Genomic DNA, 144,179 nt, shown 5'->3' on the forward strand with positions numbered 1-144,179 from the left:
AACCATGGCACATGCTGACTCCCAAGGCCACACACAGACAGACAATCAACTTGTCTTTAGAGACCTCCCACTTCTGTTTGTATACCTCCTTCTTCCTAGGTGTTCAACAACATCTGATGCCACTAAGCCATTCAGCGATGCCTCTTCCTTTCTCCAGAAGGATGAATGAGAGCAAGGGACTGTGCAAGGGAGTGAGGCAAATGGGATGGGAGAAATGGAGCTCAGATTTGTTGAGCAGCTACTATACACCAATACACTTAGTAGGTATACATAGTAGGTACACTTAGTAGGTACACAATACACTTTAATTACTCCCTCACGATAGCCTCAGTAGAACACAATTTCCATTTTTAGGCTCATGGTTACTCAGTGCTTTTACCTCAGCTGTCATGAAAGGGAAAGTTCTTCCATTTGTATCAATTTCTGCAATATTCCATCACATACAGCTCACCCCATTAGTACTTGCCTCCCATGTATCCTCCCCGTGAATCTCCCTGATTTGTTTACTCCAGTGGCCACCTGTCACGTTTCCAACATGTCAAGGAAGTTTTGTTTGTTTCCTTTTGTTTCCTCCTCCTCTCTAAGCTTTCTGAGTCCTGTCGTTGCCTCTGACTCACTGCCAGTCTTTGTCCAGCTAACTCCTCCTCAGTACGGGATCTTCACCTCCATGTCAATTCGACAGACCCCTTTCCCAACATCCCAGACTAAATAAGGCTTCCTTATTACCCCTATTTACAGCAGTCTCTTTTCTTTAGTTGGAGTCAGCAGGTGCCCTGTAACTATGTACGCAGTCATGGGTTTATGCACTGACTTGCTGTCTCGGATCTGCACTGCAAGCCCTGTGAAGAAACAGACTATGCCTATTTTTCCACAATGCCTGGCACATAGTATGGCTCAAAGAGTATTTACTGAATAGAGTTTTTAAATAATAAGTGGATATAAGAATAAAGGATTTTTTTTTCCTTTATGAAATATTCTTTTACTTTTTTGAAGGTATGTGCGTTAAAGTTATTTTGCACATGCGTTATTTTCTTAGACTTTGAGCTCTAAAGAGGAAAAATTCTGTAATTTTCCTACGTATCCTGTTACACACACACACACACGCACACACACACCAAGAAAATCCAATGTGATAGATGCCAAATAATGATATTTTAAATAAATGAGGGGAAATAATGTATGTAGAGAAAAGCTGGCTACAGTTTCACATGTTTTTGGTTTTTCCCCTGGAATATTTGAAATTTAAAAGACCATCCCTGAAGAGCTACGCTGGAAACTCCAAAAAATGACTTGGAGTAATGGTATTTGAATTATTAATGATGAACTAATGGGGTTTTGCAGAGATCAGAGACCATCTTCCCCTTTTTTCAAATCCCGTTCCATAAGTAGGCCGCTTGTATTGGCCTAAATGTGAAATTGGCTCTGTTTGCAAAAACTGTACATGACCTTGAATGGGTTTTCAGAGCATCCCGCTTCCCTATTCTTTACCTTAGGATGTTATGCTGTCCTTACATCCTACCGTTTGCACCCAGAGGGTAAGTGTCTTGCTCAACGTCTCTGAGCTACCATTAGCAGCTTACTTGCTCAGTCATGACCCCGTTCTCCCTCTTCTGTCTTGATGATGAAGGACATCCTTGTCTGATGTTCCTCCAGGGAGATTCAGAAGTATTTCTTGTATCAAGTAAACATCTATCTGACCATTTTAAGTTAATTACCAAGAAAAAATGCACAATTTAGTTGAAAATGGGAGAGCAGAGTATCTTGTATTCCTCTATACTCAGAGAATCAGCTCGTTCACTCTGAGTAGCACACTGGGAGATGGGCTGGATGTTAAGTAACATCATCCTGTCACCAAAAGATTAATAGGTCCAATTATCAGTGATGCCTTGCCCTCAGTTGAGTGTAAACTGAAGGGTAATGGAGGAGAGCTCCTTAGTTCCACGGCTGCTGGTTTTGTGACCTAAACTCAAAAGGGAATTCTGCTCAGCACAGTGCGAAATGCCTTGCTCTTTCCTAGTACTCAAGATGATAACCAATTCAGGAGCATTCATTAAGCACGTCACTGGTGCCTTCCAGCTGTGCTAGAAGAGCTCAGATGTGGTGCTTCCCCCTCTCTGACTCATCTTCCAATCCCATGCGGGGATGGTGAGGGTCTCCACACTTGCTTTGCCAGTACACTTGGATATGTATGTTGAGAGGGGAAGGATGGTGCAAAGGGGAAGAATTGATAAAGAAGCATGGGAACTAAGTGGGCATAAAAAAGGACAGCTGGCATTCCTGAGATGGGGTGTTGCCATGTTTACCCGGAAGCAGGAAGTGGCTTTGAAAAGAGAAAAGAGGCTCTTCACTACCTGAAGTATATTCATCCCACCCAAAATCACCCCACATGCTACCACTGGCATCTGTGCTTTGGGCAGTAAACCTCTCCCCATGCCCACGTGGTTAGCCCAGAGGCCCTGAAGAGGCTGCACATCAAAGTGAAAATGCAAAACAGGGTATGATTCAATTCACCTTACAAAATAAAAGAAACTTGCCCTTTCGTGGTATTATCCTATATACTTATAAATACGAATACAAATATATAACACGAAATAAAGACTTCCAAAATGTGGATGTTTGTATGGAATGTTATAATAAACACTATTGTTTTATTGGATGTTTAGTATGCAATCTTTTTTTTCTATTTGAGGAGAATCTCAAAGTAGATGTGGGGTTCCATCTCTTACAAGCTGAAAAAAAAAAAAAAAAGGTATTGTCTTTCCCAGTTCTCTGGCAGCCAGAGCATGGCTGCCAGGCATAGTATCAGCCAACACATATCCCAGTTGAGAATTTGAGCCTTTCAACCTTGACAGATAAACACAAAAAAACTCACAGCAAATTAAGACCTCAATAAAATACTAGCAAACAGAATCCACAACATATATAAAGAATTGCACACCATGACCAAGTAGTTTAACATCTGAAAAGTCAATCAGTGTAATTGATTACAGCATAATAAGAATAACCTTATAAAGAATATAGTCTTCACCTTATTTTTATATGTGAGAAAACTAAAGTTAAAAGAAGTGACATGATTGCCTAGGACAGAGCAGACTACAGGATGGAAATCCAGATCTGCTGAGTACAGATCCTAGGCAACTTCCACTATACCAAGCTGGTTCCTTGATTTTCTGTTCCCAAAACACAGAAAGTATGTGAGCTTGCCTGTGTAAGGAGCAGGACATTGAGATCAAGTAGACACCACAAGAAACAGTATAAAAGCTCAACGATTACCCATGAATTACTTATATCAAGTCAATGCAACAGGAAGCAGTCATTCACGGTTCTGTTTTCTAAAAGTATTTAATGACATGACAAAATAACATAATATTAGCTGAAAACGTGAAGATAAACATTGTCAGAAATGAACCCAATCATGTTATGTGCATACATGGATTGCGTGTTCTTCTATGTGTGTATCAGAAAGGCATTGTGTAAAGTGCTAGTCGTTAATAACGGAAAGATAAGGAAGAAAAAGAGCATAAACTTCGAGGAGAAAGAGGAGTGGTAGGAGACAGGCCATTATAAAGAAAATAAGTAGCTCTAGTCTTGGCCATGAAAGAAAAGACTGGGCCCATGGGAATCTTACCATATTATACTCACCAAAAGCCTATTGCATTAAGTCCCGGTGAGAATACCACACATTTCCTTTCTGTGTCAGAGATTCCTATCACTGTTTTTGTTTTGTTTTGTTTTGTTTTTGTTTGTTTTTTTTGTGGGGAGGGGTATGTCATAGAATAAGTGTTTATTATCAGAGCACCGGAGGTCTGAGAAGGCAGCAGGTTTACACCTCCAAACATTGCCTTAACATTTTAATTGCTTGTGGCTCTCACCGCTTTCTCAAATACCCAAATAGTAGTATTGCCATATCTTCCTGAATGCTGACCTCTCCTGGTCATTTCTGGTATTACAATTCTTCCAACCATAGCACACTGAGTATTGAGGCAGCTGTCAACAGGTTCTCTTCACTGTCACAGATGAGCTGAAATGACCAGAGGTGCCTGAGAGGTAGCACTGCTTGGGACCCACTGACAGCAATCCCAAATCCCCTTAACGTCAGTCTGGCCATTATACACATCCAAATTCACAATGGCTGGGCACTCTGAAGGGCTCTCTCACCACCCAACCCTGGGCACTGGCGATTTCTCTATTGTGGTCACTTTCAGATTCAGGCAGTTATTGCAGACTGGGTTTCCGTTACAAATGTGAATTTCCTCATCTGTGTTCCCTGATTTCACACCCTTCTCCTTACACCTGTGTCCTCCCCCTCTGCCTAATGGAATAGTAAGACTCACTTTGATAATTATGAGTCTTCACACTAGACGATAAAACTACTGAATTTGGCAGCAATATAAATTATGAGAGAGGGAAGGCTGGGTCCTTGGACGTCTGAAATTCCATCAGTCGCTCTGGAGAACTTTCAATGGAAGAGGCTCTTATATCTGAAAGGAGGCTCCAGAGAGGTCTCCAGTGATGGTTGAAAACACAGCCTTCATTTTGGTCAGTTCCTATGGACAATCTACTACTAAGCAATTTTATGGGTCATCCAATTGTAGCCACTAAGGACCAGCTAGACTTCCTGCCACCAATGCAACCAGTACAATCACTTCACAAGGGCATTTGTCAGTCATTGAAGACATATTTTCTCTTCATGCTCAGAGTTAATTGCTGGCTAGGATAGACTTAGAAAGCAAAGCTTTAATGAAGATTATTCAACTGGTAAAATGTATTTGATGCAATTTATATTATGGTTTTAGCTTGATAAACAATATTAGTTGGATTATTTTAGTTGACACAGGTTTTCAATCATAGCCTTGAGAGTTTCTAAAGGCAGTTCCCTTAGAAAGCATACACATGACTTTGAGTGTTTCTGAGCATATTTATGATGTCTTTCTGAATTTAAATTATGATATAGTGCCTCAAATTACACACATTTGATACACTAACCTTAGGAATGAGAAAGAGAAGAAAGAAGTAGAGAAGAACCGAGAAGTTACCACGATGAAGCAAGTGGGGAGCCATTGAAGCAAGAGGCCGAGAGCCTTTGCATTCCCAGGGGCAGAGCCACAGTTGGAAGCATTGTCTTAGATCATAGTTTTCATTTTCACTGAATCTTTGTATCTTGTCTATAGCAGGTCTGCTCTCGATTTAAATCTAGTTAATGTGAGGCCTTGGGCCTGTGGACTCCTGCTAATGACATGGTCAAGTTTTTTGAAAAATCTGTTTTTCTAGGGTGCAATTTCTTCCCTTTGCAAGGAGTCTAAGAACATGAGTACCCATTTCACAAATAAATGCAATGAAAATAAATATAATTATCATCAGGCAAGGAGAATTTAAGAACCTAAACTAGGCCTTGACTGTGAAGGATACAATACAAGTATGTGTTAGTTAGAATTCATTGGGTGCAAGGAGCAGAATATGCAGCTAAAACTGGTGTTACTGGTAAGAACAGTTATTTTCCCCATAACAAAAGTTCTGGAGGCAAGGCCGTTCCAGAGTCAATAATAGAATCAGAGACTCATGTTAGTTCAGCTTTCCTTTCTGCCACTCTTAGACAACTCGCTCTCATTTTTGGTTTTCTCTTTGTGGTGTCAAGATAGCCATCATAGGTCCTAGAAACCATAGCAAGGCAGAAAACGGGATTTTATGTTCATACATTTCCTTTTAAATTAACAAGTCAAATACTTCTCAGAATCCATAGAGCCTGATTTCATGCAAGTCTCATTGGCCCAAGTCCTAGCTGGCAGAGATTTGGCAGAGATAGCATTTAGCCATTTTTGGCCAAAAAGCACGAAGGAGCTCGTAGGGTGCAGATAGCTGGCGCAGGAGCAATCAGCAACCTGACACCGGTATCAGGTGCATGGCACAAAGAGCTTGCAACTGACAGTTACCAACATCATTTTCCATGGCGAATGACAGTTCACAAAGCACTTCCTAATAAATTACTTCACTGAATCTTCACATTACCCTGCAACATAGATTAAATCACTCTTTCTATATTTTTAATGAGGAAAAGGAATCTCAGTATAGAAAAAGACTAGTAATATGGTACAAATCAAGCCTCCTTTAACTTTATCAGCCTAGTGGTATACAAACTTAGAAACCACGGACATCGATCAGAATTGGAACGGAGACGTTAAGACCACAGGCTGAGTCAGGGAAAGCAGGTTCTATATAGCCAGATCACTACCCAGAATTAACTCGTGATCTAGGAAAAGAGGACATTAGCAAACAAGAAAATTTATCAGCCAATAAATGGATAAATTCTGAGACAGGACCATGAATGCAAAATCAGCTGAGAAGTTTCATTATTGGGCACCTGCTTACTCTCTGTTTAGACTGTGGAGAAAATCAATCTGAATTAGACTTAAGCCTCTACTTTCTAAGACCAGAGTCATATAATACCAGTTAGTAACTGCTCTAATAGAACATGAAGCTTGATATTCCATGAATACCTGGGGGAGAAAGATGGAAGAATATAACAGATTTGAGAGAGGAGGTAGCACCTTCACTTAACATTGAAGAAAAGGATGCAGATCAAGAGAAAGTGCGGCACAGGTGGAGGCGACACTATTAGCAAAGAGATACAATAACAGGGACTGGAGTGTAGAGAAGAACAGAAAGGGGAATCTAACAGGACAGGCAGAATGTTTGCAGAGGTAGGAATTGATAGATGGGAGAGGACGGAGAGTGGCATCTTAGGTGTGTCATCACAAACATCAGTTAATAATTCTCTGGAAATTAAGTGACCTTTGGCTGGGGAGCAACTCCATGAAAGAAAACATACAAAAGAGGCAGCCAAACAGAAATGGGGCAGTTAAATATATGTGACTCTGTACGCCCCCACCCTACCCCCAAGGACTACAGCCTTTCTTTTGTGAATGCAGCACTTTCTGAGCTTCTCCTCTCAATACCAGAACAATGCCATTCTCATCATTTCAAATGAAATGTGTGAGATTTACTCTAATTGGACCTTTTACAGCACTTACTCATACATAACCAATCAATCTGACTATGGAGGGCTATCGTGATTTATTTAAACCAATCAGAATCCACCTTTTTTTAAAAAAAATTTTTTATTAGTTTCGGGTGTACAAAACAACGTAATAGACATTTAAGCCCCTCATAAAGTGATAACCCACCCCCCAGGCTACTACCCCTCTGACATACAGCTGTTACAATGCCATCGACTGTCTTCCCTATGTTGTACTCCACATCCCGTGACTATATATACCTATGTATTTAGTTATAGTTGACATTCAATATTATTCTTCTTCAGCTCAGGTGTACACTGCAGTGGTCAGGCATCTACACAGTCTATGAATTGATGCCCCTGGTAAGTCCAGTGCCCATCTGGCACCTTACATGATCTTTACAACATTGTTGATTACATTCCCCATACTGTATTAACTACCAATTTGTATTTAATACCCTGCCCCCAAACCCATTCTTATCTATCACCCTGATAGATCTAGAACCTATCTGACGCCATACCTCGTTATAACAATATTATTGACTATATTCCTTATACTCTACCCTACAACCTCATGACCACTGTGTAACGTCTTAATCCCTTCCCCTTTCATCCATCCTTAAACCCCCTCCCAGAATCAACGTTTGAAACTACAAGTTTGAGGACCAGGGTTGGAAGTGGAGGTTTTTCTTTAAACAAAATCCAGGATATTAATACCAAGAAGTACGAGGAAAATAAATGTTGGACAACAGTGTTTCCACTACAGAATGCCACCTATCTGTAGGCATAATTGCACATGTCAAACGCCTTAGTACACTCAGCCCAGCTACCATTCTTCTTGCAATATTAATTAAAATGTGGAAGTGAGCCTTGTTCCTTTGTAGTTATTCCTGATACCTATATCTATATGATTCCCTCTGAGATCAGTGAAATTCCAACCTCCCTGGTATCAACACTATTCTCGGCTATCTCCATTCAATGTTTAGGTAAAGGTGGTATCTAGTAGTGATGACAGAGCTTTTTTGTAGCCAACACCTCAAAATTTGTTACAGGCAGGTGTATCTGGCCTAGAGAGAAAGGAGGTTCAGTAACTCACTCATACTGGTATATGTGTTCCTGTGACACCGCTGCCTCACCAATCACACTGCTGCTGCCAGGGACGCAGGACACTGACCCAGAGCACTTACATAGTGGCTCATGGTCAGACCCCCCACTCTCCACCTGGCACCATAAAATCCCTCACCCGAAGGAACAAACGGGCATGAGTAAATCATAGGGTTATTTTCCTCTGAATATTTCAATTACTTATCAAGATTCTACATCAAGTCTAAGGAATTTCATCTATTTATGAAACTGCACAAATACCTAACATGATGCTTGCTCACCTCAGTGTGTTAACAGAGCTCTCACGTAAGACTAAGTCCGTATGAGCTGCACTCCGACAGTAACAACAAGTGTCTCCAGGTCACATTTGCATCTGGATCCAATATCAAAGAAGCCACACATTTCCTACTCAGTGTATCAAAGAGCATATCACACAACACCTGTAACTGTATTCAGATCAATCTCAATTCCAGCCAGCACTGGAGATCTGGCCCGATGACAAGGGACGCAAACGATATGGTAGAAAGAAAGCAGGTTTTCACACCAGACAGACATGAGTCTTCTGAATACTAAGTCTGCATTTTATACACTGGGGTGGGAATTTGTCACCATCTCTCAATAGCAGTTTCCTCCACCACAGGAGGGTGATTATTAAAACCTACCTCTTAAAGTGACTGTGAACATTGAAGGAGGTAATAAGTACAATGGACCTGGTGAGATGCTCAGTGAGTGTTGGTTCCCTTGCAGTCCCTCCAGTGGGTCCCTGCTGTCCTCTACCGACATCAACAGTGCCGTCATGGTAACAGTTACACTCCTGATATGATGTGATCAAAGCATACTTTACTTCTGTAGTGAACCTCCCCAAGACAGAGAACCACGGCCATCATGAGAAGAACATCAGACAGATCCCAACCCAGAGACATTCTTCAAAATATCTGAAGTGTAGACATCAAAAGTGTCATGCATCTCCAAAGCAAGGAAGTCTGTGAAAGTGTCCCAGTCAAGAGGAACCTAAGCAGACCTGATAAAGAGCGCAATGTGATATCCTACATGGGACTCCAGAAAAGAATAAAGACACTCAAAAAACAAATGAAATATGAGTAAAGTAGGGATATTAGTTAATAATTGTTTCCATATTTATATGGAACATATTCCATATGTTCATTCATTGTAACACATATATGTGTAAGGTCAGGTATTACTAATAGAAGAAATATGGGAACTCTTTGTATGATCATCTCAATTTTTCTTTACATAAACTGTTCTAAAGTAAAACAATTTATTTAAAAGATACATTTCCCCTGGGTAACCCCAGAGAAAAGGGCAGGAGGACACTCACAGGCTGACTCCAAAGCTGCCACCTATTGCAGGAACTGCTGGGCCAGGCACCCTGCTCCTCGGGGTCCCCTTCTGCTGGGAGGGAGCCCCTGCCACATTGTCTGTTCCCCTCAGCTGTGTGGCCTCCAGGGGAGAAGGGGCTGCTGCCTGCCAACAGGCTCAGGATCCTGGCCCTCAAGAAAAGCAGATCTGGGAGTGCCTGAGCATCCTGGGCAGATCCACACCTCTGCCTGTCCCTGGTCCCCGCGCATCCTCTGTGTGCCCCTGGCCCCCAGGCTCTCTGTGCGCGTGTGCTCCTGGTGGCATCGGGCACATGTGCCCACTGTTCCCTAACACGTTGCAAGTGCATCCAGACAGCAGGCCCAACAGTGGGCACTTGGCCTTCGGCCGTGTTGGCCCCTAAAGGAGCTAACTTGATAGCTAGCTCTCTATCCAAGGACAGACCTTACCCAAGCGCCCCATGTGTGGTTATCTGGGCAGGATCTTCCTCCCACCCCCACCCCAGGCACCAAAGGCCACGAGCGCTGTGCTCCCCAAGCATGCCACCTTCCCTTGTCCTGCCAGCCTCACCCCGCTGTCCATGCCCCTCTGTCCTCTCGCCTGCAAAACTGCAAGTATAGTGACTTTGCCCCTGTGCTTTGTCACAGCGTCTCGGAGTCTATGTTCCAGGATCACACATGTGCTGTTTTCTGGGGTTCCTCACCCCAATCTGCAGCATGTGCATCATAGGAAAGCAGTGCTGGCTGCTCTGCACTCAAACATGGCCTGCAGCTCAGTGTGTCTAGTGGGCAAAGACACTTATGTGTGGCCCAGGAGCAGGTAGTCACCCACATGCCCCTCACAACACTCAGGTGTACCCAAGACACCTACACAGAGCAGGTCCTGTTAAGGGCCAAAGGGAGGGCTAAGCAGGAGGAAGAGTCCGCAATCAGAGAGAAGCGAGCCAATCAGGGAAGGAACCCCGATGGCGCTGGTGGTGCACAGTCTGCATTTAGGCACCTGAGGGTCCGGGGAGGCCTCTCTTCCTTTGTGCCCAGGCCTGGGCCTCTGCAGAGAATCCTCCATGTGGACAGCTCAGGAGACACGTGCAACAAGAAATGCCAGGCCTCCATGCTGAGCTCCTGCCCCGGAAGACACGCAGTCACAAGCTCATGCAGCTCCACAGAGGTTTCCCGCCAGCGCTGAGGACGAGGCATCGAGCTACATCCCATGTTCGTTGATTCTAGAAGTCCTCAAAAAAGTGAGCCAGGAGGGTTCTTCTCCCTCCTCAGCATCGGTGCTTTCCCAGAAGAAGCGCCAGCATGAAAAGGAGGCAGATGCAACATAGTTGCAGAAGCAAACAAAGTGCTCACCCACATGTGACAGTATCAGATGCAGAAAACGCAAGGCTTCTCTGCTGCCGCCCAAGTGAGGGGACACTCTGAAGCTGCCAACACCACCTGAGTTGTGTTCCCGAGTCACTACAGAAAACCTAGACGCGGAGAAGGAAGATGCATTCCAGAGCATCAACAGTGCCCTTCACAGAGAGACAGAGGCCATCACGGACTGCAGTGCATTGTCTGCTGCAGGGACCACTCCTGCACCAGCTGTTCCTCCAGCCCCGAACATGAAACCACAGCAGGAGGAAGCAGGCCTCCTCAGGCCCAGGGGCTCTCCTGGACTCTGCTGAGGGGCTGCCTCTGTGCATCCTTTGTCACCAAGAAAGCACAGTTTACCAGGCCCCTCCTTTCCCAGTCAGAGGCCCTCGCTGATCTGTGCTTCCTCCCAGGTGGCAGGCAGGACTGACCTGTCTGCAGGGCCCACAAACCCATTAGCTTCTCCATCAGGCAGAGATTGTGCAATTCAAAGCCCAGCTCCTCACTGGCCTGCTCCCATAGCTTCTGCACGATCAACTCCCCCCTTCATTTCAAAGCCCATTTGGGGCCCTCTCTGAATGTTGGGGAAGGAGGCCCTTTGCAAACCAAAGCCTGGGTTTCATCTGCCACTGATGCCACTCTCCACCTTCCCCGCTGCTCCCAGCACCTCCAGAACACAGTCTCACACCCAGAAGTCTGGAGATTCTCCTGTCTCCTCACGGAGACCCCTACATTCACTGATCCTACTGCCTCCCCTCCACCGGCCTGCCAATCATTTCTACAGTCAGTGCCAGCCCCTCAACCAGCTCCTCTGCAGGCTGGGCTCCCCAGCCTGCCTCGGACACGGAGGTCACCACCATGGACGGCACTCCACTTTCCCAGCTCATCATTGGGGCTTCTGCTGGGCAGCAGCAAGAGCCACCACCTTGCACAGCTCTGCCCAGGCCTTGAAACTGGCAGCTCCAGCTACGGCTCAGGCTCAGGCCCAACCCTCTGCTCCAGGCCAGCAGCCTTGGCAAGTGCCACACAGGTGGCTTCAGGGGACTTGTTACCCACAAATTCCACCGTAGGTACCCACACCAGCACCCAGCCGGCCATGGCTACCACCCCAGTGTACGCCCCTCTGGCACAGCCACTGCCTCTGGCTTTGCAGCTGCCAGCCACGTGCCCCGTGCTGTGACTAATGCCGGACCCAACAGTTCACAGGACCCTTCACAGGGGGAAGCACAAGCTCCGCCCCCATCACATTGGGATATAAACAGCACCTGGGGAGACTAAGACCAGCTCAGCAATTGAAGACTTGAGCTGTATCTTTGCAGAACTCAGCACTACAGAGAAAACTAGTGGGGCCCTGAGCACCAAACACCGCTCTAGAGGAAGGTCGCGCCTCAACACCTGCAGCCCCCCTCGCCACAGCTCCGCCATGGTGACCCCGGGACCCGGGACCCGGGGCTAAGCACAGCAGGTGGTTGCAGGCACTGCAGCTCCCACTTCAGGTCACATCTGGGGAGGTGCACCCAGGCAGAGCCCCCTTCCTTCCAGCCCAGGGCCCAGCACCACGGCCAGCAAGCCTGCCTTGAGCGGCGCGTCGTCTGTCCCGGCCTCCACCGCCAGCCGCCGCCTCTGCCATGGGCACAGGCAGGAGGAGCTGTGCCCCGAGGGCGCCCTCAGCGCCTGTCCAGGGCTTGGCTGCACACAAAACTGTTGGGCCATCTGACCAAGTCGCTTTCCTCCAGGTCAGGATCCACTCTCTTGGGGCGGAAAAGGAAAAGGCAGGACTGAAAGAACAGCTTCTTACTGAAAAAGCTGGTGTCCCCCTTCCTCCCAGCTGGACTTAATGGGGCCCCTGTTTAGACACTCAACTCATGTCTAACCCTGACCTCTGTGATGCGGGAGCAACCTGAGTGCCCAGAGATAAAGTGTCTCATTCCCAGCCCTGCCCATCACTTTCCCTCAAATCTGGGTGGTTTGAGGCAGTTGGGGTCCTCAGGACAATAGACAGATGCCCTTGTCACATTTCCCTCCAATCCTGCAGGCAGCCACCCCCCCATACACATTTGACATTTCCCCCTTTCCCCAGTTACCTCTCAAAACACTGTGTCTTCTCCATAACTTGTAATAAAGCCTTGCTCTTGTTCCTCTAAAGAACTAATAAAAATAAAATAGGTAAAAGATACATTAAATGAGATGAACATTTTTAAAACAGAGATGTTAAGCTATTTCTCTGAATTAACTCACTTCTCTCTACCTTTCTCTTTCTTCCGTCTTTCATTCTTTCTTTCCCTCTCTTGCCCCAAATGTGATTTCTGGGACTATTGCACCTTAGAAGCCCTAGGGCTCGAATGAGAGTTTCCTGAGGCCCATTGAGAAGGATCCTTGAAGGAAGGCCATGCCAAGTTCATGTGCAAGAAGAAACATGATATCCATCAGGGAAAATCAATTTCCAGCAAAGCTCGAAATACCTGCCATTCCTACCACGTGCTGGTACTGTGCTAGCTACCTGACATATGTTACCTTTTCATGTTTCTTCTCACAGTAACCATGTTGATGGAGACACGCATCTCAATTTGTAGATGAGGCTTAGCTGCTCACGATCCCACAACTCACAGGAACCAGGGTTAAGTCCCACACTCCAAATCCCCTGGTCTTAACCATGGCACATGCTGACTCCCAAGGCCACACACAGACAGACAATCAACTTGTCTTTAGAGACCTCCCACTTCTGTTTGTATACCTCCTTCTTCCTAGGTGTTCAACAACATCTGATGCCACTAAGCCATTCAGCGATGCCTCTTCCTTTCTCCAGAAGGATGAATGAGAGCAAGGGACTGTGCAAGGGAGTGAGGCAAATGGGATGGGAGAAATGGAGCTCAGATTTGTTGAGAAGCTACTATACACCAATACACTTAGTAGGTATACATGGTAGGTACACAATACACTTTAATTACTCCCTCACGATAGCCTCAGTAGAACACAATTTCCATTTTTAGGCTCATGGTTACTCAGTGCTTTTACCTCAGCTGTCATGAAAGGGAAAATTCTTCCATTTGTATCAATTTCTGCAATATTCCATCACATACAGCTCACCCCATTAGTATTTGCCTCCCATGTATCCTCCCCGTGAATCTCCCTGATCTGTTTACTCCAGTGGCCACCTGTCACATGTCCAACATGTCAAGGAAGTTTTGTTTCCTTTTGTTTCCTCCTCCTCTCTAAGCTTTCTGAGTCCTGTCGTTGCCTCTGCCCCTCTCCCAGTCTTTGTCCAGCTAACTCCTCCTCAGTACGGGATCTTCACCTCCATGTCAATTCGACAGACCCCTTTCCCAACATCCCAGACTAAATAAGGCTTCCTTATTATCCCTATTTACAGCAGTCTCTTTTCTTTAGTTGGAGTCAGCAGGTGCCCTGTAACTATGTACGCAGTCATGGGTTTATGCACTGACTTGCTTTCTCGGATCTGCACTGCAAGCCCTGTGAAGAAACAGACTATGCCTATTTTTCCACAATGCCTGGCACATAGTATGGCTCAAAGAGTATTTACTGAATAGAGCTTTTAAATAATAAATGGATATAAGAATAAAGGAATTTTTTTCCTGTATGAAATATTCCTTTACTGTTTTGAAGGTATGTCACTGTGTGCCTTGTATTACAGTTATTTTGCACATGTGTTATTTTCTTAACTAGAATTTAAACTCTAAAGTGGAAAAAAGCTGTAATTTTCCTATGTATCCTCTATTACACACACACACACACACACACACACACACACACACACACACACACACAATTTATATTGTGCTTTAGCCTGACAAACAGTTTTAGTTGGATTATTTTAGATGACACAGGTTTTCAATCACAGCCTGGGATTTTCTAAAGGCGGTTCCCTGAGAAAGCACACACATGACTTTGAGTGTTTCTGAGCATATTTGTGGTCAGTCTTTTTTAATTTAAATTATGATATAGCCCCTTAAATTACATAAGTTTGATACACTGACCTCTGGAATGAGAAAGAGGAGAAGAAAGAAGTAGAGAAGAAACCGAGCAGTTACCACGATGAAGCAAGTGTGGAGCCATTGAAGCAAGAGACTTAGAGGCTTCGCATCCCCAGGGGCAGAGCCACAGTTGGAAGCATTGTCTTAGATCATAGTTTACTTTTTCATTGATCTTTGTAGCTTGTCTACAGCAGATCTGCTCTCGATTTAAATCTAGTTTATGTGAGGCTTTAGGCCTGTGGACTTCTGCTAATGACATGTTCATGAAAATCTGTCTTCGTTTTCCTAGGGTACAATTTCTTCCCTTTGCAAGGAGTCTAAAAGCATGAGTATCCATTTCACAAATACATGCAATGAAAATAAATATAATTATCATCAGGCAAGGAGAATTTAAGAACCTGAACTAGGCCGTGAGTATGAAGGATATAATACAAGTATGTGCTAGTTAGAATTCACTGGGTGCAAGGAACAGAATATGCAGCTAAAACTCATTTCACTGGTAAGAACAGTTATTTTCCCCATAACAAAAGTTCTAGAAGCAAGACAGTTCCCGAGTCAATAATAGATTCAGAGACTCATGTTAGTTCAGCTTTCCTTTCTGCCACTCTTAGACAACTCGCTCTCATTTTTGGTTTTCTCTTTGTGGTGTCAAGATAGCCATCGTAGGTCCCAGAAACCACAGCAAGGCAGAAAACGGGATTTTATGTTCCTACATTTCCTTTTTAATTAGCAAGTCAAATACTTTCCAGAATCCATAGAGCCTGATTTCATGCGAGTCTCATTGGCCCAAGTCCTAGCTGGCAGAGATTTGGCAGAGATAGCATTTAGCCATTTTTGGCCAAAAAGCACGAAGGAGCTCGTAGGATGCAGACAGCTGGCGCAGGAGCAATCAGCAACCTGACACCGGTATCAGGTGCATGGCACAAAGAGCTTGCAACTGACTGTTACCAACATCATTTTCCATGGCGACTGACAGTTCACAAAGCACTTCCTAATAAATTACTTCACTGAATCTTCACATTACCCTGCAACATAGATTAAATCACTCTTTCTATATTTTTAATGAGGAAAAGGAATCTCAGTATAGAAAAAGACTAGTAATATGGTACAAATCAAGCCTCCATCAACTTCGTAAGCCTAGTGGTATACAAACTTAGAAACCACGGACATCGATCAAAATTGGAATGGAGATGTTAAGACCACAGGCTGAGTCAGGTAAACGAGGCCCTACATAGCCAGATCACTACCCAGAATTAACTCGTGATTTAGAAAAAGAGGACATTAGCAAACAAGAAAATTTATCAGCCAATAAATGGATAAATTCTGAGACAGGACCATGAATGCAAAATCAGCTGAGAAGTTTCATTATTGGGCACCTGCTTACTCTCTGTTTAGACTGTGGAGAAAATCAATCTGAATTAGACTTAAGCCTCTACTTTCTAAGACCAGAGTCATATAATACCAGTTAGTAACTGCTCTAACAGAACATGAAGTTCGATATTCCATGAATACCTGGGGGAGAAAGATGGAAGAATATAACAGATTTGAGAGAGGAGGTAGCACCTTCACTTAACATTGAAGAAAAGGATGCAGATCAAGAGAAAGTGCGGCACAGGTGGAGGCGACACTATTAGCAAAGAGATACAATAACAGGGACTGGAGAGTAGAGAAGAACAGAAAGGGGAATCTAACAGGGCAGGCAGAATGTTTGCAGAGGTAGGAATTGATAGATGGGAGAGGACGGAGAGTGGCATCTTAGGTGTGTCATCACAAACATCAGTTAATAATTCTCTGGAAATCAAGTGACCTTTAGCTGGGGAGCAACTCCATGAAAGGAAACATACAAAAGAGGCAGCCAAACAGAAATGGGGCAGTTAAATACACGACTCTGCGGCCCCTCAGAACTGACGCCCAGTTGGACTCTCTGGGCTGCAGTCACTTCTGCAGGAACGTCAGTCTATTGCAACAGTGAGCCTCTCCCCCAGCATTTACTCTCTGAATGATGCCTCTGATTTTACAGCTCTGATCTGAGGAAATACAAACTCCAGAACAAGCTGAAAATATCATTGAGTAAATCATCTTGGTATATTGGGAAATTCTTGACCCAAAATCAAGAACACTAGACTCCCTTCTTTTTGTCAGTTGTTGCTCTGCTGATAACTCTCCATAAGGCTCCAGAAGACAAATAGCCGTTCAGTGTGTGTGTGTGTGTGTCTAAAACAATCCCTTTGTGTTTCCAACTCAAGGTAACATTAAGGAATAATCATAATTTACTTGCACTGGTTTTTCAGGCCTCCATAAGTGAGGTTTTTCTTGTACTTCAAAGTTCTAGGCAGTAGCGACTGTACCTGTCTTAGGAGAGGTGGACACAGAGAAAACCATCGGAGGAAACATTCTAAGCACAGGACCTGGTTACTGGTCACCCAGTGCAAGGCCACCTCACTCTATCTTTTATGACCATGATGAATGACCACGGTGGCTTACCATTATAGTTTTTCCCTTCACATTTAGAGCACTGAGAGGTCCTTCCTCTATTCTTTACTAGAACAATGAGTGTTAATGCTAAAAAGCGTTGAGCCAACCATTCCAATCCTGGGAGTCAACTTGAACTAAATATTAAGATAGGTGCACACATTGGAGCAATCCAAATGTTTATCAGTAGAAGGGTTGTTCCATAACAATAGTTCTGAAATGTCATGGAGAATTTAAAACAATGGGTAGATCCACACACACTGACATAAGACGTATTTTTACAAAAGGCAATTCAAAGAACCATACATATACAATTGTCCTACTTATGTAATAACACACACAAACTATGCTCATGTCTTAATGTGAATATATCTGGAGACTGGAATGCAGAAGGATTTTCACATTTTCTCTACTTGCTTCCATATTGTTTGCATTTTATATAGTGTGTCACCTGTGTGACCTGAGAGAAGGATTCTATATCTGTACATAAGCAGTGACATGGCAGGACTGACCCAGAAGGGCCATGTGCAAGAGTCTGGCTTGTCTGAACAGTTAGGAGAGCCTGAACTGAAAGGTTAGGGAGAGAATGGAAGATAAATAATGGAGAATTTCCTAAGGTAAATAAAAGACACTGAGGTGACCTCTGGCCCCAGTGGAGTGCAGCAGCTGTCAACATTTTGTCCTGCTTCACATTGCCAGCTTAATATGGGCAGCTCAGGGCTTAACCATTACTTCCTTACACTTTGGCTATGAAACTTTCAGGAATTTACTTCACCCTTCTGTTGGTTTTCTTATGTTAGAAAAAGAGAGGGGAGGGGAGCAATTATGAGAAAATGTCACATACCTTGGTCAAGTTGAATTTGAGAGATCTGTGCTTGTACGTTTCAGCTCCTTGGCTCCATCTGCCCTTGTAGTACCCAATCCACAGCTCCCTGAACAAACAACTAGATTTTTCTGTATCCTGAGGATATTCTGAGTATCCTGGGCCTGCTTCACTATGTTTCAGTCAGGTCCTTGTATCTTCTGGACTATTCCCCTGTTGGAGTAGGTGACCACCAGTTGACCCTGAAACCGGACCCAGACAACTGGAAAATCCCCACTTCTCCCCCACTACTTGGAATGTACGTTCTGCCCACTGTTCCCACAGCCAAAGCCGTTTCAAGGGCGCAGCCTTAAAAGAGTAAGATGCTGACATCATTGGATGGTGTATGTGACTGAACCCATTTAAGGCCTCTATGTAAACTTTTAAAATTCTGGTGGTCAGGTGGAAGATCTACTGTCTGGCAGCTGCCCAAGGCAAGCCTCACATGGATGTTCCCTCGCTTATTAAAACTGCTACATACCAGTCTGGAGTGGTCTGCCTCTTCCGTCTCTCTTTACCCTCCATATATGGGTACCAATGCCACATTTCACCTGCAAAGCTCTCAAGGTTTCGAACCAACACTGTCTGACCTTCAAGTAAAGCAAATCCAAATTTGTGGTCACATGAATTATGCCATGCACATGGCATTTCAAAAAATATTCCAAGGCACAGTCCTCCAAGTGTCATTTAGTATCTTACGCAACAATGATAGCTTATTGCATATAAAGGTGAAAATTGTTGCTGCAATGTGTGCAGTTGATGCAGAATAGAAGCAGCCTCTTCAGGAGCTAATAAAAGGCCATCTGGAGACACCCTTCAACACTGATGTTACATTTCATTTTTTAATGCACTAGAGGGTGCATGGAAAATTAGGTTTTGTGAAAGCTAGAAAAGTGGCATGTCTGTTGCCTTTCCTTGGGACTTTGTCATTTATATTTATGATATTGTTTCTAAACTGACAAGGTGACTCAAATCAAATCCATTTGTAGAGCTTACTTTGGATGTGCTGCTGTAGATTTCTATATATGACAAATCCACACCTTGAAAACAGACTAAATAAATATCATACCTTATGTACCAGTGTCCTCTGATATCTTTGATAGTCAAGGTAAAATTCATGAATCTGATTTTTTTTTCCTTCCAGTCTTAGCTGAATGAAAAAATTTTGTTCATTGTCTTATTGGAGAACCCACACTTTTTTCTATCTCCCTCAGGGAAGTAAAACTAACATTCTTCAGTGTTTACTCTGACACACACATTCACATAAAAAACATTCAAGGAGGGTATTAAAGTATTAATAAAATTGAGGCTCAGCAGGACAAATAGATAACTTGCTCAGAATCCAACATCTGGTAAGAGGCTGAAATAGAACTAGAACTGGGTCATTCTCATATCCCCAGTTCTTGCTTTTTACACAGCTCAATATGGTCACTGAGATTGAGATGAGATGCAACGTCCTGGGTGCACAAGCATAAAAGCTTAGATTGGAAGCTTGATCAACTGGACAGACAGCAAGAAAGGGAAATGTGTTTTCAAATTGGACTCAGAATCGTAGAACAGAAAACCTTATACCCATCAATACCCACAATTAGGTTACTTCTGCATCAGCTGCACTTCTTCACCACCATTTACTGGACCCTCAGCAAAGATATAAAGTTTTCTTTTTAGCCCTGCGTGCACACACACACCACAGGTGCATAAACACACAAACACACACATACACACCTGTTAAAAATATTCAAATCATGTAATGAAAGCAAAGGAATTTGACAGCAGAAATGTGTCTATACAGAAGTGTACATGCAGCATCCCTTAGCACGCTACTTTCCTTCCACTCTTGGTTCCCTATGGAGAACCAGGGTTCCTGCTGACATTCTTTTCAGGAAGTGTTCTGTGATACATAGGTTGGGCTCTTCTTGGGGTTGAACAAAATTTGGGCTCAGTAAAGCCATATTTTCATTGGGAATAAAGGGTTGAGTAGTAGGGCAAATAAGCTCTACAAATGGATTTGATTTGAGTCACCTTGTCAGTTTAGAAACAATATCATAAATATAAATGACAAAGTCCCAAGGAAAGTATAAGCTGTACACAGGTGAGTAAAAAAAACTTTGCTGCCAATTTCATTGTTCAGAAAAACCCATTGCAAGAATGTGCCTCTATCTTCCCTTATTACCTTTCCCCAATTATATTACTCACACAAATCCTTTTCACACCCTTACCTCCTTTATAACTCTCCCAGAATTACTTACAGTGTACTCTCAGTTCTAACTGGAACAAAAGATGTGTCTGTCTATTTAGCACCACTAAGTATGCAGGAAATTTTATTTTGGGGCAGCATCTTTGAAATCAAACAAGTTGAGTATTTCTCTTCTTGGTCTACAAATTTATTGTCTAACTGAATCGAGACTTTGATGAGTCAGAAGATTTGAGTGAGTAAAATGCTATTTTCTATCAAGTAAATCATGGTAATCCCAACTAGCCAAACATCCTCAGAAAAACAATGGAGGAATATTTCATAGAACCATTTTTACTCCACTGAAGAATGATTCATATTCACCGATTGGCTAACAATTAGATGTTTAAAGAACGTTTAGCTATGGTCTTAGCAAAGGGAAGTCTAGAATTATCTCAAATGTTTTCTATAAGGTTTGGCACTTTGGGGGACAGAAACCTCACTTTGTATCTTAAGACAAGAAAAAAATCCCTTTCTGCTCTTCAATCTTTGCTTGATAATTAAAATAAATGCTCTAATCCTCTAGCCCAAAAGACTAATTTTGGGAGGGAAATCTCTTTGTTTGGATAAGCCAAAACTGGAAGTGACTGAATTCTCCCACCTGAAAAGGCAGTGAACACAGCTTGTTTTAATTTTGTGGCCTACAGCAGACACCATGTTTGAATCATCTTATATAAATGATGCTGCCAATTCAAGTACAGCAGGTCCTCGAATAACATTTCATTCAATGTTATTTCATTATAATGAAGAGAAAAAACAATCAATTCCTGGCGAGGGCCACCATCCCTGGGGAGTTTGCAGACTCTCCCCATGTCTTTCCTCTGGGGATTCATTTCCTCCCATGTCCCAAAGATGTGCATGTTAGGTGAATCAGCATGTTCAAATTGCCCAGTCTGAGTGAGCATGGGGTGTGTGTAAGTGGCCCTGTGATGGAAAGGTGTCCTGTCCAGGGTGGGTGCCCACCTGGAGCCCTGAGCTGAGAGGATGGGCTCCCCACCACCTGTGGCCCTGAACTGGAATAAGGAGGTTGGAAAATAATTATCTTGTTTTTATTAATCTTTCTTAAATGTATGTACAGCTCACATTTATTTCAATGTTTAATGTTACAAGTGTTTTGAATCTTTATAAGTTTGGGGATGTTTCTTGTTACCAGAAATAGGCCATAGGAACTTAACTCTTGTTTATATCAATTAGCCTATGGTGAAACTGGTTTCATTATACATCATTTCGCCTAAGTTGCAATTTCCCAGAACTTTTTGACATTAAGTGAAGTCTTACTAAATACATAAGGCACATATTTGAAGTTTGTTTGTCCCTAAAACAATGGAATGATTTTCCAGTGATCCAGTTAACAGATTCCTTTGTGACCAATAACATATTTAGTACAATGACCCTGGGTTTGAGAGTGGGGTTTACCAGATGGATTGAAAGTATGGGGTCTGTTCTGAGGTAAACCTCATTTTTAGTAAGCAGTCATAAAGGATTCCAAAGCAAGTGGGCCATCAGCCACAATTTGATAAACATCTAATATGTGTTGGCCAACTCTAGGCAAAAAGGAAATGCAAAATGTTTCCCTGTCCTTTATTTCATTGCTATTTAAGAAAGCTATTATCTATCACCAAGGCCTTAGTTATAGAAAGAATGTGATGGGGGAAAAATGTCTTACAACTCAAATTTTAGAAAAAGAATATAAAATTATTTGGTTACTCCAATAATATACAAATATCTTCTACTTGAAATCAAAGAAGTACCTGGAGGAAATCAATTTTTTAAAAAAGAATTCACAATAAGATGTTAATAAATGATAAAATCCATATCCTATATTTCAACCTTATCATGAATTTCATGCTTCAACCACATCAACTGCTCCCGTTTCCCTGACACTGTTCCTCATAGTTGTTATATATACTCATACCTCTGCCCACTTAAACTCTCTCATTGTTTTAGCTCCAGATGTTGTCTCCTCCTTGTAGATTTCATTTCTCCCACAGGAGAAAATTAGCAACTCCTTTTGTGTCCTCACAGCACTATGTGGAGATCTCCTTTACAACATGTAGTCAAAGTCTTCTTAAGAGTTCATTTTCCACGAATTGGCTACCAGCTCCTTGAGAAGAAGAAGCATGTCATGTGCATAAATTATTTTTATTTCCAAGGGCCAGTAGTGCGGCTAGCATAAAGTATAATAGCTAGTCTAGAAAACATTCATTGGTCTTCTACTGTATGTTGCACAACTCAAAGCAGGTTACTTGCATTATTTCACTGAACCCTTAAAACAAACATTTTACACGAGCTCAATCATTGTTCCTCTTTTAAGATGGAAAACAGCATAATGAAATATGCAGAGCTATGACAGTGTGTGACTGCAAAGTAAATGGCTCTCCCTGGAGTTGGGCAGTGCACAACCTGTGCACAATTAGCAATGGCCCTCTCAGTCAATGGTTTCAGAATAAATTTAAATGTTCAATTTATTATTAATCTTTTAGCAGACATATTTGCAATTTTAAAGAATATGTTCACAGGTCTTGATGCCTTACACCAAAGAACATGTTAGAGGCAAAAAGGGCCATCTGCTTAGTGTCCTTCAAAACTTAATGTCTAGATAAACATTTATTCTGCCAGAAAATTGTCATTAAAATTGCTCTGATTGACCACATGATCTAATGGAATGACAAAAGTAAAGAAGACAATAGTACAGACTGGAGTGAAGCAAACAGTCTAGAAAGCCAGAGAACATCATCACTGATACTCTACTTTTCTACGCTCCTAAACAAGCTCTGGGCTAAGCTTTCCATTCACAGAAAGAACTGAACAGCAAAATGTCTTTTTGCTAGAGACATATGTTATGCTTATTTGCCATGAGAAGCTCTGCTAAAACACCATAAAATCTTGTATGTTTTATTTTCTAAAAATAATAGCTACTAGAATTTAACAAGTGATCGTCAACCAATAAAAATATATATTACATGAATTCATGGCATTTATCTAAATTAATATTTTGTCCATGATCTCAGAAACGAAGGGGTATTAGAATAATTCTGAAAGAAGTTACTACATTCTGCATTTCTCTTTTATAGAGGACTTCAGGGGTATGCGTGTACTGTGTTTTGTGTAAATGACTCTTATGCCCTGATTTCATGGTAAATGGTAAGAGGAGGTCAGTATGACAATAAGAGGTTTGAATGCAGAGGGAAGAAATAGGCCATAAAGAATTAGTAACTTAAAATGAGCTGATGTGAATTAGGGATGGATGTACTAAACAAAATTCAATAATAACCTCATATCCAAGGTCATATTCTAGCATCACTGCTAATGAACTAATCATTTTAATACAAATGCAGCACAGTTTATGAACAATTATCAACATTTGGTTTTACTGACCACAGATGACAATCACATGGATGACATGAGGTGCATCCAAGCTGATTAGTAAAGAGATCTGCCTTTTCTGAGAGTATTTATAGCACCCATGGGTCTTTAGGATCGGTATCATTTCAAATATTATTTCAAGAATATGAAATAATCCTGGACTTAGGGAGACACCTATAGGTACAATAAAAAAATAAAATGAGAATCTGAGAAACAATAGCATTATGTTTAATCAGAAAAATCAACATGATTTTTCTTGGAAAATATTTTTGAATGCTCAGAGCATTTTACAGAATAAGCACAAATCAGACAATAAAAAACAAATACAGATATATAGATTTTTAAAATTTTATCTCTCACCTTTAGGCTACTTATAAAATCAAGCTTTGTCTAATGGCCTAAAAGATGGTCCACAATTCTTTGGAAATAAGTCAGGATTTACCTATTAGTAGAAATGACATTAGTAGTTACCATCATCATCATCATTTTTATTCAAATGTCTACCAAATAGCAGTAAGTATAGTTCATTATTCATTACTTTGATAAGTGTTTTTTCTTAATTTAAAATAAAGTATCCCTGGTAAAATTAACATATTCTACATTTAGCATACCTTTATGTCTTAACATAAATGTTTCGTGTTTTTTTTTTAATTTTATTTAAGTGTATTTTTCCAGGACCCATCAGCTCCAAGTCAAATAGTTGTTTCAATCTAGCTGTGGAGGGTGCAGCTCACAGTGGCCCAAGTGGGGATAGAACCAGCAACCTTGTTGTTAAGAGCACCGCTGAACCAACTGAACTAACCAACTGAACTAACTGGCTGCCCCATAAATGCTTTTATTAGACCCTTTTTCTTATTTTAAAACGTTTTTGTTTTTAGTATGAAGTGCATAGGAATTTAAAGATACTAGTGGAGGGTGATGGTGGCACATGGCATCGTTTGGCCTGTGGGTAGATCTAGAGTTCTTTAACAACCCTCCTCCTTCCCCCCACCCCCAATCTCTCCTCTCCACTGCATGAATTGCCCCTCCCTGAAATGGAAGTCAGAGGAAGGAAAATTCATTTTGTTTTCTTTTGCTTGGCTACTTTATCTCTCCTACTTATGTGCAGGTTTTGCTCAGAAAGGATGTCTCATCAAACCTCTCCTCCATTTCCTATACTATTATAATATTTCTATAACACTTAAATTCCCATTAAGTTGCAAAGAAAGGATTTTGATGCCTTTAGAGTACCCTAAAGACATCATTCTAGTGTACTTCCAAAGCCAGAAAAGCTTTCATAGTTCTCATGTCAATAATAAGGTCACTGGAAAAACAAATCCCATGATTTTACCTTTTCCTGCTTTTAACATTATTCTAGTGCATCCAGCTATGAAGTCACTTGCACATCGAAAAAAGATCCACAAAAGAACCACCAAAATAAGTGAGGGGACATAGATTCCACATAGCAAATACCTAAATATCAAAAGCCTTCTTTTTAAAGACAACAGCCAGATTCTGTCGATTCAATCTTCCACAATAATATCATATCCTCTCCATCTCTGCCATCTCTGAGTAGCACCTAAGCAGGTAAGTGTTGATTCTGTTGATTTTCAAGAGTACAGTTCTGTGGATTTAAGTACGGTCAAACTGTACAACCATAACCACCATCCATCTCTGGAACTTGTTCATCTTCCCCAAAATGAAACCCTACACCAATTTCTCATTCCCTCCTCTCCCCAGGCCTTGGCAACCACCATTCTACCTTCTGTCTCTATAAATTTGACTATTCTAGGTACCCCATATAAATTAAATCATGTATTTCTCCTTTTGTGACTGGCCTATTTCACTTGAATGCCTTTAAGGTTTATCTACAGTGTTGTTATATGTGACAGAATTTCCTTCCTTTTTAAGGCTGAATAGTATTCTACTTTAAGTAATACATTTTGTTTATCTACTCATCTGTCAATGGACCCTGGACCCTGGAATATCTTTTGGCTATTGTGAATAATGCTGCTGAATATGGGTGTACAAATATCTGTTCGAGTCCCTGCTTTCGATTATTCTGGATATATACCCAGAAGCAGAATTTCTGGGCCATTTCATAATTGTTTTTCAAAAACTATCATTTCCCACAGCAGCAGCATTATTGTACATTCCCACTAGCAACACACAAGGACTCTCCTATCATCTTCTTCAGCCGTTGGACTGGGATTTATACATGGCTCCCCTGGTTTTAAGGCCTTCAGACTTGGACTGAAGTATATCACTTGGACTGAAGTATAGATAGATAGATAGATAGATAGATAGATAGATAGATAGATAGATAGATAGATAGATAGATAGAGAGACAGATGTATATCATTGCCCTTCTATACTCATCACTCTGGAGGAAGCCATATTAATAACCAAAGCACTTTCATTTTAGGATATTCATAAACATCCACTCTCCTGGATCTTGAGCCAAGCCTAGCAATTACAAGGTCACATGTTCATACGTAGGAAGAAAGCAGAGTTAGACCAGGAGAAGTACTCTGCCATTTCCCTGTTGTTCCAACCAAATACATTGGAAATACCAACTTCATACAGAAATGCATAATCCTGTTGAAATAATTTATTTAATTAATAGAAATGACAACTGTTGGGTCTGATTTAATACTCATAGCAAGGTAATTCTAATATTGGCTGAGGACCACAACCACAATATATTTCCGTACATAAAAATTCTCCCACTATTTTTTCCCAAGATAGATGTTATTATTTTATTCATATGTGGATTTTATTTTCTGGTGCTCAAATCAATGTAATGTTAAACTGAAAATGGGACTAGGCAGATTTTTTTAAAGTACAATTTGGTTATTAAAATAGAAACTAAATAGATTTATAAATAATATTTCAAATAAATATTATGACATTTTTAAAAGAATACCTTTGTCTAGAGTTTCTGGTAAAGTACTGAGCATGCATTGTAGAGAGTGTTTAAGGATAATTTACTTTAAGTGAAACTGTATATAACACACTTACAGCATAACAACATTCTTATTTTAACGTAGAGCTTTTAGGAAAGCATCTATCAGGTGTTGAATTACATTGAAAAGATCTTCTTTGATCACCATTGAAAAAATACTTTAGAAAAAAACTACAACAAAAAACAGGACGTTACATAGATTGTTGTTTCTTTTCCAAACACTTCTCAATGTCATCAAGCACTTGAACAGCAGCCTTTGGAATTCGAGTCCCAGGACCAAATACGTTGGAAACACCAACTTCAAACAGAAATTCGTAATCCTGTTGAAAGAATTTGTTTAATTAATAGAAGTAATAATATTTATAATTTCAAGGAAATAAAACAAAAGGACAATACACACTTTTCTTTCTTCTTTGTCCCCAATGCCCCAAACTTTCTCAATAGGTACTCTACTGGCATTTGGGGGTGAAGATTCTTCCTTGATTAGGACTGCGACTAATAGCCATTGGCACCACCCTTACACTACAAGTCATTCAAAGAACAAAACACACTCTGACCATTTTCCAGCTCCCTCAGTGTTGTTAGTGGTGAGAGCTATATGAGCCACTGCTTAAGAACTTCTGAGCCCTAAACCATAATTTTCTCCCACCTAAATTGTCACTACTCGTGCTAAATTTAGTATCACATTACAACTTTGAGTTTACAACGCTATTTATTTTCTTGAAGATATTTTGTCTGCAGCTAGTGAATGGTGGTACTTGAATATGACTTCATGGTGAAATTAGATTTTTTTAATAAATGATGATCAGCTCATTTTTATTTTTATTTTTAATTCTCTGTTGTTGATGCAGTTTATTTTAAACACAATTTTTGAAACACAAAGAAAATATTCCCAGGGTACAACTATTGCACTAAACTTGAAGCTGTTTTAACATCAGAATATCTGTAGCTGTAATATCAAGTTTAGGAGATGCTTTAAAGCCCTGATCCTCAACCACTAGGATGTCTATATATTTCAGGACACTCTGGTTTGTGCTTATGCAGCACCCTTTTTTTTCCCTTATGAGACTTTTTTTTAATTTTTATTGAGATATAACTGACATATAACATTATATTAGTTTCAGGTATATAACATAATCATTTGATATTTGTATATACTGCAAAATGATCACAGTATGTACATACAGAGTTACAAAATTGTATGTGTGTGTTGAGAACTTTTAAGATCTATTCTCTTAGTAATCTTCAAATATTCAATAAATATTATTAGCTACAGTCACCATGCCATACATTACATCTCTATGACTTATTTATTCTGGAAGTTTATACCTTCGATTCCCTTCACCCATTTTCGCCCACCCTCTACCTCTGGAAACCACCAATCTGCTCTTCCCATGTAAGTGTGATCATATGGTATTTGTCTTTCTCTGTCTGACTTACTTCACTTAGCATAACACCCTCAAGGTCCATCATCCATGTTGTTGCAAATAGCAAGATTTCATTCTTTTTATATATAATAATATTCCATTGTGTACACACACACACACACACACACACACACACACACACATTCTTTACCTATTCATCCATCTATGGACACTTAGGTTGTTTCCATGTCTTGGTTATTGTAAATAAGGCTGCAATGAACATGGAGGTGCATGTTTTTGTTCCTTTCAGATAAGTGCCCAGAAGTGGAATTACTGGGTCATATGGCGGTTCTATTTTTAAGTTTTTGAGGAAACTTCATATTGTTTTCCATAGTGTCTGTACCGATTTACATTCTCACCAGCAGTGTACAAAGGTTCCCTTCTTTCTACATCCTTGTTAACACTTCTTTCTTGTCTTTTTTGATAATAGCTCTTCTAACAGGTGTGAGGTAATACCTCACTTGTGCTTTTGATGTGCATTTTTCCTATAACTAGTGATGTGGGCACCTTTTGATGTGCCTTTTGCCATCTATATGTATTCTTTGGGAAAATGTCCATTCTGATCTTCTACCCATTTTTTCAATCAGACTGTTTGGTTTTTGCAGCACCGTTTTTAATAGCATCCATTTTCATTCTCAAAAGTGATCACATTTGGATGATAAATTACATGGTCATGCTAATTCTCTCCCAACTATTTGTTTTCTGTCTTTATTATTTCCTTGTGATATTCTTGTAATACTATAATGCTGCAGTGGCACTTAACACTTCTTATTGAACTTTTCTCCTTCTAGTCTATGCAGTTCTAAGGACAGGGACTATGTCTAATTATCTTTATATTCTCAGCACTTGACACATAAAGGCACTCAAAACACGTCATTGTTCTTGGGCAGGTGCTAGAGGTTTAAAAGTTCATAAGGACAGCTTGATAGGTTATCTTTTTTCATCTTTCCTAATGATGTTGTGTACCATTTGTTCTGACACCCGAGTTATGGATTTGGAATGAAAGACTCAACTGAGAGAGGGCTGCAGAATGTTACAACTGGGCAAAGCGTTCTTGACTCCCCTAAGCCTTACACAGCCTTGTAAAATGTATTTTAATGAGGGGATAAAATGTTAGAAACAAGTGAATCGGAGCAAACTGTATACAGGTGTTCTTTGTACTACTTTAATTTTGTACCTTATCTATAAGTTTGAAATCATATCTAAATAAAAAATTATTATTGTAAAATGTCGTCCACTGAGCTGGGCCAGGCATATTACATTGCCCGCTTCATGATGCTTCCTACAGAAGTAGGCATTATGAGGCTGCTAACCTTTCCCAAAATGCTTGGAAGCCATTGCTGTTACTAAGATGCTCATGGTGAGGACAAACCATATTTATTGAATTGGGCTGCAGAAACTGTGAGCTCCACAACGGCAGTGGCTAAATCTGTTTGATTAACTACCATCTGTTGGTGCTTTCTAATTTAAAATCTAAGTGTCTTTCAAATGAATAACAACATTTTACATATTTACTGCAAACAAATAAGGAGAAGAATGCATGGGTGTTAACTGCTTAATTATAAAGGATTCCCATATTAACTCTCAAGTGTATCATTACAGAAAATGATCCTTAGTCTTTAAACTCATGGGGAAAATGTATGCCAAACACCTACAGATGTTCTAAGTAACTCAAACAGTCAAAGGGTTACTACAGCTTATGCGAAATGCATTTCTTACAAATGTCAGCTTACTTATGCAATAGGCATGTGTTTTTTTTTCTCAACTCATATTTCAATTCCACTATTTTGTGCTGCCTAATTATTTTGGTTCTTAAATTTTAATATCAAGCCCAAGAACTTAGATATTACAGACTCTAAAATGGCAATACAGTTAGAAGTAGTCCACAGATAGACAGCAATAAAAAAATTAAAGCCTTTGTATTCCCAAATAGTAAACTATGTTTATGAAAAAATAGTCAACTATGTTAACAAAAGCAGTTTTGTGTTGACTATGTCACCTTTAAGTACTGTGTCAGAAAGTATACAGTAGTTTGTTTGCTAGCCCCACATTATCACCAATCTCACAACTGCATACATATGTTCTCATTTCCTAAGTAGTATGTAGTCACTATTTATATTCTGAGTTGTAATGGAGGAAATAATAATTGAAGACCTGGACATAAGATCACATTTCACTGATAGATTCCTGCTATAAATGATTTATAGCAGCTAAAAATCATTTACTTAGAGCAATCTCATATACAGTTAACTCATCTAACTCAATATTTCCTTCATTCAAAAAAAAAAAACTTGGTTTAATTAAAAATGGGATTGGAAATGGACAGGCAATTTATGTCTTAACTAATTATTTTAACTTATAGGTAAGGTAATATGTGGACGGTGCCTCCACCCCATTAGTAAATTGATTGACATCCCTGATTGTTACATAGCATCCATTTCTCCTTTCTTAAGAGGGCGTACATTTTTGTTCAAGAATCCACCTCTTCTCCATTCAACCAACAGTTTTCAGGACAGGCTAATTCCATTTATATCCAATTTAGGGTATTTTTGGCTCTAAGAAGACAATACCCCAATCAAATTAGCTTTAATAAAAAAGGGGTTTTAATAGGACCATGTAATGATACAGTGCTGAGTTAGGGCCACATTTAGGGATGGGAACATGGAGGAAATGGACAAGACAGCTACTGTAAAACAACAGAAGCAAGTGCTGCAGGCCAGCTAACAAAGGACTCACCCGACTACCAGGACAGGAGTGCTCTAGCTAGGGGCTGTATCTCTAGCTAGGGGTTGACATATGCACAGTGTGTTTACCATTCTTCCCTATTATAGCTGTGAGATTTTATATTACTTTTATTCTGTTCCTTTGCCACCATTGTTTATTGAATATGAAGACAGTAGATCTCTATCTAGCTTGCAAGGAGGTAATTCTCTCATAGAAATTTTGGAAGTTCTTATATTAAACTACATACAATGAATTATAATATAACTTGAATAGAAAACAGAGTTGCCCACGTTTCAATTTTGTAGAATTTACTTGGTAAAATCACCAGGAAATAATTTGGCTGAAAATCTACAAAATAAATTTGTCTTAAGTAAAAGTGTACAGTCATTTAAGGAACTACATATAAGCTAGTTACTCGGGATTCCCATCATAGTATTAGAAAAATACAGGAGAGGAAAAATACCTGTGGTGGTATCACCCCTCCACACATGACAAGAATATCCGGCCGCCCGAGGGACTGAAGCTGTTTGATAAGCTCCGGAACCAGAGTTTTATGACCAGCAGCGAGCGTGCTCACACCCACCGCGTGCACGTCTGCGTCCACAGCCTGCTGGGCCACTTCAAGGGGAGTCTCAACAATGAGAAAGCAGAGAAAAGTCATCATTGATTCCAAAAACTGTTCGAAAAGTGCTATCTACTTAATCGACATTCCAAATTTTCCTCATTAGAAAATCTTGAAATAAATTATAACTTCACATTTCGTCATTTTCAAATCATATATACCAACTCATCCAATTGATGCAATAAACACCAGGGCTGTAATTTGCTTCCAGCACTACAATTGATCAATTGGTTTAAGTTACACCAAAATATGATTCCACAAAAGAATCTTCACAGAGAACATAGGCAAAGTACACTGTCTCATTATAATTTTTTAAAAATACATATGCTGTCTTCATTATTAACATTTATTCAGTTTTTGTGCTATACAAGGCGTGTTATGGTATCTATGAAGAACTCAAAGATTGAACACAACGTGCAATGTGAAAAAGTGAATCTTAGGTAAAGAGTGGAGAAAGGACAGGAAACAGTGATGTTAGCAAGATGGTGGAGTAGGAAGCTCCAGGACTCAATTCTCCGAGGAGACACTGACTTAATAGCAACATGTGGACCAAAATAATGTGGTAAGAACCCTAGAAATTAGTTAAAGGGCTACAGCAACCAGGTGAGTGCTTAAACAAGGGACAGTGTCAAGGAGGGTGTGTTTCTCACTAATTAACTGGATTTAACCAGTTTAGGATACTATCAGTTGAGTTACCCAGGAAAATCATTTCCACTCTCTGCACTGAGTCTATGACATTGCTTTAATAAGTTACATGTATTTAAATGAATTCATACAAAAGATGTCTAAGTTTCTCATTGTGAATAAAATGCAAATTGAGAAATTTGGGAAGGATAAGGCTTCTTCAGAAAACACTGCACTCTTATAAGTACAGAAAAATTATCAAAATCTGTGAATTTTCTGAGTTTGGCAAGATTTTAAGTATTACTTTGTCTTGTGCACCTGAAACTAATAAAAAAAAAAAAAAAAAGAGGCTCTTCATTTCAGTGTGGAAACAAAACTCTCAGTAATGGGGCCACAGTCAAGATCTCTCTAAGTCACACAACATATAGATGAACCCTAAATCTGTGAAAAATATGAACACACAAAATTAAAATATTTAAAGAAAACGTGCATAGTCTCGCCATTGATTTCTTAAAGATAAACTTAAATTGAGCTAAACATGATTTGTCATTCATATTATCCACGTTACCAAAATACATTAGATTAAAATTCCATTAAAATAATTTAGCTCCGTGCTTCATGCTAATATAAATTAAACTGTATTTTACATTGAAAAATCTAAATCTTCAAATCTAATTTTGATTAAATCAGTCATCAGAGAATGGCAGGATTGCACCTTCAGCCACAGATAAGTTTTTTCTTTTAATGACACAGTATTATGTTAACAAAACTGGTGGTACTAAAAGGTAAATTATATTTTTATAAATGGGATATAATGGGGAAATTAACTTTCAGTTCTTTGAAAAATTCTTTTAGGTGCCAATGGCTAACGACAATTTTTTTTTAATTATTTTTATTTTATGAAAAAATATTTCCCAAAAGCTAACTACTAAATATTGGAAATGCATTTTATTTGATTACTATTTAAAACAAACAAAAAAATAGAAAAACTAAAGTAAAATGGTAGCAAAACATAAATAAAGGAAATAGAAAAGTATTCAACTTAAAGAATGAAGAAATCTAAATACGTATATTTATTTAATCTAAAATACATTTGAGATTCTTAATAAAACCTACCTTAAAAACATAGAACTCTAAACACTTTTATAAATTTACCCACCAACACAGTTCAAGGACATACCTCCAGAAATTTGAGCTCTTTATAGCAACAATTTCCTCTAGACTCTCTAGGTTAATATTTAAAAACTCCAAAAGGGAAAACTCTTATGGGAGATTCTACAAAGGCTGGGTCTCTTTAGGAAAGTTTACTTCCTTACTGGTAAAAATGCAATGACTCCTGTTTTAGTTTTCATCTTAGCTGACTTTTCTGCAGCATGTAATAATAATACTTCCCTCTCCTTCAAACTGTTCTCCCTTAGTTTTTATCCCACTGCTCATCCCATTTCCTTTCACTCCTTTGCGGCTTCCTTCTCTATTCCCTTTTAATGTTCAAGTTCTTTTCTCATCTTGCTGTAGATACTCTGCATGGAAAATTACATCCATTTCCATGGTTTCAAGTCACATGCATATAATGATGAGTCTCAAAATCTTGTCTATAATTGAGACCTCTCTGCTATGCTCCGGACGTATACAGCCAACTTACATTGCCATCTTCATTCGAATGTTCCACAAGCTGCGTATCTCCTGCCTGCATATCTGTAAACAGCCCCTTCATTAAATTTTCTTCAAAATCCCAGCTGACTTTTTGTTTCTGCTAAGACCCTGATACTACCTTGTTAAGGTCTTTGTTGTTTCACACTCAGATTACTGAATATCTTAACTGGCCTCCTTGCATCTAGTCACAGCTCCCCTCAATCCACTTCAGAAAGTGATTGTACTAGAAAGTGAGCTTCCTAAAGTACAAATTTGATTGTGTCACTATACCCAAACTCGTCTGGGATAAAGTTCAAACTCCTTAGAATGGCATCCATGCTCTTCATCATAACCTACACATCGTCCCAAGCACTGTACTCTAATTTTACCTGAAGGCATCATGCCTTCCATGGCTCTGTACCTCTGCACCTCTGCTTAAGCCAACCCTTCTTCTTCACATGCCCTTCCCTGCTTTGTTCTCCAGGCTTCCGAAAGGCACAGCTCAAACATAAGTTCCTAGGATACTTGGACGAGTTCCTTGTCCCAACTTTAATTACAGTAATAATCACTGTGTTGTGATTACTGATAAGTAAATCTTTGTCAGGAGCCTGTAACCTCCTTGAACACAAAAATCATACCTTTCTCAACTCAGAATCTAGCATCTGGTAGATGATCAATAAGTATATTATCCATTACATATTTATATAAAAATTATTACTATGTACACCTCAGTCAAAGATTTTTTTGTAGTGAATGCTTAATGTCTCATCACTCTACAGAGAATTTCAGTTTCATTTACTTCCAATAAATTATAGTCCTGCTAGGTCTAATATTCTGTGATTAAATAAAATACTACTAGAGAGTAAAATAAGAGAAAATATAATTATGAATCAAGCTCACTCTGATGCTTCATTTCTCTTTCAAAACTCTTTCCAACAATCCAATGTGGGCTATCTTTCCCACAAAAGATTAGTTAAATCTTAATAAGTAGTACAGTAAGCTCTTCGAAAGTAATCTTCACAGTTTCAGAAGCCTCATAAAAGTTTTAGTTTGGAACTGACAATGATTTTTACAAACTGATAATGATGTTTACAAAAACAAGTAAATTAACATGAGTTTTAGTTTATTCTTATTTCTGTCTTAATTAATTAGATGATAAGCATTCAAAAATAAATTAGGGAATTTGTTGAATTCCAATTCTTCATTTCAACTTTAAAACACCATCATGATCTATTATCTTTTTATGATTTTTTTCTAAATGTAAGTGATTTTATGACATACTTTTTGAAATTCCCCCAACATTTCTCAGTACCTGAAAAAGAGGTCCTATGTCCACATCAAAACCAAGATCAGCAAATCCTGTAGCAATAACTTTTGCTCCTCTGTCATGTCCATCTTGCCCCATTTTTGCCACAAGAAGACGAGGTCTGCGACCTTCACGTTCCATAAATTTATGAACCCTAAAAAACATTTTAAATATAACAACAGTTATATATTAATTTTCCAAAGGTAAGATATAAAAACTATGATTTAGTCACAGCAAATCTTTCAAGTTTATTTAAAAAGACATAATCTGTTTACTCAAATTTTGTTAACATCTCTGTTGTACATTGAGCACTCCATTAAAGCCTGAATATGTTTACCATTCCCTCTTAGAGGAAAGTTTGAAAGATGACATGGTCTGTAAGCCCATAACACTGAGAGCATCACAGTGAAGAAAGACGAGAAAATGACAAGTTTTCACCTTCTCAGGCCAGTCTCCAGAGTATAATATGCAGAAATATTTAAATATAAATGGAAAAGGACCTTTCAGAGTTATTTATACATACATATATGTGACTCACTAGCTATTTTAAACTATCCCTATCTCTCACCCACCCTTCATAAGTGTGAACTCCCCCAAGCAGACTGCAGGGGTGTTTTATAATGAAGTATGATCAAAATACTTGCTTATTTAAATACATAAATTTATAGTGCACATGAAATTAGTGGGAAATTTCTTACAAAGTTTCAGAAAACCAATAGGAAGCTGTTTCTTATACTTGAGAAGTATTACCAATTTACATTAATTTATATTTCCAAATAATGTTTGACAGTGTTATTACTGTCAGGTCAGTGAAGACTGATTTCAATTTGTGCATATAGATGGCAACCACATATTTACTTTCATATAGGAAAATTAAGATTTTATAATTGTTTGGGAAATTAAACAACATAAATAAACTTAAGAAAATATGAAAGTGTATTCTAGTAAGGAGAATGAAATTTAAGTACCTGGAGGAGACGAAGCAATATCAATGTTAGGTAAAGAAACATTTGTTTGAAATGAGAAACTCCTAAAGGGAACTATGGTAAAGTTCAAAATATTATTTCAGTAAAACTATAGGCTAACAGGAAAGTCAATTCAAACATTTTCCAAGAGGTATATGAAAAATTAAGGGTGCAGTAGATTCATGGGGATTGTGTTAAAAGAAGAGATGACATTCTGGTTCAAGAAATCTCACATATTACCTCTTGATAGCAAATGATATCTCGTTACTTTCTCCAAATTCCTGGCGATAGGCACCACTCACCATTCGATCATTAGCTTTATGTTCACCAAATACCTTTTTCATGGCATCTGTGATTTCTCCAACTGTACATCTAAAATATTACATGGAAGTTCTATTAACATCATTATTTGAGACAAAACTACTTATTTACCTTAACATTCAACTCGAGTTTTCTTAATATTCAATACAATTCGATATTTTATTACCTAAGTAAAAATTAGGCCGTAAAAAATCTAAATAAGAATATTTTTTACTGCATTCATGAAAACATCTTTCCTCAGAATACTTATAAAAAGTGATTCTGGATGCCTTTATACATAGTAATCTCTTTTCAACATTTGTCAACGAAAAAATGACTGTGCTAAGAACTATAAATAGATAAGCATATCTAGAGGTTACTGAATAATTCACCACAACAATATAAATAGGTAAAGAGCAAGATTCCTACTGATACTTTTTGACAAAAAGCAAATCTTTTAGCATATTCCATCCATTTGTTTATTAATTCATTTACCATGTACTGAGTACCAAATATGGGCCAAGTACTGGTAAATGATACAGATACATCAATACATAAGATAGAAAAGAAAAAAAAAGTACCTGCTCTTACAGAACTTATCATAAGAACTTATCAATAGAACTTATCCCTAGTCAGGGAATACAAACAATACACAAGCAAACAAATAAATTAGTAAGATAATTTCATATGGTAATAAGTACTACGAAGACACTAAAACAGGCAAACGAGAATGGGGTGGCTGTGAAAGCTGTTTTAAAGACACAAAAAATATGACTTTTGAATTAAGACTTAAGTGATGAGAAGGAGAACATAAAGGGGAAGAGTATTTGGAAATGGAAACACTAAATGCAAAGGCTCAAAAGGTAGCAAGACATGTTTTGTATTCTAAAGCTAGAAAGGACACTGGGGACACAGCATAGTGAAGGAAGTAGGCCAGAGGCAGGCCAGAGTCACAGGCAGCACAGTCGTGCGGGCCATTGTAAGACTAGGCTTTAATTTAAAAGGAATGGGAGGACTCCTTTTAATTGGAGGATTTGAAGCAGGTCCTTCTCTTTAAAAATTAAAACTGAAACAAGTAACCAACCCACATACTATTCACTCTACCTCTTAAACACTTGAAACATGTTTAAAAAGTTCATTATCTTAAGCAATAAGTAATAAAAGCGAAAATAATTTATTTAGTAACATTATTACACGCTGGGAGAAAAGTTTCTGTGGGTCACTCGCTTTTCTGCATGCCCTGCATGGCAAAGCAGTGCCTGCCCTTTATTCTGGACTGTCTTTTCAAAGATGTCTGTATAGTGAATAGCCTTGACATATAAGTCTAGTTCTGGACAAAGGACAAGTTTGCTTTCCAACATACTGATGTCTCCCTATATTTGAAAGTACACCAAACTTCAACTTGCAAATCAGCAACGTGGATTTGTTACAATAATGTCAAATGTCCTGAGCCACAGGGAAGTACACAAGTATCAGTATACTCCATTCAAGATATATGAATGTTTTAAACCCATAGATGTTTAAGAAAAAGAAGAATTAACTTTATTTTGGTTTCTAATATTTTCTTTTAGGCTCCCATGATTTAAAGGATCAACCTTTTATATTAGTCCACTCTGAAAAGCTAAACTGGTCAATTACTACTGTTTGGAAATCTCTAAACTTATATACCCTCACCTTGCACGAGCTGCATCCACTGCAAGAGCCAGAATGTTCCCATCTCCACTGGCCGCACATTCAGTCAGCGCAGCGAGACACCGTTCAGCCAAAGCTTGATCCCTGCTACATTTGACCTTATACAAAAGGTCAAGAAAAGGGACAATTTAAGGGAATAGAGAATAAAACAGAGATTAGGAAATTAGACCCTGATATACATCATATGGTAATTGTTCCATAATCCTAACCTCAAAAACAAAAGAAGGAAAAAAAAGAAGAGCATAACATATATCCTAGGTCTGATATTCCTTTATTCATTTACTCATTCCATAAACATTTAAGGACTTGCAAAAATAATACTAAATTCTGTATAACCCTGATAAATCAGAAACAATCAGAGCAATAACAAAAAATAGTGCTCACCAAGAAGCACATGCTACTTAGGTTTTTCTAATGTAGCAACACACTGAAAATAAGTGGCTCTTTTATATGAGGAATTTCAAAGGCACACTAAAGATTAATAGTGACAAGGAAGAAAAAAATAATTACAACTTAGAGAATATTTTAGTTACATTTTAAGATTCACTTAGTTAATTAACAATATATTGCTAATATGTATGTACATTGTTATTCTTTGTAGTTAAAAATAATCCAGAGAGAGAGAGAGAGAGAGAGAGAGAGAGAGAATGAGAAATACTGCAATAGAGAAAGACAGGGAAAAGCATGGTCAAAAACATTTTCTCTCAGGTCCTAGCTCTATTCTGCTCTGTCTATCCAAACAAAGTTACCTAAAATCCAATTTTTTGTAAGTTTTTACCACCTGTAAAAGAGTCTAAAATATTATACTGTTCAAAATGTCACTAAAATGATATAGTATCTATAAGGAGAGGTGGGCCAGAAAATTTATATTAAGGGCAAGGAAAAACCCAATTCTATTATTGGACTGTGGGGGTGGACCCTGGCCAGGCCTACTACGTCCACCCCCAACAATCTACTCTACATGAGAACTGCAGGTCCACAAAATAATTCCTGCTCATTTGGAATGTAAAAAAAAAAAAATCAAGACTAAACAAAGCAAAACCATTCTCTAATGGAAATAAATTACAGTGCAAAGCCCTGGGTTCAAATACTGACTTTGAACTTTATTTTGTTTTTAACTTTGAGTGAGTTACATAACCATCTAAGCCTTAGTTCTAATCTGTAAATTATGGGAGGTATTATTATGGTGCAGTTTTTAATAACATATAAGTTTCCCAGATACAGAAATTGTAATTTAAAACATGAGTTTTTGGTGTCAACAGACTTAGATTTGAGTCTTGGCTGCTCAGTTATTTATTTAAGTTTCTCAACTTCCCTTATCTTTATTTTCCTCATCTTTAAACTGCTGGGAAATAGTACCCACCTCATGAGGTTGTTGAAAGGATGAAGCAGGATAATGCAAGGGCTTAGCCAGCGCCCAGAATATAGAAAGCACCCAGAACATGATAGCCACTATTACCTTCTCAAGTTTTTCAATCTGCTTCTTACGCACTAAAGTATTATCAATCGTCATAACATCCACAGGTTCTTCTTGTTCCAACTGGTACTTATTTACTCCAACAATTACTTCAGAACCTGTTAATTTCCCAGAGGAAAATAGTATATAGATTCAACTCAGAAATAATTGCCAATAGTAATAATCTGATCATCATGTATTTTCCTTACAAGTTTAATATTTTGAAGTAGTATTCTTAACTCTTAATGAAACTTCAATATAGACCAGCAAATCCCAATCTGGGATGGGGGTAGGAGGGAAAAGAACAGGTATATATCAGAATCTCTATAAGGGCAGATTTTTATTATTCTCCTGAATGATATACTTTCCCAGAGTTTCTGATAAACCCTCTTCTAACAGTTTTACAAAATCAAAACACTAATAGCAGTTACCATCTAAGATTTATACGGTAGAGGATTAATACCCAACACCCAACAGGTTTTCTAGTATTTTCTTGAATTCTCTTATAGCCAATCGCTTTTAAGCAAAATATATTTTTCAATCTGTAAATGACAAACCAGAATTATAGACATTTCTTTAACATGATAAAGAACATATTTTGCCTCAAACTACCAGATTGTTATTCTATCTAAAAACATCCTACCACTCCTACCCCAGATTGTATCCCTTCTCATTTCCTTCATAAACCTTATCACAATCTATAATTTTTATTTACTTGTTTAGTTGTTCAATTTCTCTCTCTTTCTTACTAAAAATGTAAGCTCTATGTGTGCAGAAACTAGGTCTATTCCTGTTTACAATTGTATGCCCACACATAGCAGTGTCTCAAATACTTAAGACTAAAAAGTATTGACTGATTGAATGAATTAATGAATGCATGAATGAATGAATGAATACTCCAATTCAGAGCACAATGACCAATTGACGATGTCATCTTCAAAATGTTGAAGCTACCCACCCACACATGTATACTATATACATAATAGGCATACCTCCACACATACTTTCTATACTTTGTACACATGCTTGCCCACGTGCATCCATGCATGCAAGAATTCAAACACAGAGATAGATAACAGATAGACAGACAGATAGATTTAGATGAGAAACATTTTTCCCAAGTTTCATTTTTCCATCATTTTTGCTTTATGAACTATGTACGTTATCTTAAAACAGAAATTTGTATTTCTTTTTAAAAACTGAATTTCACACATAAACTTTTCTACTTTATCTTACCAGAATCTATTCTAGCTTGTCTTCGGGCAGCACATTCTTCAATTCGAAGTTTAGGTATTCCCTCTGCTACAGCTTTGGCCATTCCACCCATTTCTTCTATTTCATTAATGAGCTAATAAGAAAAAAACAGATTAATAAAACGAGAAGAGAAAATAAAAATATTTTTATAAACTATTCAACTTTGTTATGTTACATAACTACTAACATTAAACCATTTTACCGGTAAATTTAGTGATTCACAAAAAAAGAATTAAGTTAACATCAAAAGCATTAATTAGAAATTCTGCAGTTAATAATATTATATTATGTATTTGAAAGTTGCTAAGAGACTAGATCTTAAAAGTTCTCCTCACACATAAAAAAGATCTGTAACCATATGTGATGATGGATGCAAACTCCCAACTGAAATTTGCTTACAAACTCCCAAATGAAAACTTATTCCTATAATCATTTCACAATGTATACATATATCCAATCATATGTTGTACACCTAAAACTAATAAAATGTTATATGTCAATTATACCTTAATTTTCAAAGAAAGAAAGAAATTTGGTGTTTAAAGTTACTTGAAAAGACAACAGAGAAAATAACAAATATATTCTGGAAAAGCAAACTTTTCACTCAAGTCTTGGGAGAAAACTAAAGATAACATCAATTCTCTGATCTTTATTTTTAGTTACATAAAATAAAGTTTTCATAGTTACAGAAACACTCTGTAAAGATGTATTTCAAAATGCAATTTTACTTTTGACTTGAGCAACAGAGTAATGCTATAACTCCTTCTCTATTGACACCAGGGATCACCTAAACTTTCAATCACAGCCTCATGATAAATGAAATGGTGGAAAATAGATGGTGCAATAGTACATGACTTAGCAGAAAGGAGCAAGGTCAAACGTGCTTCCCCCCATAGAATTCAAGAAAGAGGAATCTATACTGTATTCAACACAAGCCAAGGGTAAGATAAGAAGCTAAAAAGACAGGGACTACTTGAGAATTTGCAACTACCCGTCTCCCATTCTGTCAAGAGAAGCACAGTTTATTGTCTACAGAAAATGAACTAGGAAATGAGGCAAGGGGTAAGATGTCTTACTGAAACAAAAACCCATATTCTGAATGGTAAGACTAAAGACAAAAGGCACACAGAGGAAACTGACAATATAGGATGTAAAAGAAAACTTCAAAAAAATTAATATCCTCAGAAAAATAAGAAGAGATTGTGTATTAATGAAACAAAGTAGCATGACATACAACAGGAAAATTAGAAAACAAAAATGGACTCTTGGAAATTAAAAATATGATATATGAATTTTGAAGTACTTAAATAGACAGGTAAGGTTGACAACTCTCCAAGAAAACAGAACACTCAAAGATGGATTATAGAACAGATAAGAACATCAGAGTATCATTTAAGGAGGTCCGTCCTTATTTGATAACTAGGAGTTTTAGAAAAATAAACCACAGAAAAATGGCAGGGAGAAAATTATCAAAGAAATAATACAAGACAATTTTTCAGAGCTACGAGGACATGAAAAAGGCCCACAAAGCTCCAGTTCAATGGAGGAACTACCCACAAACCAAGGTACATCAACACAAAAACACAGAAGAGATTCCTGAAACTTTCAGAAAGATACTGAATGAGAATGGCATCAGATTTCTGAACAGAAACACTGGAAGCTAGAATAAAAAGCTACAATAAAAAATAGATCAGTGTTATAAATTTGCTTACAAACTCCCAAATGAAAATAATTACAAACCTAGACAGACCATCAATCAAACACGAGAGTAGAATAAAGACATTTTCAAACATCCAAACTTTCAAATAATTCATCTCCCACGCACGTTTTTCAGGAGATGCCTATGAGATGTGATTTAATAACAAGGGATAAATAAACACAGGATTCAGGATACGGATTTAACACAGCAGATGAAAGGAAATTCCAGGATAGTGACAAAAAGAAGTAAAAAGGACACCAGTGGTCTGGAGAGAAACCAGTCTGAATCAAATGAGAACATTAGAGGACTTTAGGGAAAATTGATATTGAGATATAGTTATATTAGTAACATGGGACGAGGGGGGAAAGGGTTATGAATCAGTCAAAACATTAAATTACCAGGCTAGCAAATGTTCAAAATGGATAGTATTAGAACAAATAGTATACACAGGTACAGTTGACCCTTGAACAACATGGAGATTAGGGACACCAACCCCCATTCAGTCGAAAATCCATGTATAACTTTTGACTCCCCCCAAAACTTAACTACAGTCGTCCCTGAGTATCCACAGTGGGGGCAGTGGGGGTATTCATTCTGGGGTCCCCGACAGATACCAAAACCCACGGATGTTCAAGTCCCTCATATAAAATGGCACAGAAGAATGCACACAGTTGGTCCTCTGCATCCGACTGTGTATTTGTTGAAAAAACTCCACATGTAAGTGGACCTGTGCAGCTCTAGCCCCTGTTGTTCAAGGGTCAACTGCAAATCTAAACATGGAGGTAAAAACAAAAGATATAGGTAACACGGGAAAGCAGGACAAAAGCAAGTGGAGGACAAAGGACTGCCGGTTTTTTGTTGTAAGCCTTTTAATACTAGTTGTCTTTTTAACTCTGAATAAATTACTTTAATACAAACACACATGAATTTTTAAATTAAGTTTCAGTTTCAAATACTAGAAAAGTCAAATCTAAAATCTCCCTTTTCTCTCAGACATTGTATTAATCTTGACATAAATCTATAAGTTGATTTACAAATCAAAACATCTATAAATCTTTATAAGCCTGTAAATTTTGAAGGCAAAAGTTTCAAAGACAAGAAACTGACCTTCAAGGCAGCATCATAAACATCATTTGTAAGAGATTCCATCATATATGAACCTCCCCAAGGGTCAGCCACTTTGGGAATCCCAGATTCTTCTTGAACGATGATTTGTGTGTTCCTGGCAATTCGAGCACTTTTCACAGTTGGCAAACCCAAGGCTTCATCAAAAGAATTTGTGTGCAAAGACTGAGTCCCTCCAAACACAGCAGCCATCGCTTCTATTGTGGTACGAATAATGTTATTGTAAGGATCCTAAAACATTTGGTGAAAAAAAAACAAAACAGGCAACAGTTTATACATATAAACAGCTAAAAAAGATGATATGATTAAGCAGTGGCTGCTGCATACTTTGCCAATGTCTACACTAAGCTTCAGAATATGAAGTAAATTTAGACAAATTAATGAATGAGCCAGACTCAGAATTAAGAGTCAAAGTGTCTAGTCTGCGTTTAAAATATTGCTTCCTATGATCCCTGAAATATTAAATATTTGTTAATTTTACTTTTGAATTGTCTACTCTTCTGTAAGTATATCATGAATGTATATTTTGTCTACTTTAATTATGACATCCTTCATCTCACAATTTACTATATCCTAATTATTTTATATACCTTGAAGTATCTACCACAAGGATGTACACAAAACAAGCACTCAGTAAATGATTTATTAATAAATTATTAATAAAACACAGATGAACAATGGACTATGAGATAGGAAACTTGGGCTCTAGTTTACTGAGTTCCTAATTGTGATTGAGGCCTAATTAGTTCCTAATTGTGTGAGTCATTGGACCTTTGTGAATTTCAATTTCCTCAGGTGTAAAAATAAGGTGTTTAAGACAAAAACAATTATTAAGGTTCCTTCCAACCCTGAAATCTATATTTCTTCACTTATAAGAACATGAAGTTATATTTAATATGGAGTACATTAGTGTTTATTCATTTTTTAATGTATGAAAGCAATCTAACTTTAAAATTATAAATTATTTTAAATGCATCAAAATATATAAAGAAAACCCATGTAAAAAAAAGGTCATCATACAATTTTTTAATAAAATGAAATTAAATTAAAATTACCCAAGTGATGATAGTTTTTAAATGGTCTGTTGCATGCATGCTTATTTAAACATATAACTATAATTTTAAAAATATACATATAAAATAAAATTTAATTAGGCAGTTTTATGTTATGAATTTTAACTCAAAGTTATTTAAGATAACATTTATTGAATTATGATTTGTATTTCTTCCTCACACATTTTTTTTCACTTTTAAATAAAATAGTACATGTAAGCGAAGATTTAAATGATTTTACATTGTTAACCACTAGAGGGAGCCAATTTTATTTATTATAATATATGTAAAAACAAACAAGTATGAATGATGCTTCAGAATAATTATGATTTTCAAATATTAGCAGATAGGTTCTTAAATCTATTTCCTGATTGTGTCATGTTGCTTAGAAGTAAATATATGACTTCATTAAAATTCTGCACTTTATGTACATACCTGCTCAGTAAGTGACCATCCTGATGTCTGACAATGTGCTCTTAGAAGAAGAGATTTAGAGTTTTTAGGCTGAAAGATTTTCTCTATTAAGTGAGCCCAGAGTCTTCTCCCAGCTCTCATTTTTGCTATTTCCATATAGAAGTTCATCCCAATTCCCCAGAAGAAAGACAACCTAAAATAGTAATGTTAAGTCCAGAATTTGGTTACACTTAGCAATATAAAATGGAAAATAAAACTGACTGCATCACACACTAAAAACAATGTCCAATTTTAATTTCAAACAAATTAATTCAAAGTAAAATCAAAGCATATATACTTCAGTAACTTTAAACCTCACATAGAAAAGTACAGCTTTATGCGTTCAGAAGAAATAGCTGTGATTATTTGTTTTAGGTAAGAATTATTCACTTTACAATTGGTTTTCTTTAGGAAAGAAGCTCCTCTGTGTCCTTAAAGAATGATTCACTTTCTAAATACATATGTATTTCAAGAATACCCAAAGGTAGGGGTCACCTACAAAGGGGATAAAACAACAAACTTGTTTGGAAAGCAATTCAGTTTTGTTTTTTTGTTGTTTTTTGTTTTGTTTTTTAAGAATAGCTGTGTATTTAGTCTAGGCATGTATTTTTCAACTGTTCCCAATCCACTACTCTCTTTTACCTTATATCCTGTACACATTAGGTTACCTGCCTGATCTAAAAGCACAAAGGTTGTCAATCCCTACATAAAACAAGGTGAGCCTTAAAAAACTAAAAGTTAAAAAAAAATTCTTGATATGAGTATACACTTGGAAGAAGTTCTTAAAACAGCAGTTCTCAAATGTTTTGATTTCAAGATCCCTTTCACTCTTAAAAATTACTAAAGGAAACTTTTTTCTTTCATTGCCAAATAAATGTTTACTTGAGTCTAAACTGCAGCACAATTTAAAAATAATCTCTAAGAAACAGAGAGCAGGCCTGGCACTGGGAGCTATAGTTTCATTTTTGAATTTGCTATCAGGAATGTGTGTCCTAAGTGTTTTTGAAGAAATTTGTCAGAGAAAACTCTTCTCTTGGTTGATAACATTTTCCAATTGTTTACTGTATGTATATACTAATCTGTCAGCTGAGCTGTTGGAAAGTAGATTGAAGACGTAGTGCACTTCACCCAATCATTTCAGCAAACATCCCCTAAGAATCAGCATTTCTATTCCATCATCATCTCCCCTTATCACACCCCAGAAATGTGACACTAATTTAATAATGTAACCTAATATTCAGGCCATATTTAAATTTGTTTATAAAAGTGCTTATATCGGCCCCACTTCCCCAATCTCATCAGTCCATGTGATATGTTTAGAGCTAGGCTAACACTTTTTTGGCAAGGAGATTGCTGGGGTGTCGTGTACTTCTTATAGCATTGCACCAGAAGGCCTGTCATCTCAGGTTGCGCCACAAACTGTGGGAATTCCTGGTGAGGGTAGTGACTGCTGGAACTCTCCATTTTAAAAGTACCTTCACCCTTTTGTAATTAATAATCTGCAGGGTGGATTCTTAGACTATGCAATTATTATAGTCCCACTAGCTTATTAACATTCTTATATTGTGGGCTTAAAAATTCTGAGTTTCTAATTTTATCGTTCCATCTGTATCTGTTAGTGTCCATTTGTAAAAATGCACTTTGTCCAAACTTTATCTCCTTCTTTTTTTTTTTTGAAATTCACTGTAGATGCATGAATTCCCTCTTATTTAGTTATATAACTCACTTTCATGACTATCCTTTTCAATAATTAAATTGTCCCAAACGCCCAGAGCAGCTCATTCAAGCAGGTTCCCATTCTTTTTGGCATGCCACACCTCCTCACTGTTTGAGCAGTTCCTTGCTTTCTGGTACAAAATGTTCCCAGCTCAACTTGTACTTTTCTCAGCTCTGGCCCTGCAGTCAATCACTTAAAGAAAACTTCTTTATTTGGATAATATCTATCAATATTTTATACATTAATTCATTTAGAAATAACAATAAATCTACAACATGTTAACATTAGTAAAATTTTTATGAAAAATAATACCTTTCTTTACCAAAGTCTACATTAGACAAATTAGTGAATGAGCCAGACTCAGAATTAAGAGTCAAAGTATTATCAAAAATAATTATTATTATTTAAAAAATAATACTAATAATAAAAGGAAAAATTATAATAAAAAGCATTGTTTTATATTTTGCAAATCTGTTTAATGTGTGGTTGAATGGAAAAAAGTTGGAGTCACATGTCTGCTTCTGCATTCAATCTGTTGCAATCCCACATATCATTATAGTCTCTGGAAAATACCCCTGTATACTCTTGAGAGAATGAAAGTGCAAAAGGCAAAGTCTTAAAATAATCCTGAAAACTATTTTGACCTGTAAGAGCCAGGAAAGGGTTTTAGTGACTCCCAGGCATCCTTGGACCACTCTCTGAGAATTGCTGGCATTATATGCAACGATTCTGTTATAAGGAGCATTCACTAGTCTACAAACTCTCTGAGGGTAGAACCCACATTTTTCACATGTTGTAGTACCAGCATATAAGCTAGTGCTTGGCCCAGGGCAAAGCTTAGCAAGTAATTGCTCACTGGACTAATTTTTGACCCCGAATTTAAATATTAATACTTCATAAACTTCATTTAAGTATTTCCATGTTTATTATACAACTTTATTAACAAGACGTTTCGAAACAAAGATGTTTTTAATATCACTATGAATTCCGAAACATTTGTAAGTGCAACAGAAAAACATAATAAAATGTAATAGATGACTTCTGTATTTTAAAATGAAAAAAAAATTAAAAGACTCTGTCTTAAACATCATGGTTACATTTGAATATTACGTGTCAAAATGTGCCAATTAATGATGTTCTCTGAATAACAGGAGATAAGATTCCTCTTATTTACCAAGAAGTATGGTCCAATTTAATTCCAATTTCTAATTATAAGCAGTATGGTTTATTCAATGATTATCACTGAGATAAAACATAGAATCTAGTATAACGTTTATATGTAAATATTCATTTTATCAATCTATTTTGCTGTACACTCAGAAAGTGGTCCTATGCATTTTCTTGCAGTTGAGACAATACCTGAGTTTCATTTACGCACCTTGGTGCAAATTCATCAATGGTCAGGCCAGCTTGGAGTCCAGTTCTGCAGTACTCCAGTCCATCTGCTATCGTGTAGGCCAGTTCCAGAATGGCATCAGCTCCTGCCTCCTGCATATGGTAGCCACTAATTGAAATTGAATTAAATTTGGGCATGTGCTATATAACAAAAAACAAAAAAAACCACAACAGTGAATAAAAATATAAAAACTTTTCATTAAGCGTATTTTCTAAAAGAATATTTTTTTAAATAATGTTCAACTCAGAGATACTGAGGAGCTTATATAACTGAAACTATTTAATGTTTACTTTGTTACACTTAATTTACTTTCCAATTAAATGACTGATCCAATGAAACATCATAAGGATTGTACCTGCTTTATTTTTCTATTGGAAAATAATTTGTACTAACCATCCTTTAGCACCCAAAGTTTAAACTTCAAAATAGCCAGCTGAGGTCAGGAATGTAACCTTTACCCTGAGAACTGAATAAAGGTATCTTTAATTCAAAACCAATGACTTCAATTTCATACACTGTCCTAAAACCTCATAACTTTGGGCTAATCTGCTGACAATGTATAAATTTAATTATTATTTACTAGTCATTAATTATCTCATTTGAATGAAGTCATTGAACATGAATAAAAACACATTGCAGGGGGAAAAAAGGAAAATGATTCAACCCTTAGTATATCAAAGCAAAACAGGATAAAATACATGGCTTAAAAATCAAACATTTCAGTTTGATTTACTGTGACATTTAATGCTAAACATATCTCAGGTTTTTTCTACTGTAATCACTAAGAAAACAGCATTTCCACTATTCCAAAATTTGATGTTAAGTAGAATATCATATATATTCTGCAGAACCAAAAAATTATTACCCTTCCCAAGAATTAACCAAGCATGAAATAATAAAAACTAAATGGCAGAAACTCAACATAGTGGTTAAAAACACGGGCTCTGGAGTCAGAGTGCTCCAATTCCAGCTGCCACTTAACTAGCGATGAGACTGTAGGTAAATGTCTCGACCTTGTTATTCCAGGATTTCCTAAAGTATAAAATACAGATAATAATTGTACCTTCCTCATGGAATTGTTGTAGGATTAAATAAAATGATTCATCTAAACCACTTAGTGTAAGTCAGTACACAGTAAACACTCAAAAAACATCAGTTGTTGTTAGCATATGGTATAGACTATCTACATTTTACTTTGCAAATATTTATATCTAACTAAAAGCTCTTAAAAAATGTTCCATCACCAAGACAGGGATGCCCCCATCACCACTGTTATTTAACAGAGTATTGGAAGTCCTTGCCAGAGCAATCAGGCAAGAGAAAGAAATAAAAGGCATCCAAATTGGGAATGAAGAAGTTAAATTGTCACTTTTTGCAGAAGACATGATTTTTTACATAAAAAAACCCTAAAAATTCCACCAAAAAACTATCAAAAACAATAAACAAATACAAATACATAAAGTTGCAGGATGCAAAACCAATGTCCAAAAAGGCATTGCATTCCTATGTAGTAACAACTATAAGACATTTTTATTAAATTAAAGTTTATTGGGGGATAATGGTTAGTAAAGTTACATAGGTTTCAAGTGTATAATTCTGTAATACATCATCACATTGTGTGTTCATCACCCAGAGTCAGTTTTCCTTCCATTATCATATGTTTGATCCCATTTACCCTCATCTACCACCCCCGCCCCCCTTACCCTCTGGTTACCACTAAACTATTGTCTATGTCTATGATTTTTTGTTTCTTTGTCGTGTTCCTCTGTTGCTTTCCATTTTATATCCCACATATCAGTGGAATCATATAGTTCTCGACTTTTTTCTGTCTGACTTATTTTGTTTAGCATAATAATCTTAAGATCCATCCATGTCGTTGCAAATGGCACTATTTCGTCTTTTCTTATGGCAGAGTTGTATTCCATTGTGTATATATACCACATCTTCTTTATCTAATCATGTATGGAAGGATACTTTGGTTGTTTCCATGTCTTGACCACCATAAACAAAGTTGCAATGAACATCAGAGCACATATATCTTTACAAATAAATGTTTTCAGATTTTTGGGGGTACATACCAGGATAGCGATTGCTGGGTCATATGGTAATTCTATTTTTAATTTTTTGAGGAACCTCCACACTGCCTTCCATAGCAGCTGCACCAGTCTGCATTCCCACCAACAGTGTATGAAGGAGCCAAAAACATACAATAGAGAAAAGACAGCCTCTTCAATAAATGGTGCTGGGAGAATTGGAAAGCCACATGCAAAAGAATGGAACTAGACTGCTATCTGTCACCATGTACCAAAATTAACTCAAAATGCATCAAATACCCAAACATAAGACCTGAAGCAATAAACTGCATAGAAGAAAGCACAGGTACTAAACTTACAGACATTCAGTTCAGAGAGGATTTTATGAATTTGACTTCAAAAGCAAGGGAAATAAAAGCAAAAATAAATAAACGGGACAGTACCAAATTAAAAAGCTTCTGCAGAGCAAAAGAAACCATCAACAAAACAAAGAGGCAACCAACAGAATGGGAGAATATATTTGCAAACAACATCTCCAATGAAGAGCTAATATCCAAAATATACAAAGAACTCATATAATTCAACAACAACAAAAAATCCAATTGAAAAATGGGCAGAGGACCTGAACAGACACTTCTCCCAAGAAGACATACAAATGGCCAACAGATTATGAAAAAATGCTCAATTTCACTAGCTATTAGGGAAACATAAATCAAAACCTATCAACAAGACAAATAATAACAAAGTGTTGGAGGGGTTATGGAGAAAAAGGAGGAGGAGCCACCATACACTGCTGGTGGGAATGCAGATTGGTGCAGCCACTATGTAAAATAGTATGGAAGTTCCTCAAAAAATTAAGAATAGAATTACCATATGACCCACAATCCCTCTTCTGGGTATCTACCAAAAAAATCTGAAAACATTCATCCGTAAAGATATATGTACTCTAATGCTCACTGCAGCATTATTCATGGTGTCCAAAACATAGAAACAACCAAAGTGTCCTTCAACAGATAATTGGATAAAGAAGATGTGGTTCATATATACTATGGAATATTACTTGGTCATAAGATGAAATACTGCCATTTGTGACAACATGGATGGATCTTGAGATTATCATGCTAAGCAAAATAAATCAGAAAAATCTGAGAACCGTATGACTTCACTCTTATGCAGGATATAAATCTGAAAGTAACAAACAAGCAAAGAAACAAAAGCTCACAGACACAGACAACAGTTTTAGTGGTTACCAGAGGGTAAGGGGGGATGGGGGTGGTAGAGGAGGAAAAAGGGGTCAAATATATGGTGATGGAAGAACTAGTTCTGGGTGGTGAACACACAATGTGATATATAGATGATGCATTATAGAATTGCACACTTGAAACTTATGTAATTTTACTAACCAATGTCACCCCAATAAATTTAATAATTTTTTAAATGCTCCATCACAAAAGAAATAAGGGGATTGAGTCACCTGAAATTGACATACTACCTGAGTATATTTGGACTCTTACTTTTAAGAAGCAAGGAAACAAATAGGTAGCTTGTTTCTCTACTGAGAAGAGTATAGCAGCAGAATTTCTCTAAGAATAATAGAGATACTGGAATATGGAAATATTTTTCAGCCTTACAAAGGAAGGAAATTCTGACACGTTACAACATGGATGAACCTTGAGGACATGATGCTGAGTGAAATAAGCCAATCACATAAAGGCAAATACTATATGATTCCACTTATATGAGGTACCTAGAGTAGTCAAATTCATAGAGACAGAAAGTAGAAGGGTGGTTATGAAGGAAGTGGGAGGGGAGGGAAGGGAGAATGTAAAGCAGTTTTGAACTTGTAGATGACATCAGGGTCTCTTGCAAGGTGAAATGCCCAAGTACATTACAGCACAGACTGCTACTCTCTATTCTATAACCATTCGCCATTCTCCTGTAATACCTGAACCATAAATTCAGAGTTCAAGAACTACATTTTCAATCTTCTCTCACTACTGTGCATGTGCATTGAGATAAACAATAGGTGGAAGTTCACCTTCTATCAGAGGAGCTGGGTCCCTCTCCTCACACAAGCACACCTGGCCACCTACTTCCTTAACCACGAGCTGGCACACTAACAATAGGAAAGCAAGATGCAAGGGCACTGGAACCCTGATGGCTGTAGTGGCTGCATACAGCCAAGCCTCTCACAGCCCACCTTACAGCTTCTTTTACATGAAAGAAAACTGCTTCCTATTTAGTTTAAGCTCCTGCCATTTGTGTATCTTTGTCATAAGCTGGTAAATGCACTCCTCCTGTGCCTATGTTCTTGAAATCAAAAAAGGTGATAGACATGTACAATTCTATACCATACAATTCACATGGGCAGAGGGAGTCTTTGAAAATAAATAAAACTGCAGTGTAAAGACTAAATATCAAATGAGGAGAGTAGACAACGCTTGCAAGAGTTCTGAGATAATAGCAATTGTAAGAGGTGAAAGACATAAAGGTTTGATGGTGGAAGAGAGATTTGCCCTTTGCTATGAAATAATGGTCTAATTTTAATGTTGCTAAGGAGGACAGCATTGGCAGCAAGAGGCAAAGTATGTATGATGGGGGAAATACATATACAGAGGGTGCCAAAAAAATGTATTCACATTTTAAGAAAGGAAAAAACTGTATGAAAATTGTAATAATCAATATATACCAATAACAAACGATGAATACAAGTCGTGTGTATACATTTTTTTGGCACTCCCGGTATGAATTACTCAGAGGAAAATGAAGCTCTATTTTTCCCTATGGAGGACTGCTGTTAATATAAGGACACTTTAAGACACTTTTTTTCCTACTACTTTGATTGGGGAAGATGAACCTAATTTTGGGGTGAAATATTAGGGATCTCATTGTGGTTGCAGATATAAGTGATAGCTTCTAATCCAGTTTTTAACAGAAATAAAGCTTGTAGTTTGATCTTCATCTGTCTGACACTAGTGTCTACTCACAAATGAATCTGACCTATGAAGTGAAATAAAGAATAAATTATGAGCCCTCCCTGATGATAACAATTGTCAGAGAATAAAAATTTTAATGATACAGTAAATGTCTAGTGCCCAGATTACTACAGGTAATGAAAGACCATAAAATTAGTATATTAAAGACCAAAAAATAAAAACTAACACCACACACACAACAAAACAAAACAAACGACAACAAAAAACCCACACCCTGACTTTATAACTACAACTATTACTCAGACTCAGTTACCAAATTCAAATTAGGATACGGTATTTTACAAAAATTCCTACATTCTAAAAACTACAACAAAACCTTCATAACTACAAAGTATACCTTTGCTGTATATTGGAAGATGTCAGCAATAATTTTCATGGATGGTTCTGGAGGAAAAATATAAGTATTTCTGACCATAAACTCCTTTAGTATATCATTTTGGATTGTACCAGTAAGTTTCTCTTTAGGTACACCTTGCTCTTCTCCAGTTACTATAAAATTGGCAAGAACTGGAATAACTGCTCCATTCATGGTCATGGAAACTGACATTTTTTCTAAAGGAATTCCATCAAAAAGAATTTTGGTATCTTCCACAGTGTCAATAGCAACTCCAGCCATTCCAACATCACCACGAACTCGAGGGTTGTCTGAATCATAGCCACGATGTGTTGCCAGATCAAAGGCAACTGATAATCCCTGCTGACCAGCTACATAAATAAAGAAAAAAATAATGCAGGATTAGAGTCGGGCATATAAGGAAACTGACTTACCTATCACTACTAAAAGTGCTGAGTCATCTCATCACAGTATACTTTTATAACAAACATATTTTTATGTTCATGCATGGCAAAACAAATTTAAATGGATACTTTATTTCCTAAGAAAGTTAGTTGTTTTCCTTGTGCTAAAATACACAAATTGAGTTCCAGACCTCACTGTAAGAGAAGATAAAAGGAACAAACCAAAACATCTCACTTATCTCATGTCCATCTGATGACATTTTTACCTTAACAATTTTTAATAGAAATATTTTTTAAATTCATGTAAAGTTCTGGCTGTTTATATATAGTTAACATAATTTAGTATTTGTATGCTTGCTTATTTGTGTTCTTTTAATATGGTCATTACAGGATGTCTTAGCTATTCAAATATTCTGGGAAACTATGAAAATCATGCAAAAAACTAAAATATTCTACACTAAATATAAGTTTAGTTCTCGATGGCCAATACAAACTTAAAGACCCTCAAATGTAGCATTCTAACAATATGTTTTTATTAAAGATCAGAAGACGGAAAAGTAAATACGATTTTCAGAGAATGAATGGCAGATTATACTGAATATATTCATACGTAGTTGGGGCATAACTTAAACCACTTTCTCTTCCAATTCCTATCCTAACAACGTTAACTAAAAGCTTTTCAAAGGCAAAGTCAATCTCTCTTTTCTTCATACAACTTCACTTAATTCCTTCTACACAATGTGTGTGTAAGTTTGTCTGCTTTCAGGAATTTAGTATTCTTGCTCACCTTCTTTTGACCATGGAAGCTGAAAGCTGAAAACCATTCATTTTTTTCAGAGTATAATCTAAATTACAAAACTATGTAAAATGACTATTACCTTTATAGAGGTTAACCAGCCTCCCCTCAAAAAAAACCAAGGTTAGAAAGCATGTTTGATCATAAGTATTGTATCCCATATTAAAATCTCACCCTTAATATTGTCTTTATAGAACTTATTGCTCTCTTCCACAGTACTAAAGCCAGCATACTGGCGGATGGTCCAGGGCCTAAAGGTGTACATGGTAGGATATGGTCCACGTGTGAATGGCTTCACTCCTGGAAGTTCTTCAGGTAAGTCCTTGGTATCCCTGCTGGAATATAAGGGCTTTATGGAGATTCCTTCTGGGGTGCGCCATATTAGGTCTTCTGGATTCTTGCCTTTCAGCTGCTTTTTAGCCAGGGCAGCCCATTCCGGGTGAAGGGGTTGTTGCTGGTGTAGCTGTCGCTGCCATAGAAACCTGGAGACTGATGACTCTTTTATTTGCTTCAGGTGATGAGGTGAAAGCAAAAAAAGCCGAGTCTTAGCCCTCAACATGATGGATCATGGAAAACACCCCACGGAAACAAAAACTGACCTAGAAAAAGAAGCACAGTAGATATGTATTTATGAGAGACAGGCAAAACAGGAGCTAGTGGTGAGAAAAAGAGAAGGAAAAAGGTCCATTCGAATGATTTCATCTCTTCTCCTTTTCCACTTCCTGTACCTAGTATTTTATAGCTTTGGCCCCTCTTCTCCACAACTAGTGTTAATGTTCCAGTCGTCCTCCTCTTAGCTGGTTTGACTGACCAGTTTTAGCCCCCCTCCAATCCATTCTACATACTGACACCAATGCAAATCTGATGTCACACTTCTCAAGATTTGTCAAAGGCTCTGTTTGCGTCATGTAGAGGATATAATATACAGCTTCCTAATTGATTTTTTCATTCAAAAGGTTTTCATTTAACACTAACTTTATGACAGTCATTGTGTTGGGTGCCAGAGAAGAAAGAGTTAAACAAGACACATTCAAGCGCTCTATGACCTGATCCCAGTTTACCTGTAAGACTCATCTCTGCCTTTGTCCTTCACACATTTTGTGTTATAAAAATGCTGGATTACTACAGTTCCCTGCATATATCAAAGTTCTGCGACTTGCTCTTGCTCTGCCACCTGCCTAGAATATTCTTCTCTGGCTAATTCAGCTAAGGCATCATCTCCAATATGCAGAGCTTTCTATGGGCACTGCTCTAAGGACTTTATATAGAGAGTAACAATTTTAATTTTCACAACAAAACCAAGAGATAGGTGCTAATATTATCTCCATTTACAGATGAGGAAACCATGGCACAGAAGAGCCAGCATTTGAACCTAAGCAATCCTGTTTCAAAGATCTTGCATTTAACTAATACAGTCACAGCCTCTCCCTGAATCCACCAGTGGGGCTAAAAGGCCTCTTCAGTAATCTATAGCATTGTGTTTCCCTGTTTATACATCTATTGTCTCCCACAGCACAACATATTAGAACACTGTTTTTTTATGCTTATATAAAGTACATGTATTTATGTAAGATATATTTAATATTTATATAAAATACATGTATTTATAAAATCATGTATACATCTCTATATATGTGTGTGTACATATATATACATATATATATATATATACATATATATAATTTCTGCTAGTCTAGACACTGCTCTGACATTAGAGCTGGATATTCCTTATAACCAGCAGAGTCTTACACTAGGTGTCTATGTCCAATTAAATCCAATTTCATCCTTTTACATATGTAGAAATTAAGGTTGAGAAATAAAGAAATAAAATAGCTTGATCAAAATTCCAACAGCAAAGTAATCAACTGTTCATCTGAATTACTACTTCTGTGTTTCCCCGAAAATAATACCATATTTCCCCAAAAATAAGACCAGGTCTTATATTAATTTTTGCTCCAAAAGATGCATTAGGGCATATTTTCAGGGGATGTCATATTTTTTCATGTACAACAATCTACATTTATTCAAACACAGTCATGTCATCGTCTTCTGGAACATCGTCATAATGACTAAATGCGTCCATCTGGTTGACAACCTTAACTGGGGCTTATTTTCTAAGGTTGTTAAAACCTAGCATTTTAAAACATTTTGAGATTTAAATTTTATTAATAGTCATCATGCCATATTGTTTTATAATCGATAAGTCAACAAGTAATGTGAGCTTAAAATTCAATTTTTCATACCATTTCTTACCTATCAATTTAGTAAAGCTTAAAAAAAAATAAGAATATCCACCTTTTGTTAGGGGGTTGTGAAACAAGACATAAACCACTGGTGGGAGTATTAACTGGCTTAACCACTTTGGAAAACAAATTGGAAATACGTACAAAAAGTCTCAGAAATAATTATACCATTGAGGAACATCACTTCAGGGAAAGTTACTATATAAAATAAACATTCCCTATATTTTTTCTTGTAATAAAGCTTAGAAACATCATCCACACTGTAGGATGAGTAAGTAAATTATAGCATATACAAATGATAGAATTTTATGTACCTATTAAAATGTTAAAAAAATAAGCAAAACTAATCTAATGTTACAAGTCAGAAGAATGGTTATTTACAGTGGCTAGTACAGAAAGGGAGCAAGAGAGGAGCTTTTGGGGTCTTGATGGTCTTGATCTGAATGCTGATTATATATAGATGTATTATGTGTATTCAGTTTGTGGAAATTCATCAAACTGTACAATTATGACGTGCATTTATCTGTAAGTGTATTATATATGTCAAAATTTAAAATATTATGCATAGTTTATTTTAAAAAGGAGACAGACTCAAAAAGTATTGAGGGAGAGAATCGGGATAAAAAATTATAAATGCAGTATGTTTAACTAGGTAAAAAGTGCATAGAATAAAGTCTAAATGGAAATACAACAAAAACAATTCCCATTATTTTTTTAAAGCTATTATGATTTTTATTCTTTTAAATCCACGGGGCATCTGTCATCCATCTTCTTGCAAGCCATACACTACATATACTAGCTTAAAAGATGGGTGAGAAAAATAATTAAGTTATAACTAAACCATTAGGGTAATAATGATATAAAAGGTAATTTGAAAACTGCCTGAGACTATATTGTTGACAGGAAACATCACACTTATTTCAAACTAAACACTCACGGGGCTTTCCTAAACCTGGACAAATGATTGGAAAGAGCCCTACATAAGTGACTTCCTGAAAATCACATGGCAAATTGGTAAAGGCTGGAAACAGACGTCGTTTTCAGATAAGAACACAACAGCTGCTGATGGCAACAGGACTTCTAAACCTTCTCAGAAGATCCATCTAGAGAGGCTTCAAGCATCCAAAGCAACATGCAAAGCAAATAACTCAAGTTTTGTCAAACTGTTTACATGTAGCTCCACATTAGTATTTCCAGAACTAGCCATCTCCAATATTCAGCCAATTTGGGTTAGAAATGATAACATTGAGCATGTAAATTCAATTTAATATTAGCATAAATAAATCATTAAACATAAGACTATATTGGGAGAAAATCAAGTGATTTAAAACTTCACACACACACACACACACACACACACACACTATCTACGGTTTCGAGCTTCTGAAAGAATGTTCTTTCTAAATAAAACTGAGAACAAGTTAGTAATTTACAATTTTACATCGATTTAGACCTGTCTTTCCTATTCCACCCGTTACCCTTACCTCCACCTGTATACTGAAAGTCACTTTCAGTACTGCTACCTCTTACAAAAAACTCTCACAGTGACATGTGGAACCAATGCACCCGTCTGGAATCGTACAAGTGACCTCTGCCTAGAGGATCTTCGTTGTGCTTAGGTGACCACGGACAATGTCGACAGGCCTGTCAGGCGTTAATAGCACCTTCTTTCCAACGGCACCTCCGAATTCCCAAGGATCTTACCGGTCGGTGAGGATTCTAAACCTAACGATAAGGTAGAGGAGAGCGAGATCCCGACGAAGTTGGAAGGTAAAGAAACAGGAAATTAAGAGGATGGACAGGACAGAAGCTCAGAGGACAGGGTTACGGGAGAGAGCGGAGCCAGAAGAATGGAGGATCTGAAAGGCTGGCGTGCCCCAAGATGCACAGTCCTACTCACTGGCCGGCCTGTCTCTGACCTCGGCTGAGGGTTCCCAGCCCTACGAGTCAGAGGTGCACACAGCTGGGCCGCCAAACGAACAAGTTCAACTGCCAGGCAAGGAGTCAGGGGGCGTAGGCCGACAACTCCCTCCTTTCAGCCAATCGCCTCTCTCTCTCGTGGGCGCGCTCCTGATGACGTCAAGGGAGAAGCTAGCGCCCGCCTCTCGCTACAGGCACTTCCGGTTGCTACCAGCTCACTTCCGGGTTTCCTCCGTTTCAATTGTTTGGGCGCGAGTTGCTCTGAGCGCGGTTCCCTGAATTCAAGAGGCGTGTGGTTGGTGAGTAGTGAAAATGCTTAACCTTCCAGTGGGTCCCGGTTGCGGAAACAATTTTGTGGCCAACGCGTTTGTGGCAAACGCCGCGGTTTGCTTTTGAGCAGCGTGCAGTGATTTTCCGGAGGGAGGGAAATTCGAACAGGTCTGCCCTTCGAGGCCAAGGATTTAATTACTTGATTCGCCAGAAGGGAGTGGAGCTACGCGTGGTTCTTCCCTCCTTTATCCGAATCATGCTGGTCCTTGTCTTCCTTCATCTCTCCCGCAGTCAGTCGTGGAGCGAAGAGCAGCCTGAGAGATTAGCGTCTTTGGCCTGGAGGTTGCTGCGGTCGGCGGCGTCACTTGTCAAGAGGTAAACATTGTGCATTTGTGTTTTGCCAGACGTCGTGCTCACCTCTTTTGCCCACATAGAGGTCGTGTTTGAGATACTTGGTTTCCACGAGTTTTAGCAAGCTGGTAAGGAAAACAAGACAACCTAGGATGCCTCCCCGTTTCCTACACGGTAAAGAATAAATTCCTTGCTTCAGTAGATAGTGTGGCTGCAAACTACTGTTGCAGTCGTTTCTGCCCATTTCTCCCATACACGTTAAAAGTCTCGCTGATCTTTTCCTGCCACTGAACACACCGGTTACTTTCAAGCTGTCCTGCCATCAGGCTTTTGCTGTCTTCTGTCTTCATTCCCCTCTGACTCAGTGTTTCAAAATATAATTCAAATACTAATTTTTTCTCTGAATACTGTAGATTCCGCCCACACTCACACGCCGTTTTGATAGTCATTCACTCATTTGCCTTTTATAACATTTGTCACATTGTATATAATTATTTATAGTAATTGTTTTCATATCTGTCTACCCACTACCAGTAGGCAGTGGTTTTCTGTGGATTTAAAACGGGGCAAAATTTCTATTCCTTTTTGTATGTGCTATAACTAGTCCAATAGTGATTGAATATATGGCTTTTGTTTATTGAGTTCTTACCGTGACCCAAATATTGTTCTAAGCACTTTATGTAATCTGTGCAAAATTTTAGCTTTACAGAAGCCTTTGATGTTGGTATTTTTATGAACCAATTTTACCAGTGGGGAAAGTGAGCAAATTTATTTGTCCAAGGCTATACAGCTCGTTAAATAGCAAATCCTGGACAGTTTATCCTCACCCCTGACTCATCTTGGCAGTGGTTTTCAACCTGGGGTGATCTTGCAGCAGGGGACAGTTGATAATACCTGGAGACAATTTTGGTTGTCACAACTGGGGAAGGTGCTATTGACATCTTAGCGTAAACGCAGGGATGCTGCTAAACATCCTATAGTGCACAGGACAGTCCCCATGACAAAGAGTCGTCCCATCCCAAATGTTAATAGTGCCAAAGCGAAACTTTTTGCATTACGATTTATTGCTTTAAGTAGGTATCAATGAAAACAGTGCTTCTCAGACTGTGACACTTCTGTAAATTAAAAATGAATTACTAGTCAAACCCATAGACTGTATAACACCAAAATTGAACCTGGATGTGAACTATAGACTTTGGGTGATATGATGTGTCAGTGTAGGTTTATAGATTGTAGCAAATGTGCCATTCTGGTGTGGGATGTTGATAGTGGGGAAGGATGGTGGGCCAGGGGAAGAATGGGATACATGGGAACTCGGTACTTTCTGCTCAATTTTTACTGTAAACAAAACATGCTCTACAAAAGTATTTTTTTTTTTAGGAAAAAAATTAATTACTAGAAAAATGAAATCTAAAAAGGAAAGCAAAGCCAGTTATTTCGTGATCGGGTTCAACATACACAAAATTATTGTCAAATTGCTATAAAACTTTCTAAATCAGTACTCTCAATTTCTATACTTAAAAGGATTAACCATTTGTGAATCAAATTTGGAGTAACATGGACTTATATTATTGAGTAAATATCAAGAAAAAATGATTAACAACTAAACTATAAATAAGTGCCAGCTGAGAGTTAGAGACCATAAGAGTCCACAGACTGTTAGAGAGCGATGAAGTGAAACGGTTAGGAAGGCTTTGAGAAGCAGGGGGCTCGTGATCTGAGAGAGGGTGGATAGAGACACAGGACAGAGCAGCTCAGGTGGAGAGTACAGCGTGCGTGTTACTTGAAATGTGTTTAGGAAATCATCAAATCTAGCTAGAGAGGGAGATTCAAAAGGAGTAGTGGGAGAGAAGTATGGAAAGTTGGGCAGGGCCAGATTGTTAAGTACTGTAAATGGCATGGTAAAGAGTTTGGGGGCTATAAGGTAGGTATTGGAGAAGGATTTTTTCTTTCTTTTTTTTTAATTAAAAAAATGTCACTTATTTTGTTCCAGAATTTGGGATTAGAAATAACTTGGTTAGGTTGACTCGTCCTTTCCACCCAGTGTCAGCTGCAGCATATTGGTTCAGGTACATGCACCAGGCTGGCAAGCTGGTGCTGACTATTGATAGGGAGTTTAGCTAGGACTTTTGCCTGGGGCTTCAGCTCCTCTCCATGTTGGCCTTCCCCCTAGCATGGTAGTTGGGTTCTAAGAGCAAATATTCTGAGCAAGCTGAAGTTGCAGCTGCCAGTCTCTTCGTGTTTAGACCAGTAAACTGACACAGAATCATTTCCACCATATTTTTCTCAAATAGTCGCAGAGTCTGCCAAGATTTAAGACAAGGGAACATAGACTTCACCTGTCAATAACAGGAGTGAGAAGGTATTTGCACCATTTTAAATCTGCCAAATGGAATGGACACTAAATTGTGGCCCTAATTTGCTCCCTCACCTGCATATTCTTTTTCAATAAACAACCTGAGCTGCTGTACATGGCAGCCCTTCCAGGAGAGGTCCACAAGTAAAACTCTCATATGGGTTGGTTTTTAAATAGGGGGAAGTATAAGGGCATGATGTCAAGTTGAAACAATTAGACAGTTCAGGAATGGCACATACGAGACTGGGTGTAGAGTAAGGTACCACGTTTTTCAAGAGCAGCGTAAAGTGTATCTTAGCTTCCATGGCATTTTATAACTGATCTGACATGTAGTCCCCAAGTGTAGTTTGTGATCTTTCAACTAATTCTTTCCCACTATTTTTGTCCTTCTTACGGGGAAGGGAGGACACAGCTTGAAACTTTTCCTTTTAAAATTTGAAGGAATGGGTTTATCCAGAGTGCCCCCTTTATTGTCTGTCTAAATTTGCATATATATTTAAACTGTGTTAGTATAATTAACTCAGAATTTTTGGAAAAGGAGTGGTGACTGGTTTATGTATCTAGCTATATATGCCTAAAAATATGTACATATATTGCGTATACCACATATGTATATATGTGTGTGTTTATATGTGTGTGTGTGTGTGTGTGTATACATATACACACTACCTAACTTCAAGGCTACCTACTCCTTATGACGTAATGCAAGCATATATATTTTATTCCTCTGTCCCTTTTAGCAGAAATGAGTTTGGTATAAAGGACTATTAGATAGAGAAAAGGAGTTATCCAAAATGTTGTCATATACATCACCATCTGCACACATGTGCCTGTTTTATAATATGTGGGAGAACAGGGGAATCAGTATACCTCTGTGCTCTTGTTAAAGTGTACATAGTCTAGAGAGTATTATAGCTTAAATCCTTATGAGTGAATTTGCACAACAGAGATTCATGGTATAATCCTAAAAATTATCTCCTTCCATCTTTGGCATAAGTTGAATGATAAATCCATTTGGCTTACAAGAAGACCTGAGCGATATCTGTTGCGGTAACAGATATCACAGTTACCTGTAACCAAAGTAAGACAATTCAACACTATATGCATATTTCTATTTGCTTGGATTTAAACATGGACATAGTAGTGTTGTATGGGGAAGTATAAAGTTAGATGCAAAAGCATTTTTAAAAATGATTTTTTTTTAAAGCCAGAGAAATGGAAGAAATTTCTAGGAATAAAATTGGATAGCCTTACTCTAATAAGAATCAATGTTATTTGTTTTTAAATATGTTTAAATGTTTAAAAAGCCAATTTGCAACATTTATAGGTAGGCTTTTTAAAAATATATATTATGCAAGTCTTAAGTATTTTTCTGTGTCCTTTTCATCTTTGCAGATTTTTTGAAGCACCATTAGAATTATTCTGTTTAGATCAAGATGTCTAGCAAAGCAAATCCTCCCAAGAAAAGGTCGCAACAGTTAAAAAGAAATCCAAAAAGAAAAACTGATGATGAGGAAGTGGAATCATCAGAGAAAGAGGTAATGAAAATAACTAGTTTATCATCCAGAACTCCTTATTAGAAATACCATCTGTTTATATGAAGCAGTATGTGAAGACTAAAGGTGAGTTTTACTGCAAATTATAGTAATTCATATCGTTATGTGGGAGCTGTTGCAACATGATTTGTAAAAGTTCTCAGATAAAAATTGTTTACTTCATTTCTGAAAACATTGATCAAAATTCTTTGAGGAGGTGTGGGTCATAGCGCATTGATTTCTGAGATGTTTAAATGAGAAGAATAGGAATAAAGTGTACAAATTCTGTGGCATTTGTATGTTAAAATACAAGGGAAATCTTTCAGTTGGTGGAGGAGATTTTTATTAACATACAGAAAAGTTATTTTGGTAGGAATTAGCGTAGTCCTACCATGATTTTACCCATGTCTTATAAAAGAATAAGTGAAATACTCAAAAAATTTTTCTGTGTTTTATCCTGTATTAGGCAATGCCTTTATTTGTTTTGCAGGTTAAGTATGCCATACTATTTCAATGGCAAAATGAGTAATGATTTCTTTAAAACATTGTTTGATAACATACGAAATTGTTGTACATTATCACCATTGTCCAGGAACTGCTTTAGTATATATATCCTTTGCCTGTGATACATATAGACCCTTCTGCAGAATTGGCAATATTCCTTTTTTCTATCTAGCAGAAAGTATATACCTTCAACATACATGACAAAGTATTGCAAAAGCAATATCTTTTTATCTGATGTTTAGTTTAATTCTGTGTGTATGCATGTTTTTCCCTCTAGGTTAGAAAACCAGCGAAAAAAAATAAAAATCATCCAAAGCGTCTGTCTTCTGAAGGTACTTCTTTTCTATATTTGGTTTAACCTTTCTCAAGCTACCTATATTCATGAAAAAATTATCAGCATCTTGATTTTGAGTTCTGCAAAAGCAAAAGATGGTAATAAACAGCTACATTCTCATTTTTGCAAAAATAAGTAGTACTGGTTAGTCAGGTATTTTGGTCAACTGAAAAGAAATTTTATTTACCACCTCTAGCAAAATACTGTGTCGGGTTCTAAATTGATAGGAACTAGAAAAAACCAAAACGTCTATCCCACAGTCTGAATTCTTACTGACCTGTGACATAAGACATACCTGCTGATTTCTCTTTGAGACTAATATGCTTCTGCTCTGCCACCACTGTACAGATTATTTTGGAACCACGAACTAATTTTGTTTGGAGTAAATCAGTTTTGATTATTCATCTTTACTTAAACATCACTTTTTTGTGGAAGAATTCCCTACTCTCACCTAAGACCAGGCTACAGACTCTGGTTTTATACTTCCATAGTGCACAGTACTTTTGCTTTTGTAAAGCTTTGCATTCTTACAACTATTTAATCTACCTTCTCTCCAAAACTAATCTTTATGTGAGCCAATAGTATATCTCCTTTGTTTATCCCTTGTATGTAGAATAATTAACAACCCACTAAACACTATCTATTTGTGGTTTCGTTAATCTCTTCTGTTCCAGTTGTCATCCAAGGTTTGATAGAACTACATTTCTAGTCTCTCAATGAAGCTGTTTAATTCAGGTCATTTTTTGGAACCAGAACTTTTTTGTCAAATCTTAATAATTGTAGTTTGGTTCTTAATTTAAAATTGTCTTGGGTTTGTATCTGCAATATCAGTTAATATTTTAGTTAACATAACAGTAGATAGCATATTCATATTCAACACCTGGCATGTTATGGCTGTGCAATAAAAAGGAAATTAAACAGTTTATACAACTTTATAATATTTTGGTTCTCATAATCCCATTAGCTTTTTTAGATAAATTTATATTTCAATCACTTAGGTATTAAGTAAAAACATACAAGCTTCTGTACTGACCAGAGTGTCTTATTTCACCAGAGACAGGACAAACAAAGCGTACTAGTCTAAAACTGGTAAAGATAGCATCCAACAAAAGAAATACCTGGCAACCTCTTTCGAAGAGTAGCATAGAGCATTTGCAAACTATTATGGAAACAGTAATAATGTGAGTATGAATTTTTTCCACTTCACTCTTTTGATTTCTACTTAAGCGTTTCCTATAGACTGTATCCTTTTAAAAGTTATCTATTTTATGGTGATAGAGTGTGTTTCAAAAGAAGATATTGCTAGTGTCTTTTAATGACGTTAACCTTAGCAAAAAAGTCTGTCAATTTCAGAAACTTATCATTCCATCAGTGAAATAAAAATGAAGGCTATGTGGCCTGATCTATCTGTAAATTTTTGACATGTTCTGTCAAGAGAGATGCTTTAGGAAGAAATTGAGTTCAAATTGACACTTTTTGTGGAAGTTAGCGTGCCAAAGGGGTTACAAAGAAAATACGACAGGATTCTGCCATCAGGGACTGAAATCCCATCAGAAGAGTCAGGAATATAAATTAGTTACAACCATATAATATAAAAATGACTTTGATTACACCTCTGCTTAAAATGTGTTTACTATCAAAGGAAGAGTGATTGATTCTCCCTGGCTAGTAATGAGATGCACTTGAGAGAAATCAGAGAAAGTAAACAAATTATATTATTTGTGATACAAGCTAATATGGATTCAGTCCTTTCTTTTTTTCTCTAGAACAATTTTGAGTAACAGTGGCACTAAAAATGAACAAACTCAGTATCATCTCAACTGCCTGAAGAAAAGGTAATGTAGTTATGCAACAGAAAATAGTTAACATATATTTAGTAAAAGTCTAATCTCTTTCTATGTTGCCAGAACAGATATTTGTGGCATATAAAAGTTTTTTATGTGGGTTTTTTATTGTTTTAAAAAGAAGAATAATTTAGGAATACACTACCCTAAACTTCTGCTACATGCGATTCTGAATTAAGTTTAAGAGAATATAAGGAAGAATCTGAAAATGACAAGATGCCTACTTCTACAATTCACTTTTCTGTTTTGGTAATTTAAAAATATTTTATCAGGGGCCAGCCCGGTAGCTCAGGCGGTTAGAGCTCCATACTCCTAACTCCGAAGGGGGCCGGTTCGATTCCCACATGGGCCAGTGGGCTCTCATCCACAAGGTTGCCAGTTCAATTCCTCGAGTCCTGCAAGGGATGGTGGGCAGCGCCCCCTGCAACTAAAATTGAACACAGCACCTTGAGCTGAGCTGCTGCTGAGCTCAGTTGGTTGGAGCGCATCCTCTCAACCACAAGGTTGCCGGTTTGACTCCCTCAAGGGATGGTGGGCTGCGCCCCCTGCAACTAACAATGGCAACTGGACCTGGAGCTGTGCTGTGCCCTCCACAACTAAGATTGAAACGACAACAACTTGACTTGGGAAAAACTCCTGGAAGTACACACTGTTCCCCAATAAAGTCCTGTTCCCCTTCCCCAATTAAAAAAAAAAAAAAAGAAATATTTTATCAACTTGAACTCCCTTCAACTTCATTTTGAACAATTTGAAGTTAACAGTTCACCTCGCTCATCTGATATTTATCCTGTTGCTGTGTTTTTCGCTTCATATTGTGCTACAGTATGTGCACAAGAACAGGTATACTTTTCCAGGATATTACTGCTCTTCATCTTGTGGCAAGTCACAAATGGAGGTTTCTTTTCGTGTGTTCTTAAAAGTCACACCACTGCCAGTGATTTTCAGTGACTACTTTTTTCTAATATTTGCACAACTTTTTTTTCATCGAATTGTGTTCTGGGTCTTAGTTACAGGTTTGCCTGCAAATGTTTGTGACCTACTGCTTTATTCTTGGGAGGGCTGAACACAAATTCTGCTTAAGATTAAGTATAATTCTTGAGGATAGTAGCAAAATAGAAAGGATGGGATGAGATGGGATGAGGTGGGTGGGGTTGGGAGTTTGGAGGGAGGTTGAAGAGATTAAAGAAAGACTGCTAGAAGCTGGCTTATAAATGGCTTACAGAAATGATAGCCTGGTATCTCCAAGGAGCCTAGCATGAAAAAGCTAATAAGTAAGATAATACATAATGAAAGAGTAGCCATTTATGGTCTTTTTAATATAGGGCTGATAATCATGTTAGGTGATTAAATGAGACTATCACAGTGCATAATAACTGCTCTCCACAGTGATCCCTGGGTCATCAGAATGGTTAAATTCTGTTGAATATATAGGCTGTCTCTTCATGAGCACCCATGGAGATATGTATTTCAAATACTGCATGTTGTCTCTTCATTTTTGCCTTCACACCTCACTTTCTTTTGTTCCCAAAGTAATAATATTCAAGATACGTTCTCTTTTACTAATATAGCAGAGTGCAACCTTAGCAAACATTGTAATTGAATCTCTGACTAAATTTTTCTATAGCAATATTTCTCAAAGTGTATTGGAACACTTATTCTTAAAAATACTCTGTGAATAGAAGTGATATATAGTGAATAATTTTGGACACATTAGCACATGAAAAATCCTGCAGTAAATCTACTTCATTTTGCTTAAGGTAGCATCTCCCAAATTGATATTTACCACAAGAACACTTTGTCATATACTTGTCTCATCTCTGCTTCTGTCTGCATTTTGGCTTCATTCTTTTACCCCGGTTGTCCTCACTACATTAGAACTGTAGGCACAGACAGCTCCCTATTTATCTTCTTAGCCTTGGGAAGGAAGAGGAGAAAGAAAATACTTATCCTCTTAGCTTCAGTTAGATGGACTGATTGGCCCAGCTCAGGTGATGTGCCTATCTTTGGACTCGTTTTGTTACAGTTAATACAGACTGGGGTATATACCTACCCCCATGATGGGACATACAGCATTGCTATTCAGACAAAATGGTTAGCCACTGCAGTTTCTAGGGGAACATACTTGGAAAAAGTTGTCCTATAGAAACAGTTACAAATGCTGATTAGGTGTTGTAGATATAGTAGGGTGTATTCATGTTACACTTTTAGCTTAATTGGATTTTGTAAGAATCCTGGAAATTGACCACTATTTAGAACATTTGGAACAGTGGATGACCCTTCCACAGAATTGACTTAATGAACTTTTAGTAGAAACTATTCATAAATGGAAACTTTATTTTAGTTGGGAAATCAAAAACTTATCCCTCTTGGGAAGATTATACAGATAGGTTTTTAGGCTTAACTGTGATGCTCTTATGATGATTTTCTAGATAACTGCAGTTTATCCCAACAGCTTAATGAAAAGTATGACTGGTGGGGTTTATACTGCCTACTTTCTCTTTACAAAAATTAATATTTTGAATAAGATCCCAGGAACATAAGTCTTGAGTTCCACTATTGTTCAAATTAAATAATAGGACTTTTTAGAACCCAAAAATGCTCCTAAGTAGATGCGACCAAATTTAGATTTATTTTCCTCCTTTGTTTCTTCCTATGGAATTCAAGAATCAAATCTAGAAAAGCTATATTGCTCTGTGCTAGAAGGATAGTAATGGTTCCATTTCTGTTGGTGATCTAATCAACCCAATTTGAAGGAGGTTTTTTCACCTTTACTACTGAATACTATTCATTTTGTTAATACTTTAGAACAAAGCGCTTTAATCTCAGTGTTTTATTTGCCTTAAAGTCAATGGGACTCAGTTTTCTTTAAAATCATTAAGTCCTAGTGACTGATACAGATGTCCTCTTTCCTTGGTTGCATTCTCTAAAACAACTGAGATTAGAGTCCAGGGTCATAGTTGAGACTTACACAGTAGGGCTCCATCTCTTACCCAGTAATTCACAGTACATAATAAACTTAGGTGCTGGAATAGTCTAGGAAACACATTTAGAAGACACAAGGAAATTTTGATTTTAAAATGTATATAAATAATTGTCAAATACATAAAATAGGAAGTTTTCCTTTTATGAAGCAGCCTAAGTGTCCAATGGTTTGAGGTAAATCTTAATAAAATGGAAGATTAAATGATGATTTGTCAGGGCTTTTCTGGGGATACTTACTGCTAAGGTTAGCCACTGTTCATAAAAGAGTATTAATAGCCCTTGGGACTAATAGGACAAAAAAGATGACAACAGTATTTCAAAAAACAAAACAAAAACAGTACTAATGGTACTCAAAAAATAAGAAAATAATTATGTTTTTATTCTATCTCAAAGATTGCTACAACAGTTTGAAACCCTAAAAGTCCCTCCCAAAAAGCAGAAAGATTTAACTAATGTGTCAAGTCTACTGAAAATGGAAAGGGCACAGCACAGAGCTAATGAAGAAGGTCTCGCATTGTTGCAGGTATGAAATTTGAACATGGAGTCCATAATTAAGGGGGTAAGGGGGAGAGGCCAAAAAGGTTTTTACATTATGATATTCTAGTAATAAATACTAGATCTTTGACAATGTTTTTATTAATTTTTTTTAATCAAAGCACAAACTTTGCCTAAACTTGGGTCCTCTAAAGTTAAAAGTATTTCTATTATATTAGTGATTAAGTAGCAGGTTTATTTACTATCAGACTTTATAACTGAACTATCTTAGTATTTTTGATTATCAAATGACAGGCACCCATCGCTAAATGCTATAGAATTTCAAAACATTAGTTTCCCCATCCTGTGTATGGTATTTTTTCACCAGGGCTTTCTTTGTTCTAGGCACCATTCTAAGCACTTATAGTTATACCCCTTAATGCTCTCAGCGACTTAAAGAGGTCTGTACTGTATTATCCTCATTTTATAAACGTAAAAAAGAAACATACTAATATTTCTAGCTGAACCTTAGACAAACTGTTTGAAGTTGTAATGCAAACCTAGTCAGTCCGATGTTGCCATGGTTCTTATCATTATCCTGTAGAAAGCTAGTGGGGGATAACATTAGCTGTCATGATGAACTTTAGCCTTTTAATTAGTGGACACTAGAACAATTAAGAAAAGCAACCTTAGGGGGCTCATTAAATAATTACAAAAATTAAAACAGATTGGACCATATATCGAAATTGTCCGTAGATGTGGTGCTTAGGTCTTTGTTAGCAGTTCGGTAACTACAAGATGGTAGTACTTTATACAAGGAATGCATCCCTAAGGAATTCTAATAATTGAAAATTCACAAATAATTTATTCCAGTTTTTCCATATAATGGAGATAACATCAGAAGTTAGTTTCTGAACAACAAATCTACCTATATTATGAAAAAATAGGATGGTACTTTTTAGTGTTTGTCTCACTTTATAATGTGAGATGTTTAATATTCATCCCAGTGTTACAACGTTTCAACGATTTATTTTCAGTACTGGCACTAGTTCTAATACTTAATGAACTGTTGGATAACAGTAATATGTTATTTTTTAATTTCAGCTTTATTGAAGTATAATTGATAAAATTGTAAGACAGTTAAAGTGTATGTCGTGGTGATTTGATGTATGCATTCCTTGTAAAAGGATTCTCCTGTCTAATTAACACAATTAGCACATCCAACACCTCACATTATATATATATATATACACATATACTAATTTAATAACAGATGTTTTCATGCATTTATCATATTTATAAATTTACAAGAAAGCTGGCTTACAGGGCTGTTGGGACAAATTTAGAAGAATATTTGGCAACACAGTGAAAGTTAAATGTTAAAACTATCAAACATACTCTTTCCTATAATTTTTTTTTAAAACACATCCTCTATTGCTGAATAAATGCTCATGTTCCTTTATAGTTTCATTTTATAAACATGCCTGAGCTAAGCCAATTGTCAAAAGATCCAAGTTGATAATGTGTTATTTATCGATATTTCTAATGGGAAACAGATTTTAGAAAAATAAAAATGAAATCTTATGCATTTCAATGTGGAGGCTGATATACTGCAAGCCAGAATCATTTAACAATAAAATATGCCTGAATGAAATAAAACCCCAAAGTATTTTATATATATATTTATTTATTTTTCTAATAAGATTATTTAAGTCCGACTCTTAGCAAATTTCAATTACACAATACAGTGTTGTTAGTTATAATCACCATATTTTACATTTGGTTATCAGACTATATCATCTTACAGCTGAGTTTATACCCTTTTAACATCCTCTGCCTATTTCCCCCACTCCTAGCCCCTGGGATCTTAGAAATACAGTAAGTCGGTAAGTTCTGAGAAACTGTGACTTGAAGCAAAACTACATATAACAAAACCAATTTTACTATACGTCAATTGATATAAGCAAGATTTAAGTTCCTACGGCATATTTCTGGTCACAAAAACATCACCAGACTTGTAAATAAAGACCCAAAACAATTCTAAGTTATTGAAATAAATGTGAGTTATATATACATTTAAGAAATATTAATAAAACCAAGTAGGATAATTACTTCCCAACCCATATATTTCAGTTCAGTGTCCCAGGTAGCTGGACCCATCCCAGCAGCTCAGGGCAAAAGGCGGGAACCCACCCGGGACAAAACGCCAGTTCCATTGCAGGGCGCACTCACCCCCACCCACATTCAGACTGGGACAATGTAGACACCGAGGTCACCTCGCATGCACATCTCTGGGACGTGGGAAGAAACCAGAGTACCAAGAGAAGACCCACACAGACGTGGAGAGAACGTGCAAATGCTACACACTTGGTGGCCCCAGCTGGGAATCATTTTTTCTTTTTCTTCTCAATGTTACAATGAAATGACATTGAAAGAACTGACATTATTCGAGGACCTGCTGTACTAAAAAAAAATAAAGTTACAGAATTCAGGAAAGAATTAGAAAAGCCTTTCAGATACTCAAATAAATTAGAAGGAGTACTAAAGCAAACATAGCAGATATTGCTTACAATAAATAGAAGGTAAAATGAGGAGAAAGTTTTAAGGATCAGAAAGATTTTTTTAAAGGTGCAGAGAAAAAGTGACAAATACAAGAGTTTGGCAAAGAAGGTACCACATGAGTATGGCAGTAATACCCAAAGAAAATAACAAAAGCAACAGAACAAAATGAATTTTAAGAAGTTTATAATGAAAAAATATAGTCCTTATTATATTAACTCTTCATTTCATTCAGTGCTGTTATTCATTCCCTTCTATATGGGTTGAATGGTGGTCCCTAAAATGATATGTCTCAATCCTGAAAATGTGATCTTATTTGGAAAGAGGATTTTCCCAGGTGTGATTAAGTTCAGGGTCTCGAGATGACATCATCTTGGATTACCTTGGGTAGGCCTTCAATCCAGTGACAAGTGTTCAAGAGATAGAATTGTTCTTACAAGAGATACAGAGACATGAAGGAAAAGGCCATGTGTAAACAAATGCAGAAATTGGAGTGATGTAGCTACCAGGAATGCTGACAGCCCTCAGAAGCTGGAAGAGGCAAGAAAGGATTCTCCCCAGAGCCTTCAGGGGAAGCACAGCCTGCCAACACCTTGATTGGGGACATCTGCCCTCCAGAACTATGTAAGAATCGATTCCTGTTTTAAGCTACCAAGTCTGTGGAAGTTCGTCATGACAGGCACGGGAAATTAATACATGCGGTTTACATTATATTTCTATTTAACAGCAGTCTCTAAATCCAACAACCAGTTAATAGGAAATTAGGGCTGAGGAACAGGTTAAAATGGTACAGCCACGTTGGAAGACAATTTGGCGGTTTCTTAGAAAAATAAGCATATTTTTGCCACACAGTCCCGGAATCGTGCTCCTTGGTATTTACCGAAAGGAGCTGAAAACATGTGTCCACACAGCATACTGCATGTGGATTTTGTAGCAACATTATTCACGATTGCCAAGACTTGGAAAATGATAAGATGTCCTTCAGTAGGTGGATGGATAAATTGGCCCATCTAGACAATGGAATATGGTTCAGCGTTAAAAGGAGCTATCAAGACCGGAAAAGACATGAAGGAAACTTAAATGTATACTAAGTGAAATAAGCCAATCTGAGAAGGCTACATACTATATGATTACAATTATATGACATTCTGGAAAAGGCTAAACTATAGAGACAATAAAAAGATCAGTGATTTCCAGGAGTGTGTGGTGGGGGTAGAGCTGACTGGGCAGAACACAGAGGAGTTTTCAATGGTCGTTAGTCCTTGGGCCCTGCTAGAGTTACACGGGTCTTCCAGAATCTCTGACACTAGCAGCTTGGCTAAGTTTTTGAGGACATGGGGTACATCTTGTTCCAGGGAAATTAAGTTTCCTTATGAAGCATTATTACATTGGTAAATTCATTTCTAGGAAGCCTGTTTTTTGAGAGAAAAATGAAAATATATTTGCCAGTGTCTTCTAGCAGTGTTCCAGTACATGAGGTGTTTTAAAAATATGTATACGTATATTAATATCTTTTGGGGTTTTATTTAATAAAATGTTTCATTTTAAAACAGCTTTCTCTTTCTGACTCAGGAAGAAATAGATAAAATGGTAGAGACCACAGAGTCGGTGACTGAGAATATTCAGACCCTGAAGAACAAAATTCAAATTCTGACAAGTGAGGTAGAAGAAGAGGAGGAGAAGGTAAAACAGGTAATGGTTTAAAAATGTATTGCTAGACTGTGGGTATGATTTTTAATGCTTGCATTCTACCACGACAACTTTTTAGTATAATAAGATGAGAGAAATCAGTTTTTTGAAATAACTGTTGCTTTCTTTTTCTACTTTAGACATTTCAAATTGATGGTAGTGGGGTACTCTCTCTTCCAGAACTTTCTCAGAAGAGTCTCAAAGCACCCACACTTCAGGTAAGTACCAATTTACTATATTTTTACTATCTGACGTATCACCAGTTATGAATTGCATGTATAAAACTATTATATCCTGTTGTTTTTTCTGAAAAAAAAACATGGAATTCATTATGTAAACTTATACAAAATTACTTTTCTCATTTGACATTGGAGTTTGAACATTTTTCTTTGTCAGATCTGTCTTGTTCTTGTCAATAGCTTAAAATATGCCATTGTATGGATGTACCATAATATAATTTGTGAATTACTGATGGAGATAAATAATGTGTGCAATTACAGATAATGCTGAGTAAACCCCTGTACATGTATATTTTTACACATTTGTGTAGTCATAGCTGTAGGATGGATTTCTGGAAGTAAATTCTGACAGTTGCTTTTGTTTATTCTTCTAACAATGGCATGTAACACTTCATAAAATACTACTACTACTTATTCGTAGTAGACTATACACTGGTGATCTATCTTTTTCAAAGGACCCCAGTAGATATCATTGTGTAAATGTTTACAGTGGTAGAAAATCTTCATGTGTTCTCAAAAAGTAATTTGAAATTTTCCTACCTATAATTCACCTAGAGTGAAAGGAGAGGGAAAACAGAATCATACAGATTTGAAAGGAGAACAGCAATGAGTCGGTTATTACTGTTGAGTGATGGGTACATGAGATTTTTTATACCATTCTCTCTAAATAACACATTTGATATTTTTCATAATAAAAGGTTAAAACTAATTATATAGGTCAAGGTCACCAAAAGGTAGAAACTTCCAGTTGGAAAATAAATCATGGAGATGATTTAATGTACAGCATGGTGACTATAGTTAATACTGTATAGTTAGTAATATTGTATTTTTGAAAGTTGCTAAGAGTAAATCTCCAAAGTTCTCATCGCAGGAAAAGTAAATATGTAACTATGTGTGATGATTCATGTTAACTAGACTTATTGTGCTGATCATTTCACAATATATACCAATATTTAATCATTATGTTATACACATAAAACTAATATAGTTCTATATGTCAGTTATATCTCAATAAAAACTATTTTAACTAGTTATACTACTGTACCCACAGAAAGAAATTTTGGCACAGATTCCAAACCCGCTCCCTCTTCTGAAGGATTTGGATGTTCTCCATAATTCATCCCAGATGAAGAACATGTTAACTTTCATCGAAGAAGCCTATAAGAGACTGGATGCTTCTTAAAGAGTGTATTTTAGATTGTTCCATAGCAATTTAATGTTTATCAAGGTGTAGAACTGTTAACCTATGACGATATTGCAGAGGCCAAGGCTTCTTCAGGATTTATTATTTCCTCATATGCAGTTTAACATTAGCCTCTGTAGATCTACCATTAGCATCTGATACAGTCCTGAAAACTCCGTGTTTAGCAGTTGCCAGGTCAAGGAGTTCATATTCATGTTGCTCTATTTCCAGTTATTTGCCTGAAACCATAAAATAAGACCAGCCACAATCTAATGATTTGTAATGGCTGAGTAGAGCTTATTTATTGGTTAGTATGCACAGGAAATTTGATACTGTGGCTTAATATATGTAAAGTGTTTATAGTGCCTAGTTCGTCAAAAGTAGTTCATAAATGTTTGCTACTGTTATTTAGCTGAAGACTTGCGTTTTCTTTCTGGTCATCTGGAACTTGAAAAAACCCAAATGCCTTTACCTTTTTACATAACTCCCTAGACTTTGTGGTGTAATTAAGTTTTGCCAGGTGTCTTTAACTTTGGAGGTAGCATGGATGTTTTATTTCTTTGGTTGAGTTAGTGAATAGATGTTGAATATTTATTTTCCCTGTCATCAAAGCATACTTTAATTTCATAAAATTATTAAAAAGGAACAAAAGCATATTTATTCCCTTAAAAGAGAAAACAAAATAGTCCTTTCTAAACCTTTCCTTGTTGTGATGATAATATGTATATACATGTAAATAAATGATCACTAAAACATATCAAAAATCATTTCTGACCAACCACAGTATATTGTCTGGATTGCTTTTATATTATATATTTATAAAATAAAATAACTGCAATTTAATTATTTTTCTGTCTCACCTAGACTATTTCATCAGTTAATTGAGAAGGTATCACTATTCTGTTAATGTCCTCCAGGAAGAGACCACCAGGAACACAGCTTTAATTTTAAAAAATTCAGTTTAGTGCTTGTTGCCATGAGGGAGACCACACACCATGGGGGAACCCTGAACAGCTCAGTAAAGGGGTTAAAAGCAATAGCCTCTTAGGATATGATGGCCGAAAAGGACATTAATGGATTCTGGAGGTAAAGAAAGCATTCAGGAAAGGAAACCTGTAGTGCAGCGTTTAATGGAAACATTTTTCTATATTTTGGACTGCTTGCTACATATCAGGCAAAGCAACTAAAAGGAAAAGATTTTGCAAAATGTCTTAAAACTTAAAAACTCTTGATTTGGAAACTTAAATCTTCATGTTTTTAGAGTGACTAATACAGGCCTAACTCACTGATTTTGATCATTAATCATGACATTTATAATAGGTTTTGGTGGGGAGGGAGGAGGTACATAAAAGTTTGCTGTTTCTCTCCGAACATCTGTTTAACGGATTATTGAACTTTAAGCAGTATTTTTACTTCCCTTTGTTGCAGTTCACTATGCAAGAACTGGCCATACTACCCATTTGTAGCTTTTAAAAGTATGTGATCTAATTTTGAGAGATGAGCAGTATCTACTGGTAGGCAAGAGGCAGTTCAAAACATATACAATATTTTCTTTAAAGGTTGAATTTTGGTATACTTTTTATGAATAGTTTTAATTACAGACTCAAATAAAATTAATATTCAACTACACATGGTCCTAGTAACTCAAATGGTCATCTTCCTATGTGGCAAGTATCCACACCCATCTGAGTTCTCTCATACATAGACCATACCAACTAGGATACAGCTCCTGTCCAGTGAGGGGAGAATAAAAGCCAATGCCAGGAACTTTAAATTCTAAAAATACACACTTTGGAATGGAGGATATATAGTGTAAAAATGTCCATACGATAAGGGCGGCTGGATGGCTCAGTTGGTTAGAGCACGAGCTCTGAACAACAGGGTTGCCAGTTCGATTCCCATTTGGGCCAGTGAGCTGCGCCCTCCGCAACTAGATTGAAGACAACGAGCTGCCGCTGAGCTTCTGGAGGGGTGGCCGGATGGCTCAGTTGGTTAGAGCGCGATCTCTCAACAACAAGGTTGCCAGTTCAATTCCCACATGGGATGGTGAGCTGTGCCCCCTTCAACTAAAGATTGAAAACAGCGACTGGACTTGGAGCTGAGTTTCGCTTCCACAACTAGATTGAAGGACAGTGACTTGGAGCTGATGGGCACTGGAGAAACACACTGTTCCCCAATATTCCTCAAAAAACAAAAAAAACAAATGTAGCATATGGTAAAAATAGCATTTCAAATAAAATGCAGAAAAATATTAAATGGTCTTGAGAAAATTGCTAACCACACTAGAAATGGGGGCAGAGGGACAGCAGTTTTATATTCCTGCTTTACGCCAAAATAGATTCCAAACAAATATAAAAATAGAAACAAAATATCAGTAACAAATAGCAACAGGAAGGTGGTCAGTCTCAAAAATACCTAAGTGGTCAAAAATATTTGAAAGATGTTCAACCTTATAATAATCACTTAAATGCAAATCAAAACAATGAAATGTTTTCACCTATCAGATTGAAAAAGACTAGAAGGGAAAGTTGCTGAACATACAAGAAAATGGGTCCTCAACAATGCTGCTGAAGGAAGGGAAATGGGTATAATCTGAGTGTGTGTGTGTGTGTGTGTGTGTGTGTGTGTGTGTGTGTAGGAATTTGGGGGAAGGGAGCCTGCGCAGAACCTCAGTGTATTGTCAGTCATTTAAAACTCGGACTTTATATGAGCCTTTCCATTTTCCTCAACTCTCACTTGGGCATATGTTTAACAAACAGGTTTTGTTTAAATATGAGACACCTGCACTGGAACCTAAAATTAAGGGATTTACTTTCTCTTATTTGGTTGGATGGAATCCTAGCATTGTCTATTTACCAAAAATAAATGCAGGTGCACCTGTCAAAATTAGTATTGAATCATTCAGGTTAGCTTAGTTTCCAAACACAAGTCTTCTAAATCCTCTCATGTTTCATTCATTGTCAAGAAATATTCAGCTTTAAGGAAGAGAGAGGAAAGAAAGAAAGCAAAAGCAGGGAGAAAATCAAATTTCCCATTTGGACTTTATCATGTCCGAAGTGACTGAGCCCTTTTTGTGTTATAACTTGGCTTTTCTTGTTAAGAGTTGCTGCCATTGAAAGTAGTTCTTTGATATTAAACCACCGTAGAATCACTTTCTGTTGGCTTACGTATTTGCTCTCCTCATTAAAGTGACCTCTGCTGTGATCGAGGCTGTAAAATTGCTGTAACAGCCATATCTAAAGATTGGTTATAGTTGTTAAAATTGGAAAAAGAGGAAGATGTTTTCCAAATTCAATAAAATTATAGACTCCTTTTTAAAAATGAAATTGTTCAGTTTTTAACTAATAAAAACTAATGTGCCTTAGCCTATTTCACCCCATTTTATACCCCCAAGGAGGTCTTTTAAGTTAATGTAGGTTTTCAAATGGGACAATAGGGCTATCTAACAATAATGATAAAAATGTCTGTCATTTATTGATGTATGCTATATGTCAGGCACTAGTCTAAGTCCATTACATGTATACATGCCTTTATGCCAATGTTTAATCCTAATAACAACACTAGAGGGATTAAACCCCATACCAGTCATTAGTATCCCCACCCTGTAGGTGAAGAATCAGGCATAGAGAGGCTAAGTAATGGTGTTAAGATCTAGTAAAATAAGACCGGGTCTTGTATTAATTTTTGCTCCAAAAGACACATCAGAGCTGATTGTCCGGGTAGGTCTTATTTTCGGGGAAACACGGTAGGTTTTAAGGGTACGACTCTAAATACATCATCTGTATGTCATATTGTGTTATGTTCATTTTTTAATTGATTTTCCTCAAATAATATTTAGAAAACACTAGGATTTATATAGTAGCCTTAGGGCCATGTACAGGTGTATTTTGCCCTCAGTAACATCTCTAAAAAAAAAAAAAATAGTTATCAATATACCAGGATCAAAAAACACTCTTATTTTGACGTCCAGTAGTTGTCATCTAACATAATTTCTCCAGTTGCTTTCAACTACCATTTACCCATTGTCTTACTTTAACCAGCATCTTCAAGTAAAGAATGCCCTAACCTACCCCTTCATTTGATCCTGACTTTATGAGACCTAACAGTGGTAAACAGTATCCTCCCACGTGACCACATTGAAGTTGAAGCACTCTCCATATGCCTTTGAGACATTTGTATTGTTTATTATTTCTGAAGACTCGGGTATTGTGTGCTGAGATGTCGGTGTAAATGTTTATGTGGGGCTTGGATTGCAGCCATTTGAGGGAGGAGTAAGCTCTGAATAACTTCTTTTAAAAAAATAGGGTCAAAGAATTAAAAGTCTCAAAAATACTCTGAACTTCATAAGCATATTCTAGAGCTTACCCCCTTTTATCCCTGGAAGTTTAGAGCAGCAAAATCATTTTCTTCAGAATAAATAAAAATATATAAGGGGTCAACGTCTATATTATTTTACTGTACCCCGTTTGCCTGAGTCCTATTCCTTTTTATTCTTTTCCATGAGATCCTGATGAATAGGTTTTGTGTCCAAAACATGTCCATCTCCAAATCAAGGTTAGTACTCATTATCTTTACACCACAAGACTAAATGTGATAGAAAAGAACAGATGGCGTGAAAATACTTGTGCTGTATATGTGGTAAATTTCACCTGATATCATAAACTCCTCCCTTTCTACAGGTGTGAACACTTTTTTTTTTCTTTTCAATTCCTCCTCTTTCCACTAAGGACTAATTAGGGAAGTAGGCTTAAAGAATAACCATTTACGGAGAACAAGCCACTGCACTACTACACAGTGAAAGACCTCAGTTTCAGGCTGAACTTTCAACAGCAGGTAAGCATTTATTCATTAAAATAATACATTTCAAATCATTGGTTGTAATGTCAAGAAATGGGAGCAATAGAGAGATGAAATTCATCATTACACAGGAAGCTTCATAGGTTTAGAGGAAAAGATGTTTCCTTTTTGTTTTTGGTGTTTGGTGTTTTTGGTGTTTTAACTTAAATTTTGATATGGGGAAAATAAGCATGATGAAATATAAAATGTTTTGCATTATGATATGGGCACAACTGGAGAAACAAATAAGAGATGACTCTAAGCAGCAAATCTATCATCTGAAAAATAATTGCTAGCTTTAGATTGCAAGTGCTTTAAGAAATAAAAAGTAACTTCTTTCCTCAACAAAGGTCCACCATTGTATTGCAAATGGTGTATTACACCACAAAAATAGTGATCTTCTGTTTTGTTTATTTATGAGAATTAAAAATCTCCCAGGAGAAGATCATGCTTTCATTGTCTAGTTAATATTAAGCAATAAAATACTTTAGGTGCTTACTGTGTGCTGATGGTCATTTGCCCCAAAGAAACTTCAGTTTCTAAAAGTCCTATGAGCATGATAATTTTCTTTGATAGGCTTCGGTTAGTGAGTCTGTTGTTGATAACAGTTTGGTAAAGGATCAAAGGATTTACAAACCTTTGCCTTCCAATTCTAGGACACATATTAATTACGGGGAATTTATAAGTGAGAGGTAAAGACATGATATTCTGATCTTGTAGTTTTCAGAGTTAATAGTTGTCATTATGACATTCTATATGGGAAAGGGGGGAGTCAGTCTCTCTGCCCTAACTTTTAGATTCAAAAACGAAAAATACTTTCTGCATCTGAGAATTTCTACATCCTGTTTTGTGGCCTTTAAAAATAATCTTGGTATTTAATAAGAGAAAGATCCTTATAAAATTCATCACTGTTTACTAAAAGGATATTCTCCAATGTTGCTCATTAATTATAGTATCCTCTGTGTGAACCCCTGCAAGAAATGTCTCTGATTTTAATGTCACAAACATTTGCCACCCTAAGTATTTTGTGAGTTGAAACTGCTGCTTAGTCTAGATAGGCATATGAAAGCCAGATCAAGTGGGGTTTTGAATATTTACAAGTTAGAGAATTGGACTTCATTTAGAGATGGTACAAGTGAAAAGTCAAGCAAATGCTATGGTCAAGAGCATAAGTATAATTAATTCTATGGGCAAACCGAATCACGTAACTAATCATGTTTGTTTCTCGCTGTGTTAGCTGCTGGAAAGCTGAGAGTAAAAAATGAGCTCTCACCTCCTGCAAGTACATTCGATTCTCATTGTTCATGGTCCTTATGTTCAATAAAGTCACAGAGAACACTGTCTTAGTGAATTCTGAACCATTACCCCTAAGGAAAATGCAGTGTTAGTCCCCTGCAAGCCTCTGGTCACAACATTTTCATTAGCCCATGAACACATACCCTTGTTTTACGCATATATATTTCTGTTTAAAGCCACATTATTTAATATATATTGTTGATTGATTATCACTGGATTCACAGTCAAGAGCATTATAACTCATGCCTGAAGCAAGCTTATCTAACAAGTGTATTTTTTCCATAAGGCACATTACAGCCTTTTTGCAGTAACCAGCACTGAAACACAATGCTTTGGGGCCATTTTAAACAGTGAAATCACCAACAAAAAGCAAAACATGCAAAACACTGAAAATGGTGGTGTTGGGAGATTCAAAATTTTCACTGCTCTGGGCATGTCCACAAATGACTGCAAAAGCACTGCCAGTATTGATTTTTGGAGTTACAGATACAGTTTAGCAAGTAGGTGAATTCACAAATATGGACTCCATGAATAAAGAAGATCAACTCTGTTTAGGGTTGTACTCCATACACTTTGCCTGTGGACCTCACCTGACTCATTACTTTGTACCTCTATTTTTCCCCTTGCCTGAATTTTAATTTAAACTTAATATTTCGTGATATAGTTTATCTATGTTTCGAAGTGGTTTTAGATAGTTTTGGGAACCAACTAGGCAATAAATAAGTAAATCATCACCCAATGCTTAGAATTCCTACCCTTTGCACTAGCTACTTTGCTATTATTAGAACATAAAAAGATCTCTAGACATCAAATCTAGTAAGAGATACACGATCAGCTTCCCTTTGAAATAATTTCATTTTCTCTCAACAGATATGGACCAGAAGAAATTAATGTGTTTAACATGAATGTAAGGATGAAATTCAGGGAATCAGTAATTCAGTTAGACTTAGCTAGTTGGCAGTTTCACTCATCGCATAGCTTGCTATCTAGCTACCTGTAATGAGTCTTAGTTTGTTTGCAGTTTGACCCATCCTGATATAATTCCATTTTCTCTTCATTTCTCCTCTCACTGATTAACTAAAGAACTCTGATCCCTTTCTCAAGGCTACCCATACCTCGTTAATTAACAACATCCTAACCTGGAAAAAAACAATTTCTTAATCCTCAGGCACTCGGACACTGGTAACCAATTTACAACTTCTTGCAGTTTTTACTGGTACTGCATTAAAGTCCCAGGCCTGGATGGCCAAGTCCGAGTCGAGAGTCTGGAGATAACATCACCTTCAAACAGACCAGACCCCAGGAATATGTCAGCCCTCAAACCTACCTGACTGACTCCCCCTTTCCCGTATAAGAAAAAGCTAACTTAAAGGTAGATGCAGCTGTCCACTCTCAAATTCTGGACTCTGCCCCAGTGATCTCCCCCACCCCCTCCCCCACCCCCACCCCCTCCGGTGTTTCTCTCCTTCCTACCTGAGGCAGCCATCATCTTTGGACACTGCTGTGGGCATTCTCTCTCTGCCCTAATTTTCATAAAAACTTCCTTTGTAGGGTTTGTGAATGCTTTCACCTTTTGTGAATGACCAGGGGTTAATTCCGCGCCATGATAATGAGGATCTCTTACGAAGTTAAAATTTTATTTAGAGATGACATGTGTGAGTGAAAAGTCAAGCAGATACAAGGGTAAAGAGTTGATGGCTGTACTTCTTTCTTTGCTCAACCTTTAGTCTGGAAACTTGATCTTTTCAAAGTTTCTAACGTCGCCCAGACTATGAGTACTGGGATGCAGAAGCCAGATTCTTGGGTGCTGCCTTGGCCCTTAGTTCTCTTTGACTCTTGTAAAGAAGACAAATGTCTCAGGTGTGCCACTCAGTGAACTGGAGCCCACAGAGCTTGATCATAAGAAACATGCCTCTTAGAAGTTCAAACTCACATGAACTGTATGATAGTGGTTTACAATGGATTTTAAGTAAATCACCAATGAACACTGCGTATCTTATAGCCACAGAGATGCCGCATAGGGAAATCAAGTAGCTTTCTCTGTCTGGAAAATGTCTTGTGAAGGAATAATCCAGCACAATCCCAGAAGCACTAGGTTTTTCTGTGCAGCTGAGTTCCCTTTGCCATCCTAGTGCCTGGCTGCGAAGAGTAGGTAGGGAAGCTCCACTACATTGAATATAGAAAAATAGGTTTCTTTCTTTAATTTAGTCAAGACCTGATTGGAATGTTGGGGGGGGGGTAGTTTTCTTGGGAACAAAAAGCAGGGGAGCTAGAGCTCGCAAAACTAGAAAATAGAGTTGTATCAGAATGAATGAAGTTGCATACATTCTATTTCGGCACTTTTTTGGTTCCTGAATTTTATGTGACTAAAATAAGCCCCAGCATTTGCCCACATCTAATTCTTCATCTGCCATCTAGTGTTTCTCTCCAAGTTGTTTCTCATAACCACCCAACATCTGACCCACTGAAGTCTTTCTCTCACCTTTGTCCCGCATTGTGAGAAAGAACTTTCCCTATCTAACCCTCAGATTCTTACTCTGAACTTCATGTCATCCATTCAATGACTACTTAGGATGCCCCTTACTCTGTACCAATCCCTGTGATAGGTACTGGGTATGCAGTGGAGGACAAAGCAGACGTGGGCCCTTCCCTTACGCAGCTCACTGTCTCCTTGAGAGAGACTTAAATCAAAGGGAACGTGAATAAGTGTCAAGTTACAACTGCCACTGTGTCCTGAAGGAAGAGTTTAGAGCACAATGAATGTATATAACAGGAAGACTTACCCAGGATAGATACTGATCTCTTTCCGGGATTAGGTCATTAGCACTCCATTTCCATGTCTTCTCTGACTTAACCATCCCAGTACCTCCCCGGAAGGGAGGACCTCTTCCGTGTTCCCTTTTCAGAGGGAGCAATGGCATTCAAAATTATACGCAGTGACAACAGGACTTCCAGGGTATTCCTAGGGAGATGCAAATGTTCACAGGCAAAATTTAAATGTGTACCTTCAAGTTTTTACCTAGGTGTGGAATTGCTAGAGCTCTGGAGAAGATGTTGGTGCTAAACTGTTCTACCAAATTACTGATGCTGGAGAAAATGTTGAAGAGTCACTTTCCTGAATCACTCAAGGTACTGTAACTCTGTTATTTTATGTCTTTATTTTATTAATCTGTAAAATGATGCCAGACTCGTGGCTGTTTCTCAAGTTTTTCTGGTGGTAAGACTATCCGGGAGCCCTTGTTAAACACACAGCCTCCCAGTCCTGTTGGAGTCTGATTCCATAGATTGTGGATATGGCCCAGATAATTATATTTTTGACAGTTACTCTAGATGACTTCCTGGAAAAGTTTGCTAATGCTAGACTAGATTATTTCTAAGGTAAATTCAAGTTCTTTCTTTTTTTAATGGGTGGTATTGCTGGTACGAACATAATATAGGTACACAATAGAACTGAAGTTTAGGGATTCTGATAACTTTTTTTGTTTATTTTAAAATCTTTATTTTTGAAGCTTTTTCAATGGCTTTATTGGTCCTCAAGCTTCTATCTGTTCAAGTCTTCTAAAAGTCTAAGAGCGCTTGCTGGTCACTCACCGTGTTTCCCCGAAAATAAGACCTAGCTGGATCATCATGTGTCTTTTGCAGCAAAAATTAATATAAGTCCCAGTCTTATTTTAATATAATATAATATGAATACCGGGTCTTATATTAATTTTTGCTCCAAAAGACGCATTAGAGCTGATGGTCCAGCTAGGTCTTTTTTTCAGGGAAACACGGTCAGTTATTGTGGAAGATGACAATCGAAGGTTACAACTAAATGTAAGGTTAGAAATGTTTTAAGCCCTTGGAGGAAAAATTCAGAATGCAATAAAATTGTCTTTGAGGGCTGAGTTTCTTGAGCAAAGAGCCCAACAACAGTGGTTTTCAAATGTTGCAGGCATGCTAATAACCTAGAAGAGATATAATGAATCATAGTTTCTGAAGATAGAGACCAGGGACCTGCATTTTTAATAAATATCTTAGATAATCCTTATTTACACTAAAATTTGGCCAAAAATGATTAAAGTCCTAATGCACTGTACTGGGTTGATTAAATCTAGTCATCTTGCCTTATTGATTGTGCTTAAACTATATGTGGTAGGGAAAATCAGAGAGCTAATTTGAGGTCATACAGCTAAAAAAGTACCAAATGGGCAATCTAACCCAAATTTTCCCGTTCTGAATGCTGGGGCTGACGTGAATAGATGGAATGAGATGATCGGCTACATTTATTTAACAACGTCTGACTAACTCTTTTGCCAGAGAGAACTACAAAGGTTTTGGTGACTTTTCGCAGGGTCATGAAAGATGTTATAATCATCAAGACAAATGATGGGACCTTAAATTATAATCAGTATATTTGCATAGTATTTTAGCATACAGGGAATTTCAATTTTTTTTTATCCTTCCAACAACTTTGTAAGAGATTTATTAACCCATTTTATAAATGAATAAATGAAGCTCAGAGACATAATAACAGCAAGTAAAGAAGCAGAGTCCAGTCTCAGTTCCTTTGATTTTATATCTATTGCTTTTCCCACAGCAACCTAGCTACCAGATGCCTAGATGGAGATATTTAATTTTTTTTTCTTTTACTCCTCCTTCAGTGCTTGGCATGGGCTTTGCCCATAATAATTACTCAATAAGCTGATGTTGACTGGTCACTGGAAACTTTATACAATAATTACGTATTCCCTATCTGTTCAAATCTTATTTTAAAGACTTCTGAATTCAGATTAGTTGACTTGATCTGAATAGCATGTATAATTTTTAAAAAAATCTTTCATGCTATCTCACTTGAGCTTCATCAAACTAATATTAATAGCTCTATATTAATCCCTCTGTTATATTAACACCTCTGAATAAGCTGATATTTATACTACAATTTTATAGATGATGTTACTAAGTCAATTCCCCATCACTAAGTGCTAGAGTTCAGATTTAAATCCAGTTTATCAGATTCCAAACTGAGTGTTGTTTTGAAATGTTTGCCTCTCATAACTCCATTTGAAGTAAGGATTAAAGAAATGAAACAGGTAGGCACAAATTGATATCTTTCTTATATAACCTTCTCTTTAATAGCTGCTTAGCTTGGTACTCCCAGTTTCTCATTTTCCATACACTGAATCTCTTTTTCCCTGGATCTCTTTATCCTACTTCAGTTATTGAATTGTTATGTGATGCCTGGCTTTGGATCTCTGACCATACTTTGAAAATATCCTTTCATTTACACTATGTCCTTTAAAGAATTAAAAAAAAAAAAAAAAAAGATAAAGAAAAGACAGTTTTATTGTTCATTTCTCTTCCATTCTTTGGAGTCATGGCTATGCATTTTATAATTTCATCTTAGTGTTAAAGTGATTAAATATCTCTCCAAATGTCCTTCACAAGCTCTAACTGCTCACTCCTCCAGCGTCTTTGCTTTCCCCTAGCCACTCCCCACCTCAATACTCACCCTTTGAATAAACAGCTATTGGAAGGATTTGTTTGTTTTCAACCAATGCCAAATCTTTCAGCTGATTCCAAACCTTTGACAAACAAGCTAGGTATTTGTATTTTTTCAGAATATAAATATTGAACAGAGTTTTTTCCTTTTAACTGTCCAAACATACCAATCATATTTAAGCTCCACTCTTGAATAAGGGTGTATGGTTTCCTCATGTGAAACTATTTTAATAAACTTATTTGTTACTCTGTAGTAAATGTATGACCAGCAGCCCCAGAATTGAATGATTAACAGAACAAGTCACGACCATTCAAGTTTACTTTAGTTCTTGATTTTCACAAAGACTGATCCATATTACACCGGTATCAGCCAGACTAAATTGGGAAGACACATTCTGTGAGAAGACTTCAGTGCGTTCCAGATTGCGGAAAACAGAAGAGAGTTGGAAATGTTCTAGGCATTGAAGCCAGTGGATTTTTATTAAGATAGTGATAAAGGAGGTAAAATGTAGGTTCCAATGTCCTTATAATTTAATTTTTTTCATTGAAATTTAACACCTACTTGAAAGTACATATAACATACTTATGCAGCTTGGTGAATTTTCACAAAGCCAGTATCTGTGTAACCTCCACTCCAAGAAAGAACATTACTTCAGAGGCCACTCTTCCCCCCTCCCCAACACTCCTTTCCAATGAATACCTTTCCTTGCTCCCCAAAAATAACCACTATCCTGACTTCTAAAGCCACAATATAGCTTTCTGTGGTTTTGTATATAATATCAATTGAATCACACAATAAGTATCTTATTAATGTAGCTTCTTTAGCCCGACATTATGTGCTGTTTTGTAATCCAGAGTATGACTAGGCCACTATTTTTTCCACTTTTGATCGACATTTACATTATTTACAGTTTTTATCTGTTATAACTTCCTGCTGTGAACATTGGCCTAGAGCTCAGTGCTCCTCATTCCTTCCACAACTTTCTCTTCTCTAGAAGCACACATATAAAATATGGTTATTTTGTGGGGCAGACATCTTTGATTCTTAGTGAAGAAATAAATGTGAAGGGCCACAGGACAGAATTCTAATATGACTTCAGTATTGTTTCGTCAAAAAGCATCTGATCAGCTATGGCAGGTTTCATGGATATAATAATGAATGAGACATAGTTACAACCCTCAGGGAATACTGACTGAGCCTTGCTCCATCAAACCTGAAATGCAGGGGGGTGTTTTTGGTTCATTTGGGGGGGGGGGGTATGTCACCACCAAGTGATGTTTAATTGTACTTCAGGATTGAAGGAGTAGTTGCATTTCACACATTATTTTCAGATAGCATAATACACTTCCAAAGCAGCTGAACATCAAAATTAACTTTTAAAAGATGTATGAGCCCTAAATCCACACAGAAGATTCTGATTCATTCAGTAAGTATTTATTGCTGACCTATGTGCCAAGCACCCATCTGGTAAGCCTATTGATTTAGTACCTCTCACTATTGTACTATTAAAAATATAAGTTTAGGGAGAGTTTTCTTAGGCTTTCAGACTTATTTTTACCAGTTTTCATGTGCCAAGAGAGAAGTCTGTATGTGTGTATGCTGTGTATATACTTATAATTTCCCCTCTGGTGGCCATAATTCTTCAGTAGATCAAAAAGTAAAGAGGGTAATAGTGCAACTTAAACAGCTGGTAATATGATTGGCTTGTATCTCTGCGTTCTCTGATTCAGGTTTATGGAGCAGTGATGAACATAAATCGTGGGAATCCCTTTCAAAAGGAAGTGGTATTGGATTCATGGCCACATTTCAAAGCTGTTATCACTCGGCGGAAGAAAGAGGTAGTTTTGAAAGTCAATAATAATAATAATAATAATAATAATAATAATAAAATGTTGGCATCAATTAGAAAGAAAAGATTAGGTAAAAGTGCTATTATAACCATCATAGTCGTACTTTAGTTTCACAAGCTACATATTTTACCATTAGCTTCTAATTTCACTGGCTTTGAGGTATCAGACGTATGGAAAACCTCTAGTTTCAGTGCATTCAGTAAAGGATCTCTGTAGTGTTTCATAACCTCGAGAAGCATACTAGTGTTTTACTGGGTTGGTGATTCCTTATGACCAATGACTTTGGTCATGTGGGTAAATAAGGAAGAAGACTGAAAAAGACAACATCTATCTCATTCTGTCTCTGAGACCAAAGAGAGGCTCAGCTGATCAAAGATGCACTTCCTGACCACATTAGGAAAGTTCTGAGAGTTCAATTTGGGTCTTATACATGGGTCCATTGAGTTATACCCTTTTTGTTTCTATAAATAAGTAAAACCCTACAAAAATGTGAAATAAGGATCTTAAAACCTCCCTAATATGAGAAATAAGCAAAATCTCCAAAATTTCTGTCCTTTCCCTCACTAGAGTATATTAGCCACATTCCCAGTTAGCCACTGTTTATAGGTGGCTAATTTTGCTAATGGAAATTATTCAGACACGCATAGCTAATAGTATCTAATCTATCTAGGAGTTCTCTAGAGGACATGTTTATGTTTTTATGATTGTGTCTTCTGTCCTAGGCTGAGACAGATGACCTGGACCATTACACTAATGCCTATGCTGTATTCTACAAGGATGTCAAGGCTTTCCAAGGGCTGCTGGAAGAAGGTGATGTTATCAACTGGGACCAAGTTTTTCAAATACAAGGTGAGGTCAAGTGCAAGATCTAGGCAGTTATTAGATCCTTTTTGTCATATATACCAGATACATAAATACGACGTTTCATATTACATATATGTGTGTGTGTGTGTGTGTATTCACAGATATATATCCATACATTTTATATATTTACTATTTATGCTTTACATTTTTGTAAGAACACTTATTTTTTACAGCCAAAGAGAGTTGACTTTTGGGATAGATGGAGACCATTTAAATGGGGCTGCTTTTAAGTAATATTTTTCTTTCTACTGTTACTGTAATATGGATATCATTGAATATCACAGCATATTTTCCTTATTACTCTTAACTCTTTACTATTACAGTCTTTTCAAATAACTCTGATTTAAGACTAAGAGAATAGGTAAGATTTTCTTCTTTCTGAAGTAAATAATTCTGGAAAGAGACGATCAAGTGATCTGCATAGGATATCCTGAAATGATTTTATAAGGAAAGAGTATATGTGAGCTCCAAGGAGATAACTGAATGGCCACCAATGCTAGTGGAAGAACTTTAGGCCAAGACAGAAACAGATTACGAGTTTCTGATAGTTTGGATGGACAGTTTCAGCTTCAGTGTATCACTTACTCTTTCAATTTTCATAATGACTGGGGTTAATACAGGCAATGAAGTTACTGTTAATATGACTGCCCCAATGAAATGAGTCCCTTGATCATTTTACAGGAAGGAAGGGATTCCCACATTAGAAATATAAAGTCTGGTATTATTTTTCAGCCACAAACAGCTGAAGCCCTCTCACAAAGAAAAGCTTCTGTCCACCTACAAACAATGACTAATGCATATTCATTACCTGAAAATGCAGAATCTTGTATAAAATCCATTTACAAATGCTCAAAAAGACCTTGTGGTGGAAGTTCTAAACTATCTCTCATCTTTACACATTTACCCCTGTTATGCTAATTAGAAGTGAGACATGGTTCTACCACTTGCTTAGCCAATTGAAAAAATTTTTCTCACTAGTATTACTTTAACATGGAAATAGATATAACTCTTCCTTGATATGAAAAATGGCAGTAATTGGATGGATATTGGTGCTATAGGCCTACTACCCTCAAATCACCTGAATCCATCATTATAGAGAGAATATCCCCATAACTGCCAATATTTCTTTTTCTCAGAAGGCTGAGCTGATAGCCATGAGTCAATTATAGTCATTTCAATTAACCCAATTGTCCTTCCTGAAGGCTTAGTGATGGCAGATAAGAATTAGTAGCACCTATGATAGCTGGAGCGGTAAAGGACCCTCATTTAGCACGTAATTCAGGGCCGCTATTACCTGTGGCTTCTCATGTGGTCTCTTGACTATCGGCTTTTGTAGTAATAGCTGTAATCTCCCTGGACTCTTGAATAGTTTCTAAGAGTTCATAGTATCTTTACTGTTCTTAATCAGAGCACCTAAAAAGGTGCTGTTTCCATGACATCCCCAAATCATGCACAATTCCATGAACAAAGCCTATCTACTGCCATGTAAATGTTCAGTCTTTTATGGTTTGTCACAGTGCAGGCTCTAGTGACAGCTACTAGTTGGGCTGACTGCCTGGACAGATGGAGCATGAGAGAGCTGAGCTACTTCATTCAGCACTGGGTATGCAGAGCAACAGTGCACCCTGCACAGCAGTGCCTTTGTCATTTTTAATTTAAGAGCCCTCCATCAACAATATTAAGTTAGGGTTAACCCACTAACCTACTCAGAGGAGCCAAACTCTGTGTGTTTGCCATGTGAGGGCAGGAAAGGAAAAAAGTATGCAGCTACCCAAACAGGCCAGGCTCCTGGGCTCACTCTGCGTGGGTGAGAAAGAAATTGTCTACATGAACACCGACGTGAATGTTTCAGAAGCCCGTCCTCTGGTAACCATGGTTCAATAAATGTCCTGAGTCTGGCTTATCCCACTGGCAACTTCTCCCTTTCTAAGCAGGTAGGGTGGACAAAGACAGAACAATAGGTGGAATTTCTTTTCTTCAGTGAGAAAGGAGAAAGTCATTTGTTAAAAGTGGTAACCCATACAAAGGACAAGAGAATGTAGTCAACAGCACCGTGGAAAGAGAATCAGCAAAATCGCGAACATGGAAACGCTACTCAGCAAACAACTGGATTCTTTAACAAATAAATTGAAATAATTTTTTTAAAGGGGAAGTGGGGATTAAAAGAAAACCTGCAGGTTAAAATATTTATAAGACAAAAAAATGGGTAAAATCAAACTATGGTGTTTAAGGATGCACACTTGGATAATAAAACCATAAAGAAAACAAGGAAGTAACTCATAAAAAATGATGATACTGGTTATTTTTAAAGGAGGGAGAGGGTATTGTGATTGGGAGAGTAGTAAATAGAAAGTGGCTAATCAATTTCTATTTTGTGGCTTTACTAATATGTAGTTAAAATATATAATAATTAAGCTATGCATTTTTATGCAGTGTTCTGTATCTGTTACATCTTATAATTTTAAAAGTTTTTTTTTTTTTTTTTTTTTTTCCTAAAGAAATCTGATTCTGACTTTTAGAAAGAATTTGTTCAGTCTAACTTAGGAGAAAGAAATGCTGTTTGAACTATCATCCATACCCTTGGTTAGCATGACCTATTTTTCTTGCATAGTCTTTTGAATTACTCAGATACAATTCAGTGTTATAATATAGGATGCTAGCCACAGCACCTATAATTTTAATAGAATTAATTTGAAAACCTGCTTATCTTCTCTTAGACTTAATTCCCTGAAAGAAGAGCCAAGGCTCAGATATCAGACCATTGAACATGACTTCCCACTCATATATTCTTCAAAAGAAAGTGACTTCCAAGAGAAGGAAACAAGCCTTCCAAGCTTGTTTGCTTGGAAGGCTTGTTTACAAGCTTGTTTCCATCTTGGAAACAAGCCTCCAAGATGTAGAAGGAAGTGGGGAAGTTAATTTCCAGAGGATTCAATCAATCACGACCCAGAGTGGAAAAGATAGAGCAGATAGGGATTTGGAGAAGACTAACAAAAGCTCTAAGTAAACAGAAGGTAACCTGCCATGCTGTGAGCTGTATCAGAACAGACCATACCATTCGTGTGTCGCACTGCAAAGCACCGTCCAGCACAGTGCTTTCATACAACACGTACTGAATAAAGATGTATAGATAATATAGTATAGCTTTGATGAATGAGTAGGATCTATCTGGGTGAGTTAAATTCACTAAGTTTATACCTTAATCTTTCTGTAATGGGCATGTAGGCAAGAGGCTGAAAGAGTCTTTTAAGACAGAATGCCATGCCAAATAAATCTAAGCTTTTACACTTTTAGCTGTAAGGTAGATCGTAGACTTTTACAGCTATAAAATGTCCCTTACCTTAAGGAGCTTAAGACCAGTCAGAGGAGTTAGAAAAATCAAAAGTCCCACAAGAAATTCCAAATTCCTAAGGGATAGTCCCATGAGAAATTTCCGTGGAAGATCATGATCATGACAGATAACATGATGAGACTTTGAAAATCCCATACAAAGTTTGAAAATCAGATAGGGAATAGCTGTAATAATTCATATAAATACACAGTAGTTTGGATAACACAATTTAGCAGACTGGTGGTATTAATGATGCTTAGTATAAAAATAGTGCAAGAAATTTCCTTTTCACACTTTCAAATAAAATGCCCACATCTTTCATTATGTCTTTCTGTTTACAGGGTTGCAGAGTCAGTTATATGATGTTTCCAAAGCTGTTGCCGACTCAAAGCAGTTGGATGTAAAGCTAACTTCCTTCCAGGCCGTGTGGTTTTCTCCTGTGTCAACTCTGCCAGACACCAGTATTGTGTATGTAAATCAAGTTTATGCATTTGGGATAGGACTTACTGCCATATAAGTACAAAGAGCTGCACCTCGAGTACTTGGTGTCGTTAAGGAATATTTAGGCACCTTGAATTTGGGCCATTGAGTCTAAATTTGAGTGTGTGTGTGTGTGTGTTTCCTTTCTGCTGTGCTTGATGGCTCATAATTCCCTGCAAAATCAAATCCGTCTTTCTTTATAGTAATAAATGAACTTAGGAGTCCTATATTTTCACAGTATACACAGAAAAATCATTCCTTGGCATCCTCCTGCCCCAAATAATTCTAAATAACCTCTGTTGTCTGAGCCCAAGGTGGTTGTCATTGATTTTTGTTGTTGTTTTAGAGATGAGGGTGTGTGACTGCCAGACACTAAATGTTTTAAATATATGACTTCCTGGATCCTTTCCACATTCCTGTAAAGTCGTGCTATCATCATTCCTTTTTCATTATTATTTAATCTTCAACATTTTCTGCCATGAGACAGGAGTGCATGACAGAAAGGGCTCAATAGTTTCACATAAAACACTTGAATCCATTTTCATTCACAAGTTTTTCTAAAAACATCTACAATTTCACAATCCCACCCACTTCCAACTCATTCCCTTTTTGAACAAAGTGGAAGTAACACAGAGGAGTAAATTGCAGAGCCAGGAAATAAACCCCAAGACGCCTGATTCCAGAATCCAATACTTCAAAACATTTGTTGGTTCATGAATGCATTCTTCTTTTCTTCTCACTTTGGAGTCCCTGCTCTGTCATTTACTAGTTGCCTTCCCTTCTGCTTAACCTTTCATCTCAATTTCTGCTTGAAAAATAACCTATATCATTCCTATATCTTTTTTTGTAAATAAATGAAACAAGATACTTGAAAAGTACCCACCTTGGTGAATGTTAGTTTTCTTCACTTCTGTGGAATATGTTAAAGGATTTATGGAGCAAAACAAGACTAAACCTAAAAAAGAATGAACACTGTAAGTGACATAAAGCAACTAGACTTTATCATTTTTTAGTTATGAAAATTTTCAAACACAAAGGTTGAGAGTCTATTGCCATGAACCTCCTCCCATTGATACATGGGTTATCTTGTTTCATCCGTACCCCATGTACTCTTTCTACCTCCTGGGCTATTCCGAAGGAAGTATACCAGACATTACCCCATTATTCTTAAATATTTTAATATATATCTCCATAAGATAAGGATCCTTAAAACAAATACTAATATCACATCTGTGATAGAGCTCCCCGAGACACCACCTCAGTGATTGGCTAGGAGGACTCCCAGGGCTCAACATATGTATGTAGTCATGACTGTAATCTGATTTATTACAATGAAAGGATACAAATCAAATTCAGCAAAGGGAAAGGTGCATTGACAAAGTCCAGAGGAAACCGCGCACAGACTTCCCAGAGTCCTCTCCCAGTGGAGTCACACAGGACACTCTTAATTTCCCCAGCAATGAGTTGTGACAACACGTGAGGATTTTCATTGGAGTTACCCTCTGCCTGGCATATCCCAATATCCTAGACTCCCAGGAATAAAGCAGGTGATACAAGTTTAGCTTGAACTTGAAGGCTGGCAATGATGATGGTGAAAAATGAACCATTTACCAGAGCTATTTAGGAGGAAAAGTTGTCAGGGTTCAGTGGCTGTAGGGTATGATGAGACAGGAATGTCAAAGATGATTCCTTATTTCTGTGTTATATAACCTGTGCCTGGTGGTATTTTTCACTGAGATAGAAACACTGGAACAGTGCCAGGTCTGGGGCAATTGGGAGCAGAGGAAGTTCAGGTTGGGACGTTGAGCTTCGAAACATACGAGTAATGAGATCAAGTTAGATATTTGAGTCTCAGAGAAATTGTCTGTGATAGAGATATAAAGGTAAGGGTCGTGGACATATAGACTAACAGAAGCCATGAGTTTGGCTGAGATTGCCTGTACTAGACTTTGAGTACATCAAAGATTTAAGATTGAGTGAAGGGGAAGGCTCTGGGATACAGTAGGAGCAGCCTGAAGGTAGGAGGAAAGCCAGATGTCTGTCACAGAAGAGAAAGGAGAAAAAATTCAAAGCTAAGGGATGGTCAAGGGTGTCAAATTACACTGAGGCCAAGAACCCCATAGGGAGTGAAAGTTGTCCATCACACTATCAAATATTTTAAAGACGTGTACCAAAAAGAAGGCAGAAACAATACACACTGTATGATTCCATTTATATAAAGTTCAAAACCAGGCAAAACTAATCTACAGCCTTAGAAGGCAGGAAGTGTTACCCTTCAGAAGGATATTAACTAGAAGACAGCATGAAGTGGCTTCTGGTTTCTGGAACTATCCTGATTCTTGACCTGGGTGGGTTGTACAGGTACATTCACTTTGTGAAAGCTCATCCAGCTATACTAAAGGATTTATGCATTTCTCTATATGTATATTACACAGCAACATGAAATATCCATTAACAGAAAACAGGCCTGGAATCTGGGTGGGAGGAGGCATACTTGTATTCTTTTGACCCAACAATTCCACTTCTCAAATTGTATCCTACTGATACAACAGCAAGTCTGCAAAGATGTACGTAAAAGGGTGTTCATTAGAGCATTGTTTGTATAGATGTCAAAAATGAACTAAGTATTTTAAATAACTCATTGATTAAAGAGAGTACAACCATTCAATGGAACTCTATGGGACACTAGAAAACTATGATAGCCAATACAGAAACTATATATGTGATAATAATAATAATAAATGCACAGCAATTACAGAAAAGTTATATATCATCTATTTAAAATTCAGCTGTAAAGGTAAGGATGAAGCAAGTAAGCAGAGGGGTAAATAATTCTGAAAGCAGCTTAATGGCTTTCACTGGGCAGAGAGGAGCCTTTGGTAAGAGATACCAACCAGTCCATGGGGTGGCCATGCTGATATGATGACCGGCTTCAGTTCAGGTAACATGCTCAGCTCTGGGTAGATGGTGACGGGGTTTTGCTAGCGTCTGCATTTTAGCAAGAGTGAGTATTCATTCTGCCTTAGATCTGCTAAGGGGACATATAGAGGGACAACTGAGAATTCAATCTGCTCGAACTTTGGGAGCAGGATAAGGCAGTGCAATTGTGTGTGTGTGGGGGGGATATTTATATATTCTCTAAAACAGAATCTTATCTAATATTACAAGTTGTTCTCTTCATTTTACATGTTTAATCACACACTATTGTGATATTTGAATTTAGAGAAATAACATGAAATAATTATGAATTAAATTTCCTTAAGTTGTCCGTGACAATACCTCAAGTTTTGTATCCATATCCTTAACCTCAGTAAACACTAGAGGGAGGGGAAAATAAAATTGAAAGGAAAACACAGCAAATGGAATAGCATAGCATCAACTACAAACATGATTTCTTCCTTCTAGCCTGCGATGTTGCATTAAAATTATTTCAGAGGGGAATAATGAAAATAGTATAGAAAAAATACAGATGGAGGGATTTTTCTATATCAGTATAGCTACAATTAACAGCCTAATTCCCATTCCCCAAATTTCTTTAGATATGAAGGAGGAATAAAGACCTTTCCAGACATACAGAAGCTGAGGGAATTTTCTAATACACGACCTGCACTACAAGAAATACTAAAGGAGGCTATTCGACCACCATCAACAGGGACAATTTGTGGCAACCAAAACTCAAAAAGGGGGAGAGTAAAGGCCTGAACCGGAATATGGGAATGGAGAAAGTAAGTGTGCTGAAGATAATGGAATACTCTAAATATCAAACTTTCTTTTACATAAACTTAAGGGTAACCACTCAAAAAAAATCCAGAACTGAAATATATACTGAAATAAAAGAAGAAACAGAGGGAAACATCATAGAATACCACCACACAGAAATAATAGACAACAACAAAAAGGCAAAGAAACAATGGAGACACAGCCTTACCAGAAAACTAAAGATAGAATGACAGGAAATCCTCACATATCAATAATCACCCTAAATGTAAATGGACTGAACTCACCAATAAAAAGGCACAGAGTAGCAGATTGGATCAGAAAACTAAACCCAACCATATGCTGTCTCCAAGAGACACATCTCAGCTACAAGGACAAGCATAGACTCAAAGTGAAAGGGTGGAAATTGACACTCCAAGCAAATGGTACCCAGAGAAAATCAGGTGTAGCCATAATGATATCAGATGAAACAGACTTCAAGGTGAAAAAGATAACTAGAGACAAAGATGGACATTTCATAATGGTGAAGGGGACTGTACAACAAGAAGACATAACAGTCATCAATATTTATGCCCCCAATCAGGGAGCACCGAAATACACCAAGCAACTACTAACAGAACTAAAGGGAGAAATTGACCAAAACACAATTATACTAGGGGACTTAAATACATCATTGACAGCTATGGATAGATCATCCAAACAGAAAATAAATAACGAAATAGTAGCCCTAAATGACACATTAGATGAAATGGACATAATTGACATTTATAGAGCACTTCATCCTAAAACATCAGACTATACATTCTTTTCTAGTGTACATGGAACATTCTCAAGGATAGACCATATATTGGGACATAAAATCAGTCTCAACAAATTTAAGAAGATTGAAATCATACCATGCATATTCTCTGATCACAAGGCTTTGAAATTGGATATCAACTGTAAAAAGAAAGCGGGAAAAACACAAATACATGGAGATTAAACAACATACTTTTAAAAAGAAAAGAAGTCATTCAAATACTAGTTTAGTTCCTCTATAACCTGAACATGAGAAATACCTTTCTAAATTCAGAAACTCCAAATTCAGAAGTAATAAAAAACTTTTTTAATAAATTATACATGTATTCATGCATATGTGTGATTTTTCAATGGCAAAATACCATATCTAAAGTCAAAATACAAATAAGAACTAGGAGAAACTATTTGCAACTGATGTCACAAATAAAGGGCTATTTTCTGTAACTTGTAATGAGTCCTTAGAGTTGAGAGGAGAAAAAATATTCAAACCCAGTAGAAAAAATGCGCAAAAGACATGGTTGCTTCACAGAAAAACAAAACGGTCTTTAAACATACGAAAAGATGTTTAACTTCACTCAAAAGAAAAATCCCATTAAACTATTATGTGATACCATTTCTCACCTATCAGGTTGGCAAACAGAAAAAAAATATTCAAAATACAAAGGAAGCTGTATTTTGATGAAGCTGTAGAAAACAGGCATACTCATACATGGACAGTGGAATTAGGAAATGTTACAACTCCAGTGACGGGAATAGCTAAATAAAATATATATGCATTTATTCAAGCAATTGTACTTTTAGGAATTTATCCTTAATATCCCTCCATAAATACAAAACAAATGTGTGCACAGGGTTATTCACTCTGACATTACTTCTAACAGCACACTTTGGGAAATAACTTGAATTCCCATCCTTGAGGGTCTAGTCGAATGCACACAAGGGAGCACAAGGGAGTAGTAAGGAAGTTCTCTACGGTATAATTTGGAGTAACTTCTCTGCTACATTTTTCAGTTAAAAAGAAAACACTAGGTAACAAGAGTTTGTAAGAAAGAATGATAATAGTAATGTCTATCAACATAGATTTCTGCTTATTTTTGCAAACAGAAACAAGAATTAAACCAGCAACTAATTTTTTTCATTCTTTTAAATTGTTTTTAATTTTTCAATTACAGTTGACATACAGTATTATATTAGTTTCAGGTGTACAACATAGTGATTAGACATTTATATTAGTTATGAAGTGATCACCCCAATAAGTCTAGTACTCACCTGACACCATAGATATTACAATATTATTGATTATATTCCCTATACTGTACTGTACATCCCTATGACTGTTTTTATAATTGGAAATTTATACTTCTTAATCCTTTCACCTTTTTCACTGAGCCTCCCATCCTGCTTCCCATTTGTTAACTATTATTTTTTCTTCTGTTTCTGTTTTGTTTGTTCATTTATTTTGTTTTTTAGATTCCACATATAAGTGAAATCATATGGTATTTGTCTTTCTCTGTCTAACTTTTTTTCTCCTAACATAATACCTCTAGGTCCATCCATGTTGTCTCAAAGGGTAAGATTTCATTCTTTTATATGGCTGAGTAATATTCCTTTGGATATATGTACCACCTCTTCTTTATCCAATTGTCTACTGATAGACACTTAGGTTTCTTCCATATCTTGGCTATTGGTGGAATTGTAAATTGGTGTAGCCACTATGGAAAACAGTGTGGAGGTTCTTCAAAAAATTAAAAATAGAACTATCGTATGACCCAGCAATTCCACTTCTGGGTATTTATCAAAGAAATCCAAAACACTAATTTGAAAAAGATATGTGCACCCCTATGTTCATTGCGACATTATTTACAATAGCCAAGATATGGAAGAAACTGATTTTTTTAAGTGACCTCTAAGTAGTGGAGATATCTGAATATATCCTGGTTATATAGTTTTGACTTTTGAATAATGCATAAACCTGGGATTTAGACAATAACATCTTTGCCTCGTTCTGTTGACTGAAAGGCCTACAAGAATGCCCAATGCACATCCGTAGTGCTCAGATCTTAATTTCTAGATACCTTTCAGGGAAAATAGGACTCTTGGAGAAAAGGTTGATTTCAGGTCTGTGGCAGAAAGAACATCTTGGGCAAGAAAGTAAGGAACTGTGATTATGTCAAAAGGAAACAGAACTTATGACACAAACCTCCTACTTGCCAAATTTGGTATCAAATATAACACCATCAAAAATAACAATAATGCGAATGGATTATAATACATGGATTTTTAAAACATCCTTGAGTCCACAATTATATGAAAACGAGGGGTGGGCATAGGGTGGCAAGTAAAAGCCCTTCTTTACAGAAGACTACCTACTAAGGAATGCAGAAAGAATGAGAAAATTGCTATTTTGCAATATTCAATTTAATAATCGATTCAGGCAAGGATCATTAACGGATGGTAAAGTCAATGCATGAATGACTGTTGGGAAACAGGATAATAACATGGCATCACATTTTCATCCCACAGTTTTACTTCTTAATTATAAAGGATCAAATGTACCTTTATAGTGGTGATGTCTAGTAATATCACCGTAACCAAGTGATCAAACTTAGCGCGGGCGATGTGGAACAACCTAACACTACATGCCTTCTGACACGCAATGAGAAGTGCAATATGTCACCCATGTAGAATTCTTGCTAAAACTATTTAATCTGAATCTAATCATAAGGAAACAATCAGAAAAATCCATATTTGGGACATACTATCAGACAACTGAAGTCTTCAAAAGAGTCAACGTCATGGGAAAGAAAGAAAAGATATAAGTGCTTCTTTCCAGATTATACGAGACTAAAAGAGACAACTAACTGAAACTCACGAACATTTATTGAATTCTGGATTGGGGAATAAAATTTAAAATGCAGATTTTGGGGGCCATTTTAAATGGTTCCTAGAGAAGAGATGTATGTACTACAGTTGTGTATGTGTGTGTGTGGAGAGAGAGATATCAAATATGATAAAATATTAATATTAGTGTCTCTAGATAAAAGGTACAACAGCTGTTTATTATACCCATTTTTTCATGTTTGAATCAAAATAAAACTATTAGTAAAAAGTTGCAGATTTGCAGGCAGTTCAAACTGTATACAAATGACAAACAAGTCACCACAAATTTAATGTAAAATATTATATTTAAAATGTTATTTTATTTTCACTTTTCTGAACTAAGGATTTCTTGTTAATCTTTTCATTGGTAACCTCATGACTAAGAATTATTAATAAATATTGAAGTGCTATGTTTTATTCTACTCAAAAACCTTAAACCCAGACATAGGAGACAATTCAGGTCAACAATAGATGGAAACATGAGAGGCAAAAAAATGCAGACGTTGAAACAAAGAGGTGTCAAGAGGAAAGAAAGACAAAGCAGGGCTCTAAAGAAAAAAACGAAAACATAAAAATAAATATAGTAGAAATATAATATTGATTCAACCACGATGTCAGTCACTCTTCTAGGTATTGGGGATATAGCAGTGATGATTCACATTTCAGTGAACAAAATAAACAAAAATCCCTTCCTTCCTTCATTTCTAGAGGAAATGGCATTTATTATGTGGCAGACACTATTCTAGAGACTTTACATATAGTAACTCCATCTCAACAACCGTATGAGATTGGTACTATTCTTACCTCCTCTTTTCAGATGAGTAAACTGGGTACAAGAAAGGGTAAGTGTGCTGCCTAAAGTAGTGCAGCTAATATATAGCAAGGGTAGAAATTAAATCCAGGGAGTTTGGCTCCGCCATTCACACTCTTAAATTCTGCACTATATCACATTAGAAAGTAAGGACGGATCTGTATAAAAGAAAAAAAAAAAAATGAATTTAAAAAAAGGAGGAAAAGGTGCAGAGAAAAGGCAAAAGAGACACAAAGCATAGTCAGAGGAAAGGATAGCTATCAAAAGTATTAAACCAGGGGTGGCTGGGTGGCTCAGGTGGTTGGAGTGCTGTGCTCTTAACACCGAGGTCGCCGGTTTGGTTCCTACAGGGGCCAATGAGCTGCACCCTCCACAACTAGATTGAAGGACAACAACTTGGATCTGATGGGCGCTGGAGAAACACACTGTTCCCCAATATTCCCCAATTAAAAAAAAAATTAAAGAAAGAAAATAAGAAAAGTACATAGGATTGTTTTTTATATAAAAGTTGAGAAAGAGGGGGGAGTAGAGATAGGCAATGGCGTTACTAATGACCAAATCGTACCATTTTGGCCAAGCCTTGCCCTTGAAGGGGGAATTATGAAACATGTGCAAGATATAAAGAGGGATTATTACTAACAGTTTCTTTGAGTTCATGGACATTCCAGATCAACTTGTTGCAAACTTGCTAAACAAGAGATTCATTATTTTCCACCCACTGTGCTTTGTCAATATAGCGTAGCCCATTATAACAGCTTAGTTACTTGGGGAATGAAGTCTCTCTGGATGTAAAATATTATTAAGGATTTCCACAGCTGTCATAGCCCTAACTTGATCACATGTACATTGATTAATATAATAATGTAATTGGAAGAAAAATTGCCTTGCCCCTTAAAATTTCTTTATTATAATCTAATCACAATTGGATATTAAGAGTATGACCTTTATTTTACTAATCCAAGTGATTATTTTATTTAACATATTTAATAAATATTAATTCACTCATATTGAGTCAAAGATAAAATTATCTCTGGAATAACACCAGAATATAACACCAGAATAACACCACATGCTGGTGTTGAACTTTTGTTTATGCTCCAGATTGATGTAGAGTAAAGAATGTTGGGTCTTTATTATTATTTTCATCATCACTAAATGCTGACTCCATCACTAATGATACAATTTTCTGTTTCATCAGTTCCTTACTCATACTCAGTGAGAGAGCCCTGTCTTATATCCTCATCTCTCACAGGATGAGGATAAAAGTTTGGATAACGCAAGCAGCTGAGAATGAGTTACAATTTTAAAGTCTCATTTAAGCTGCTATTACTCAGAGTGCTACTTGAGTCATCCCTTGCAGTTGTGGGAGCAGAAAAATAAAATGTCCTCCCACCTTTCTAAGTTCTTCTGGCTGGAATAATAATTAAATTAACATGCGACAGATTAACAGGAGAGATGTCCCAATGTATTGCATATGTACATATGGGGGTACAATTAGAATATGAGACGCTAGGACACATTGGGTAGTTGAGGCTTATATGCCATTGTAGACTAAGAGAGGGAGACAGTTTAGGTTTAGGACTTCAAAGGGAAGTCCTTTTCTTTTGCTGTCCTGTATTGTCAAGGGGTAAGCAGGTTGCATAAACTCAACCAGTTGGATGTTTCTGAGTGGGAATTTGACTCCTAAATGCCACAAGGACAAGTGAGAGAGATGGCATTCATTCAACCCAGCAGTGGAATCTCTTCCTATGGTATCAAGTTCCTATCCTTCTGCAAAAATTTTCATTTCTACCCATTTTAAAGTCTTGTACTCCTGCTTTCCCAAGTATCCTAATAGCCTTATGATAAAGCCTATTTTCCTTAAATTAGAGTTGGTACCATCAACCACTTCAGGTTGCCATAACAAAATACTATAGTCTGAGTGGCTTAAACAACAGAAATTTCTTTTCTCACAGTTCTGGAAGCCTGAAGTCTGAGGTCAGGGTGCCAGCATGGTGGGGTAGTTAGAGTTCCCTTCCTGACTTATAGATGGCCACCTTCTCGCTATGTCCTCACATGGTAGTGAGAGAGGATCTCTCTTCTTCTAATAAGGCCATAGCCCTGCGGGGTTAGGCCCCCACCCTTACCATTTCATTTAATCTTAATTACCTCCTAAAGATGCTATCTCCTGATACTGTCATATTGGAAGTTAGGGCTTCAATGTATGAATTTGGGGGATAACACAATTCAGTCCATAGAAATTGGTTTCTATATCTTCCAACCAAAGCACCCAAACCAATACAGATAGAATTCCATTTATTACATAAAGCCTTTCGTCCCTTTACTAGATTTCTTCACTCTAAATTATTTTTGCTGTTTGTGGTTCCAGTACATCTTATGCTTAATTTTTCTTTCCTTAGTGTCATAGCCTTAAAGATAATCTAATTCAGTGGTTCCCATACCTGGTGGCATGTTAGAATCATTTGGGAAGTTATTTTTCAACTTACCAGTGCCCAAGCTGCCCCTCATCCCCACCCCAGTCTCACTGAATCAAAATCTTTTAGGGTGGACCAGATAACATAATTTTTTTAACACTCCCCAGGTAATTCTAACGTGCAATCAAGTTTGAAAACTAATGATGTAGTACATCTCATTCAAATTGGGAAATTTAGCTGTTTCATGTCTATTAGTTTTGTCTCCCCAACCTAACTGTAAATTCCTAGAAACAGAAATTCTTGCATTTACTTAGCAAGAATTATTCATGTAGTTATTCATGGTGGATGCATACCTAGCCAACAATAAATAAGCTCCATTATCTAGTGGTCCATTAGTCATTTCAGACAGGGTGGCTTGAAAAAATATTACTGCTTGCACTTCCCCCACTCCCTCTCATCTGACTTACTGAAACAGTATCAGGAGAGGCCAGAGCTTCATGAACAGCCATCTCTGAGAACCACCAATCACCTATTTCCTGATACAATTGATACGTGTGCATGAACACGACTTTTCTTAATAGAAGACTCATTTATTTCTAAAGATGAAAAGCATTATCTGAACAAATTTATTTACTCACCGACTCAATAAGAGTAAGTAAGCCTAAGAGTCTTTGCTGAAAGAATGGCTGTTGCCTGAATTGTGAATTCTGTTGCCAAAGGCACCAATAGGCTCTTATTTTGCCGATGTACCAAGGATCCCTATAGAACGGGATCATGTTAACTTTAGAACCAGATAGTGAAATGCAAACTGTAGCTAATATGCTGAAATAGAAAAATTCTTCTTTATCACTCACTCCATTTTCCACAACTTTCTGCATCTCTTAAGTTTTAACAGTGAAACACTATTAATGTATTACTTTATTTGATTAATGTATTGATTCCATAGGTGTATTGATTCATTTCCTAATGCCAGAGCCACCTCGAGCTGTTAGTAGCCAAACAACTACAAATCCATTCTGGCCCCAGTTTGCCCCTCATTTTTCACCCCACCCTCCCCCTACCCCAACATATATTTCTACTTCATTTGGGGGCACGGCACTATGTGCTTTCCAAATTGATAAATGTTAAGTGCCAGAAGCCAAAGACCAGCAGGAACATACCTGCCCTAAAAATTAAGTTAGCTTTATTTATCTTGCTTCAGCAAGTAAGAATGTGCCCTTGAGAAATTATGGGACATCTCATTAAGTGGAATTGGGAGGAACTTCTCATAGGATTTAGACTTAAGCTGGATGACTCTAACTAAAGAAGAGGAGCTAGTGCTTGATTAGATGTTGTCAAGAAGTGGGGTTACTAAGAGAACAGGAACCTTGGTAATTTTTATCTAGGCAATGAGAGGAAGCAGGAATAGACTAGAGGCATTATTGGTAAAGCAGCCATAGTCAGTTATGTTAACCATAAGATGAGGATGGTTAATCTTTTTTATGGCTTTGTAGCCTCCCTGTCTCTGGTCACCGAGTGTCCTTAACATGGACAATGTTTATATTTTGTAAGTATTGATTATGTTCAGTTGGTACCAATATGGCCTGGCTGCCAGTAGGGCTGTTTTTGTTGTTGTTTTCACTTTTTCACAAATGAAAAACCGTTTACTAGATTACTTTTTAAGGTCAAGAATTTAAAATTGGATAGAAAAAGAGTGATAAAATATTACTATGGGTATACAATAAAGCCCGAGTTCTGCCAGTGGAGGGTAAACCTTCTAAAGGCAAAGGTACTAGAATAACTGAGAATGATAGTATAGTATAAGAATTTAAAATAACTTCTGAATCTAAAAGGCAAAATAAGAGGGTCTGGTCTTTGGGAGACTGAGTTATCAAAGGCAGACTTCTTTTTGATTCTGCCAGGGCAGGGTCTGCCATCACTTTTCAGACCCCAGAGATATAAATTGTTTTACTATCCCTCGCTGGCCTGCATATTTGCAACTATAATAGGCAATTCAGAGAGGAAGCAAAATGGGTTCACTTTAGCAACCTTTATCAGCCTTTTTGGTACTTTGAGATTAAAACACAGCAGACACCACTATCCTGGAAGCATATAAATCTTTTTCTCTGGTTTACATTCTTTTCAGACTTTATCTCTTAGAAGTTCAATTTATTTAGCATTTTCTCTGTATGTATTTATGCACAACTTGTTGACACCTGGAAATTCAGATGCTATATGATGGTGAGTCTGTCTCATTCCTCAGCAAATAGGTTTTCCCTATTTCCCAATATTGTAATATTGAATATTGAAGGCAATAAATCTTGTGGTTTACATTAGGGCTCCCTCAGAATATAGATATCCTCATTGCAATTCTCCCAATATTCCTGCAAGGAAGGAAAATACGGTGTTCTTATTGCCACTTGAAAGCAGCAAAAAAGGCATAGAGTTTATCTACGCAGATTTTGGGTGATGTTACTCATAATGTTGACCATGGATCACTACTAGCAGAATTGCTGGTAAAAAAAATCCACATTCTAAGCCCTACTCCAAATCTGTAAGAACATAATCTGACATTAAGTAGGGCACTAATCTGCGGGTGATTTTCATGTACATTACTGTTAATTTATTACTTCCTACTTCTGGACAGAGGATCTGATGTATGTTACTACATATAAAGAATGAAAACTTCAAGAGGATAGGCAATTTGCCTTGTTCTCCCAGATATTCCCATCATCTAGAACAGTGGCTGACATTTAGCACACACTCAGTCATTACTGTTTAAGTAAATGAACAGAAAAGAACATAAAGTCATAGGCTTATGATAGGAAGGTAATTTAAAATAGGAGCAAGCATTTTAAAATGTTAGAATCCTGGCTCCCCTGTTCATCAGTGCTTGACCTTGAGCAAATACTTAACCTCCCTGTTCTTCAAACTTCTCAAGGAGACTACAGCAATAGTACTACTTCCTTAGTTTGTTGTAGAGAATACATGAGTTTATATATATAGAGGGCTTAGAACAATTTTAGTCTAAACCACTCAAAAACTTTAGTGGGCTGTGACTTAGCAGTAACCAGGCCAAGGTCAGGCATCTAATCAGCCAGATTTGACCAAGTTTTCCTCACACCACCTACAACATTCTTTTGTTCTGTTTTATGACTTGGCTGATATCAGAAAGTTCTCTTTCACCATACTACTTGATCTTTCGTTTATGGGCAGAAATTTCTACTGTTGCAGTCACTTTTCTGAAGCAGTCGGGAAAGCAGTGAGCATCTCCTAATAAAACAAACACCTCTTATCAAGGATGGATTGGAAATCACAAACTAAGCTCCCCGTTTTCTGGTATCAGCTTTCCGCATTAACCTCTGGCAAAGATGAGTGTAGCAGAGGGCCTGGCAATAGGTAGATTCCAAAGGTCTACATAGAGATACAATTATTTTCACCTGTAGTTAAAGAAAAGGGGCGTGGGAAGAGTGAAGGGGAAAGTTGAAAAAAAGACATGAACACACATTTTAAATCCTAAAGTTCATTTAGAGTTTTGTTATTTCCGTTTGATGAAAGGCACTAAGCCCATTCCTGGGATGAGCATTCAATATAACCACTGTGCTACAAATCCTCGCATTCCAAAGGAAGAATAAACAAACCAAAAGCCTTTTCTCAAAGGCTTCAACTTTCCCAATCTGATCTTTTGATCTACATTCGATTATCTTGGCAGCACGGTGGGGGTAGATTCAGAGTGGACACTAAACCCTTTTCCAGAAGAATTTAAGTCAGGTAACATATATTTTTTTTACCTTCCTTGTTCCTTCACTTGGAGGAGCGTTCTTGGGAAGACGCACTTTGTTGGGCATTTCAAAGGTTGGAGTACGAGGGTGCTTTGCGACTCAGCTCTGGAGAAACACGGAAGGTGGAAACTGAGCTGAGAAGTAAGAGTGGATAGAACCAGAAATACGACAAAGGCAGCAGGGTTAGGGTCCAGAATAAAAAGGGGAGGAGCGATCCAGGGATGTCAAGCTTTTTGTCTTTAAATGGCTAGAAAGCCGCAAGGTAGAGGCCGTAAAGGGTGGAGAGAGTGAGGGGGCGGGGTTCAGCCGCAAATTGGCCTAAGGCTGCTGGCTTCTCCTGCTCCGGCGGGCGGGGCGTCCGGGGGGCCGAGCTGACCACACCCAGGGCTGCTAGTCCCGCGTTTTCGAGAACTCAGCGGGAGTTTGCTGCGCGAACCAGTGAAACAACCAACGAATGAATGATCCTCCTACCAGGATGGGGGCCCTGGGTCCCCGCGGAGCTACGTGTACCACGGACTCTGCCGGCCGCCTGGGGCGCGCGGGGTCCCCTCTGCGCGAGATGGGGCGCAGGGCTCCCCTGGCCGCGGGCACCCGGAATCCCGCGGCGGCCGGGGCGAGCGGAAGCTCGGGCGGCGCCCACGAGGACCTTCGGGCCGGAGAGAACCTGGACTACCTGTCCTGGGTCAGAGAGAAAGTGCTCTTTCTTCTTCACCCAGAGAGGGGTTTGGGGTACCAAGGGGATCCTGCACGGGAAGAAGTGGCCGGTGGGGAGGACCTTTCCCAGGCGAGCGGAGACGACCAGGAATCTGACTGCCCTTCTCCTCTCTTACCACGAGAAAAGCGAATTTCTAGCAGCAGTACAGATGCTCCCTCCAGAGATCCGCCGCCGGACTCCGCAGCCCGACCCAAATCCGTGCTCGTGCGGGTCGTGGATTATCATGTGACACGAGAAGTCGAGTGGACCGGGTGGACGAAGGGCAGCATGACCACACGGACCGAGGAGCACTCCATTTCCGCGGTCTCTTTTCGCACCAACAAGGAGTGAAGCAGATTGTGGGGAGCAGGGACCCCTGGCGAACCTCGCGAGCTCTTGGCACAGAGAGAGGCACCCCGCGTCCACGCCGCAAAGAGACGCTCTTTTCACTTCCCCCAAGGACCTGATTCCCCGAGGAGATTAAACAAGAAGAAGGAGCCGGTGGAATGTGCCGGGCTGGTGGGTGAGCGATAATCCTCTAGAAAAGAAAATGCTCTTCCGGAAACCCCAACCTGCAATTAACCAACAACCAGGACCTTTTAAGAGCTGGCGCGGCGCTTCGGGGAGGCTGATGATGGCACCCAATAAAAATTGAAGAATAACTGTAAGCAACCTAATACCTCTTTTGTGGTTTAAATACTGTGAAGTCATTCAGAAGAGGGGAAGAAAAGGTATTTTGAAGTTAGCAGAACGTGGGAGTTTCGAAATAAAATTTGTTAATTATCATTTTGCACTACCTCTCAACTGATCTCTTTTCTGCCTCCACACTTTCTCTTAAGACCTAAAAGCAGAAATGAAGTTTGAGGTCTCTTCTCTGCAAAGGGAATGAGAGTAAATGGGGAGAGAGGTTTGTTTTAAAAGTTGACAAAGAAAGCAGAAAGAAAAGCGAAAATTAAAACAAAGCAGCAAGTAAACAGATTTTTTTTTCTTTTTACTCTCTTCTGATGTGCACATTTTTCTTTCTGTTTTTTTTCACATTTAAGTGTTAGGAAGAGAGGAGCTTAGGGGGGAAAAGGGAGAACAGAAAACTGAGCTTTGACGGTAAAATACCATTTAAAAGGGCTTTACCCGAAAGTGTCCAATTTAGTCCAATAAAAATGCCTTTAATCTGAATTTTTAAATTATTTTAATGTTTAAAACACTGCAGATAAATCTTCTGATAGATAGAAATGTGTACTTTGCCATAACATGACTATATATCTTATTTTTGACCATAGTTCTTTATTAATAAAATTTGTAGTCAATACTGGATTGAAAATACACCTTTTCTGATGTTGTTGAAACAAGTTTCTTCTGGTGCTATGGAAACAACTCATTTTTATTGTATTTGTTTTTTATTAAATACCGTCTTTATTAACCCTTTAGTAGTTTGATCTGGTTTGGAAATCTGAGAAGCAGAGCAGTCCCTCTGGAGACCAGCAGCTTACAGCACTGCTGATGGGGTAGGATTCAGTTACTGGAGGAAGTAACACGATGAATGGGACTTGGCTTGGCTTTTGAGGAGCAAACTGTTGAACAGTTCCCCCTGCCCCCCTCTTCCTCCGTCTTTGCCCTTTGTTTTCAGTTTAGAGCTTAAAATGCCTTCAAATGTCTGATCCACTTCTTGCCTCCTAGCAGCCAAGATAGGTAAGGTATGTCCCTATTTTACAGGTGAGACCTAGAGGTCATGTGGCTTGTGTAGGTCACACAGCAAGTTAATGGCATTTGCTTACTAAATAGACAAGAATATGATCATCTCTCCTGAAGACTGGAATGTCTTTTAGAAGGACTTCTAAGGAGTCAAAGATAACTGAGGGCTTCCTGGTTTTTCTGACTCATGTTTATGGGAAGTAGTAGAATCACCTTGATGTCCCTGAGTCCTGCAAGGTCTGTTGGCTGGAGAGTCACCACTAGCAGTTCTCAGGCCCATGAGACCCTCACTTAAGTGAGGAATTCAGGACCTGAGCTCGTCTGTGTTCAAAACCACTTGGTAGGTAGAAAAGGTAGTATAGGCCCCATAAAGTGAGTTGTCTTTTTTCCCCCAGCATCCCTGTGGGACTCCTATGTGAGGTGAAACTTCTTGGCACACAAATTTCAGACCCGACTTAATAAATCTGGTTGTAAGTCATCATATGCCCCGTGCAATAGAACATTGAATATAGTCAACAGGAAAAGCCTCTTGAACACTGATCATTGGGTTGCCTTCCCCATGGAGGCAAACTCTAGAGTTCAGCTTCTTGGGTTCAAAACTGCCCCACCTCTTACTGTGACTTTGGGTAGGTGTTTGACCTCTCTGTGCCTCTGTGTCCTTATTTGTTAAATAGGGATAATAAGTACTATCAACTTCATAGATTTTTTTTTCTTCTTCTAGGATTAAGTTAAATAAAAAATACTTAGAACAATGGTTGACATAAAATAAATGCTCAAAGTTAGTGGTTATTATTATTACTACCTAGTGTTATTGTATAATTCACTTTCATCCTAACCAGGCTTAAGTCTTTTATTTAATAAAAAACAGCAGAAAGCATACAATACAAGAAATCCATATAGAACTCAAGCTGGGGCTTTTATTTTTTTCTGCATTGCTGAAAGAAAAGACTTATTTCTAGTTTTCCGCCACATTTAATGGATCAGTAAATATATTCCTTAAATTCCTTAGAAATGGCCCCCAGAGCTTGTGACAAAGATTCAGCCTAATGTTCAAAGCCTAACCTGCACCAGGCCTGAGTCTGCAGGGGTTTCACTCTGCTTAGCCCTTGTTGGCCCAGGACCTTTGAATACTTTCTTTAAAACCTGTCATGTCCTGTTGTCTCAGAAAAGCAGAATGGGTACAGTTTTCATTTTATCTCCTTTATTTTAAAATATATTTATTCAAGTCAGCTTAACTCCTTTAATCCAAATATGTTTGGCTTAATTGTATCTCCTTTAAACATCCCTTTTAAAGCACTTACCAACCTTTCTGTTAACTACCTGCAACATGGTCATAGATTTCCTTTAGACAGATGCCTGACTGGTATGAAAAGTAGTAAGCTGAAGTACTGTGGAATTTGCTTCACAGATTGTCCTGATCCAAGCCGAACCCTGTCGTGGGAGGAGCCTGCGGAATCTTTTCCTCTTCACAGTGTCCTGGGAGTGAATCCAAAAGTGAAACTTGGGCATCCAAGTTTCACTTGCTCATCATCAGTACAAAGATATCTCTGAGCATGGCTGGGTCTTGGCTTTTTGGTCTCACCGCCACCTCACCGAAAAATGTGATCATCTGAAATTGTCTTAGCTGGATGATTGGCAGCAAGGACTTCCAGAAGCCGCCTGGCCACTCAAGTGACCATAAGACAAATATCACAGTCACATAACCACCATGGATCAGGCAAGTGTCAACCTCTCTTAAAATCTTTATCCACAGCCTCCATCATTTTGAGATTCATTACATTTGACTTGCTGCTCTTACTCTTGTTGTTTGTCACCAGGACTAGATGTGGCTCTTGCTTTAAAAAAAAAAAAAGAAGAAGAAAAGAAAAGAAAAAGAAAAAGCTTTCTATTAAAAGAAAAATTTGTATTCACTACAGAAAAATTTGAAGAACTATTATTTTGTGGGGAAAAGAAAAATGGAATAAAAACAAAACCTCACCCATAACCCCAAATCTCTTTTAATATTTGGTATGTTTGCAGTCTGGTTTTATTTCTTTTATTCTATTTTTATGTGTACTTGTATATAACACTTTTCTGAGCATGAATTATATATAAAATATGAATATTGCCTTTATATAAACTAACTACACTGGTGCTACTCAAGGTGTAGTCTGTGAACAGCAGCACAGGCATCTCCAAGAAAGTTGGTAGACGTGTCAGCCCCGCCCCAGATCTGCTGAATCAGTTTGTACCTTGACAAGGTTCCTGGGTGATTCACATTAAAGTCTGAGAAACATTGACACGTACACTGTATATAGTTCTGTATCATACTTTGTCACTTACAAAAACTAAAGTTTTAATTTTTTTCTATTTTTCCCATTAATTATTAACAATCCCATGAAAATAATACTTTGGAGAATTATGAAAACACTTAGAGATTACAAAAGTGAAAGCAAGTGTATACTGATTTGTGAATTGGCAAAGAGATCGCTAACAAGCTTTGTAATTTTTTTTTAAGCCTTATTATTCTAAAGTTTTCCCCACTAAAACATTGATTATTGGAGTTAAAACTATAGTCGTGTGTTCCTTAAAGACAGATACATATGTTCTGAGAAATGTGTTTTTTCATTTTGGGTGTTTTCATCTTTGTTCGAACATCATAAGGTACACTCAGAAACCTAGATGGTACGGCCTCCTACACACCTATGCTATGTGGTACAGTCTGTTGCTCGTAACTACAAACCTGTCCAGCATGTTACTGTACTGAATACTGTGGGCACTTATAACACAATGGCAAGTATTTGTGTATCTAAATATAGAAAAGGCAGTGATAATATGGTATAAAAGATAAAAAATGGTACCCCTGTGGAGTTTGCAGGATGGGAAGTTGTTCTGGGTGAGTCAGTGAGTGAGTGGGGAGTGAATGTGAAGGCCTAGGACATCACTGTACACTACTGTTGACTTGATAAACTCCGTCCACTTAGGCTACGCTACATTTACAAAACAGCACAAGATTAAATCAAGCACTAGAGAATATGATGCAATCAAAAGACACGATAAGCATGAAATGTATGAGGCCGCTGCTGGCGTAACAGCATACTGTCTCATAGCAAACTTTTGTTTGTACTTAGAGTATGCTGTAAAATAATAAGTATAATATAGGAAGTTTATAAACCAGTTATATAGTCATTTATTGTCATTACCAAATATTATGTATTGTACATAGTTGTATGTACTGTACCTTTATATAACTGGCAGTGTAAGAGGTTTGTTTACACCAGCATCACCACAAACACGTGAGTAATGCTTTGCAGGATGACGCTAGAACAGCTATGAAGCACTTGGTGATAGGAATTTCTCTGCTCTATTATAATCTTATGGGACCACTACCTTATACTGGTCCCTCTCGATCTACATGTCACAGGACTATAGTTAAGAAATGTGGTTCTTATCTAAGAATGTGAAAAAAGTTTTAAAAACCCCTAAGGGAAGAAAGGCAGGAAGTCATTAAAGAAAGCACAATTGCAACACTTCTGCAGGAGTTAGGGCTTGTCAGTCACTTGTAATGAATTACAAGAGTGTGGGGGGGAAAGGTGGAGCCTGAATTTGAATCAACTGATTCAGGTAAGAAAACAAAAGGCTGAACATCTGGACATCTTTGTAACTCTAATCTTCTTTCATCTTTAGTTAGGGAGAGCGAAAATCTTTGTAACTTCTATAGATGAACAAAAGAAACAGTCCAGTTTACTTTGGAAAGACTGAGGGATTATGATCAGTTCTTGAGCACTATGCAGCCAATAGTTAACAAAGCCTAAGATTTGGTTAGCTGCAAAGCAAGAAATTAACATTAAATTTTAACTCAGATTCTGAGTATAAGACAGAATGAGTACTTTTAGGAGACTGCAGCTTTCAGAAAAGTAGGACCAACAGGATGTTTATTCAGTGCTTGGTATAGAAGAGAGTCAGCCAGCATCACTTGTCCTTGGCTGGGAAGCAAAGGCAGGCTGGGCAGTGGGGAAACTTTATGGTAACTAAAATAACCTTCACGTTATCCTCAGCTTGACTAAACTTGAAAGGTTTCTACCTAATTGTAGGCTCCTGACCTCCCTTTTCTTAGAGTATTAACTTGAGAAAACATGCAAGCATAAATTCTTTCACTGCCCTTTGAGGTGTAAATCTCAACCTCTACTTCCTAGATAATGTCTTTATCAAGGTCCTGGAAGCCATCCTTTTGAAATGTAATCAAGAAAGATAGGACTCCTAACACACAGTCTCTGAGAGAGTAGGAGCCCAACTTCATAAGCATCAGTTAACAAACACCATGGCTTACTGGCTTTGACCAGCCTCCCCTCCATTGTCTTCCAGTACTTTTCGACTAGCTCACCCCAGTGCTTAAAAACTCTCCCACCTTTTGTTTCAAAGAAGTTGAGTTCAATCTGTCTCCCGTATTGCAATAGTCTTGAATAAAGTCTTCCTTTCCTGTTTAACTTTGGTGTAATTTTTTTTCGACAACAGTGAAAAAAAAGGATAGCTTCATTTATGCTCTGGTTGGAAGCTGGAAGCAGGCTACCTAGAGGGGCTTCTCAATTGCGTTTGGTTATGGTTTGGCTTCACAGGCTAGTTGCTCCAGACGTTGTAGGTCAGAGTTCTACAATCTGATAAATAACATCAAACTCATAGGGTTTTTTCCCTAGGAGTAAGTTAAAAATACAGTGACAGGCATACAATAGTCAAAATTAGCTATTGTTGTTATTCTTTAGTTCACTTTTCATCCTAACTAGGCTTTAGTCTTTTATTAAAACAAAAACAAACAAACAAAAAACGAGAAGACATAGAACACAATAAATTATATCGAACCCAAGCCAGTGGTCTTTACTAAGACTCCTTTCTGTCTTTTTTTTTTTTTGTATATTATTATCTATGGTCTGTACATGGTCCATTTATATACTCAGTCTAGTAATTAATTTTAGAACTATCTTGAAGACAGTTAGAAACTAGAAGAACCAGTCACAGAATTTTTTGGAGGTAAGCACATTATATTTATTTGTTAGAAACACCCAGAATGCACAATTGCAAGTAGTTTCTTATGGGGCTGAAATAAACTTTGGCATAGTTGAGCCCTGACTATTGCCACCCAAATGCTATATAATAGATTTGTACTACCTTACTGAGATTAGAGTGAGAACTGGGTAGAGTCCACCTAGGCAATGGGGTATTACCCAATGATCACCGAGGTTGCTAAGTGTATGAGCCTAATCTTAAGGGTGGTTTGTTGGGCAAACTGCCCTAGGCACAAAACCTTGAGTGTTAGAGCTAATTTGTGTGCCCTCTGGGTCATTCTTAGGCTGACATCCTACTTTCAGAAAATCTTGTGAAGCTTTATTTTGAAAGCCTACTAGGTCCATGGAAAAGTGGCTACAGTTGATTATACTGAATTCAACTTGGGGGAGAGAGAGAAAGATATAAGTGGCACCAGATAATTTTTAACAAACCAAGAGAACTTTAAGGGAGGGCTTCTGAATAGTCAATTTCTGTAAAGATTCTCTGACAATTGATGTCCATGTCTTAGAGAAGCCCTGAGCATGCCTAAGGACTTCCCAAGCCAACCTCAATATTGACAAAGATTCCTGAGGTTCTAAGGTTCAAGGCCATGTAGTCTTCTCATCCCACACAACTGAGTGGGAAAATGTGCAAACTTACAAGTGAAATAATCTTATAATCAAAATGTTGGAGTAGAAGAAAGATTCTGTGACCTACATTCAATGGAATGCCAAGGACTAGGCAATGGGCAGGATTTGCTCCCGGAGTGAAAAATAAGCAATGCATCATCTTTAGAAATTTGAAAACAATGATAAAAATGGACTAAGAGACTTTCTGCTTATTTTTGCCATGTGCTTAGGGATAAAATACTCTCAGGGAGAAAAAAACATAAATATTGTTGATCTAAATTGTAAAACAAAACAAAACAAAAACCTGATTATTGTTTGAATTTTAATACAGCCATAAGTTTCAAATTTAGCACATTTTTGTTACTATTTTTTGTGTATGGAAAATAATGTAAAGAACTCTCAGTGTTGTCCCCCTTATCAATCTCTCTATTCTCTCTCTCTCTCTCTCTCTCTCTCTCTCTCTCTCTCTCTCTCTCTCACACACACACACACACACACACACACACACACACACACGGAGTCAGCTACATACATTTATTTTGAATCAATTCCTAAAGCTATAGAATTTTTCAAATTTGGAGTGTACTTTGTGTCTATAACCTCTACATATTCTTGCATTTCAAGAGTAGATTCAGTGTAAACAGTAACATAACTATTGGAGTGATTTTAAAAAAAGGACTTGAGGGCTGGCCCGGTAGCTCAGGCAGTTGGAGCTCTGTGCTCCCAATGCCGAAGGCTGCCAGTTCAATTTCCACATGGGCCAGTGCCAGGTGGCTCAGTTGGCTGACAACCACAAGGTTGCTGGTTCGACTCCTTGACTCCCGCAAGGGGTGGCGGGCTGCACCCCCTGCAACTAAGATTGAACGCAGCACCTTGAGCTGAGCTGCCGCTGAGCTCCTGGATGGCTCAGTTGGTTGGAGCGCATCCTCCCAACCACAAAGGTTGCTGGTTCGACTCCCGCAAGGGCTGGTGGGCTGTGCCCCCTGCAACTAGCAATGGCAACTAGATGTGGAGCTGAGCTGCGCCCTCCACAACTAAGATTGAAAGGACAACAACTTGACTTGGAAACAGCCCTGGAAGACACACTGTTCCCCCAATAAAGTCCTGTTCCTCTTCCCCAAATAAAAATTTAAAAAGTCCATGTTCTTTAAAATAAAAAGTCCATGTTCTTAAAAAAAAAAAAAGAAAAAGAACTTGAGTTACTTCCGTTCTGACGTGACTTTTTATGTGTAAAATTTAAAATAGGGAAACAGTAAAATGTAACATTTTTTACTTGATAAGTAGAAATGTAGTTCACACATGAAATATTTTACTGAGCTTGGATAATACGTTTAACATGAAATCTATTTTTTATTCATTACTTTAAAATTAAAGAATGAATCAAGAAAATGAAACATGCGTGGTACAATTTAGTAGTTCTGTTTCTTTTGCAGAAATTTTAGTTTTAGTAAAGATTACTTATTAGTTACTTGACAATTATTTACATAATTATATCAGACTAACCAAAGGATCAAAGTTATTGTTTGTTTCACTTTAGGAGTATTACTGAACATTCTTTTTCATATTGGTGTTAAAATTATATGCTTTTGGTGTCAGATTCACTAAGGAATCTGGTGTCAGATTCACTAAGGAATCTATATACTGGCCACCGCCAGTATATAGTCATAACATCAGAAAAATGGAGGACTGATAGGGTTGGAATTGAAATTTAGATTTCCTGATCTCTAATCAAAGCTGTTTCTATTCCCTGTGCAAGAGATAGCAGTCCACTAATTAATTTAGACTTTGAATTTAGAATTAACTGATATATGATTGAACAACAATTATGTACTAAGTGCAGCTCAGAAAATACAACTGCCTCTTGAATATGTTCAAGCAATAAAATTAGCAGGTTCTATTTCTTTATCATTTATGGTTTCATTTAGGTCAACTGGGAAGTAAAGGAACCTGAGTATTCCCCATTTGATTTACCCTTTAAAAGGCTTTGTGGACAATGCTGGCTTGGGGATGACCAAGAAGGCTTTAATAATTCTGTCAACTTGACTAAACTTTAGACAGGCTTCTTCCTGCTCTAGGCCCTGGCCTCCCTTAGAGCCTTTGCTTGAGAAAACTTTGAATTGTAAATTCTTTCTCTGAACTTTGAGATGTAAATCTTTTTAAAAATCTCTTGCCAGTTTTACAATGCAGGAATGTGTTTCTCAAGGACCTGAGAACCATCCCATTGAAATGTAGTGTAATCATCAAGGAAGATAGAATCCCTGTCTCTGTGGAAGGACAGGAGCGGGCACTTCATTGGACACTAATTAACAAACACAGAGCACAGATGGTCTAATCACAGATAAAAACATTCACAAATTAAGGAGTAACTCTATGTGCTGGATATATCCCATTGATCAACCTCCTACTAACATCTTCCAGCATTTCTTCATCTGCTCACCTCTGCATTTAAAATCTCTTCCTTCCTTTGTTTCAGTGGCATTGAGTTCAGACTGAGTTCTGGCCTCTCTCCCCTTTGCAATAGCCTTAAATAAAGTCTTCCTTGATTGTTTAACTTTGTCCAGTGCAATTTTTGCTTTGACAAAGATCAGATAAGAGCAGGGGAGAAGCATTTCTGTTGATGATGGGGAGATAGATTTGACTTCATAAAGGCTATAGATGCTTTGTGTCTCAGAGGAACTGACTTGATTTCTTTTTTCTGCTGACAGGGTCCCTGGCATAAGTCTTGACTGGGACTTCAGAGCACTGAGCACAGGAAAGTGAGGTCTTCATGTTCCAATTATGTCAGGAGCAGGAACATTCACTTTCAGAGCTCCTCAAACAGGCTGTACTCACACGCAACTGTTATTTTGATTAGTCACAAAATGTCTTATGCTTAGTTTGAGCCTCACTTGAGTTGAATGTTCTTCACTGAAGTTTTGAAGATGCTCGTGGGCATCCTAAGTTCCCCCCGTCTAGACCAATTGATCAGTGCTACTTAGATATCTCACTTGCCTTGGAGGAGAAGAACAGTTCTGTGTGAAAGACAAAACCCTAGAGCGTGAAATGAAGGTTCTATTTGTCACATATTCTGTTCATTTTTTCTGTCTTGTAGAATGGCAGTAATAAAGTTTCTACAACAGTGATTAGCATAGAAACTCAGTCTGACCTGACATGAGAACTCTTTGCGATGATGTGGCTGACTGCTTAAATAATGCTGAAGTGCTCGGCAGAGTATTGTGGCTGGCAAAATACAGCAAAGGGAAGTTGGTGCTAAAGGACCACAAGATAACACCAAGAACAGGCTGCAGTTCACATGCAGAGCCTAACCCTGGAACAAAGCACATACCTTGTGAGGCATTGGTTGAATGATGAAACCAATGTCAGAGGTGTCATCCAGGTTCAGATGGGAGACACCAGGGGGGTGACTGGAAGGCGAACTTCTGCATGAGGCTTGTGAAGAAAAGGAAAAGCTCTATCCTGGCCAATGACTCGCCAGCACACATCCAGTAACCTGGGAAGATGGACATGGAGGATGATTATAAGACATATCAGCACAAAAATGTGAAAAACAATCTGAACAAAGAGGAAAACCATCCACATGTGATTTCTCCTATTGTAGAATGTGTGAGTCGGTCGCTGACTTCTGAGCCTCATGGGCTTTGTCTCCCACTTTAGGCACTAGAAATATGAAATTAAGTACTGCCAGTTCTACCTTATGAGCACCCCAGAGGAAGACAAGCAATTAAACATTAACATTTTAACGTGGAAAATGTGTTGACGAGTAAAGTCAAGCGTGTGGTGAGAACACATGGAAAAGTTACCTCCTGTGATCTAGCATCAGGGAGGGCTCATGATGCATTTGAGGGCTGGAAGAAAGTTGACTCTTGACTAGAACACAGAGCATAAGGTAGGGACTCTCTGACCTGAGGCCAGAGGGATGAGTGGAAACTAGATCATGCTGAAGCATTTTAAGAAAAAAGACTTGGTCAGTATTACTTTTGAAACATCAATTATTTGGGGGAAATGTCAAGATATCCGAAAAGTAGAGTAAGGCAGAAGAAGGTAGTCTTCTACATAAGTTTTTATTAAAACAACAGGGGACTTAATAATTATATGTATTTCTTAAGGCATTATGTTGCGAGTGATACATTTATTTTCAGCTTCAACTTAATGAATTTTGTAGTTGTGTTATACACCAAAGGTAGTATATTTGATTGAGGTGTAGCATTATTAAAAGTTTCTGCTTCCAGTCCTTGAGAAAACCCAACCAAGTTCTTTTCTTTCCTGTTCCCAGTCTAAATCCTAAACCTAAGTATTGCTTTACTGCTAGTAAAATATTGTAGATTGTCCAGCTAGATTTCTTTCTTTATTTAATTTGGAAGATAACTTGCAAGTGTACTAAGTCACAGAAGACTTCAAAGTTCAGAAAAATATTAAAATGTAGATATTTTACAGCACAGGGAAAGTAGCATTTTCATTTGCATAGGACTTCAAGAGAACAGATTAACTCCACAAATGGAGGACCATTTTCTCACTATGCCTAGTAACAAGACAGGATTTTTTAGGGTGAAAGGTATTGAAATACAAGATACAGGTATTGAGCTTGGCTGAAACTATTGCTTTCAAGGGGCTTACTACCTAGTAGGTGAGTCTGAAGGAAATAAGTAACTATGATACTGTGTAGTGTCACAAACTATGATAGGGTGCTGAGGGAGCCCATAGAAGGAATTTCTAATTTAGTTTTTTGGGTCAGATCTTCCAGCTGCCCAGGAAGAAATGCATGATTGAGTGGTGTCATCTAACTGGATAATAAAGAAAGCAACTTAGGGATTGGTTATCTACACTGTAGTTGGCCTTATTTAGTTTCATGATAAAAGTCTAATTAGCTACCCAACAAGATAAACCCTGTATCATTTTAGTTTATTCTTAAGGATAAATAGGTGAAGGCATAGTAAATGATCTTATTTAAAAAGAAATGTTATGTGCAAAATTAGTTAGGCGTGATCTTGGAGGCCAATTAAAAACCTTATTTAGATCAACTAAGTGCTCCAGAGAGCAAAATCTCAATCTCAATGCAGTAAGTAATAATTGATAAGGAATGAATTGGGGAAAGAGTGGCTTAAACACAACTAGACAAACAGAAAGATTTGGAGAGATTTGGCACTCACAGCTGAGGCACAAAATTGGTTTCATACATTTTTTTCTTATCGTGACAGTTTTGTGATGATTATATTTTAAGAGTATTTCTATTATATGTGTCTATAATAAAAATAATGTTATTACTCCTAGATTTCCTAAAGCAGGAAAAAGAAAAGTTTAGAATTCCTGAGGCAAGCTGGGCAAAATCCTTTGAGGAATGGCCACTCTGCAAAAATCTGAACTATTGCTGCTTATCTCATAGTCCAGAAAAACCCCAGACCCAGGTGAGAAACCGTGGAGGACCCCTGGACACAATGTTGGTGGGAGAAAATTTAAAAGTAATTGTTCATGGGAAGGGGATTGTCAAGGAGGGCACAGTTTCTTCTCTCTAAATACTAACAGCAGGATGTCCAAGATCTGGTAAAAGGAGTCTGAAAAAAAAGCTTTATGCGTGATAAAATAATTGACCCATCTTCTTCACATATAAAACGAGGTACCCTCTGGAGATCATTGTTTATGTTTCCATGGCTTTTTTTTTTTTCACTCCAAAATATAAGGCAAGGAATTGTTGCAATAAATTGAGTTTATACCATTGCAAATTACATGTAAATTACTTTTCATTTTTTTTAACTCTGGTTTTAGATATGATATTCCAGTCTTTAATTTTAAAGGAGGAGTCATTAATATATGAATTTTTTTCCTTGTGTGTCATCCTGTGTGCGTGTGTGTGTGTGTGTGTGTGTGTGTGTGTGTGTAAAAATTAGAAGAATAAATTGTGCTTTGTATCTCTTGTATCCCTTAGTTATAAGTAGGTGAAGAAAGTCTATCCTCTGTGTGGCTGCTGTGTACCTACCACAGGTATCTGGAGTGAATGCTAAGCCATTGTTTGTATAAGTGGAAAGGCCAAGGTGATACACCTCTTAGGGCACAGTGTTGCTAAGATTCTTTCCTAGGAATGGAGAATTCATTTCAGATTCTTTGGAATCTAGACAATTATAGAGTAAGTTCATTTAGTTTCTTGGATTTTCAAAATTTATTGGACTGGAAAGCTCTTTCCTTCTTTCCCCACCCATTCCCTCCCCTTCTCAAAAAGAAATTCTGAGGGGCAGCCAGATGGCTCAGTTAATTAGAGTGCAAGCTCATACAACAAGGTTGCCAGTTCGATTCCCACATGGGCCAGTGAGCTGTGCCCTCCACAACTAGATTGAAAACAACGATTTGACTTGGAGCTATGGGTCCTGGAAAAACACACTGTTCCCCAATATTCCCCAATAAAATTTAAAAAAAAAAGAAAAGGAAAGAAATCCTAAGAGAAACACTGGTTTTGGCATATATATATATTAAAACAAAGTGAGTTGAAGTAAAATGGGCCGCCTGTTATTCTCCTCAAATTCCAGAGGCTCTGCTCTACCTTAGACTCAGCCATCGGAATCTTTAAGGATGACCTAAGAAAATCTCTCCAATGCCTGCCCTACAGCCAAGTGAGAGCCAGGGGCAGGACAGGATCCCTGCTCTTTCCATTCTTCCATGTTTCTGAAGTTTAGTGGCACATGGAAAAATATAGAACCTGAGCACTATCCTAAGACAAAGCCAAATCGCTCCAGATTTTTCAAACCACCTTTCTCAAGTAAGATATCTTACCCACTGGAAAGGGCATGAAAGCTTTATTGGTAAACTTTCCGGTAGAGTTGAGGAAATGCTCAGGATTAAATGTGTCTCGTTTTTCCCACAGTTCTTGATCCCGAAGTACAGAGGTCAGTAAAATGATGACCTAGAAATAAAAAAATAAAAAAATCTTATTAATGACAGATTAAATTCCTTCCGAGAAAGGTGGTTCTTTAATGATGCATCGTGATCTCAGTTGTCAATTTTTCGGAATCAGTGTGTTCTACAAGGAAATAGAAGCAGGGAGCAGAGGCGAGGCATCAGGCAGGGCTTGAGATTCAATGTGGAATTTTCATTTGTTCAAACAATTTTTTATTCAGTACCTATTAAGACACACAAGCCTCAGACCCAGAACTGGAAACAAATTCTTACTTAGTCATGTATTTGCTATCTGATAACCACATGCTATTTAACGTTCGATAAGTCCCAGTTTCTAAATTTGTATGTTGGGAGTTAAAGAGTGTTCTTTTGGTGACCGTGAGCCTTAGATGAAATGGTACTTATGAAAGAACCTGGTATAGTTCCTGGCACGTTTGGGGACTCAGTGAACTTCGTTCTTTTACCTCCAGGAACCATGATCGTGGGCAAGCTAAATCTAACAAGTCCAGTAAAACCAATTCTCAGAAATAAGCTACCCCACTTCCACAGCTTGCCACATACTCTGAAACAATTTTGAACCATCAAAAAAAGTAATTTTAACTGTGATGTAGGGAAGCATATTCTGCAAACTAAAACTAAAATAATAATAAAAACAAAAGCCCGTTCCAAAAGCAAGGGAAATATTTACTACTTGATCTTAGTTAATCATAGCTTTCTCTTTAAGAAAGCTTTGGAATACTGTCATGGGGGTTAGCTGTTTTATCACATGAATCTAAATAGTTTTTGAGTCACAAAAACCAATCAACTGCTTTAAAGTGTTTTGTTCAAAAAGATATTTATTTATATACTTGGGCATTGTACATGGACTTTCTCCTCATAACAACTGTGCTAGATTATTTCCATTGCATGATAGAGAAGATTGGGACTCAGTAAAACGGAGGCACCTAATACCTAGTAGCAATTAGATGCCTTATCACTGCAAAGCTTTTTCTAATACAGTGCTCTACCAACTCTCACCCAAGTAGATAACTAGAGCTAAAGTCCTACCCCTAGTGCCACTATTATTGCTTCCATGGTGATTTTTTTTTTATTGGTTGTATCCGTTTTTCCATTTCAGTTGGTAATCTGATAAATTCAGATGAATTCAATCCAACAGTGTGTTTAATGTGTGCTAAGAAGAGATGCTCCAGAGAAGCACCATCACTTCCTGTCCTGTAAAACTCCTTGTGTACAAGACAGAAAATGGTGGTGTGGGGAGGTGGTCTAAATAGTCAGTGGCCCTGTGGATTGAGGCAGAGATGGGCCCAGAAGCAGTGAACAGACTAAGTATCAAGGAAAAAATGTAGGGCTATGGGTATAGCATGATCGTCGGCCAATTCCTGCCTTCAGTTTGGTTTTCGCAAAAATCTATACATAATTCCTCATTTTACCAGTGGAAATCACAAGACTGCATCTAGATGTCATCATACTGGGAAGCAGAGGGCATGGGCGTGTGTCTGTGTGAGGAGGGACGTGAAGCAAGGAAGTGCTGCTGGAAGGAGGCCTGTGTGGTGAAAGCACAGGGCTCTGAAGGGTGGCATGCCTCCCCAGGGGTCCTGGCTGCCCTACACACCAGCTTAAACTCTCTGAACCCTGATTTCCTCAACTATAACATGCAAAATAATACCTCACAAAGCTGCAGAGTAAGTGTCACCTACTACAAACACACATCAGCTCCTTTTTTAAAAATCATAGTTTATTGGCGTGACAATGGTTGGTAAAGTGACATAGGTTTCAAGTGTACAATTCTGTTTAATACATCATCTATCGATCACATTGTGTGTTCACTACCCAGAATCAGTTCTCCTTCCATCACCATATATTTGATCCCGTTTACCCTATGTTTCTTTTCGTTGGATGGGAGGGAGGGAGACAGATAGGGAAGAAAGGAAGGGCAGAAGAGAGGGAGGAAAGAAAGAAAGGCAGGCCAAGATAGTTTTTGACAGTGATTTTGAGCAGCTGACATTCTTCCCCTCTCCCATGGGGGCAGGATAGTAGCAAATCTCTGTACTTCATAAATGACAGCGTTGGTGTGCAATTCTGGGCTGGGTCGACCCCACAACTTGGGTGATCTCATCACAGACCTTTTCTGGATAAAATGGAATTAGAGTGATTAGAGTCTGGAGTGAGAAGGGGTGTTGGAACAGTCTTCCCATTTACTTTACATGTGAAAGTCAAACCCAAGAGCTCTTTGAGTTCAGGCTCATCTTTCCCCTGAACTACTTCCATCCCCAAGGCCTCTATTCCTGAGACTCCTTTGGGGACCTGCATGTAATGATGCCTTCAGATCATCTCAAGATGCTTAGAGAACAAAATTTATTTTCTTATATTAAAAGAAAACTAAAGACACAAACAATCCTCAAGGGTACACATTAAACGTATACAGTGTAGTCATAGAATTCTACATTGTCCAGTATGAGAGATTTCTGATGCCTCTCCTTCAAGTAATATTCTGAATCTTGGGAGACTTACTCTGGACCTCAGGATATCGCATCATGAGCAGAATCCCCCAGTGCAGTGTGGCGGCTGTGGTCTCTGTACCTGCCACAAACAGATTACGAACAAGTGCACCAAATTTTCATTACTGAAGAGTCCAAAGATGTACATTACTCCTGAAATGGTAAACTGAATCATTAAAACTATATAGAATATGGAACATGTGTCAGTCAGTGGTGGGCATTTAGTTTCAAGTGATGAAGTAATTTTATACGGGACCACCATAACAAATAACCTATCGTGAATTAAAAAAACAGAGTGTTGCATTCTTCCCTTAATAGAGTGGAATTTTTTTTTATTATGACAATGTTGTGCAGAATTTTAGGATAAAGCACATTCCAGATACTAATAATGATAAATACTAACAATGAGAAAGGCCGTTTGCCATTTAGGAAGATTGGAAATTGGTTTTTAATTGAGTGATCAGAATATTCCCAGCAGTATTTCTTTAAAGAATTTTTAATTAAATAATCTTTCTCTAGTTTATCAATTGAAATATATTGTTCAAGATGGAGAAAAAAAGAATATTAATTCTGAAAGCTAACATATCTGAAATCTATATTGGTTTCTTACAGCGAGTGATATGAAAGGCGGTGGAAAATATTTGAGAATGCAAAATGTAATAAATAGCATTCTTTGTAGTGTATAAATCTACCATTAATAATTTAATTGAGTGCAGTTATCTTTCTTCTTTGAAAGGAATCTTTTTCCTTGAGGTGCTATTAATTAATCCAAATCATAGGCTAAGGTGACACCTGAAGAAAACACCATAACCTCCTGCTGTCTGATCAAAAAGTCATCAGTGAAACGTCTTGGATCATTCTTGTCAAATTTATGATGGTGACCTAGGAAAATCATCCTTATAAAAGAAAATAATTAATTTCTATTCTTGAGTACTGCCTTATGACTTTTTAAGAAGAACCCTGAACGAGGAAGCATATTGAAAAGCTAAAAGAATAAAAAAACAACAGTAAATTAAATATACATGTGTAATGCTTGCAATAATGGGAATGACACTAGTTTTTCTGAAAAGTATATAGAAATAGCATCTCATACAGTCTTGAAATTTACCTCAACTAACAGCAGACTGAACTAGGCAATAAGACCTCCTAATTTATTGGAATTAAGTAACTTACAATGAATATTGATATGGCTCACAACAAATTCTATGTACTTAGACTATTTTTTATATTCTGACTATGGTAATAGATCTACTTGGAGATTAGATGAGACATACAAATAATATTGGCTTTATGGTAAGAGCTATAAACTCAAGTGTTTTCTAACAAACCCCCAGGTGATTCCAGGTCAAACTCCTTTAGTTCTGTGTAGAACGTTAAATTTACCACTAATGTTTCCTGTAGGATCAGAACAATTACTATTATTTTTTTAATTTATAAGAGGCTTAGTGTCTACAACTCCCATAGAGCAGCACCACTTAATCTAATAGTCTATGACCATTACAAAGTTCAGGAAGGACTTCACTGTTTGTTAAATATTGTACATTTGTCAGTATATTTATTTTTCAAGAGAGATGGGGTCTATGTACAGATGGTGCAAAAAAATGTATACACATTTTAAGAAAGGAAAAAACTATTAATTGTACTACTCAATATACACCAATAACAAAAGATGAATACAAATCACATTTGACTTCTGCAATGACAAGAGGTGCTCAAAGTGGTTACCATCAGTGTCCAGACACTTCTGATTTTGACGAACTACTGCTTAAGAATAGATAACGTCTCTTAAAATGTGTATACATTTTTTTGACACCCCTGGTATTTGGTCACATTGCCAAAGGGGTTCACAACCCCACAAATGACTTAAAAGGTCTCTCCTAAAATTAGATACTAAAGTTACCTGATCCAATGTTCCCCAGAACCTGTATTTAGAATAAACCTGCACTTATAGAATAAAGCCTAAATTAGTCCAAAGTGAAATGATATGATTGTCAGTACTGCTGAAAAGGGGAAATATTTGACGAGACCCTTTTTTCCTACGTTCTAGAACATAGCAACTTTATCAGTCACAAATATAAAAAATTGGACTGCAGCATTATTGTTAACTTACATGGCTCAGAATAAATGTTAGGGTTTTATTTATTACTTTGTAATCCTAAATAGTCCTTCTTTGTTAAAATTCACTCTCCTAAGTAAATTCTACTGAGTGTTCCTTATTCACTCATTGTATACCCACATTTATGCATAACTAGTGGCATAGGTAAAAGACGGATGGCCAAAATAATAAGAATTTGCTAAAGCCATATAATGAACTTTTATTTGTGTAATTCCCAATCCCTGCATCATAAGAGATTTGATGTAGTAATTTGTGATGGGAGAATTACCAGATGTGTTAACCAAGAAGACTTGTCATGTCTCTACTCAGAAAGTGTAAATTTTTGAAATGACAATTCTCTAATAAATACTTTTTCATGGTTTCTTGAACAATCAAGTATACCTCAGAAGATATTGAAAAGCTAAAAGAATAGGATAGATACAGTTAAAGTGAATAGGATAGATATGGTTACCACAATTAGATAAAGTGAATAGCATAGATACAGTTACCACAATTCTAGGACTTCCAATGAGTTTCACATTTTCACCAATCAACGTTAAGAGCCTAAGGAATTGAGTGTCTTGGTCGTCAAACCATTTTCCAAACACTGACACAGTGACATTAGCCACAGTAGCATTCATTACTGTTTTAATCTCAAAGGGCTTTCCTACAAGAGAATTCATTAATCAGCTTAGGAATGTTCACATACCGAATATTAAACTAGTTCTAGACTGAATGGGTCAGACTGTCAAGTAAAGGAGTTTGTAGAAGGAGATTATTGGGGACTGTGCCTTCCAACGAGAGGTGAGACTAGAATGGGCCTTGAAAAATACCCACAATTTGATTAAAAGATTACCACAAGGAAAACTAAAAGTATAGGTCAAAGAAAATCTGCGTTTGGCTCAGTTAAAGAACTTAAAATGTGCCAGGTGAGGGACCCTTCGGTATGTGTGTGCGTGTGCGTGCGTGCGTATATGTGTGTGTGTGTGTGTGTGTGTGTGTGTGTGTGCGCGCGTGTGTGAGTAGGGGTTGTTAATGGTTAATATCTGGGAAAATACTAGGCTGCATTCAAGTTTAAACATTTAAAATAGGACACCTCGATAATTCAGTTTATTTTACTTTAAAGAATTTCATCCAGAACAATTCCTCATATTAGTGTCTTCTGCTACTGGGTCCCGTTTTCCTCAGCATCATTGAAAACTATAGACTATTAAACATGTATTAGTGGATGGGCACTTAATTATACGTGAAGAACATTCTAGTTGCTAAGATTCACTTTTAACATCAGCACTTCCCTTAAATGTGAAGACTGAAATCCTAGGGGAATTCTTGTAGAGAGTGTTTTCTTCACGTGCAAATGGAAGGGTGTGTGGGATGCTGTGTACACAAAGCCCTGAGAAATTAACGCTTGTTAGGAGCTTAACAACGGAGCAGCAATAGTCATTTATCTATGTGTACTTTCTTTTTCCAAACTGCCAACAGGCTCTCGCTTTCTAGCACATGCGGCACTGAGCCTTCTGTTTCACCTCTGCATTCATCTCAGGGTTGTTTACCTTTTATCATTTCCCTTTATATTAATTCCTGCATCAGTGAAGATAATATTCAAAAGAGCTCCGTTTTGGAAAGGAATGAGCTCAGTTTATTAAGGAAATGAGAAAACGCTTGACGTGAAATGAGTCTTTGGATTATTCATCCCACATATTGACAAAAATAACATGGATTAACTCTGTTATTTAAAGGGATCAGAAATTTACCCATTACTGAGCAACTGTTCCAGATTAAAGGAGGCAAAAGAGACATGACACTGAATGCAATGCATGATCTAAGGTTTTCTTTTGCTAGTTAGGACATTAATGGGACAACAGTGAAACCTGAATAAATTCTGCAGATTAGATAATATGTATGTTAATTTCATGATTATTGAAAATCATACTTTGGTTATGTACAAGTAAGAGAACGCTTTTACTTATTTCAAGGAACACGTTGAAGTATTTAGGAATAAACGGACAATATGTCTGAAAAGTACTCTCAAATACTTCAGAAAAAAGAGAGACAGAAAGCAAATTTAAAATGTTGAAATTTGGAAAATCTTGGAGACGAGTATTGGGAATATTTGCATTTTCTTTGAATTTTTCTACAAATCTGAAATTATGTCAAAATAAATAACTCAAATTTTACCTTTGGTTGACTTCTTGTCATGAAGAAATAAGATGTGGTTTTATTCATTCTATGCACATCTGTGAGACTCAAAGTTCTGTATGAAATGCTGACATTCCTAATTGTGTCTTCTATGATCCACTTGCCCATTCCAACGTTCTGAAAGGTGGTCAGGCTAAATCTCATTGTTTTCAAAGTTTCACCACGAGAGAAGGCAATTCCTTATAATGAGGAAAATGTTTTTTTTCCTTTCTTTTTTTTTTTTTAAGATTTTTATTAAAAATACAGCTAACATACAATATCATATTAGTTTCAGGAGTACACCATAATTATTCAATATTTATATACCTAAAGAAGTGATCACCATAAGTCCAGCAATCATCTGACACCATACTATGTTATCACAATATTATATTCCCCATGCTTATTTTATACTTGGAAATTTGGATCTCTTATTCCCTTTCCTCTTTCCCCCTCCTTTTAAAATTTATCAATTGCAGTTGACATTCAATATTATTTTATATTAATTTCAGGTGTACAGCATAGTGCTTAGACATTAATTTAAGAAGTGATCCCCCTGACTAGTCTAGTACCCACCTGTACATAGTTATTGCCATATCATTGACTATGTTCTCTATGATTTACATCCCCATGACTATTTTGTAACTACCAATTTGTACTTTTAAATCCCTTCACCTTTTCACCCTTCCTCTTGTGAGGGGCTCCAATCAGGCCCAGGTCACCCACTGCCTGTGACCGGCGGGGGACTACCTGGTAGGAGCTACAATACAAAGTGATCCAAGGTTGTTTGCTGCCTGTGGTAAACTTGGAGGCTCATGGGAGAGTCCATGCTGTGGATCGAGGACGGCTGCCACCAGTACCAGATGTGGGGTAACTGCACAAAAAGCTAGGATACCCAAAGGTCCGCTGCCACCTGCCAGCTCCCTTAAGGTTCAGACACTAATAAAGCTTTGCGCAGTATGGGTTGGGTGAGGCAGGATCTCAGGGAGTCACTAGAGTGGGAAGAGTCATGGTCACCAGGTCAATGTAGACTCTGGTTTGGTGTCAGTGCTGAGCCTGGAATGACTCAGCAAAAGTCTCAGAGCTCACTGAGGCCAGTCACCACATACGTAAGGCCTGTGGACTCCGATAGTTTCCCAAGAAAGATGTAAGGGGGCTGGCTGATCCCAGAGAAAGTGCCTCTGGCAGTGTGTGAGTTGGGTGGGGCAGGGTCCCAGCTGAGTTGGGCGGGGCGGAGTTGCAGCTGAGTCAGCTAGACACAGCAGCGTAGCTCACCAGGCCAATCAGATTCAGATTTGGCCTGTGGGCATGGGCTCAACTTAGGAAAGATGGCTCCCACTTGCCATCTGCACAGGAGGAGACCTCTCACTTCGAAAATGCTGACTATCCTCCAGTCCTCCTCCTGAAGCCACACAATTCAGCCTGTCCCCTTATATGTCTCTGAGACCCCCTGAGTCACCATCCCTCCGCTGGAGCCCAAGGTGAGTGCTTGTGAAAGAGTGAATCTGTGCAAGGGCTGTTTAGGAGGATGTTTGGGTTTCCCATGGCCTTTCATCTCACCTAAATGGTCGGAATCTCCACTGTTTTTCACAGATTGATGTTGTGCAGGTTCCTCTTCCCGGCACCAGTACTCCATACTGGAAAGCCCGATGTGGGGACTGGGGTCCCTGGCTCCTCAGGGGTAACCTTTGAGGCTGAGGTATCCCTCCTGATTCTCAACTGTCACAGTGAGGTTTGGGGCCCCTTTTGCATCTCCATCCCTCCTCCCAGTCTCGACGTGGTTTCTTTATATTTTTAGTTATAGGACTTCTGTTTGGCTAGACTCAAGTGGTGCTCCAGGTTGACTGTTCTGCAATTTATTTGTAATTTTAATGTGTTCATGGAGAGATAGAGGCACAGTGTTTATCTACTCTGCCATCTTGGATCTCTCAGCCAAGGAAAATATTTTTAAATTATTTCCTTGAAACTTTTAAAATTAAATTTGCAGGAACAAATAAAAATTAAGAAGAGGCTTACTCCCTGTGGAAAGTAAGGGAAAAGACTTCTCTTTCTCTTAGAGCATTTACTTTAGAACATTTCGTAAGTACTTTCTCCTCTCTTAATGGTATAGAAGCCATTTTGAAAACTACGTAAGTCTTTTGTCAGCTTTAAGACCTAAAAATGGCTTTCTCAGGGACCTGGGAGCCATCTCTTTGGAATGTGAACATCAAAGGAGAGAGTGCCCCCCTTTCCCAGTTTCTGTGGGAGGATAGAAGCCTAACTTCAGTGGATGCCTTCTTGCAACGTCCAAAACTACCACCTGTTGTAAGATATGAGAAGTTTATTTTCTTTTATATAAAGCCAATTAACACAGATAGTCACCCCAATTACCAGGTGAATCTAGGATGAACTATGTGTGACAACTGGTGCTGTCAAGTCCTCTTACTTGAGGACTAATTATTGTTTGTCTTGAGAACATTTTTGTAATGGGTGTATCTGCTTGGTTATATAAAAGGGTGGACTATCTTCCTGTCTTTGCAGTCTCTTAGAGGATTGTCTATGATGCACACCACAATCTGATTTAATGCTTGTTCAACAATAAAATTGTTTTCTTTATCATCCTTATGGAAAGGAGGATTTCTGGGTTGGGAGAAGATTTTTAGTTTAATTATATTTCTCCAACAAATTCAATACCATAAGCAGTCTTGAGAGTTTACTATAGGTTTACATCATGCTAGGTGTGGTTAAGAGATTGATAAACAATAGAAAACAAAGTGTTTTTTGCCAGGGAAAATTGCAGATTCATAGACTAACTACCCAAGTAAAAAGTTAGAAGAAAACAATTACCAAGGAGGTGTGATCAAAGTTCCTCATTAGTGCTATATATATTAATTTCTAGAGATACATATTATTGTAACATATAGTAGGTACTCAATAAATATTTATTGAATAGACAGATATGTGAATTTGTGTATGGCTAAAGGAAATGGTAATGATCAGATATGAGAAGTTTCTCAGTAGAGTTGGAGCTTATGCTAACTTTTAGAAAAATAAGGAAAGATAAATTTCCCAAGGTTGCCCACATCTTTCCACGGTGGTATTTGTGGTAATGGTGGCATTATTTTTTATGTTTCAGTTCCTAGTCCCAGCCTTTCCTCCACCTGCATTTTTTCCTCTTTTTCTATAGTGGCACAAAAGAAAGGGTAAGAATTTCTGAGTTTGACAGATAACTGGAAATACAAAATTAGAATAGAGAAAGGCAACTTAGGTGTTAGAAGTGGGGCATACCACCCCTGCTAGTCTCAACACATAGTCCAAAAGAGGGATAAATATCTCCAGTGCTGCTGTTCCCACATCATGTCAGGTTAAACCTTTCTTTGAAAGGGTACTGGTCACGTTCAGTTCTTATACTAAGATAATATTATTCTGACTATGGATCTTGTACTACATAAAACTGTTTTATAACAAATATGTGACTCTTCAAACTATCTCACCTTTACAGTTAAAAATTTACATTTTAGAATATAGTATTAGAATATGAAGGACCCACGGAAGTCCACTTTTCAGAGAATAGTGATATCCCCAGAGTCATGTACTTGTGAAGAACATTAAATTAGCACCATGAGTAACAGGTGTTTTAAAAATTCTGGTCCTAGAATCATATATAACTATATATTGCACAGCAAAATGATTTATTTTGCACAAAATAATTTATTAAGGAAGGTGAAGTAGTAAATGCTACAAAAATGGTCTAAAAATAAAAATATTTTAAATTTTATTTATACAAAATTGGTCTAAAGAATGCTTATACCTATTTGAATGATTTTGGATTACTAGACTGGGGGTGTGGAACTGTAGTCATTTTCATCTTTAAATAATATTTTCTATGGCCAGTGAAGTCACTTTGAAAAAAATTAAACACAAAACAAAAAACACTTGTTTCTTAAAAATGAATTATTTTCTTGAGGGAAAAAATTAGATTTGATATTGATAAAAACTAAAACAATTTTGTGTATAATTATAAAATTAGGCAGCAATATTTGGGGTATTATGGAAAAGAGCAGAAGTGCCAGAGGCAAGAGATAAGAAAATGTTCCAAATATCTGGAAGGGGTAAGAGAAGGTGAATCCTGGAAACTACAGATCAAGGATCTTGAGTGAACTGTTTCTTCTCAGTGCTGTTGTCATGAGATATTAATGGGAATTCCAACAAAAAGAAATGTTCTAAGGACTAGTAAATGTGGAAAAACTGGATTAAATAATTAAACAGGCATTTGTTGTTTTTCTCAGAGGTTTTCATATGCTAATTGGAGCTCCGTGAGTCCAAAAAGAGGCCTATAATATGTGGCATTTCTCAAATTCATTCACAGCGCTTTTCCGCATGGAACATGTACAGTGTCTCATGGTCTCCTGGAACATTTTGTGAGGACCGTATGTAGTGTGCGAAATGCTTTTTAAAAAAAGGTTATTGAAGCATTAAAATGGCTTAGTGCTGCTTACTAGGAGCCAATATTAGTTTAATAAAAAAATTAATGCCAAGGTGAAATCATTCTCATTTTTAATAAGGTATTAAATTAGTGTTAAAGATCTAAAGAGATAGTGTTAAAGATTTTATCTAATAATTTAAAGAGTCATTAGATTACTAGAATGCCATAAAAGTAGACTATTTGGATTTCACCGCGACATTTAACAAACATACTCATGAGCAAGATACAACTTTACCCAGGTGAAAATATAGTTCACTATATTCATAGCACTAAGTATACTGTTTAATAAATCTATATCCCCCATTAGACTGTGACTTCTTTAAGCGGTTGGCCTCAGTTCCCTTTCATTTTTATTTCCCTGGCACTGTTCTTTTCACCTAGTTGCTGGCTAATAATTATTTGTTTAATAGAAGTAATTAACATGTACAATCAGAATAAACCAGAAATCATAAATTTTCCTCTACGTAAATTTTCCTATTTCCAGTTGGTTTGATATGGCCTCTTCAGATTGAGGATGTGCCCATTTCCAATAATTGGCAAAGATCTGGGTTCTGGAGGAAAATGTCATTTAGAAACTTTAGTCATGAATGTTTTAATATTTAAAATAAAAATAAGCATCAGGCTCAGAATTGGAAGTATGACAGAAGAAGCAAAGCCACTCATTATCTTTAAGTGGAAGTAATTATTAAAACAACAGAAATCTTTGTGATTACAACTGAATGGAATCAGCAGCTTCCAATGCAAATAAAAAATGTGAAAAGGTAGCTTATGATATTTCTGTAATCTACAGTCAACCATCTATTTTATAATTAAAACGAATTAAGCCCTACACTGTATGCTTGCCTTATTTGAGCTCCTTTCCACTTTCTCTTTTTTCAGTTCTCAGTTCAAAATTGTTTATCCAATAAAGCCTGGAGGGATTTTCTTTTCATGTAAAACGGGGATTAGTCTTAAGATTTCAGAGAAATACAACATGTTTAATTCTCAGTGTGACATCTATACTTTCACAATACAATTAATTGTACTGTTTGCTAAGATGCACCATGATCTGTGTGTGGCTGGTCACATAACAGTGTCATACCAAGAATTTTAAGGTTCTTATACAATGATGAGCTTGTACCCTTCTACCCTCCTAGGAAAGTCTCATAAGAATTTCAGTGCCATGGAAAGAGCACTAACTTTTAAATTAATGAGTGCTATGTGCAGATCCTAGCAAGCTATTCAACCTCTTTGAGCCTTAATTTCTTGATTTGAAACTGAGCAAAACAATAACAATAATGCATAAATTGTTGGATTATTGTGATGAGTTAAGAATTAACAGATATATAGCTCGTGACATCTACTTAAAATTCAGTACCTGGCAGTCCTAATCTTTCCCGCTTTTTCATCCACTGGCAAGCATTTTCATTTGTTTATTTCCATATTCCCTTTTGTAAAAGTTAATTCTTAAAAAATTTTCTGTCACCAAATTTTCTACATTTTTGTGCTACTGACTTAATCATGTATCTGAAAGATAGAACATTCTAGTTGACTTGCTCGAGAAAGAGATACTTATCTTTCCTTTTTTGTGTTTGATTGACTATAAACAAGGAACTAGATTAATAGATTGGATTAAACTATCTTTAATATTTCACCTTATTGGTAACAATATTTCCTCAAGTTTTTACTAGTTGCCATCATACTATATATTTACTTTTTAGTTTACCATTTGTTTTCTCCAAGGAATTTTAAATTCTTTAAAGCAGGTGCTCATTTTTTCCCCCACTGTGGAATCCCCAATGTCTAGAACAGTGCCTGGCACTTAATCAATTTAAATTAGTGAATACATGAAGGAATAAATGAATGAGTGAAGTCTTCTGAAGATTTTGTTTCGGGAAAGTCATTCCTAATAACAAAGAATTTGGGGGACCCAAGTGACTATATGTACCAAATTCTGTCATTTTATAGGTAAGAAAATTAAGACCCAGAGAGTTCAGATTTGGTAAGGGTTATACAGCTTCTTCCTAATAGAGCTGCAGGTAGGACTTAAGTCTGCTCCTGTCCCAATGCTCCTTATATCACATGGCTTAATGCCATGATAGTAAATATTTTGTACACAGCTACTTGACTCCTCTGCTTGGCATGGATTTGGATTGCCAAATCCAAACAGGTAACTCTGTTTGGCAGGCACTAATGAAAACATTCTTGAGTTAAAGTCTTGAATATTTGATTAGTCTAAAAGAGGCAGCTACCTGCACAAAACAAAGGGCAGTATTTTTTTTGCATGAAAAGTGAATGTTAGGTTCAGAGCCATCTTTTCAGTGACATCCATACGTAACAGTGTTACCATTAAATAGGGTCATTTTCTAAAACAAGGGTCAGAGGGAGAGAGAAAAAGAGTTCAATCAAACCAAATGGGGGGGTGTATCAGAAATTAAAATGACTTGTAGTTGATTCTTTCCAATTGTTATAATAGGCACTACAATATATAATAATGTTACCAGACCCAGGTTTGGCACCATTTGCCACCTGGAGCCCAAAAACTCGAGTGACAAGCGTTGGTGAGGAGAAAAGCATTCCTTATTCTAGATGCGGCAGCTAGGGAAGATGGCAGACTAATGTCCAGAAAAAAACACCTTCCCGGAACAGAGAATGATCAAAAGATTTTATTGTCAGGCAGGCAGGTGGGGGACAAAGAAAAAGTGGGAGTTGGTCAGTTCATGCAAGTTTCAGGGCTGACAGTTGAGAAATCGCCTCCTGGGGCCTGGTCTGCTTCATAATGTTATTCCTAACTCAGTAGTCATTCATGGCTGGAGTGTTTAATGCATCATCAGCAAAACTGAAAGGCAGTTGCAACCATGGATCCCAGTGTCCAAGTACCTGAGAATCGAGAAATTGTTCTTTCCAGGTTAGCACTCTGCTGATTATTTAGATCAGCAAAGTATGTGTAATCTTAAGAAAGGGGACAAAGCAGAGTCATTAAATCAAGCAGTTAGGGGGGAAAACAAAGAGAAAGCTGAATATCTGGTGACTAAATAGTGAGCTATGAGGTGAATCAAACTGCAAACTCGCTAAGTCTAACTACATTATTGGTTCCCCAAGTTTCACCCTTACAATAAAAGATCCCACTGATGTTATTATCCCAATATTACAAATGAGGAGACTCATGCCCAACTCTCATAGTTGGTAAGTGAGAGAACTCAAGTTTCCTTGATTTCAAAGCTCTTAATCTCTGTGATATATTGCCACTTCCCAATGTGGCTGATTCACACACACACAGCTGGCTCTGGTTAATATAGAACCTGGAAATTGATGACAGGTAACTAACAGTAAAAAAATATAATCAGAAATGTTTCTGGATCATGCTGCTTCTGAGTGTGTAAAGAAAATTGCTGGATATACTCACCTTTGTCTTCTGGGATCTGAGTTAAGAAAACAGGATTTTCTTGTATACTTCTGTTTATTGAGAGAGGGGCTATGAAATTTCTGAGCATAATTGTAGATTTACCTGTATCTCTTTGCAGTTCTATACAGTTTTGTTTCATGTATTTTGAAGCTTTGTTATTAGGGTAATAAATATTTAAGATCGTTATGTCCTCCTGGTTAACCATTTTATTATTATGAGATTAACTTTTTATTCCTGCTTATGTTTTTTTTATCTTAAATTTAGTTTGTCCAATATTAATATAACTCTCATAGCTTTCTTATAACTATGTTAGTGTGGTATATCTTTCCTCATCCTTTTACTTTAAGCCTATTATTTTCTTTATATTTAAAGTACATTCCTTAAAGGCAGCATGTAATTGAGTCTTGTATTCTTTATTTAATTTGACAATCTCTGTCTTTTAATTTGAGTGCTTAGACCATTTAAATTTTTTTTTAAATTTTATTTTAAATTTATTGGGGTGACAATTGTTAGTAAAATTACACAGATTTCAGGTGTACAATTCTGTATTACATCATCTATAAATCCCATTGTGTGTTCATCACCCAGAGTCAGTTCTCCTTCCATCATCATATATTCGATCCCCCTTACCCTCATCTCCCACCCCCCACCCCCCACCCCCCTTACCCTCTGGCAACCACTGGCAACCATTGTCTGTGTCTATGAGTTTCTGTTTCTCATTTGTTTGTCTTGTTCTTTTGTTGCTTTTGGTTTATATACCACATATCAGTGAAATCACATGGTTCTCTGCTTTTTCTGTCTGACTTATTTCGCTCAGCATTACACTCTCAAGATCCATCCATGTTGTCACAAATGTTCCTATATCATCTTTTCTTACCGCCGAATAGTATTCCATTGTGTATATATGCCACAACTTCTTTATCCATTCATCTATCGAAGGACATTTTGGTTGTTTCCATGTCTTGGCCACCGTAAACAAAGCTGCAATGAACATTGGAGCACACGTGTCTTTATCTCTAAATGTTTTCAGATTTTTTGGGTAGATACCAGGAGAGGGATTGCTGGGTCATATGGCAATTCTATTCGTAATTTTTTGAGGAACCTCCACACTGCCTTCCATAACGGCTGCACCAGTCTGCATTCCCACCAACAGTGTATGAGGGTTCCTTTTTCTCCACAGCCTCTCCAACATTTGTTACTATTTGTCTTGTTGATGATAGCCATTCTGACTGGGGTGAGGTGATATCTCATTGTGGTTTTGATTTGCATTTCTCTGATGATTAGTGATGTTGAGCATTTTTTCATATGTCTATTTGCCATTTGTATGTCCTCTTTGGAGAAATGTCTTTTCAAGTCCTCTGCCCATTTTTCAATTGGGTTGTTTGTTTTTTTGTTGTTGAGTTGCATGAGTTCCTTGTATATTCTGGATACTAGCCCCTTATTGGAGGCACTGTTTGCAAAAATCTTCTCCCATTCAGTTGGTGGCCTCTTTATTTTGTCAACGGTTTCTTTTGCTGTGCAGAAGCTTTTAAGTTTCATATAGTCCCATTCGTTTATTTTAGCTTTTACTTCCATTGCCTTTGGAGTCAAATTCATAAAATGCTCTTTGAACCCAAGGTCCATAAGTTTAGTACCTATGTTTTCTTCTATGCAGTTTATTGTGTCAGGTCTTATGCTTAAGTCTTTGATCCATTTTGAATTAATTTTGGTACATGGTGACAAATAGCAGTCCAGTTTCATTCTTTTGCACGTGGCTATCCAATTCTCCCAGCACCATTTATTGAAGAGGCTTAGACCATTTAAATTTGAAGTGATATGGTTATTTGTTTTCTATTTACCTCAGCTATTCTTTGCTCTCTTTTTCTTGTTATTCTGCCTTGTTTTAGATTGAGCATCTTTCCTTTTTTATATAAATTGATTTTATCTTCTGTGCTAGCTTATTAACTATGATTTTATTTTTCTATTTTAGCAGTTGCTTTAGGGTTCTAGTATACACCTTTAATTTATCACAGTTTATCTTCTTTATAGTACAAAAACTTACAATAGTATACTTCTGTTTCTTTCTTTCTGGTCTTTATGCTATTTTTTCTCATACATTTTACTTCATATAAGGTTATAAACCCCAGTGTACATTATTTTCTTGTTTTAATAGTCAATTATCTTTTAAATAATTTAAATAGTAAGAAATTTTTAAAAAATTATATATCTACCCAAGTAGTTACCATTCCCAGTACTCTTTATTTCTTTGTGTATTTTATTTCCACCTAGTGTGTGTGTGTGTATATATATATATATATATATATATATATATACTTTTTTTTTTTCCTGCCTGAAATACTTTCTTTAACATTTCTCATATGAGGTCTTCTGGTGATGAATTCTTTCATCTTTTATGTCTGCAATGCCTTTATTTCTCCTCTAGGTTTGAAAGATTTTCACTGGTATAAAATTCTACATTGGCAGTTTTTAATTCCAGTACTTTAAAAATGTTGCTTCATTGTCTTCTTGACTGCATTGTTTCTGATGATAAATCTGTTGTCATCTTTATGCTTGTTCCTTTGTACATAGGGCATATTTCTTATGGCTGATTTTAAGATTTGCTCTTTATCACTTGATCTGAGCAATTGGGTTACCATCTGCCTTGGTAGTGTTTTCTCTATGTTTCTTGTCCTTGCGGTTAATTGAATTTCTTGCTGCTGTGAGTTTACCATTTTCATCAGTTTTGTAAAATTTTTAGCCATTTTTTCTTAAATACTTTTTTCTGTTTCTTCCTTACCTAGGGGACTCAAATTACATGATTCCCTTTAATTCTTTTGGGGAGTTCTTTTCCTGACTTCAGGTATGTTTTTTCATCTGCATACACTTATTAGTGCTCTGCTTACTATTCAAGGGGCTCTATGTAGATCACAAGGGTTCTCTTTCTGTGTAGCTCTGTCTGGCACACTCCAGTTACATTGCCTCTTTGGACTCCCAGTAGTACATTCTCAAAGGAGGAGTCTTCTGGGCTTCACCTGGTTCCCCCTCCCTGCACCACACTTGGAAACTCTCTTAAGACAGTAAACTGGGGCTGTAGTAGGGCTGACCTCATTTGTTTTCCATCTTCCAGGGATAACTGTGTTTTGTTGCCTGATAGTGACTGCGTTGTCACATATTCCCCCCCACCACCTTTTTTTGTTGTTGTTCTTGTATGTTTGATTCAGGTGGTGGGTGGGAGGATAAATTTGGCCCCTATTAATACATCTTAGCCAGAAGTGGAAGCTAGAAGATCTCTAAAGTATATTATTAAGTGAAAATAGAAATAATAGGCAAATAGCATGAATAGTATGGTTTTAATTGCAGAAAGGAAAATAAACATATTTATTTGTTTATGCACAAACTTTTTAAAGAGTCTAATTAGCCTGTCAATAGTAGCAACATCCATTAAGAAGAACAGGTTATCTGGGTGGTGGTTAAGAAAAGGGAAGTTATCACTTGTTATTTAAGAAAATATTTGGCACTATTAGGTTTTTTTGCTATATGCTTGTCATATATATATATATATATATATATATATATATATATATATATATGTTATTTTTACAATTTAAGAAAAAGTTTTGAATTTTAAAAATCTGTTGCAGAGTTAGGGAAGCCAGGGTGGAAACTTCTTAGTTCTTTTTCTTATTTCAGAATAAATTAGGACTTTGCATAAGTGTGTGTGTGTGTGTGTGTGTGTGTGTGTGTGTGTGTGTGTGTGTAATGTGGCAGGTTGGGGATGAAGTATTAATTCTGGAGAAATAGTGCACATGGTACTATGCTGGCAAGTTGACGGGGCATGGAGAATCATGCCATAAGAAAGATAATTTCAATAACATGCTTCATTGTTATTATTATTATTATTATTACTGAGTTTACTAGGCATCTGCCCTATTATAAGTACTTAAGTTTATGTGTAGAATATACAATAAACCTATGAGAAAAAGTATATCTATCACCATCTTTGATGATGAAACTAAGATAAAAATAAATAAACTGTCTAAGCTAATATAACAAAAGACAGAGTTGGGATCTAAACCTAGGCAGCCTGGCTCCAGAATCCACACTTCAGTTACAATATATTCCTCCTGTCATAATTGTTTAAACATCCTTCCCAGCATTTAAAACTATGCCATAGTACCATTATGCAATTCTGATTATAGACTTAAAGCCTAGTTGTCTGCCTGTGATTTGTTGTTCTTAGCATTTTGATTTTGTAACCATGAGGCATCTAATAGGCTTAGATTTTGGTTTACTTACATAGGCCTCCATGGCATTAGAACCACCTTGGTCTAATGGCTTCCTTATTTAATTAATTTAACAGATTTTACCTGAATTTTCTTGCCATGTTTTTCCTTAAGATAAATTTTTACCTAATTTCACTTAAATAAATGCAACCCAAGGTCCATAAGTTTAGTACCTATGTTTTCTTCTATGCAGTTTATTGTGTCAGGTCTTATGCTTAAGTCTTTGATCCATTTTGAATTAATTTTGGTACATGGTGACAAATAGCAGTCCAGTTTCATTCTTTTGCACGTGGCTATCCAATTCTCCCAGCACCATTTATTGAAGAGGCTTAGACCATTTAAATTTGAAGTGATATGGTTATTTGTTTTCTATTTACCTCAGCTATTCTTTGCTCTCTTTTTCTTGTTATTCTGCCTTGTTTTAGATTGAGCATCTTTCCTTTTTTATATAAATTGATTTTATCTTCTGTGCTAGCTTATTAACTATGATTTTATTTTTCTATTTTAGCAGTTGCTTTAGGGTTCTAGTATACACCTTTAATTTATCACAGTTTATCTTCTTTATAGTACAAAAACTTACAATAGTATACTTCTGTTTCTTTCTTTCTGGTCTTTATGCTATTTTTTCTCATACATTTTACTTCATATAAGGTTATAAACCCCAGTGTACATTATTTTCTTGTTTTAATAGTCAATTATCTTTTAAATAATTTAAATAGTAAGAAATTTTTAAAAAATTATATATCTACCCAAGTAGTTACCATTCCCAGTACTCTTTATTTCTTTGTGTATTTTATTTCCACCTAGTGTGTGTATATATATATATATATATATATATATATATATATATATATATATACTTTTTTTTTTTCCTGCCTGAAATACTTTCTTTAACATTTCTCATATGAGGTCTTCTGGTGATGAATTCTTTCATCTTTTATGTCTGCAATGCCTTTATTTCTCCTCTAGGTTTGAAAGATTTTCACTGGTATAAAATTCTACATTGGCAGTTTTTAATTCCAGTACTTTAAAAATGTTGCTTCATTGTCTTCTTGACTGCATTGTTTCTGATGATAAATCTGTTGTCATCTTTATGCTTGTTCCTTTGTACATAGGGCATATTTCTTATGGCTGATTTTAAGATTTGCTCTTTATCACTTGATCTGAGCAATTGGGTTACCATCTGCCTTGGTAGTGTTTTCTCTATGTTTCTTGTCCTTGCGGTTAATTGAATTTCTTGCTGCTGTGAGTTTACCATTTTCATCAGTTTTGTAAAATTTTTAGCCATTTTTTCTTAAATACTTTTTTCTGTTTCTTCCTTACCTAGGGGACTCAAATTACATGATTCCCTTTAATTCTTTTGGGGAGTTCTTTTCCTGACTTCAGGTATTTTTTTTCATCTGCATACACTTATTAGTGCTCTGCTTACTATTCAAGGGGCTCTATGTAGATCACAAGGGTTCTCTTTCTGTGTAGCTCTGTCTGGCACACTCCAGTTACATTGCCTCTTTGGACTCCCAGTAGTACATTCTCAAAGGAGGAGTCTTCTGGGCTTCACCTGGTTCCCCCTCCCTGCACCACACTTGGAAACTCTCTTAAGACAGTAAACTGGGGCTGTAGTAGGGCTGACCTCATTTGTTTTCCATCTTCCAGGGATAACTGTGTTTTGTTGCCTGATAGTGACTGCGTTGTCACATATTCCCCCCCACCACCTTTTTTTGTTGTTGTTCTTGTATGTTTGATTCAGGTGGTGGGTGGGAGGATAAATTTGGCCCCTATTAATACATCTTAGCCAGAAGTGGAAGCTAGAAGATCTCTAAAGTATATTATTAAGTGAAAATAGAAATAATAGGCAAATAGCATGAATAGTATGGTTTTAATTGCAGAAAGGAAAATAAACATATTTATTTGTTTATGCACAAACTTTTTAAAGAGTCTAATTAGCCTGTCAATAGTAGCAACATCCATTAAGAAGAACAGGTTATCTGGGTGGTGGTTAAGAAAAGGGAAGTTATCACTTGTTATTTAAGAAAATATTTGGCACTATTAGGTTTTTTTGCTATATGCTTGTCATATATATATATATATATATATATATATATATATATATATATATATGTTATTTTTACAATTTAAGAAAAAGTTTTGAATTTTAAAAATCTGTTGCAGAGTTAGGGAAGCCAGGGTGGAAACTTCTTAGTTTTTTTTCTTATTTCAGAATAAATTAGGACTTTGCATAAGTGTGTGTGTGTGTGTGTGTGTGTGTGTGTGTGTGTGTAATGTGGCAGGTTGGGGATGAAGTATTAATTCTGGAGAAATAGTGCACATGGTACTATGCTGGCAAGTTGACGGGGCATGGAGAATCATGCCATAAGAAAGATAATTTCAATAACATGCTTCATTGTTATTATTATTATTATTATTACTGAGTTTACTAGGCATCTGCCCTATTATAAGTACTTAAGTTTATGTGTAGAATATACAATAAACCTATGAGAAAAAGTATATCTATCACCATCTTTGATGATGAAACTAAGATAAAAGTAAATAAACTGTCTAAGCTAATATAACAAAAGACAGAGTTGGGATCTAAACCTAGGCAGCCTGGCTCCAGAATCCACACTTCAGTTACAATATATTCCTCCTGTCATAATTGTTTAAACATCCTTCCCAGCATTTAAAACTATGCCATAGT

At 37.2% G+C, this 144,179-nt stretch overlaps 4 protein-coding genes and 1 long non-coding RNA gene across 14 annotated transcripts; 3 read left to right on the plus strand and 2 right to left on the minus strand.

Moving 5' to 3' along the window:
* Window positions 1-26,309: 26,309 nt before the first annotated feature.
* MMUT (methylmalonyl-CoA mutase) lies at window positions 26,310-58,975 on the minus strand. Of its 5 annotated transcripts, XM_019734706.2 has the most exons (14): window positions 58,829-58,934; window positions 58,495-58,653; window positions 54,860-55,284; window positions 53,489-53,856; window positions 48,105-48,262; window positions 44,992-45,163; window positions 43,487-43,735; window positions 40,663-40,774; window positions 39,430-39,545; window positions 37,953-38,068; window positions 36,219-36,350; window positions 35,020-35,167; window positions 31,293-31,460; window positions 26,310-26,998 (listed from the first exon to the last, which is right to left on the minus strand). In XM_019734706.2, the coding sequence occupies exons 3-14, from the start codon at window positions 55,242-55,244 to the stop codon at window positions 26,870-26,872; spliced, it is 2,253 nt and encodes a 750-aa protein (XP_019590265.2). In that variant the 5' UTR covers window positions 55,245-55,284; window positions 58,495-58,653; window positions 58,829-58,934; the 3' UTR covers window positions 26,310-26,869. The 5 variants fall into 5 exon arrangements, with proteins under 5 accessions (XP_019590265.2, XP_019590264.2, XP_019590266.2 ...); XM_019734705.2 differs by having other exon boundaries at window positions 58,495-58,975; XM_019734707.2 differs by lacking the exon at window positions 58,495-58,653 and having other exon boundaries at window positions 58,829-58,973.
* Window positions 58,976-59,021: 46 nt separating this feature from the next.
* CENPQ (centromere protein Q) lies at window positions 59,022-76,016 on the plus strand. Of its 2 annotated transcripts, XM_074333054.1 has the most exons (11): window positions 59,022-59,147; window positions 59,410-59,493; window positions 61,764-61,831; window positions 63,221-63,363; window positions 64,142-64,196; window positions 65,253-65,379; window positions 65,965-66,033; window positions 69,418-69,547; window positions 73,630-73,749; window positions 73,887-73,964; window positions 75,037-76,016. In XM_074333054.1, exons 4-11 carry the CDS (start codon window positions 63,262-63,264, stop codon window positions 75,166-75,168), a joined length of 813 nt encoding a protein of 270 aa, XP_074189155.1. In that variant the 5' UTR covers window positions 59,022-59,147; window positions 59,410-59,493; window positions 61,764-61,831; window positions 63,221-63,261; the 3' UTR covers window positions 75,169-76,016. The 2 variants fall into 2 exon arrangements, with proteins under 2 accessions (XP_074189155.1, XP_019590132.2); XM_019734573.2 differs by lacking the exon at window positions 61,764-61,831 and having other exon boundaries at window positions 59,023-59,147.
* A 3,871-nt stretch (window positions 76,017-79,887) lies between these two features.
* GLYATL3 (glycine-N-acyltransferase like 3) lies at window positions 79,888-93,536 on the plus strand. 2 transcript variants are annotated; one of them, XM_074333056.1, is made up of 5 exons: window positions 79,888-80,001; window positions 84,313-84,429; window positions 88,513-88,620; window positions 89,355-89,481; window positions 93,169-93,536. In XM_074333056.1, the coding sequence occupies exons 2-5, from the start codon at window positions 84,352-84,354 to the stop codon at window positions 93,342-93,344; spliced, it is 489 nt and encodes a 162-aa protein (XP_074189157.1). In that variant the 5' UTR covers window positions 79,888-80,001; window positions 84,313-84,351; the 3' UTR covers window positions 93,345-93,536. The 2 variants fall into 2 exon arrangements, with proteins under 2 accessions (XP_074189157.1, XP_074189158.1); XM_074333057.1 differs by lacking the exon at window positions 79,888-80,001 and having other exon boundaries at window positions 84,242-84,429.
* LOC141571662 (uncharacterized) lies at window positions 82,749-107,983 on the minus strand. 2 transcript variants are annotated; one of them, XR_012496632.1, is made up of 4 exons: window positions 107,698-107,983; window positions 101,507-101,671; window positions 94,191-94,262; window positions 82,749-84,262 (listed from the first exon to the last, which is right to left on the minus strand). It is a non-coding gene; the product is annotated as an uncharacterized LOC141571662 (long non-coding RNA). The 2 variants fall into 2 exon arrangements; XR_012496631.1 differs by lacking the exon at window positions 101,507-101,671 and having other exon boundaries at window positions 107,698-107,965.
* Window positions 107,984-108,036: 53 nt separating this feature from the next.
* Window positions 108,037-112,059, plus strand: LG05H6orf141 (linkage group 05 C6orf141 homolog). 3 transcript variants are annotated; one of them, XM_074333055.1, is made up of 2 exons: window positions 108,037-111,788; window positions 111,889-112,059. In XM_074333055.1, exon 1 carries the CDS (start codon window positions 108,143-108,145, stop codon window positions 108,731-108,733), a length of 591 nt encoding a protein of 196 aa, XP_074189156.1. In that variant the 5' UTR covers window positions 108,037-108,142; the 3' UTR covers window positions 108,734-111,788; window positions 111,889-112,059. The 3 variants fall into 3 exon arrangements, with proteins under 3 accessions (XP_074189156.1, XP_019590140.2, XP_019590144.2); XM_019734581.2 differs by having other exon boundaries at window positions 108,037-109,046; window positions 109,808-112,059; XM_019734585.2 differs by having other exon boundaries at window positions 108,037-109,046; window positions 111,480-112,059.
* Window positions 112,060-144,179: the final 32,120 nt, after the last annotated feature.

The sequence above is a fragment of the Rhinolophus sinicus genome, linkage group LG05 (assembly GCF_036562045.2).
Source record: "Rhinolophus sinicus isolate RSC01 linkage group LG05, ASM3656204v1, whole genome shotgun sequence".
NCBI classification, from domain to species: Eukaryota; Metazoa; Chordata; class Mammalia; order Chiroptera; family Rhinolophidae; genus Rhinolophus; species Rhinolophus sinicus.

What these genes read in the sequence shown, in the direction of transcription:
- MMUT (XM_019734705.2), bottom strand. Translation starts at nt 55,244, where the DNA reads ATGTTGAGGGCTAAGACTCGGCTTTTTTTGCTTTCACCTCATCACCTG. An exon ending in ACAAGCTAGAATAGATTCTG is followed by an intron (nt 39,546 to 40,662) that starts GTAAGATAAAGT and finishes GGAAATTAACAG; the next exon opens with GTTCTGAAGTAATTGTTGGA. An exon ending in GAGGGGTGATACCACCACAG is followed by an intron (nt 26,999 to 31,292) that starts GTATTTTTCCTC and finishes TTCTTTCAACAG; the next exon opens with GATTACGAATTTCTGTTTGA.
- CENPQ (XM_074333054.1), top strand. Translation starts at nt 63,262, where the DNA reads ATGTCTAGCAAAGCAAATCCTCCCAAGAAAAGGTCGCAACAGTTAAAA. An exon ending in ATTATGGAAACAGTAATAAT is followed by an intron (nt 65,380 to 65,964) that starts GTGAGTATGAAT and finishes TTTTTTCTCTAG; the next exon opens with AACAATTTTGAGTAACAGTG. An exon ending in TCAAAGCACCCACACTTCAG is followed by an intron (nt 73,965 to 75,036) that starts GTAAGTACCAAT and finishes CTGTACCCACAG; the next exon opens with AAAGAAATTTTGGCACAGAT.
- GLYATL3 (XM_074333057.1), top strand. Translation starts at nt 84,298, where the DNA reads ATGTGTACCTTCAAGTTTTTACCTAGGTGTGGAATTGCTAGAGCTCTG. An exon ending in ACTTTCCTGAATCACTCAAG is followed by an intron (nt 84,430 to 88,512) that starts GTACTGTAACTC and finishes TCTCTGATTCAG; the next exon opens with GTTTATGGAGCAGTGATGAA. An exon ending in CCAAGTTTTTCAAATACAAG is followed by an intron (nt 89,482 to 93,168) that starts GTGAGGTCAAGT and finishes TTCTGTTTACAG; the next exon opens with GGTTGCAGAGTCAGTTATAT.
- LG05H6orf141 (XM_074333055.1), top strand. Translation starts at nt 108,143, where the DNA reads ATGAATGATCCTCCTACCAGGATGGGGGCCCTGGGTCCCCGCGGAGCT.